General features: G+C 41.4%; 2 protein-coding genes across 2 annotated transcripts; both read right to left on the reverse strand.

Annotated features, from left to right (window-relative positions):
• Positions 1–5,813: 5,813 nt before the first annotated feature.
• lrrc7 (leucine rich repeat containing 7) lies at positions 5,814–94,685 on the reverse strand (the record flags this gene model as incomplete). The annotated part of the gene is given in 34 exon segments (XM_080430763.1): positions 5,814–5,926; positions 9,501–9,575; positions 13,991–14,083; positions 14,825–15,075; positions 16,026–16,227; positions 19,108–19,123; positions 19,125–19,225; positions 21,914–22,081; positions 23,573–23,782; positions 24,583–24,831; positions 25,217–25,567; positions 26,382–26,619; positions 26,731–26,958; positions 27,198–27,710; positions 29,227–29,476; positions 33,414–33,525; positions 35,199–35,318; positions 37,221–37,439; positions 40,830–40,954; positions 41,943–42,042; positions 43,928–43,997; positions 45,843–45,958; positions 46,399–46,528; positions 50,679–50,696; positions 50,990–51,062; positions 51,571–51,715; positions 51,905–51,979; positions 52,981–53,044; positions 53,479–53,535; positions 55,667–55,756; positions 56,992–57,070; positions 58,891–59,008; positions 63,633–63,835; positions 94,661–94,685. Coding segments are annotated over 34 exon segments (4,887 nt in total). The 3' UTR covers positions 5,814–5,923.
• A 4,833-nt stretch (positions 94,686–99,518) lies between these two features.
• LOC308086625 (aspartyl aminopeptidase-like) lies at positions 99,519–100,943 on the reverse strand (the record flags this gene model as incomplete). The annotated part of the gene is made up of 1 exon (XM_080430244.1): positions 99,519–100,943. One exon carries the CDS (start codon positions 100,941–100,943, stop codon positions 99,519–99,521), a length of 1,425 nt encoding a protein of 474 aa, XP_080286370.1.
• Between the last annotated feature and the right edge of the window lie 43,236 nt (positions 100,944–144,179).

Below are 144,179 nucleotides of genomic sequence, written 5' to 3' on the forward strand. Positions count from 1 at the left end.
CAAGCTTGCAGCACGGCACGAAGTGACACTATGCGAGCTTGTAGATCTGCTATTTTTGAGAACCACTGTTCTAAATCCTAAGAGTTTTTTTGAAAAACTCATGTTGATATATATCTAGCTAAACTCTAAAATGACACAGATGCTTGTGGATCTGCTACTTTTGAAGCTTTTGTGTGACACTGTAGTAAGGTGATCAAGTAGGGCATTCATTTACAAAACACAAAAGTATGGAGATAGGCGGTTTCTGCCCGACAGTAACGATATCTATCTACAAAGCAAATTGTGCTGGAGGCCAGCAGAGCCAGGAGCATGGGGCAGCTAGGGGCTTGGTGGAGCTGGAGGGCAGAACATTTCATCAGGAAATGACCATTGGCTCAGCGTTTAAAGCACACATGAATGAGCTTCAGTTCAATGCACTAGAAATGTCCCAAACATACCATCGTCAATCAATGAATTTCCTTGTTAGCGTTGCAGCTAAATTATGTGAACAATCCTAAAAAGGTTTTAACCCATTAAGACCCGAGGCTGATTCTACAATATGCCTTCTAAATCAGTAGTTCCGTGCCAAGGACCCCCAAAATGATATATATATATATGGCCGCGGACCCCCATCTGAAAATGTTTTGTGCCAGGGTCCTAAGAGTTTTCTGAAAAACTTGTGTTACATGACACAGATGCTTTCCCGGTTCTAATGGGTTAAATCGCAATGCAAAGCACCATAATACTATCACATTATTATAAAGGCTATATGGCAAGTACAACATCATGGTATTTTATATGCCTCAAAAGTGTGTGCTATATAACCTTTTCATTTTCAAGTCCAAGACTTGACATGAATCTGATATGAATTTCTCCCTAGACATTATCTCTTGGAATAAAAACCTTTATACAGCAGCAGTAAGCCCCAGGACAAAGATCTATCTTTGTCTTGTCAGCTATGTGTCCACTTCTTCTGTTATCTCCTCTATGGAGGGCTGAGGATCACACATATAAAATATGACAGACGTCAGATATCTTTTACTGGAGAGGGAGTGGCAGAGGGAAAGAGAGAGAACTGAAAGAAGAGATACACACAGCCTAGTGTACAGATGGAGCCCAAGTTACCAATAGTGACATTTTTATTATTTGTACAATAGAGACTTTAGTACATTATTCAAAACACCTCTTATATACTGAAAAAAATGGTAACGTCCCAAAGCACAAAATGGCTCCAGTATAATCGCTGCACAGCATTTTTTCCAATTTTATACATATATTATTTTTGTAAAAACTGTATCTTAAATAGTATGTACAGATAGCGTCTGCAAAATGCAATCTAAACACATGATATATTATATATACTTCGGCAATTACATTTCTCTGCATTAATACTCAACTTAAAACTGGAAGGATGTTTTTCTTTTTAATAAATAAAGAAATAAATAGCTTCATTAAATCATCACTAAAATCTGTCCAACTTTATAACTCAAAAGCAGTTCTCTCTTCGGAGGTCAAAGTACTTTTGTCACACAACAGAAGAAGCAGCATTCAAGTTGGGTAAGGTGTACTGTAGGTACTGCAGAAAGCATGAGTACATTCACAATCAATATGAATCATTTCCGGTTGGATTTCATTCACAGCTATGTACAATGACATTGTCCTCAGTATCACTTCAGCTCCTTACAGTATGTAGTTTAAACACATAGAAAATGACAGTTTTTATAGTCATATACATATATATATGTATATAATATATATATTTGTATAACACAAATTCACAATTACAGTAGAAATCCATTTTATACAGTTAGATAGTACATGTGTAGGTCTCCAAGTCGTACTGTGCGTACTTTGATCCATAACTTTTTTTTATTTTTTAAATAGTGTCCTTATAAAATATCACAATTTTTTGAGCAAAGCTAAGGTATATCAATATATTTATAAAGAATTACCTGAAACATTTAGTAAAAAATAATTATATTATCAAACCTTTTTCTCTGTTCTCGCCACAATATCTTTGATATTTCAAACTAAGTCGTTTTGGGATAGCAGGGTGGGGTAGACGGTAAAATCACCAGTGTTCATTTATCCATTTGTAATTCCGAGAGCGTACAAATGTATCCATTTGTACACTCTCTGAGTTAAATTTACACTGAGGATTTTTACTGTGTATCTCTATGATTAAGCCAGTCTAGGCTCTCTCATCCAAAGGACTGTGGGGCTCTTCCATTTGCACCATTATGCACCCCCATTTAAATTAATTGAACCTAATGCTTAGTAGGAGGAGCGGGGTTCCAAAAATAGCAACAGGACGAAAGTGTGACGTCAATACAAAAAAAAGAGGAAAAAAAGGACAGCGGAGGATGTTGTCCTGCTCTTAATGAAACATCAGATGTTACACAGAACAGAACAAAAATCACCGCCATGAAACACATTTCAGACAGAGGCTGCATTTACACAGAAACAGGACAACAAGACTGTTATCTCTTTGGCTCCGGCTACACTTGTCATTTCAATGCAGTATTTGAGGTACTGATCTTAGCGATTCACTTCAACAATGAATCAAGCCTGATTTATACTACAGCGTACGACGGTGTCACACATCGAACATAGTCGATCTACAGCTTAACAATGCGTCGCGCTGTGAGCTCGTAGATCAGCTATTTTCGTTGTGCGACTCCATCATACAATACAACTGAATATAAATTAAGCATCAAACTGCCATATCCACACTTACCCTGAAAATGTATATATTCTATGGCTTTATTAATGTATTACTCTCTATTTACTCTCCATCTTCATCACTTTACTTTGCACATATGCATCAGACTGGCATTCACCATGAGTGCCTAACTACAATGAATCTTTTTTGAAGATCTTGCACTTATAGTTTACCCTGTTGTTTGAATAGACCTCATGTCACTTACTCCCATCTTGCACTTTGTGTCACGCTGGATAAGAATGTCAGCTAAATGTAAAAATCTTAATGATAGAAATGCCAACAAAACATCTATATATCTATACTGTATGTAAGTTAAGGGGGGAAGGCGGATTTGTATTCAACATATAAACCACACTTAAAAGTATCTGAGTGTGACAATGTGTTATCTTACAGAAACTGCCTTGTGGGTGGACGGTGGACCGTGGCTGGGCATCACAAACGTAACATGCCCATATATGGAGACCACTTTAACTAGAGTTTCAGGCCTGAAAATCTAGTGATACAAAATCACATTGAAACAACAAGTTTGGCCGCAGTCTTTGTGCCCCTTCTCCTGGTTGTAAAAAGGGTAATCTGTGATTGCATTTTATGTTTCCCTAAAGAGCTATGCCAAGTAAGGAGAAGGAGACAACCGCACAGTGTCTTCGCTTGCTCAATAAAGAAAACACTTTTATTTAATATAGCAACGTTTCGGTCAAAGACCTTCCTCAGGCATGAATTGAATTGGAAGGTCTTTGACCGAAATGTTATACTATACTAAATGCTCTATTAAATCAAAGTCTTTTTCTTTGTTGAGCAAGCGAAGAAGTGTGCGGGTGTCTTCTTCTCCTTGCTTAGTGTCTGTTCCACCAACGCACCTGTCGCTTAACATTGATCAGGTGAGCAAAATACTTTGTTTACCTAAAGAGCTATGCCAAAATCAGATCTGGACCACAAACACTGATCACAAGCTCTGATCTTTTGATTATGTGTAAATTCAGCCAAAGAGGATTAAGGCTAATTTACACTTTGTTGCACAGTTGTTAGTATAAATTAAGCCTTACTAATTCAAAATGGCACCAACTATATAATTATTATATAGTTATATTTGTCACTGCAGTTCAGTGGTAGTACCTTTATGTCTTCTAGAGAGAAAAAGAGAAACCGTATAGGTGGTTTACAGCCAAGATGATTGGCTGATAGACACCAACCAATGACATGAAAGCATGCTGTGACTTCATCACACAATTGAAACAGCTAAGGATGTGATACGTGGACTGTCTTTTGCACTAGAGAAGTTCCCAAACCACGCCCCACATGGTGCAAAAGACATACACGCAAATGAGACATCAGTGATAATGCAAGAATATACAACTTTGAAAAGATGGCACAAATAATGTGAATAATATGACAGAGTGATTTGGTCTACATTAATGTCAAACTCATGAACCAATATAGAAAATAGCTAGGCCTTTTGTAATGGTGTTTCAAAGGGTTAGCTATTACTACAGAAACCATGTTTTTGTGAGTGTGCATATGTGTGTGCGCGTCTCTCTATGTGTGTGCGCGTGTGTGTGTGTGTGTGTGTGTGTGTGTGTGTGTGTGTGTGTGTGTGTGTGTGTGTGTGTGTGTGTGTGTGACATGTAAACAATGTCATAATTTGCTCTCTAGATGGCACTGCAGCAGCTTTGGCCCTGATGAAATACTCAATAGGCAAAACTTCCAAATATTGCTTTAGCTCTTTCAAGTCAGCACAGCTGTGCAAGCAAACACAGTTAATTCAAACACAGAAAAGCTAGCAGTGATGGACTACAAAAACTGTACTTTTTCTTTCTTTTTTTTTTACAGAAAAGCAGAGATGGTGATCTAATCTGTGTTTTAAAAAAACTTTTCCATTTGGAAAAATAATTATCCCTGTATGCTCATAGGAGAGAATTAAGAACATCTTTTATCAACAATAATAATCATAATCATAAACCATTAGAAATGTTTGCCTGCTGTGTGCCTAGGATCTAAGGGGAGTGCGTCTCTAGAATGTTGTGATTCTATATGTACACAAGGCAGGATGTCTAAGAATTCTATACATGAGAGGCAATGATGCCCTGTCGAACAGAAATGAATAGATCAGAATTGAGCAGAATACAACAACGGAACCGAACAGATCAGATTAGATCGTATCAGATCATATCAGATCATATCAGATCATATCAGATCAGGACAGATCAAATCAGGACAGATCAAATCAGGACAGAACAGAACAGAACAGAACAGAACAGAACAGAACAGAACAGAACAGAACAGAACAGAACAGAACAGAACAGAACAGAACAGAACAGAACAGAACAGAACAGAACAGAACAGAACAGAACAGAACAGAACAGAACACATCAGACCATTACAGAACAGAACGGAACAGAAAAAAGGAAGTGTAAAGAAGCAAAATATACCTCAAACCTAACCAACAAAAATAACTGACCAACAAACCAATAGATTAGATTGCTAAGTAACTAACCAACCAACCAAGGAATCCAAGTGCTAACAGCACAGCAACTACAGCAGCCCTGTAGGAGCCTGCCAAGTGTTCTAGAGTCTTTCTGTCCATCCATCCATCTATCAAGTCACCCACTGCTGACAGACAGACAGACAGACAGACAGACGGACGAGCCGATATGTTTCCTATGGTACATTTGGCACTAGTATTTGCCCTTGGTCCAGCAATAGGCAAATGAACGTCTGTGTTTTCCTCTAAAAGGTAAAAGGCGGCTCATGTTCAGTTCCGCAAGCCTCCAGCAAAGGGGGGTGGGGTGGCGATGAGAAGAGAAGCGTTGGATGTGTTTTGTTAGAAAACTATTTTTAGCGTGAACTGCTGTCTCTCAGAACCACCAAATCCACCGTCCGCTGGAAACTCTTCAGCAGAGAGACGGCTGTCTCATGCTCCATGTGTAAAAAACTATGTCCATTAGCCTGCAAGGCAAACACGCAGCACAGTCAACAGTATGTGTGTGCGTGTGACGTGTGTGCATGTGTATGTGTGTGTGCGTGTGTGATGTGTATGCATGTGTAATGTGTGTGTGTGCGTGTGTGCACATGTACAGGAGTGGATCTTTCCATGTTTCCGTGCATGTGTTTGCGTGTAAGTTCCCATGCAGTGTACGTGTGTGTGTATGTGTGTGCGCATGGAGGGGGGGACGGTTTGAGGAGGAATGGCGGAGACACTGGGAGCAGCCCTAGCTCAGAAACACATCACTGTTGGGGGAAAAGAGAGAGAAAGAGAGAGAGAATGAGTGACAGAAGAGATACACACAGGAGAAGGTCATGCTGTAGGAAGAAAAAAAAAGAAGAGCGGGAAACTAGAGAGGGAAGTTGGCCTTTAGACGAGAGGCATTCAGCTAAAATTGTAGATCTGTGGAGAGACAAAGAGAGGAGGAGGAGAGAGGAGTGTAGTGGCTGGGGACTACGCCTGTCAAACAATGATGCACAATATGTTCTAATGATAACGTCTTAACTAGCAGCACATTTAAAAGTCTAAGAGGTGTCTCAGTCCAACTGTGAAAGGACGACGTCACCGATTTTCAACCTATCTTCATATAATTAGTCCTCACTAATACTCATGATAAAATGGTACAATTCTTTTCTACTTGGTCTGTGTCTCATAGGAGGTCTGTGGACAGTCCAGAAACCCGTCTACCAGTGACATCATCGTTAGGCAAGATTTTTTTTCCCAACAAGATTTCACATTTTTTATTTAGATTTTTATTAACACGAGAACAATGGCTTCTTTTATTGCATTGCAACTTTCCAGGAATAGAAAGCCTGCAGTATCTATTAGCTTGGATTCCCCATTGATGATGTGACTGGTAGACGGGACTCTGAACTGTCCACAGCCCTCCTCTGAGACACAGACCGAGTAGAAAAAAATTGTACCATTTTATCATGAGTATTAGTGAGGACCAATTATATGAAGATAGGTTGAACATCGGTGAAGTCGTCCTTTAATTAACTTTCTATGCTAAGTTTGAGTTGTCCCAAAAGGGTGTAAAATCACAGAATTAACAGAATGCCACCCTCGGATTGTTTTATTTAAATGTATATGATAAATTAACATTAACGAGCATATATCAACAAGTAAATGTTATTTGAACCTATGCTAAATAATTTGAAATAAACTTCCGATAAAATGTTTCTCAAGTTTCTCTCTGGCAAGTAGGTCAAATTGAATGAGTGAGTGAGTGAGCAGTGGTGGAAAAAGTACTCAAATGTTTTACTTAAGTACTCTGTTACAAGTAAAAGTCCGGAATTAAAAATGTACTTGAGTAAAAGAACAAAAGTATTGGTATCAAAATGTACTTAAAATACCAAAAGTAAAAGTACTAAAATGTTTGAAAATAGCAGATCTACAAGCTCACAACGCGTCGCATCTACAAGCTCACAACGCGTCGCATCGCGACGCGTTGTGAGCTTGTAGATCGTCTATTTTCAAATAGCCTAGGTATAAAATAGGGCTGAAGTGATTAATGTATGTTTCATAATGTAATAATTTATTATAAGTAACTAAAGTTTTCAAATAATTGTAGTGGAGTAAAAGTACAATATTTGCCTTTGAGTTGTAGTGGAGTAGAAGTAAAAGTATAGACAATTGGAAATACTCCAGTAAAGTAAAAGTACCTCAAAATTGTACTTAGGTAAAGTACTTGAGTAAATGTACTTTACACCACTGTGAGTGAGTGAGTGAGTGAGTGAGTGAGTGAGTGAGAGAGAGAGAGAGAGAGAGAGAGAGAGAGAGAGTGAGTGAGTGAGTGTGTGTGTGCGTACAGCTGGGAAGGGGGATTGTTTGATTGTGCTTAGTTGGCACTGGCGGGCAGTTGCATAAATATAATTGCAAACTACTTTATTATAGTTTGGTAGTTGGGAAATTGGACTATTTTTCCTACTTTCCCAGAGTCAACTCATGAATGCTTTTTTTCATGTCTCTGCCTGTAGTTTGAAGATATATTGAACAGTGAGCTTACAGTAGCTTAGTTTAAGTTCAATTCCTGGGTGTCTATGGAGAAACTCCTTTCAAAAGCAGGGAGGTCAGACCTCCAAAGCAGAGGGTTTCCTTGGTTCTTTTAGCCAAGTGTTAATGAGATTAAGGGATATGTGTGTAATACCTCAGGTCATTTTTTATATTTTAACATTTCTGGTACATTTACAGTCTGCTAATTATAGTATTTATTTTATTATTGTTACTTAGAGTTTAGCCTATTTTATGTCTGTGGTGTGTTTAATGGAGCCATTGCAACGTAATTTCATTCAGCTGTGGATTCCTGATGTAAAGTGTGAATGACAATAAAAGGAACTTGAACTTGTTGTTGTCTTTTCGTTTTTTAACAACTACAAACAAAATCCTAACAATTACACTATAGTTTGGAACTACCTTTTTCAAAAGACAAATTCATCCACCATGGCTGATATAATCAAAGTTTTTTGCTAATAGTGAAGGTTCAAGGTTTCTTTATGGTTACATCTTGTGTATGGATACATGAGAGTAAATTAATTTTGTTCTGGTTCCTCAGATATTATAGCAGCAATAATAATACTAATAATACTAATAATACTAATAATACTAATAACAATAAACAAACAACAACAAACAAGAATTAACATGAACAAATAATCAAAGATAAGCAGCAATATATTAAGACAGACAAGGTGCTTGAAGGTGCTGTGTGGAAGGTTCTTACTCCTCCTAAGTTATAAACATCTATCTGTGCCAGTATCCTTGGCACAGCGTTTTCCAAGCTTCTTCTTCTTTTTCCCCCAGTTGTTTGTTCATAAGCCTGAATCTTGTCCGGGGACAATAGCTAATTAGTGACTTTATGAATACACAAATTGGGAGTTTGTTGCTGCTACTTGATCCCATAGACATCCAGGAATTGAGCTAAACTTGCCAAAACTCACCATTCAACATACCTTCAAACTGCAGGCAGAAACATAATAAAAGGCATACATGAGTTGACTCTGGTTGGGATGTAGAAAAATTTGTAAAATTCTCCAAAACAAAAAGTATACCTTTCAGTTCGTCTGTCTGTCGTTCAGGTGCAGGGTGACATAATGTGTCAGTGGTTGGCACTGTTGCCTTACAGCAAGAAGTTACAGGGTTCGAACCTGAGTGAGTGAAGCCTTTATGTGTGGAGTTTGCATGTTCTCCCTATGTTCATATGGTTTTCTTTCCACATCAAGAGATATGCAAGTTAGAGACCAGCCCTTGAGGTGCTATAGCCTTCGAACTGGAGTTGTTTCCTGGGCACTGCTCAGTGGGCTACCCACTGCTCCTAATAGTCAGGACAGGCCAAATGCATTGGACGTATTTCCCCGTATTTCCCCTTTACTCAATAAAGTATAACTTAATAACCTAATTTATTTTTTTCATTGGTAAAGACCAGTATGCAATGAAAGAGCTGAAAAGAAGGACGAAACAGACTGGGAATAGCACACATGCTATAAGGTTGAAAACACGAGGTCCTGGCTGTGACTAACTGATGAGATCATGGAGGGAGAAGGACATAGGACTTCCTAACCAACAGAGATGAAAAGATGGTGCAGGATGTAAGGGTGGTCATTGGACCATCTAAATATGACGCGATTTTGTGTTTCTATCGGCAAGTTAATATGCTTCAAATGCTCATGTATTAGAGCAGAGTGTATGTCAATTTGTGCTTTTTGCATCCTGCGTATATGTGCTGCCTCTTGATGTTCGTGTAAAGAATGAGAGAACAGAGAGGGAGTGGAATGACTGTTGCTACCCCATAGTCATTGGGGGTGAGTCAGTCTGTGTTACCTGCAGTATTTTGTCTCCAGGCTGCAGGGTGGAGGATGCTGGTCCGTCATGCTGTACCCTAGTAACAAAGATACCCTATAAGTCAAAATGATACATCGTTAGGACAACACAGGGACACGATGGTTTAGAATCTTTGCCTTTCTCATTCTCATTCTCAGTAGGCTACCCCCACCCCAAAAGAAATAACACACTGTCAAGTTATTTAATGCATTCTCCCTGTTCTGAATTTGGAGAGACATGCAAGTCTACAGATGAATATATACATTTAAAAAAAATGTATGACTTAGATCTACTATATCACAAAGTGCTTGGCCTTTAGATCAATTATCTCTTCAATTATCTCTCTCAATGTATGTTTATTTTATAGTAAATTCTTAAAGCAATCAGTGTAAATAATTGATCAAATTCCTCCCAAAGAAAAAACAAAACAGGTCAATTATTTCCTCAGTAGCATGGTTGAGGGTAGGGATTGGAAAGATAGAAAATCTATGATGTCAGTAACTGATTTGGGGAAATAAGTGGGTAGTGGGGAAGACAGGACAAGTGTCCTGCCATATGTTTTTCCCTTAATAACCCAAGGCAGAGATTGTAAAAACACCAACATCTTTTCGTGAAAAGCAGAAAGATGTTTTCTTTTGAACACAGAAAGTATGGAACAATGCGGTTGTATCAACTCAGCATGGTTCAACAAGAAGATGCACCTGTTGAACGCTGAATAGTGATACCAGCTTGACAGGTAAATATGTGCCATATAGAGGTGATATCAGTTTACCAAGCACAGTAAAGTGTAGACATGCCAAAGCTGTAGCAATTACACAATGTGGGTGATAGCAGTGAAACACGCATACACTGCATGTTATATTAGTGTGTATGATATTCATATTAGTTCAATAGTTATTATTACGTACAGTGCAACAACAATGGCAAATTACTTAAAGTTCTGGCTCCATACTTTTGTTATTTGCGATGTGTTGGAACAATATCAACCACTTGAGTGGTTGATATTGATCAGTGGTTGTGACTGATCAGTGGTTGATCAGTCACAATAAGCGAACATTTGGTGCAAATTCAGTGAAGAGATTTGGTGTGGCGGAAAAAAAGGAGTGGGCCAAGGATAGACCTGTGGGGGACCCCGGTCAACTAAATATATTAAGAGTTTAATTTTGGACATACTAAAAACAACAATTTAATTGAACATTTCCTCATTCTTGTCAAATGTTTGACACCCTGAAATAGGAGGACCATGAACAACAAGGGTTTTTACTTCCAGTTTCAATAAAATAACTAAAAACCCAAAGCTACAGTGTAACTAATGCTTTTCCAAACATCCAAAGTACTAAAAGTATGCAACCAAAATATCAACAAAAATTTGCTTGCCCCAACACCTATGGAGTTCACTGTATGTTGACTGCATGTGTGATATTAGTTCGATCACATACATCAATAACTGTTTGACACAAATCATTGGTGCCCTGCAAAATCTCTGTATCTAAATGTATGTGTTGTAGAAATAATATCATAGGAAAATGTGGTTTGTAACCAAGAGCAATTCAACTAGTCAAAGCAGTGTTTTAGAAAGAGCCTCTGTGGCCACTCACAGAGACAGCGAAGCCACTACAGCTCAAACGTCAAGAACAGGATGGATGATCTAGCATCATATGGAACAGATAATCCGATTTTTAATGCCATAATACCCAGATTAGTTTAAAAATCAATTTCTGTTCCTTAAGATGCTGTTTTCTGTTCTTAAATAAAGCCTGAGAAGCCAATATGTACAATCATCTAACCTGTGGGGCGTTAATGCAGGAGCTGAGTCCTCATCTCAGCAACTCATTGTGCCAGCTGTCAGGCTGTGTTTTACAGACAAATAGCACTGCCACTTTTACAATTTGCTGTAAATATTTTATACGTAATTTAGTATATCTTCCCCATTCACCACTGCGAGTTAAAGTGACTTCATAGGTGTATAAGCAATGTTGAACAGAATCTGGTTATGATATAAGTCCAAATATCTTCTTTATCTGTTTCTTCTATGATCTGTGAGTGAGCAACCAGAAGTAGCAATTCACTCTCATCATTACATGGTGATTGGTGAGCCATGTCTCAAAGTCACACTTTTAGCACATGAACTAACCGATTATGCCGATATAATAAACCAAGTCATGGTATGTATATTGGTGACCTATGTGTGGTCAAAGTGTGATTATGGGACCTGTTTCACAATGCACAAGAGTAAATAGAATGACTATTTCTGGTTTCTTGATCAAAGAGCACGGGATCAACAGACAAAGATCTTGCCCAGTTATCTTTACAACCCAAGGTTCTACCAAGATGTTGTTGTTTAAGGCATCTTTGTAAATAGCCAATGAACTGACTTCAGTCCAAGTCTGATATGATATGAACATTCTTGAATCCTTGAGATGGGCATAATTAACTAGAGGCTAACATTCCTGACAATTTTTTTTAAAGCTGACTCTCTGGCTGTAAACAAGAACATGACCACTAGGAGGAGCCAGAGACCAGTGGAATAACCTTGATGCTTAGGCCCAGGGCCCTAAAAGCATAGATGTATTATTTACATTCAAGCTGTTTTCATATTCATTCTGTTTAACAGTCTAGGCTGAGACTGAGGCACAACTTCACAAGATGGAAACGAGGCCGGTTAAAACTGCTGACGAATCACTCCGAGTTCACTTAAAATACACTGTGTGTAGAAATATGGAGAAAATCAACACACACACACACACACACACACACACACACACACACACACACACACACACACACACACACACACACACACACACACACACACACACACACACACACACACACACACACACACACACACACACACACACACACACACACACACACAGGGAAACAGAACAAGGACAGGGAAGGGGCCAAGGGTACAAGGAACTGAACAAGAAGATAAATAAGGTAAAAGGGAGCCAATAAATGGGAACAAGGCAAGAAGGAACGAATAATTATAGTTAATGTGAATAAACTATGACAGAGAACAGGCCAGATACTTTCCTTTTTTAATCTGTTTTGGTTTGAACTGAATCGATATATCTTGACTAGGTTTCACTTGTAAGATAATCTGAACCATGATAAATGGTTCAGATTAATAATGTAATGGATTTATTTCGACATACTGTTCAACTTTTCAAATGTGTGGTGGTGGCCCCTATGGGCAGAAGTGAAGCAATTTTGGGGGTGCGTTCTATAGAGGTCCCTCAACATGCTTCCATTTTGAGGTTGAGACTCAACTAAATTTGGAACCCAAACAGTATGGAATATCAAAAACCTAACTTCACATGACTCCTGTGTCATGTCATGTGAATCATGTGAATCATGTGTACCTAATTTGGCCTGTTAATGAGGCATTTCTCTGCCTATTCTCGGTGTGCACAAAAGGTTTGTTGCTGATCGGTTCAGCGGTTTGCGAGATTAGCTGCACACACACGGACAAGACATGTGTAAACACACACGCAGACGGGTCGGAAAAAATAATCTCTGTGGAGATATTAAATAAATACAGTTTATGGTAAGAGACTAAAATGGCAGAAAATTTGCCTTTTATAGTGACTGGCTGCATGTTTTTGGCATATGGAATAAAATAATCAACAAGTGTATCTCTAGGTTAGTTAGTCAGTTATAATACATTCAATACACTCAGTTAGGTGCTGTAGGTGCTTCAGAGTCCAGAGACACAAACAGTATTTCTAAAATGGCTGTCAGAGATTCAGTAGAAGTAGGTGCACAAGAGAAAGCTGTTTCTAGGACACAGTCATATGCCTGGGGATGACTGAAACTCCAATGGATACACACACACAGAACAGGCACACTTATGGTGGCTATACCCAGAGTTGGAAAATATAAGTGAGTTCAAATTCATCAATACACAAGTCACTATTGTCAAAATATAAGTCAGTTCAAATTCATGAATACACAAGTCACTATAGTCAACATATTCACCTCTGGCATGAATGTATTTGAAAATGACATTTCAAGAGTTTAAAATGACCAAAAAGCCCTGGATTGTTAAAAAAAAAAAAAAAACATAGGTAATGTATGACTCTGGCCTATTCTCTCTCAGTGCAGTAGTACAAGACCCAAACAGACCAGAGAAGCGGTGCATCAAGTATTTGAGGTACTTGAGTAGCATTTGATGGAATTGTCTAAATTACCATGCACTTGGAACAGTGCTCTGGGTAAGCTATATAGGTTTTATATGCCAGGGAATCTAAATTTAGCTTACCCCCCCCCAATACTTGAAACCTCAGCCCATTTATACATTTCCAAAGGTCTGCAGCACAACATCCCATACACACTAGATACTTAAAGTTAACCAAGTGAACTGTCGCCCCGCAGACAGACAGACAGATGGACGGACAGAACACTGCGGCAACTAGCAGCAGTTTCCATGGCAACTCTGAGAAAAAGCCGGGGTAGCCACGATTGGCTGCCGAGTTGGGTCATACCATGTCGGAGGGTTTGAAGGGGTTCCCCTGGCCACTGATGCCCCCAGAGATACTGAAACCAAGACCCGGGTTCTTCTCTATCCTCACACACAGCTGGCGAGAGACAGAGAAAGTAAGGAAAGGAAAGGCAGGAAGGAACGGAAGGACGGAAGGAAGGAAGGACGGTAGGAAGGAAGGAAGGAAGGAAGGAAGGAAGGAAGGAAGGAAGGAAGGAAGGAAGGAAGGAAGGAAGGAAGGAAGGAAGGAAGGAAGGAAGGAATAATTTGTCATTATTTAACTGTATGTATACATAACATAGGAATACAATACAAATTGAAAGAATGTCTGCACACTGCATACAACTGGGTCCAGGGAGAGACAAAGAGAGAGAGAACTGAGACAGAAGAAAGAAAGACAGAAGGAAGTCAGGTAGATGTAAACAGAGAGAAATCGTGTCTATAGTTTTATCAACATCTTCTAGGATGCCACCCATGTCTGCCAGTGACAGACAGACAAAGCCAACAGAAAGGTAGATACAACTATTACTCACATCATCAAAAGGTGATTATGATCTAAAATAGCATAACCTCTGGCTGCAAAAAAAACATTCTCACAATGTGTTGCGACACGATGTGAGCTTGTAGATCTGCTACTTTGAAAAACATTTTTAAATGTTTGAAAGTTTTTCAAAGATTCTGACAATAATGACAAGAATATATTTTATATATACACACACACACACACACACACACACACACACACACACACACACACACACACACACACACACACACACACACACACACACACACACACACACACACACACACACACACACACACACACAGTAGATACCTGATCCTGGAACCCGTCCATACTCTTCTGTCCTTTCGTCTGCAGGAGGCAACGAGCGCTCTGAGGCCGTGGGTTGGTGTGTGTCGTCATGCCAACCTGGTTGCTATGGCCCATACCCTGGTTGCTGTGGTACTGGGGATTGGTAGCTGGGAGGGTGGGCTGGTGGGAGCCATACTGCGGCTGGCTTCCAGATGGGGAGAGGGCCAGAGCCAGGCCTGAGCTGGAGTACGGCTGGCCAGGAGCAGGCAGTGCTAGGAGGATAATGATACGATAAGCTTGCTAACATTTAACCACTTGGGTGGTGGAAAAAGTACTCAAATGTTTTACTTAAGTAAAATAATCAATACTGCAATGTAGAAATACTCTGTAACAACTAAAGGTCCGGAATTCAAAATGTACTTGAGTAAAAGTACAAAAGTATTGGTATCAAAATATACTTAAAGTACAAAAAGTACTCATAATGCAGAATGTCCCATTTCACAAGTTTTCAAATGTATACAAATCTTTTGAAAATAGCAGATCTACAAGCTCACAATTGTGAGCTTGTAGATCGTCTATTTTCAAAAAGCCAAAGTTTAAATAGGGCTGAAGTGGTTAATGTAGGTTTTGTAATAATAATCAAAATCTAATCTAAACAATTGTGTCTCTGAGATGTAATGGAGTAGAAGTAAAAGTAAAGAAAATTGGAAATACTCCAGTAAAGTAAAGTACTTGAGTAAATGTACTTAGTTACTTTCTACCACTGCATTTAACCATTTGAACCCAATGCAATGTCCTCCCGGCCCACAGGTTGAGAATTGCTGCACTAGAACTGGCGAAGCCTCAAAGAAGAAAATAAAGAAAAAAATCACACCCAGTGTGAAGTGGGCGGTGTGGTCACAGTGGTCATCACAGTGATGGAAGTTCACTTAAAGAAAAGTAATATTGTGGACCAACCATTGTACACCCCTAACTTAAAAAACCCCATAAATGTGTTTTTTTTAAGTGCATAGTCCTATTTATTTATATTTATATATATGCACATTTGTCATGTTTCACTAGCCAATCACAGTCCTGAATAGACTGTGATTGGCCAATCACGGTGCAGGGTTAGGGGGGTACACTGGTGGCCAATCACAGCGCAGGGTTGGGAGGGTGCAAATCCCAAACCTCACATATAGGGGCGGTTTCACCGCCCAAAAAACAAATCGCATCGATTTACCTTGAGGCAGGGAGCCTTGATATTGCCCCGCCCCACCAGATGAAGAGATGGACATCGGCTGGTATTGGCCCCCCTTGTTGATCGCTCCACTCTCATAGCCCTGCTGGCCCCCCCGGTGGGAGGGGTTGCCCGAAGAGGAGGAGGAGGCGGTGACAACCATGGTGTTGTGTGATTGATGGGAGGGGTTGTGGGAGTGGAGAGCCTGTGCAGAGAGAGAGAGATGAGAGTAAAGAGTGAGAGGAAGTAAAGAGAGAAGAGTTAGAGAATTGTCAAGTGTGCTCATGTGCACATAAGCATAAACACGGATATATACACGCTTACACTATGTGTACAGTGCACAAGAGTATAATTATTTGGTTTTGGTTCCTCAACATTGTAGCCGCAATAATAACAACAACAGAGAAATCATAGAGAAGAGCGGCAATAGTAAAGCAAAACATTAAAGTATTGTGTGCCATTGTGTGTGGTATGTGTTAAAATATTGAGGTATCAGTCCGGCATTGGCCAGGCGTGGATTCAGGCTGTTACAGTCTGTAAATGTGGCATGTAGTAGCATGCCACTTGGACAGAGGCTGGGGCCTGATCAGCCTCGGTCAGGGTCGCCTGGAGGAGGGTGTCTGTTGCAAGACCCGCAACAACCAGTGACTGCAGGTAACAACAACACTGATGTCCAAGTGCATCAGTCGATGTTTTGTCGACTGACAGGTAGGTGAGTGAGGGAGCCTTTAGGTGCACCTGCCTTCATACAAAGGCTGTACACACAGGCAGCCAGGGGGAATGAGTGTTTCTGAAGTTTGTTTTAGTTTTTCCTAGTCTGGTCGTTCATAAACCTGATTGTCCAGTGGACGTAGCTATTTCACAGTGGCTTTGTGGCTATGAAGCCATTTGCCAAATAGTCTTGCATCCATAAGATCAGAGATCTCCACCTATTGATATGTCTGGCGTCGTCCACATTCAATGAATGGGCTAAAACTGGGTGGATACAATTGGAAATTGTTGCAAAGACTTTAGGTGGCGTTCCTTCATATGGGACGGTAGCAGGATTGGTTTTCAAAGCAGTGGGAGCGTAGGGTTGTTACTGCTGATTGTCTCCAGGGTCCAAGCACATTCAATGAATTTAGATTTCCTCTGACGTCCCGGTAGGCGGAGATCTCTGATCGTTTGGCTACGTGAGACTATTTGCCAAGTGGCAGCATCTGAAACGGTCCATGGCTGTGATTGCTAATGTAATAACATAAGAGCAACAATACTGGGTACCCGAAACCTCAACACACTGATTGATTGCGATGCATTGTCAGAACAATAACTCCGGCAATGCTGGGCAAGCAGATAACGTTGTTGAATAACTATACATATATTTATTGTTTCCTGTGAAGTACATTGAGAGGTATTCTGTACTGTACTCTTTTATTCTCTCTGTTTTGCCATGTTCTTGCCAGACAGCAGGAGACATGGTTACCACGGACACACAAAAAACAACCCAGACTGAGATATTCAACCACTATGTGCACATAGACATATAAACAACCATGCACACACTCACACTCACACCTTCCACACCCACTCACATCTTCCTTAAGTAGGCTCAAACCAATTAGCTGCCATTTCTTCCCACGGAAGTTCTCTGATCAGCCTCCAAGCCCTTGGCTTAAAGAAGCGTGACCATCCAGAAAATAATAGAGAGGAATGCCTAAGTGTTTTATTCAGATTTTAAGGCTGTTTTAAATCAATGCAGTCAGGAAAGATTTGTTTTATATAACTCTGCATGCCATCAAAGAAGGCTAATATTACACCAAGACAAATATTGGTCTGATTATCTGGTCTATGGACCAGATATTTCATTTGTCAAATAAAACTTTCTAACTGTAAAAAATAACATTTGAGCATTTTAATTGTATACTAGATTGTGGCTTTTGTTACCAGAACATGCTGCTTGCATTGAAGCTCTGAATGGTCTGGCGCTAAGTTACATTTCTGACATACTGTATGAACTGCTTATGATGAGCCATCTAAGTGGTCTCTTAGTTATAACAAGACTAAGAACTGCCTTTAGTCAGTATGCCCCCAGTCTCTGCAATACCCTGCCAGATGAGCTGAAGTTCCCAAGCTTTAGACTTTCATTGTATTTTATCGCTATCATTTTGTGCTTCATTTCAGATAGAGACAGTGAGACAGAGACGGAGAGAGAGGGAGATGACATGCCGTACGGAGCCTCAGGTCAGACTCGAACACGGTTCGGCTGCGGGAGGGATAGCCTCATTTATTTGAGTCACCAGGGTGCCCTGCTTTAGACAATTGTATCATTGATTTAAATTCCATTATTCGTTTTTGAGATGTGCTGTACATGACATGTCTCATTTCTTCAATTTGTTTTGCTGTGTTCTTGCCAGACAGCACGAGACATGTATACCACGCAGTGTTGAAAACTAAATAAAAACTAAGCTACGATGACTAAAACTAAGACTAAATATACTGACAATTTCGTCAACAAATAAAAACTAGACTAAAATGTTAGTGAGGGATCTAGTGGAGAAGAGATCCAGTAGAACTAAAAGACAAGTCATTGTATGTTTGGTTGCGCTCGGGTGTTGCTCTCTGAAAATAGCAGATCTACAAGCTCACAACGCGTCGCGCTGCGACGCGTGGTGAGCTTGTAGATCGGCTATTTTCAGCATGCAACCAAGTGTAAAATCAGCCATTATGACGCCATCAAGGCACCGCCAACATACATTTCAACGGTTCATTTAGTCGACTATAATCTAATAATATTTAGTCGACGAAACTAGACAAAAACTAAAAAAAAAGACAAAAATATGACTAAAACTAAATGGAATTTTACTCAAAAGACTATGACTAAAACTAAATCAAAATTTGCTGTCAAAATCAACACTGATACCACGGAGACATAAAAAACCCAACCTAGACTGAGAAATGTAACCATTACACCGTATGTGCAGTTTGTACACACAGACACATAAACGACCATGCATGCACACACACTCACATCCTCCCTCAAGTAGGCGTATTTAATCAACTGCTATTCACTATATCCAGGGTTAAGACATTGAGACAAGAGACCAACCTTCTTGAGGATGTCGGGGGGGGACGTCCCTCCGGCCCAGAGAGTAGGGAACCCACTGATTACCTGCTGGCCCCCCCTCCTGGTCATTATCCATCATAGCACCTTGCTGAGAGGGGGACTGTTGAGGGGTGGAGGGGGGAGAGAGAGAGAGAGAGAGAGAGAGAGAGAGAGAGAGAGAGAGAGAGAGAGAGAGAGAGAGAGAGAGAGAGAGAGGGAGAGGGAGAGGGAGAGGGAGAGGGAGAGAGAGAGAGAGAGAGAGAGAGGGGTAGAGGATGATAAAGGATGTAGAGAAGAGGGGAAGAGAGAATGGAGAAAGGAGAGGAGCAAGAAAAAGAGGAAAAGTAAAGGGAAAGAGACAGACACTGTTGTCAGGATGATCGTTTATCACTGATTGTAGAATAAAGACCACATGTTATGTACAGTATCAACCTTCGAACTGATTGGTGTGTGGGACAGAGGGGTGGGTCTAGGCCATATCTCATTTCAACACAATGTTGAAGCCAAATTATCTTGTTTTCCTTTGGAACTACTGACTACAAAGCCCACGACCTGCAAATGTATGCAATGCATTCTATTGGGGCGATTGTTTTAACCTACAAACACATGGGTAATGTGCCTAATTTAGCAGGCCTAATGATGGTAATAGGTTTAATGTGTTTGATTTATACATAACGTCTAAACACACACGATTCCATGCAGTGCCTGCCAGCATGTCAGTGGGCAAGGCTTGTATTTTAGGACAGAGATTATGTCAGTCTACCTGTTGAAATAGGACTTGTAAATGTCAAGGGAACCTTCACAGATTCTCTCTAACTAAATCCCACTGTTCTGATGTTAGGAGATCAGTTATATGTAGTAAGAAACAAAGAGTGTTGTGTATTTCTCTGCGAAGTGTTGACTTCACAAAGCAATGACATCAAACGCATTGCTTCACGTCATCAAGCATACGGAATGTAGGGACACTGGGTCAACTGAAGAAGGCCCTCATTTGGAATGTTAACCCAAAGAAACTAAGTGCCAGGTTGGAAAATCAGGTACACAATCTAGATCGTTCAGTAGCTTATCAATGCCGGAAACCTAACCATCAGTCTGAAGACGATTTAGCCTCTGGGGACAATGTTACTGGGCTGCCGTTGTACTGGATACTGGATACTGGATATCCAGGCCTAAACTTCCACTACGGTGCATTGGTCATTGTTTACAGTCTAATTACCAACTTGTTTTAGATACAGATGACATATGGGGTGTTCTCTATAAATAATTAGATATCTGCATATGAATGCAGATAAATAAATAACAAGAAGCAAAATCGTCAGAAGTTAGCGATGGCTTACAAGCAGTCAAGATTGAACTTGGACTGTTTACCTGTATGCTAACTTTGAGTCACCAGAGCCTGCTCAACTTTGATTGGTCAACTACTACTACTCTGACTACAAAAGGGCTACAACCAGGAACCAGAACAATCCCAAAAATATATCTTAAATATAAAAAATCAACTCTAACTGAGACTAAACCTGTGCCTGCCTCCGATGCAAGTGATAGGTTTATCTTCTCCTCCCCCTGCTCTCATCCGTCACAACCTAAACACACCACTACGGTTTGAATTTCATCTTGAGGAATTCAAAGCTAAGCACAATGACACACGGGACGATGTAGGTATAGCGACAACGAGAAGTGCTGTGCGATCAGTTTCACCATATGGACATGTAAACAAATGCAGGTTCAAACAGTGACAGAGAACACATATAGCTCACATGAATTTATATGCTGCAGCAATAGCACGTACAAGTAGACTACATCTGCAAAGGATTCTAATATACAAGATTTAGAATAAATTAAATGGTGTGTAAGTCCTACACATACACATATTTATGACTGATATAAAATAAAACAACCAACCTCCTTTATGGCAGTCGTAACGCAGCTCTCTTACAAGCTACTGTCAAGCAATACATCTCTACAGTATATCATTTGTTGTGTTGCTTTATAGTCTAAGGCTGCAACTCATGTACAATTTCCCTGACTTATTATTAACCCCCCACCCCTTCTTAATAGTTTATTAATATCAATAAATTGATATAACCACGACAGATCTGAAATTCCGGCTGTAGCCTCTATCGAGTTAGCTGTGTGTGTTACACAGTTATACTTAATGTCAGTTTAGAAAGAGGTTTACTGTATGTCTTTGAAATTGTAAAGGAAGTTCAAGTTGTGATTATTACCTATTTATAGTGGCAATGCTGATGCATGGTTTATTCTGATATTACACACCAAACTTGTGACAGGAAAGAATCAGTGGCAAGCAAGAGGTTCACACTGTACTTTGTTTAAAACCAGTGTCTAGTGGGAGTAAACTGTCTCTCTACAGTAATGACAACAGTACCAGGGATTCAACTAGGGCTGGGCAATTAACTGAAAATATATCGAAACAGATGTTTAGAACCAATAACCGACTTAATTTTGAATAATCTAGAAGCAGATTTTTTTATATTAATATTTTTAATTTCTTATATATCAATGAATCGACAAGAAGAAAATCTAATCGATTTTTTTTATCATCGACCAAATCGATAACCCCTTAAGCCCTGTATTATACTTCGGTGTAAAATGGTGGCGTACAAAAATCAACAAACTTTGTGAGCTTATAGATCTGATACATACATCATATGTATATATAATAATATTTTTTTATAATTCTTAATAATCATTCATTCATCATAATCGAGGCAAAAGTTAGAAATAATGGTGATATTGATTTGAAGTCATCACCCAGCCCTAGGTCCAGGGTTACTAGTATGATACTCACAGCATTAGCAGACGGAGGTGGAGGTAGTGGCAGCCAGTGGCCAGCAGGGGGCTCATGCTTAGTGTTATTGTAAAAGTTAAAGTTCAAAGTGCCGCTGCGCCCCTGGCCGTGCCCCCCGCCCTGACAGAGCATGCCCAGCGTGAGCGTGTTGTGCTTTAGGACACCACTCTGATTGGAGGAGACACATCACATGACATGGGTGAATGTGGGTGGAGCTTACACAGCAGGCAGCAGTGTGGCGACAACACACTGTGAGCTCCACAAACATTACGACAAAAACATCAATAAACAACATAAACAACAACAATTACAACAACAGTGTTGATTTACTGAAAGCACAAAAAATGTTAGCTGGTGATCACACACACACACACACACACACACAGGCACGCGCACGCGCACACACACACACACACACACACACACACACACACACACACACACACACACACACACACACACACACACACACACACACACACACACACACACACACACAGAACATTGGATCAAACTGGCAACAATTGGAGGTGTGTCATCCTTACATTAGCTCAGTTCATGTTCACATTATTAATCATCATATTAGAATACAAATGATATTAATAGATGATTGATAACACATGATTAATGAAGCAGATAACAGGCTTCAACAAACAAGAGCCAAAACTAAAAACGTTCACTGTAATATTAATGTAATTATTATCAACCAATATACAGACTGGACCAAGATGGATGCCAACTCATTTCAAATTTCTATCCATCCCACAGTGCAAAGTGTCTAAAGGTCAACACTCATGTCTGACATTTTAGAAATGTTGGATGCACGTGTGGGACAGAGTAGGAGGTCCAACGGATGTCAAACCGAGAGTGTCACAGAATTTGAATATAATTTGAAAGATCAAGAGCAATTTAATCAATATTGTCGAAAGCGCTTTGTTGTGAGTAATTAATTAAACCTTGTAATGTATTTATATCTTATGTAAATACATCATTCTAATGTAAAAGATTATATGACAAAAAGCCAATTCAACCTGTTTTAATTTTGTTCCAATGAGTTTGAGGACAAGTTATGGCAGATAACTTGTTTAATTTCCAATTATAATTTAACCCCAGCAAATGTCTGGCCTTACTTATTAAAAAATTACTGAGACTGAATACAGCACCAAAACATTTGTTACAATGGTGTTAAAAATGTTCTACCACTGTATTCGATGTGCTAACACGTGTGACTCACTGACACACATCCAGATTAGTGGGAGTGGATCAAGCTGACAGTGGGATAGTGTGGGGAGGACACGCATGCAGCCAGACACACACCTGGTGGACCTCACGACACAGACTCACACATAAATAGACAGGGAGTGCTTCAGAATGACTGTGTATGGGTGCGTGTATTGTATGAATAGAATTTTATACACAGCATCTGGTGTTACCTTTGAATGGTAGAGGCTGAGGCTAATTTGCATCACTATTTGGAGGTATTACTACTCAGCTCTGCCTGCCAGCGCTGGCATGTATTACATGATAGCCAATCCCAGTGCAGTGTCTGGTGTTATCTTTAATAGCAATTGTTTCTCAACCTCCAGTGTCAAAGACGTGGCCCCTTTCTGCCAATCCTGTTTTTTTCCTCTTTGGTGTGTCTGTTCTATTTCGACGTACCCTGTCCAGCCGTTTGGCTTCTATGTGCCTGAGCAGCTGCTGCCTCCAGTCGGCAGGCATCTTGGAGGTGATGTCGTCAGGTTTCTGCGCCATGATTTGCCTTATTTTGACTGCTTCTTCATTTTTCTCTGGGCAGGTTGCTAAGGTGTAGTCAGGGGGCATCTTTTCCAGCAGGGCAGCCATGGTGGGACGAGCCGAGACCGGACGGGCCTAATGACAAAGATTTTGTCGTTTATTCAAACAGAAATAAGACTTTGGGCCCTATTCTTGCCACTGCTTTACCCGCACCCGCTGCCCGCTACCCGTGAATTACTGCCTGCTACCCGTGAATTACGCATAAGGGAGCTGGCACTGTCCCTAAACGGTATCTTGCGGCCGCTATACCTGCTATTCATTAAGCCGACTCCGTTATTTGCGCCTGGAGGTAGATATGTCGGCTATTTGAAAATAGCCGATCTACAAGCTCACAACCGCAACCCACAACTACCATTATTTACAAGCAACTTTAAAGAAAAACAAGCCCAACGTGGCTTATAATAAGCAGACCTGGCAACACTGTCAGAGAGGGAGAGAGCTCACGAAGATTGCATTGGGGGACAATGGCTTGCGCAGTCTTCTCTTAAAGGCAATGGCATCTGGCACGGTGATTGGTTTTATTATTGTAACGCCCAAACCACACCTATGCATAACCACACCTATGCATAATGCAACGGGTAGTGCAGGTGTTTAAGGGATAAGGCTGGTGTACGAAAATAGCAACTTTTGCACGGGAACGCCCCTTGCGCCATCCTAAATCCCCAAATAGCGGATTTAGCCAGTCTGGACTAAAATAGAGGCAAAATCCTCATGTATTTCATTCAAGAGCTTTTAAGTCCAATATAAAATGTAGACCAACAGCTCTCCACTACAGATGCTCTGCAGCTTTCTGTGCTATAATTTCAGAACATTTAGAACAAGCAGACAAATAGACAGACAGACACACTGACATAGGCATACAGATAGATCTGTACCTGAGATGCTCCGTAGGTCTCCGTACTATAGCTCCTAGCAGAGAGGGGGCGCCGTTGAGTCAGACTCTTAGTAGGGTAACCAATCATTGGTCTCTTCTGCTCCTGGTAGGTGGGGTAATCGTCGTCATAACGACCATTCCTCTTGTTGTGCATCAGCTGGCTTTGGCTGTCAGCCATGTTGGAGAGGGCAGAGGAGTGATCCAGTAGGGTGGAGTATGCCAGGGAACGGCCATACAGTGGGGGGTCAGCCTGAGGGATATGGGCATACATTCTGGTTATCTTACTTACCTACAGTCCTGCAGGGAAATGAAGTTCAGTTGTATACAAAAGCTCAAACAATACAATGTATGAAGTTCACAAAGACAGCCTCCTATTTAACGTCAAGTAAGTTGACATGTTGACATTCTTTAAGGAACAATAATAGACAGCAGTAAGCCACTAGATGTCACATTTTTACAACACCTCTCTTGCATAAGGTTCACTATTTATCTGTTTTTTAAAAGTATTTTTTTATAAAACAATATTATGTATGTAAACTTTAAATGTGAGGTGTTCAAGAGCGTAAATTGGAAGATTGTTAGTTTTGGTGGCATGTGCCCACACAGACGCACACGCACACTGAACTGATCCTTACCTGCTTTCGGTACTGTGCTTCCTGCAGTGCCTCCTGCTGGGCTTCATGGACTCTGCGGAACAGCGCTAGCTCCGTCGAGCTCACCAACGAGTCTGCTCTCCTCAAAAACCCTGGTCTGGAACGCTGGGATGGGATTGGCTGCTGTGACTGGCTGGGCGGGCCATCCTGATGGTTTGGTGGCTGAGGGAAAGAAAACATCTCCAATGGCGGATAGCCACGGTATCGAGGGCTCACCAGGTCCTTGGGTAAAGTTTTGCCAGGCTGGTTGACATACTCTAAGGCCTTCCCTGATTGGTTGACATACTCCGGCGTGTTGGGGAAAGGAGGCGGTGCCCGACGATCCATGGTCACCTGATAAATTAGAATGTTTATCAGTTATTTCAAAGCTCTGAAAGCTTTCTCGTGTTACTGTTATAACATGCACACCTGGTGACAGTGGTTTCTGTTTTAAATATTTTTATAGTAAAATTCCATTAAAGGACTTCATCCATTTTCAAACTGTCTTCATATAATTGGTCCTCACTAATGCTGATGATAATACTGCACCATTTTTGTCTACTCAGTCTGTGTCTCAGAGGAGGGCTGTGGACAGCTCAGAACCCTGTCTACCAGTGACATCATCGATGGGGAATCCAAGCTAATAGAAACTACAGGCTTTCTATTCCTGGAAAGTTGCTATAATGGAAGCCATAGTTCTCGCGTTCATAAAAAAAAAGAGTGTCCACAGCCCTTCTATGAGACACAGACTAAGTAGATTTTTTTTATCAGGAGCATTAGTGAGGATCTATTATGAAGATGAAAATAAAGTTGAAAATGTGTGAAGTCGTCCTAGGTTGAATCCGTTCAAAACACATTCTGTATCTGTAAGTATTTGTTTGCATCAAACTAGGATATTAAACCCACATATTTCCAATTTACTTTAAAACATAGCATTTCTCATTTCTCTGTTCCTCTTTCCATTAATCCCTTCTTTTTGTGACATTCTCCTGGTCTCTTGCCCTCTCCCTGCTTCCCTCCTTCCTTCCATCCACCCCTCTCTGCCATTTCATGTCCTTCCTCCTCCATCTCCATCCATCCCAGTCTTTCTCTACCCCCCCCCCCACCACCCCATCCGTCTCTGGCTCCTTCTCTATCCTCACCTCAAAAACAGGACAGAACTATTAACCTGGGGATTGTAGTTATGGTCAAAGTGGTAGGCTTTATGTGGAATGGCAGGTTTTTGGCTCTGTACCAGCTGGTTCTGGTTGCTGGTTGGGTTCCCTGGGAAGCCCAGGTCATCATCTAACATGGGGGCAGACTGGGACCGGGCCATGCTGGTATGTTCTAGAGGACCGGGCATCTCTGAACGGTCCAAACTGGTCTGCTGCTCCATGGATGAATTGTAGCTGTCCATCATCGGGATGCTGGGAGAAAGGTAACAATAACCGCAGCAGTCCTTAATAAAATCAGCTAACAGTAGCTCGGAAGATGAGGATAACAGTGATCATGACAGGGTAATATAATAATAAACCAACCTGTAGACCTTGTAGGACCCCATGTCAATCTCATCGATGCTTTGAGACTTCTTAAACTTGGACCTCATCTCCTTCATCATGGGGGACAGGCGCTCCGAGCTCTTACTCATTACCACGGTTACCTTGTTGGGCCCACCAACACCCAGCTGCTCCTTCCTGTTCTGCTCCACCTGGTTGTTGTGGTAACCCCAGTTGCCAGGCAAAGGTCCTCCTGCCCCTTGTTCCCGCCTTGAAACAAGACGAAAAACAAGGAAGGTCAAGCAGTGTCGGTGTAATGACAGGGGCATAAAACCAGCAGGGTTCAAGCAACATAATAATACTAACATTACAAACAAGGAGGGGTCAAACACCATCACAAAAAGAAGGGTTGAAGAAGCATGTTAATTCTAGGAGACAGAATAATAGAGGTGGAGCAGCCTCATGATGCTAGGACGGCAATGTTCCAGGGTCGTCTTCCATTGGGTTACCTTGCCTCCTGCTCCTTGCGGTCTGGGTTGGGGCTAGATGAGGGCGTCAGGTCCAGCTTGGAGGGGAAGGCGGTTCTGTCCTCAAATGGACTGGGGGTTCGAGTCCAGTTCTGCCAGGGGTTCTGATTAGGGGGAGGGCCAGAGCCGGCGGTTTCATTTTCAGGGGTCGAGCGCTGATTGCCATGGAAGGGGAGTGTATTGGTGTCCAGCTCCAGAGGGACTCCTACGATTCGCTCCTGCCTAAGCAGTGGACGACGCCCATGTGATTGTGATTGGCTGCGGGGTATAGAGCCCAGCGGGGGGTTTCCCTTGCTAGAGCCAGTAACCGGGGTCTCCAGAGGAGATTCTTCGGCATCAAAGCCGGTGTTGTCATAATGAGGGACCTCGGACCAATCGAATGGCTCGCTGAGTGGCCGTCGGTCCCCACGCTGCTGTAGAGTTCCTGATGGCGGGGTTTCCCTCTGAGACAGCAGGGGCTTAGAGTCGATGGGCTTAGGGAACGACTGGGCCAATCTATAAATATACAAAATATATATAATATAAACAATAGACTTTAGTAAGTACAATAATTATGTTACAATAACTACCACAGTATTAACCGCATGAACCCTAGTGGCCCTATTCTATTCTGGGGGCGAACATTCAGTGAAAATAACCGATCTACAAGCTCAAAACGAGTTGCGTTGGGACGCGCTTGAAAAACAGCTATTTTCAGTGAAGAGATTTGTTGTAGAGGGAAAAAAGGAGGGAGCATAGTATAGACCCCTGGAGGACTCCAGTCAACAAAGTATAATAGGGTTTACAGTAAGTGGTTATGAACAGGGAATAAAAGGACTTCGTTTATCTCTCTCACTCTGCTAGACTGATCATCAGTTTAGTAGTCTAAGCAACCACTTTACAAACGTTATTGCCTTTAAGAGGACACTTGGGTAGGAAATGTAATATTCGACAACCTCCTCTCCTGGCTACACAGACCTTTCTGTGTGGAACTTAAGTGAAACCTTACTAGAGTACTACTGTTTAACTCAGCCTTCCATCCAAACCATAACTATATAGACAGGCACTGAACTTAATTTTTTTTTGCCATTACCCTCTGAAAATAATCAACACAATTGTGAAAATGAATGAATATGTAACGCTAGAGACAGCAAAGCCAACCAGCTATTCCAAATGACAGTGATAATATCCAGTGGTGTAAAGTATCTATGCACATTTACTCAAGTACTGTACTTAAGTACAATTTTTAGGTATTTTTACTTTTCTGGAGAATTTCCAATTTTCAGTACTTTTACTTCTACTCCACTACATCTCAGAGGCAAATATTATACTTTTAATCCACTACAATTATTTGAAAACTTTAGTTTAGAGAGAGAGAGAGAGAGAGAGAGAGAGAGAGAGAGAGAGAGAGAGAGAGAGAGAGAGAGAGAGAGAGAGAGAGAGAGAGAGAGACAGAGAGAGAGAGACAGAGACAGAGACAGAGACAGAGACAGAGACAGAGACAGAGAGAGAGACAAATACAGAGAGCCCAAGAAATGGGATGAAGAGTAACAGAGCTGAAGAGGGACAGAGGGAGTGATATATTATACGCAGTAGGAGAGAGAAAACGAAGGCCAGAGAGACCGAGAGAGAGAGAGAGAGAGAGAGAACTGCGGAGAACTCTGCAGCATTCTAATGAGTCTCACTGACCTTGACTCAGCTGACAGATAGATGAGAGAGACAGAGTGATGAAGGGAGGAAGAGGGAGAAGAGGGTAAATAGATGGTAGGATGATAAAGAGAGGAGATGGAGAGATGGAGGGAGGGATTGAAAGAGATAACAGAAGAGATGATGGACGGTTGGAGAGAATTGGGGGGGGGGGGCTAGAGTGAGGAATGTAGATAAAACTAGAATGTGTGTGTGTGTGTGTGTGTGTGTGTGTGTGTGTGTGTGTGTGTGTGTGTGTGTGTGTGTGTGTGTGTGTGTGTGTGTGTGTGTGTGTGTGTGTGTGTGTGTGTGTGTGTGTGTGTGTGCGTGTGGTGCGTGTGCGTACCTGTTGGTCCAGTGTGTTTGTGGGGCCTGGTCCTTGCTGGGGGCCGGCAGAACAGGCGTGTGTGAGTGCGAGTGCGGGTGCGGGTGCGCGTGCGGGTGCGTGTGCGTGTGTGAGAGTGTGTGTGGATGTGCGTTGGCAGACGGGTTGGAGGAGCCAGAGGAGCCTTGTGAAGGGGAGTAGTCTGAATAGGTAGCTGAAGAGCCACTGTGGTTTAAACAATGGAGCTTATCCACCTCTTCATCAGTAGACTCTGGAGGGAGAGAGAGAGAGAGAGAGAGAGAGAGAGAGAGAGAGAGAGAGAGAGAGAGAGAGAGAGAGAGAGAGAGGGAGAGAGAGAGAAGAACCTAATTTAGCTTTTGATGTAACCACAGTGATGCCCTTTTGAACTCACTCTCAAACAATTATCTCTACATGAAGCCTCCACAATTATCTCTCTAACGACTTGAAAGTCAAATGAGAAGAATATAGGAGTGTTGTTTTTGTGTTCTCTGTTTTTATGTTTGTTATCTACAGCAGTCTGTCATAGTCTGCTTGTCTAGCACACATTATCAGTTTAGCTGCAATCTATTGTTACACATTTTTAAAGCTGAGGAAGGCTTTGTGTCAAAACACGTGCATTGTTTTGTATGCTGCCGGTGCCAACTAAATAAAAGTGCCTGAAGGACATTTCCATGAGTGCTAGTACAGTCCCTCTGACTCTAAAATACATTTTCTAGACAGTGCACCTGGTTAGAAACTATTCAAATAAGCTGGAGACATGCTCAGATTCTCTTGTAATATATTTGTATCTGTCTGTCTGTTCATTGAGTTCTGAGTGTTTTTAAAAATCTAGTTATCACTTTAACTGTATGTATTATCTCCACCGGCCAAAAGAGAGAGAGTGTGTGTGTGTGTGTGTGTGTGTGTGTGTGTGTGTGTGTGTGTGTGTGTGTGTGTGTGTGTGTGTGTGTGTGTGTGTGTGTGTGTGTGTGTGTGTGTGTGTGTGTGTGTGTGTGTGTGTCTGTCTGTCTGTCTGTGTGTTAGGGGCTAACCCCGCAAACCGCTGCACCAATCAGCGCCGTTTTTAACAGACTACCAGTAGGCCAAGAAAGACACTCCTAACTATTCTAAATATGATGTTATTCTAACATAATATTTCCGCAACCGGTCAACGACAGTAATATTTTTGTGAATGCATTACCGCAGAGGCTACAATTGGACGGACAGGTCTGTGATGTCCTCTTTCAAATGGAAGTGCTTCTATCAGCTACACATACAGGTCCGGGTATGCGGGTGGTGATGTCATTGTGATGACAAATGGTGGGTGGGGGCGGGGGGTCTACTGTAGCTCGCTCCTTACTGGCCTCCCAGCATGTGCACTTAAGCTCCTCCAAATGATCCAGAATGCCGCAGCACGCTTGATCTTCAACCAGCCAAAAATTTCACATGTCTCCCCTCCCCCCTTCTCCGCTCCCTCCATTGGCTCCCAATTACTGCCCGCACTAAGTACAAAACACTGATGTTTGGCCTTCAAAGCAACCAAAGGTATGGCACCCCCGTATCTTCAAAGCCTGATCCAACCCTACAGTACAACCCCTCCCGCTCACTCAAATCAGCAAACACAGGGAAGCTGGCTGTCAGAACCGTCCCTAAAACATCCAGGACAACGCTCCATACATCCCAGACTCTTCTCCCTTCTGGCTCCCAAACGGTGGAACAAACTCCCCATTGCAGTTAGAACTGCAGACTCACTCCCAATTGTCTGCCGTCATCCACGGACTACTGCAACTCCCTCCTTGCTGGTGCTCCGGCATCTGCCATCAAACCCCTGGAGCTTGTTCAGAAAGCTGCGGCTCGTCTGGTGTTCAACCGCCCCAAGTTCTCCCACACAACCATCCTTCTCCGCTCTCTACACTGGCTCCCCGTAGCGGCTCGCATCCAGTTCAAAACCCTGGTGCTAGCCTATAGGGCAGTGAAAGGAACAGCTCCTTCCTACCTCCGGGCTATGGTCGATGCCTACACCCCTGCCCGACCACTTCGGTCTGCCACCTCGGGGCGACTGATTGCCTCGTCACTCAAGGGTCCTTCTGGCCGATCCACACGGTCACGACTCTTTTCTGTTCTGGCCCCACAGTGGTGGAATGAACTTCCCACTGATGTTAGGACAGCAGAGTCACTGCCCATATTTCGCCGCAGGCTGAAAACTCACCTCTTCAGGAAACACTACCCTTCCTCTCTGCCTGACCTACTTGTTGTTAACTAGTTGTACGAACGCTTGTTTTCTATTGCTGTATTGTTTATTGGATTATTGGATTGTTTATTGGATCTTGTTTAGTCGATTCACTTATTTGTTTTAGCTCATGCTCATTTGATTTAGCTATTTTGTCTCATCTGTTTAAAGAAATAGGTAGCTGATATATTGCACTTTTACCTTAGCGCTAGGTATACTCTTGGTTGCTTGTTTTTGCAGATAATGCACTAAAGACTTCTGGTGATTAGTAGTTTTCGTTCCCTACCTATGTTGAATGCACTTATTGTAAGTCGCTTTGGATAAAAGCGTCTGCTAAATGACTGTAATGTAATGTAATGTCATCCACCTTAGCCGGTAGCACTTGCTCTAGCCTTGACGACCTTGCAGTCTTATGCAAAGGTTAAAATTTAATTTAGATAGCATGTTATTTAGACGGATGACAGGTTCATTTGTTGACCTGCATCCTATAGTTTGTATAGTTTCATTGTACAGATTATTACATTTTGTTATTATACTGTTTAGACTGATGATAGGTCCCTGGTTTACCTATGATCCTAGATTACCATCTTTATGCATTTGATGTATTACCTTGTGTTAAAAGGATCCCTGGCTAATAAGCCAAATATGCCTTAATACATTATAATTGAACATTATAACATATTAACATTGTAATGAACTCCCCACTGATGTCAGGACAGCAGAGTCACTGCCCATCTTTCGCCGCAGGCTGAAAACCCACCTCTTCAGGAAACACTACCCTGACCCTTCCTCTTAGCCTTGCCTACTTGTTGTCAATTATTTGTACGAGCTCTTGTTTTATTGGATCTTGTTTACTTGATACACTTATTTGTTTTAGCTCTCGCTCATTTGATTTTCCTATTTTTCTCATCTGTTTAAGAAAGTAGGTAGCTGATATATCATATATTGCACTTTTACCTTAGCGCCAGGTATACTCTTAGTTGCTTGCTTTAGAAGAGAATGCACTTAAGACTTCTGGTGATTAGTAGTTTTGTTCCCTACCTATGTTGAATGCACTTATTGTAAGTCACTTTGGATAAAAGTGTCTGCTAAATGACTGTAATGTAATGTAATGTAATGTAATGTAATGTAATGTAATTGCCCTCTATAACTAAAATAACAAATTTAAAACACCTTAAATATTGTATTTATTTTATAAACAGTTAATCTTTTACTCAAGAGGGGCAATGCCTGTCTAAAGTTGATGATGTCATTTGTCCATGTGTGGTCTAGCGCTATGGAATTTATGGAATGTATGTGCAAAAAAAACACATTTAAAATATTGATGTGATGCTCATATTAACCTTAGGAAGTATTATATTGGTTTTTAATTTCACATGCATTCCATAAATTCCATAGGGCTAGACCATACATGGACAAATGACCATCAACTTGCGACAGGCATTGCCTCTATTGAGTGAAAGATGAACTATTTCTAAAATAAATAAAATATTTATGGTGTTTTTAATTTCACATCTTAGTTCGAGGACACTTATAATGTATTAATGGATATTTGGCTTATTAGCCAGGGATCCTTTTAACCTTGCTCGCTGTAAGTCGCTCTGCTAAATGCTAATTGAATTGTAGTAGAACATATCAGACTACTAGAGTCTAACAGCTAGAGAAGTTTAAGTTACTCCGGCTCTCTCTCTCTCTTTCTCCCCCACTCTCTCTCTGTGGTGTGCTGACATTAATAGTCTCTTCACCATGACTAATTAATGGACAATTTTACAACAAGCCTCAAGCACTTTACATCATACCACATTAGCTCGCGGCGCACACGCTTGTGTGTGCCCACATGTTTTCGTGGCTGGCCTTTGTAGGTGTATTTCTCTGCCTCTATAATGTAGCTCAACATTGTGCGAATGTATACCAGTGTAATATGTGAACATGTTTCTATACGCATGGAGAGCATGACAGAAGTGTGCGTTCTTTTTACCTTTCTTTTCTTTGCCCAGCAGCACCACTTTAGGTTTGTACATGGGAGGCTCCACCAGGGTGGGTCTCATGTCAGAGATACGGATGTCATTAGGAGATCCACCCATAGAGTCCTGAGGAGAGACAAAGGCACATTCTATTAAGCCTGACAATTAACCCATTAAGACCTGAGGCCGATTGTACAAAATGTCTTCTAAATCCTAAAAGTTTTCTGAAAAAATCATGTTGCTATATCAGCTGTAATATATATATTCAAAGATTTGGACACATTTTCAAGATGTTGAAAAAATTGCAGATCTACAAGCTCATAGCGTGGCACGAAGTGAAGCGCTATGAGCTTGTAAATCTGCTATTTTTGAATAGCCAAACCAATGTGCTATATTCATATAGCTAAAATCAAAAATGACACAGATGCTTTCCCAGTCTTATTGGGTTAAAGACCTCAAGTCAAACATACAGACAATAATCTATGAGCTCTTTTAGAAGTAGTATACTGTAGTTAGTACTGCATCTGCTGCAGAGGACGGGATAAGGATTTCTTATGGTACTATATGTCACAAAAAGGCCAGATTTACTAAACTCGACAGCATTGTGCAGACTGAGAGCTGGTACAACTGCCATAGAGAATGATAGGATTCACACTTCAGTTACCCAAAAATGTAATGGTGCGTTCGTAACTCCACTCTGACTCAGTGAGCTCTCACCAGAGCATGGCAGAGCGCAGAATTAATCTGTAATTTACAAATGAGAATTGGCTACCCAACCCAACATGACATTTCTACTAATTTAAATAATTTCCTAAACAGCAATGGGGCGAAATGATAATGTTTTGAAAGATAGGATGTAATGTCAAACATGATGGGTTTGTATCAAAGTAAGACCTAAATGCACTTGTTTGCCAGCTAACAAAACAACCAACAGCCATGGTTATTTTGCCGTAACTTCTTTGTCCTCAGTATGGACAAAACTTCTCTTCAGCTAGCATGTCTGTTGTGGGTGCCCCAAGCTTATTGCTATGAATTTCTGTATATGCACTGAAACAAACAAACTCATAGTGAGCTCAGTGAGCTGTTTGTAAAAGTGCATTTAGAAGTGTCTGCGGCTTGAACAAAATGTGCCACATCTGCACATCTGATACACAAAACAAATGGTTTAGTAGACTCATGGTATTATTGCTTATTTCATTTGACATGACATTTACACAACGATCAATCAGCCTGGCATGGACACTAGACAGGATTAGATTAAATGTAAGAATAAATGAAAAATGGTCAAAATAAATAAATAAAGGTTTAGCAACTCAAATTCAATTAAGCCCTTAATTCATCAGCAGCATTCAAATGACAATTGTATAATCTGATTTCATATGTTGGCAATTTTCTAGTATATCACACATTTCGCATTCTGCAGGACATCATTGATTATTGATCAACCACAAATAAGATTTAGATGGTATATTATTTAGACAAAATGATATGTTCATCGTTTACCTTGTGTCCTAGTTAATTTGAGGCACTAGACTGTTCCCCCTACTCTCTATTTAGGTGATTATTTACGGTTTATGGACTAGTGTTCATGATTACACTGGTTATTCAGATTTTGCACTTGTAAGTCGCTCTGGATAAGAGCATCTACTGAATGCCAAAATTGTAAAATTGTAAATTGATTAGTTTTTCTAAATTGAATTCTAGGGCTTAGTCATTTTCAGATTAGCTGTCAGACTCCTAAGGACATGAGGCTTGTGTGCGTGTGTGCGTGTGTGCGTGCGTGCGTGCACGTGTCTGACCTCAGAGCTCTCTGTCTCTTCCTTATCCTTCCGCTTGGGAATGTCAATGCCAGAGTTATGGATTGATCCCTGATCCATTAGCTGGTTCTGAGCGAAGTCCTGCATGTCTCTGTCGGTTACCTAGCACACATGCACGTATATACTACGTGTATACATTAATCATTTATTTATATTCACAAAACAACATGGCAAATATACGTCAGTCATTCAGAGATTGATTAAAGGTGTCATCTTTGCTGTTTCTAATTACCGGTAAATGTATTTTATTTGTTAAGTTTGTTTTTGCTTCAAAGAAACTCAGATAAAGCCTGATCATATTTTCTCTATTCCCATAATTCTGGCATCATTGCAAAGTAGGGCTACAGTATTGTGTTTAGCAATATTTTTTATCAACTTCACTCGAAACTCACTTAGTTATATAAGTCTTGGGAACAATAATCGCATTTCAGCTGTTATTTCTAATTAAGCAAATGTCTAAATGACACGACAGTCATTCATGAAAATATGTTTTGGAGGCCGAGGTGTTAGTTCATGAGCGAATTAAAACACCTGGCATTGCAGTTTGGTAGCCCAAGAACTAGACAAGTGGAAAAAAGTGAACCATCTGGGCTGGGAACAGCAAGGGCAGTCACAAGCGGGTTGGAAGAGCCAAAAAAGATGATTCTGGGGGAAAGCAGCTGTACGTGCGTAATAGTGCCAAAATGAACCAAGACACCAGTGGAAACACAATGTGCTTTCTTAAAAGAATGGACGCAACTTTCCCAAACTTTGAAGTTTGTTGCATCTGGCCATTGCAATTTCTCGAAGTAGAAAAATTGTTATGTGTGTATTGGCAATCCTCTCCATCGAAAAGGACATTATATCCCAATTGGACATAATTTTGCTAATTGATGTGGATTCATGTCAATAATATAGCGTTCTTGTTATTCAGTGTGGGATATGACAGTTACTTTTTGTCTCTGTATGTAAACAAGTTCAGTTTGTGCTTTGATTATCCTGCTGCGCACAGCTAACACTTAAGGCTGAGCTGACATTCTGGCAGGGCACTCACGCTACGGCCTATAATATATTATTCTAATACTTTAATTTGTTACCATGCTGATCAAAATGTTTATCTGACTCCTACAACTGATCTGTACAGTATTCTGATTGAGCTATCATTCCAGAGGAGAGATCATAAAGGAACAATTTGAGAAAAATTTGCGGTTATTACACTCTGAGAATTGTCTGTGTTCTCAGAGTCAAATGAAATGTAATTTCTCATAAAAAATCAATGCTGTGTGCATGGAACTGGATATGGGCTTGGTACAGCTTTGAAGTGTGCCTTTGAAGTGCACCACTCTTTTCTCTTTCCTCAAAGCACTGATCTGAACAATATGAGTAAATTTATATACTAACCTGGCATTATTAGTTCACCTGTCACTATGGAGAAAGCTATGGATATTAGCTTATGCCATCTGATCGATCACAGCTTAATGGAATTATTTGAAAATGCCAAATGACTCAACATGGATAATTTAGTTTGTTTATACAATGAAGATTATTATAATATCATTTCCATGCAGATGTTCTTTTCAGTAGTGAGATCAAAGGAATGAACTTGAATTTAGCATGTCAGATTCCGGCGTGTTATTGGGCATCGAATCAAAACAGCTTGTTGGATTACAGCCAGCTCACAAAAAAGTGAGTCTTAGTTTTGGTAGGAGGCACATACACCACAGAACCCCCAAAATGAGCAAAAGCTACTGTAGTGAAATGTCATTTTCTAGGCTAGGCCCTTTAAGACATAGCTGCATCATACATTACTTCTCCTGAATACAGATAATAACATGGCATTCTACTATTACAGTACTAACCAACACAGTTCTACATCTGCTGCTTGAGGCAACAGGTATAGATATTTGATAACAATTGTGATCCAAATATTTTATACTTACTTACTGGTTGTTAGAAAACATACGATCAACTTCGTAAACAAGGACATACATTGTAACTGTCTGTGATTGTGTGTGTGTATCCTACCTCTTTAGGCGGCAGTGGCCACGGTGGTTCGTAGGGCTCCTTGCTGAGGTGTGTGTGTTCCATGTTGGTCCCTGCCGAGGTGGCAGTGCCCGTGCTCAGCTGGTGCTGATGTGCATGTCCGCTGTGCACACCCTTACCCACGAGGCTCTGAACCGACTTCACCATGTTCTTCAGGTCCTCGGGGTAGGGTGTTGGGTAGCGCTTCAGGTTAATCTCCACCTACATAAACATATGTGTATATATATATGTGTGTGTACACACAATATATATATTAGTGCTGTCAAACTATATATAGTTTTAATTGTGATTAATCTTATGATTTTCCATAGTTAATCACGATTTAAGTCCAGTTCACACCAATGATTAGTGATACAACGAAACGTTGCCATACGTTGCAGAGAGAAATTGCAGCGGATTGTCTGGATTGACCCGTTGGAGGTCGGCGCAGTTTGGGGATTCTGTTGCATTGCGAATCGTTGGTGTGGACCGGGCTTTAGTCGCGTGTGGCCAGCCCTCCAATCTCGCTCCACTCTGAACGGAGGTCTGGAGAAACTCTCATTTGACACAGTGGATAGAATGAGCGAGCAGCTCACTCGCTGGGGTGTGGCTAAACTGTGATTGAGTGGTGACAGGACCAGAGTCCATCTGTGTTTTTCACACCGGGTGCAAACCAAAATTAAATCGAACACTTTCTATCCATCTGTCAGAAAAGTAACAGGACTGTGGCAGCCACGCTCATGACTCAATGTTAATTGAGTAACCGCTTATTATGCGCAACACAGTGACACAGTGAGTGATAAGCAGTTACTCAATTAGCATTGGGTCATGAGCGTGGCTGCCACAGTCCTGTTACTTTTCTGACACACCTTGTATAAACAAAACAACACACAACAGCTTTTGTTGGCATAATGTTAAATGCTGCAGTCGCCATGTTTGTTTCATTGAGTAGTAGTTTAATGTGGACACTACTGATGTGCACACCTGGTTGAGCCCCTCTCCCGCTGGAACGGCTCCTGCCCATACTGTCAGCAGCCCCGCCCCTTCTATCCACTTTTCATTTCAATGTTCCCCAGGCTTTCTTTCAGACAAAGCAAGCCTGGCATCCGAGGTTAATCAAGATTAATCGCAAATTAATCATCCATTCTTTATCTGTTCAAAATGTACCTTAAAGGGATATTTGTCAAGTGTTTAATAATCTTATCAACATGGGAGTGGACAAAAATGCTTGCTTTAAGCAAATGTATGTTTATTATTGGAAATCCATTAACAATCCAAAACAGTGACAAATATTGTCCAGAAACCCTCAAAAGGTACCGCATTAGCATACAAACAGGCTGCAGCAGATACTTTTAGCTTCAGTGACATCATGCCATAGTACGTGCGAGCAGGGGAAGGGAACCGACCACACGTGAGCGTGTTGGAGATGCAAACAAAGGTACTTATTGCATGGATCTTCTGGATCCCTGTCTTCATGTTTCATGTCCCTACACTATGACACTTAACCATAGTTTTGCACTATAGGACAGAAAATATCTCACTGTATACGATCTATCTCACAAACTCAATGTTGATAGATACCTGTGTTGTTTGCACCTCCAAGACAATGTCGGACTCAGCCACGCCCTCAATTACCCGTATGTGTGTCTCAAAGAATATGTATAGTGATCTGCAAAATTTAACCTTAGTAATATGAGTACTCACACAATGTAGTGTCCACCTTTATACTTATAAAGGTTCACTAAAACATCAATTTTTTTAATATTAAGTTAACACAAAATGATGGACCTCAAACAAGATGATACACAAAATGAAGAAATAAAGTGGACAAGAAACAATGGAAAGCGAGAACTAGGACTCTAGCTGTATCTAGGATATTGTAACCTTCTTGTCACATACCAATCTACTATTAGGAATTTAGCTTGTAAGTAGAAATGGATGTGGTATATTTAGGTCCTAATGAGTTGTGGGTTAACACCAGTAATGGTACTCTAATCTTATACAATGGAATTCCACAGCATATACCAGCAACACACAATCATCACACATTTGCTCTTGCTAGGACTAGCATTAGCAGCTATACTAGCACTAGCACACTGTGCTAAGAAGTTATGTAGCCTGTTGTGAGCCACAATATAAACATTATTAAATAAATAGGTATTTCTTATCCACCGTATGCATTATGTGACACAGTTACACACATACATTATTCTAAACTGAAAACAACAAGCTGAACTGCCCTGGCTAGTAGTTTTCTACCACAAACTAACAAATCTACAAGTTTTGAATCTGTGTTTACATGCCACTGCACATGCTCATGGGCATAGAGAGCTGTGTCCTAAACTACGGGTATAGGCCAAATGGAAATGTATTTATTTATTCATTTGTTTGTGTTAATGGCAATAAAATAATTAGTGGCGAAAAAATTGCGCTAATGCGTTATTAATGCATGCTGCAGTTGCCATGTTCGCCATGTTAAAGCGTTATTAACGCATTAACTTTGACAGCCCTTTTTTTGTTTATGTATAGGGTCCTGTTTTTCCTTTTTTCTTTTTTCCTCTCTGTATGGGTGAAGGATCACATGTATGCACACACACGCCCACACACACACACACGCACACACACGCGCACACACACACAAAAGTGTAAAAAATGATTAAATAACAGCAAATGTATTTTGTTTGAATATGTATCGACACAAGTATAAAAAATGTTGACAGCCTATTATATAAAGTATTTTGTCTCTGTCGGGTGGAAACTGCTCCAAAACTGCTACTTTGCAGGATTTAAAGTCAAAAGTAGCAAAAGTAGCAGATCGAGTAGGCCGTTAATTTACGAAAAAACACAAAGAGTAAAAATATGGACATAAGAGGTTTCTGCCCGACAGCAACGATATACACACTCAAGAGACATTCATATTATGCTGTTTATTTACAGGGATTATTCTGACCTCTGACGTCCTATGAAAAGGGGAAGGGGAAATGCATCGAGAAAGAGAGAGATAGAGAGAGAGAGAGAGGGAGAGAGAGGGAGAGAGCGAGAGAGAGAGAGAGAAACAGAGAGCAGTGGTGGAAAGTAACTAAGTAGTACATGTACTCAACTCAAGTACTGTACTTAAGTACACTTTTGAGGTATTTTTAATTTATTGGAGTATTTCCAATTTTCAATACTTTTACTTCTACTCCATTACATCTCAGAGGCAAATATTGTATTTTTACTCCATTACAATTACTGGACAACTTCAGTTACTAGTTACTTTGTATTTTAAATATTATTGCAAAACATGCATCAACCACTTCAGCCCTATATAGACTTCGGCTCTTTGAAAATAGCCGATCTACAAGCTCACAATGCGTCGCGATGAGAGCTTTCTGCATAATGAGTACTTTTACTTTTGGTGCTTTAAGTACATTTTGATGCCAATACCTTTGTACTTTCACTCAGGTAAATTCTGAATACCAGACTTGTTCTTGTAACAGAGTATTTCTGCATCGTAGTATTGATACTTTTACTTAAGTAAAAAGAATATATACCTTTTCCATCACTGACAGAGAGTGAGAGACACACAGAGAGAGAGAGAGAGAGAGAGAGAGAGAGAGAGAGAGGGCTGACCTTCACTTTCCCAGAGTTATCCTCCTCCTCCTTCTTGTCCTCAAAGTCGAAGGCCACAGTCATCCTCTGCTGTCGCTGCTCCTCCCAGAGCGTGGGATTAAAACTGTCACTGTCCGACTGGTAATCTATGGAAACAACACACACACATGCACAGATGCAAGCACACACACGTACAAAGAGAAATGTCACGTGTATGGTTTTGGGGACGTTACACACAGAGACAGTATGGTGTTAAAAGTATGACGTTGCTGTCACGCAGAAACCTTTTATTTCCATATTCTAACTTTTTTTCCGTAAATTAACGCCCTACTTGATCATACTACAGCGTCACACAAAAGCATCAAAAGTAGCAGATCTGCAAGCTCGACGCGTTTTGAGCTTGTAGATCTGCTACTTTTGCTGTTTTAGAATTCGAATTCTGAAAAGTAACAGTTTTGGACATAATGAGGTTTCCACCCGACAGAGACGATAATTTGGGGAAATTACACACAGATATGAGGATAAAAAAATGACACATGGTTATAAACCGTCTTATTGGTAATCTACACGCACCCACACACACACACAGGCCTGTCACAATTATTTTATATAATCGTCTATTGCAATTATTTCATATAATCGCAATTATTTTTGCATAATCGTCATAATCAATTCCATGTTAAAAAATGTCATATCTAAAAAAAAATGGCAAAAATAGTGGAAATAGCAGATCTATAAGCTGAAAATGCGTCGCGATGCGACGCATTTTGAGCTTATAGATCGGCTATTTCCACTATTAATGTTTATTTTTAAGTATAAAGTAATTAAATATGTGTTATTTGTCATATCTGCCCTGTGCAAATTTTGTTTACGAAAGCTAAAAGCCAAATAGAAAAGTAATTTTTATTCATAATGTTCCATTAATTTTCAACGACAGAAACACAATTAAATCGTTCATCGCAATTATTTGAGTGATAATTAATCGTCAACTTAAATTTGTAATCGTGACAGCCCTACACACACACACATGTACGCACGAACGCGCACACGCACACACACACACACACACACACACACACACACGCACGCACACACACGCACAGCACAGTACAAACACAAAATGGTTGTAGATACCCTCATCATGCCGAGGTTGCTGGGGAAACATGTAGTTGGTGAGGACCCTCTGTTTGGTTTCTGGGTGAGCTTCTGTTTGCAGCGGGATTAGAGCCTTGGACTGTATGAGCATGAGGCACGCACGCACGTTAGTAGTGACAGGCATGTGTGTACCCAATTACAAGGGTCTAGGGATGGGACGATAATTGTCATTTAGCATTTATCGTGATGGGAAAAAAAACACTCACAATAATCGCATTGCAGAGATTTTCGTTTATCGTCAAATTGTCCTGCTCTAGTTTGAATTTAGCTTTTGTTGAGCTGTATGCTATTTTTGGCGAACTTACCCCCCAGGGTAGGGATGCTGGGGGTTCAAGTGGTTAACAAAAGTGGCATATTAAGTTTTAAACATATTTTGATTATCGCGATGATTATCGTTAACCACAATAAACTTTGCCACAATAATCGTGACATGTAAGTTTCATATCGTCCCATCCCTACAAGGGTCATACATGTAAAGATTAAAAACAGTTGACTAGATATGACTAGATGTTATATTTATGAATGAAGCAGTGATTGTAATGTAAGTGCTCCCGTCTACACACTACATTCCTGAGTGATAACTTAAAGGGTAAGTGATTATGTTTTGGTTAAAACAAAAAGGGTTTTGTTAAAGCTCTATATTCTGATAGTAATCATTGCAGCAGAGTGTTTGTTCGGTAACAGGGGTCTCTTCAGCTCTTTAATAAACGCAAAATAAATGTTAAGGTGGGTTGCCAATTTTAGCCAATCTGAAGAGAGTACCAATTTATCACTTACAAATTTAAAGTGTTCCAGTTCCAATTTTGTCTGCTCATTTCTTGGTGTCATCACTTCCAATTTCACTTGTTTAAACTGTATCCTGTGTGAGTATTATGGCTACATTTGTACTCAGAGTTAAGATAATGCTCATGCTGCGTTCACACAGGCAGATACAAAGCTACAGTCTACCATTAATACCTGACGTTCGTAGCTCGAACTAGCTTCAAAGTCTACAACGCTACAATCCAAGTTGAGCTTGCTTCAACTGCAGCTACAAAATGAGCCATTTAGCTACAAAAAAAACATTTAGACCTGAGGTTGGTTTTAAAAATGCCTCTTAAAAATCATAACGTAAGTTTTCAGAAAAAGTCCTATTTTTTATTCAAAAAATTGTTGCTACATAGCAACATCTAAAATGACACAGATGCTTTCCCGGTTTTAAAGGCATAACCACGTATAGTTTTTCCCGGTCTTAATGGGTTAACCATTTCCACTCAACTTCTCTCCACACTCCACATTTCTGCTTGTAATGAAAGGGAAAATGACTTCCGTCAGCCAGTTTCATGTTCTTTTTAACCGCAGGCTTTATATTTTCCTTTATATTTGAGTCATTTTTTGGCTGATGCCAACGAGCATGTTGATCAACTCTTCAACAGCGATGCAGCGACAGATATGCTATGTTGCCTTGCAGTGTTAATTTTGTCGACTAAGACTGAAAGACTAAAAGACTAAGGTTTTGATATTTAGTCGACTAAGACTAGACTAAAGCTCCTTACACACCGGGGGCGATTTTTTCATGCGAATAATACGTTTTTTTTTAAATCCTTATAAAGTCAATGCAAGCTTCCACGGAGCGAAAAAGCGTCTTTTAATTATTCGGAACGAGTCCGAATTTTGCGTATATTCGGTGTGTAATGACCTTTAGACTAAACAATTTCAGACTAAATCAAAATTTGCTGTAAAATGAACACTGTTGCCTTGTAACTTTGTATCCTCTGTAGCTGCCAGTGTGAACGCAGCATTAGGCTCTTATAGTGTAGCACTACAAGACTGTGTTAGCCAAGGTTATGAGTCTGCATACTGTGCGCTGTCACAAACAAGATGCTGCTTTGTGTATTAAGAATGGAAGAGTGAGGGTTTGTGTGTTGCTTCAATACACTGGTCTCTGAGTGAGAGAGAGAGCGTGGGAGGGAACAACACTGTACCTGATTGTCAGAAAGCCACAGAGCTGCCAAGTCCTTCAACTTGGTAAAGGTAAATGGTAGATTCTTTAATCTGAGAGAGAGAGAGAGAGAGAGAGAGAGAGAGAGAGAGAGAGAGAGAGAGAGAGAGAGAGAGAGCAATAAAAGAAGAGAAAAGATAGAGCAGTCTCTACCACCCACCCATAGAACAGCCTGCTGAGCCTGTGTCACCATGGCAACACACTCACCCATTCCTATGGTAACAGGAGACCATGAGCATAACACAGAGCCAGACCACTGTCACAGGTGGTGTGTGTTGTGTGCGTGCACGTGTGTGTGTGTGCGTGTGCGTGTGCGTGTGCGTGTGCGTGTGTGTGTGTGTGTGTGTGTATGAGTGAGGGAGAGAGAGAGAAAGTAGTGAGAGATATGAAGGCTGAAGTGAGCTCAGTGACCCATTCACACCTTAAAGACACACAGTGCCATGATTTTGGAACCGCTTCTGTTTTTCATTTGTCTAAGGACTCAACATATTCCTCCAGACGACCAGAAGTGGATAAAGCGTGGGAGGGAGTCTCTCCTGTGTATCTTCACTCTCGCGTTGCTGCAAATGGGCAAATAGGAACAGACTGCACTCCTGGCGTATCTGGACCATGTACCTTAGAGGTAGTATTTTCGGAACCGGCAACCTGAAACCCTTCCCGTGGTCTCAGCCGAGCGGATACGGGTACAAAATATTACTCAGGTAAGTGAATCTGAAAAGGATGTACCCATATGGACCCGATCAACTGTATTTCCATATTAAACTCTTTAATCTTCGGTTTTAGAATTAGACATATGCGTTGTAATTACGTTCTAAAATCCATATGGTCTGTTCATGCATATTGAATGAGCAAGCCTTATATAACACTAGAAGCCGATTCAAGCACAGCCCGTGTCAAGTGCAGCACACTGCCTGCCTGAACAACACCATGGAGGTTTTCTTTAGCGAGGTAATACACAAACTACAAGAGAAAGTAGAGCCACCAGGAACGTCATCTGCATGGAGCACTTCTTCTGGATATTATCATTGGGGATAAGAAGTATGGGTGTGCCGATATATCGTCCCGCGATATATCGCGATACGTTTTCGTGACGATATGTATCGTTTTGGCGTAAAAATAAAAAAATAAAGTTTTTATTTATTTATTTTTATTGCAATAATAATAATGCAAAAACAGAAGTATTCGTTTGCATTAGCTTTTTTCCCCTCCAAATATTTTCATAAGCTTTTTTTCCCCACCATATATTTTCCTAATAAAAAAGTGCCATGTATCGTATCGATATCGTGAGCCCAATATCGTGTATCGTATCGTGAAATTAGTGTATCGGCACACCCCTAGTAAGAAGATCCACGAAACATGTACTCTCTGCAACACAGAAGGCACTCCTCAGATTTAATGCAGCCAATTTACCCTATGCTTCACCTCCCCTCACTTAATATCAAATCGCTCAAAAAAACTATGTGTGTCTGTCCGGCAAGAATATGGAACTTCTTGATAATCTACGGACTCTATGCATGTAAAAAGCTATTTGTTGCAGTTAATGTCTTAGTTAGGCTGGCACTGTTGCTGTGGTGTAGTTATTACTAATATGAGAAGTGTTTAAAAAGATTGCTCCAGTATTTCCATTAGCAGAAGAGACAGACATGTAGGGAGAGAAATGCTTTGGTGAAACAAGTCTCAAGGGGACTGCAAGTCAGGATTTCTAATGAACTGTTGGACATGTCCACAGAAATACAGCAATACAGCATACAGGTTTTGGAACTAATTGGGATATATGTGTATTACCCAATGAGCTTTAAATGTGCGAACTCATAGCTGTCATAGTGTGTTCATAGCGTGTGTGTGTGTGTGTGTGTGTGGCCGTGTGTGTGGCCGTGTGCACTCATGTGTATTTGTACCTGTTATCACTAAGGTTGAGGACCCGTAGCTTCGTCATCTGTCCGATCTCATCGGGCAGAAACTCCAGTTTGTTGGAACGTAGTGACATCACCGTCACATTCCTACAGTTACCAATCTGAAACACAAAAATACAATGAATTGCACTATATGGCACTGTGGTTTTCACTGTGGTTTCTCAGTTATTTTCCCCTTGACTTCTGGGATGTGTGCGCCTGTGTGTGTGTGTGTGTGTGTGTGTGTGTGTGTGTGTGTGTGTGTGTGTGTGTGTGTGTGTGTGTGTGTGTGTGTGTGTGTGTGTGTGTGTGTGTGTGTGTGTGTGTGCATGTGTGTGTTAAGGGAGACCGTTTTTATTAGTGCAGGGCAATTCAGTTTCAGATTTACTCAGCTGATGGCTGCTCAGATGGTTATGATGAGGCTGGGGGGGAGCAGTTAGGGATAAGTGTCTTGGGACACGTCAATACATAGCTGTGGCCGGGACACGAACCGTGACTAGAAGGCCCTCTACACGCGCGTGCGTGCGTGCGTGCGTGCGTGTGTGCGTGTGTGTTTCCCTACCTCCCGGGGTAGCTCAGTAAGGAAGTTCTCATCAGCAGCGAAGGTCCTCAGATTGTGCAGGTAACCGATGGTGGAAGGCAGCGACTCCAGTTCATTACAACTACAGTCCAACTCCTCTATTAGAGACAGACTGGTAGAGAGACACACACAGAGAGAGAGAGAGAGAGAGAGAGAGAGAGAGAGAGAGAGAGAGAGAGAGAGAGAGACACACACACAGGTGAGATAGAGAGAAAATGAGAGAAGATAATGTCACAGAAAACAGTCTGCCAAAATGGCAAATAAATATATAATGACAACATTTTAATGTCCTATAATGCCATAACTTTATGAAGTTGAGGGTGAGTGGCTAACTATATTAATGTCACAACACTGAGAAAATACATTGCCCACAGAGAGCCGTCCAAGTGGCCAAGACCCAAAGCACCAGAACAGAAAGCATTTCATCACACCTGTGAATCAAAATGTCAGACCAAAAGGAAAATACAATACTGTACTTTCCTGACACCATCGTATCATATTATTTTACCATCCAAAAGACAGACAATCCAAGTATAATCCGAGTCCTCGCCGATGCGTCACACATCTGCCACACCTGTCGGCGATTCAAAATCACACAGTATGAAATGTGTTGTGACCAGCGGGGAGAGCACAGGACAGGTGGACATGGGTGCTTGTTGAGTAAACAAGCTATTGTTTTTTCAAACAGACAGACAGATAGATAAAGACATTTATTGATCCCGGTGTGGAAACTCAGGAGTCAGGATGTTGCTAAAGAAATACAATTACAGTGAAAGTACAGTGTTCAATCTAGTTACGCCATAAACCAACTTTAAAGCAAAAAACTAAAAAAACAGACAAGATGCTATTGGAGAACTGATTTGGATAGGAACACACAATCTGATGCAGGACAATGTCAGTATGACAGAAAGAGACTAGATGGGTCTGTTCCTAACCAAATAGTAAATACAAAATTATTATCACAACTTATCGCACTATTGTACAGAACCCCACAGGCCAGAATAATGTACACTTTCTCTGACGTAAACAGCAGAGTGTGTGTGTGTGTGTGTGTGTGTGTGTGTGTGTGTGTGTGTGTGTGTGTGTGTGTGTGTGTGTGTGTGTGTGTGTGTGTCGTCGTCCACACTGATCAAAGCAGCCCAACACCACCAAGGCCTGTGTGCGCATTTGGTTACGGTGGAACATGTGGACATATCTGGACAAAATTGAGTTTTTGGAGACCAGACAGAGTTAAAGATCCTGGTTAAAGATCTTGTAGGGTGTGACCATAGAGTTATAATATATCTAAGAGGGCGGATTGTCCCGCCCCCAGCTATTCATTTCTATGAAAGTGCTCAGTGGCGTTTTGAAGCACCCGGAAGTCTGCCGGAAGTGCCCCCGGTCATGCAGTGTGGAAACCATAACAACTGATGACTTTGAAAGTCATGTAGAGTGCCTGCCATAACCCCTGTATTTGAAAGAATCCATACGGGTATTTTAGATGTAATTAATTCAGGAGCAGGTACTACACACCATATACTAATGGCTAATGTGTCACACAATATCCATTTTATGGAAATGTTGCTGCATGTGCATTAAGACCCTTAAAGACCAGAGGATACGGCAGATTGAGGATGGTGTCTATGTGATCTTTGATCTCAACCACTGCTCTCTAGCCTTTTGTTTGGCCAATCAGTAGAAAATTCATTGCCATATCCATGGAAGCAGAGTGCCCTGACCTGCTCATGCCATTAGCCTGGCAGTGCGCAAACAGCAGGCTAATGCTAATGAGACAACCGTTCTACATTAATGTACTGTCACAGCTAACATTACATTAGCCTGCTGTTATTGTTCCCAGACGATTGGGCCATCTGGGCCACCATACGGTCTGAGGAGAGGAGAGGAGAGGAGAGGAGAGGAGAGGAGAGGAGAGGAGAGGAGAGGAGAGGAGAGGAGAGGAGAGGAGAGGAGAGGAGAGGAGAGGAGAAGAGAGGAGAGGAGAGGAGAGGAGAGGAGAGGAGTGGAGCAATACTGATTTGAAATTAGAGCAGAATCACTAGCTTCCATCTACTATGTGCTTACCAGGGGCGAGAATCCGTGAATATAGAGAAGTGAATAACAACAGACTACCTAGGGCAAATATGTCATCGTGACACAAGAATTATGTCATTGTGACATTATTTTTAATGTACCCCCATGTGGCTGGGACCATCACATTCATTCTCTAACACTAACTTAAACAGATGTGCAGAATTTGTTCACAGCAAAAGAAAACAAAAAAAAACTATCAATGCACACACCATAATGTACAATGTACAGTACTTCTAACTCATGGAGGATGTCCGTTTTGTAATTAGCGACACCTGGAGGACAAAAATACATGACTGTAGCTACAATGAATGAATTAATGAGAACTATGGACTAGGGATGTAAGAAAAACAAAAAAATCACAATACGATATCACAATAACAAGTTCACGATACGATATTTATCACAATATATAATATATAAAAAAGGATGACTGAAATCTGTAGGACACAACTTTTCATTTTCGTGTGTCATAACATTATGACATCGTAATATAGCTCTGAGTAGCTTGCAAAGTCCACCCATCTGTGGTTAATGAGTTTTTTTTTAGGCTTTATATGACTTTAGCTTTCGTTTCTTGGTACAGAGATTGTTTGACTAAAGTATGGCCGTGATGGAATTTTATACTTAATCAGTGATCAGGGAGGGAGATGGTACAAAGGGGAGAGATAGAACGATTAGCAGTGCGTATAAGTTACAACAATGCAACGCGACAAAAGTCAGCGGAGTAGTGTCGGCAGCAGAGTGAACGTTGCCGGCAGCACACGGCTAACTGAAAACAGGAAATAACGCAAAGCGCTTACTGCACGTCAGCAAGTCTCAGTCTCTAGCCTGTGTTCACAGCGATCATCATCTGTGCAGAAGATTATTTGCTCAACTTTGCTGATCTTCAAAACATCTGCTAAGGTTTCTTACAGGAGGGATGCTGTAAAGATCAGCTTATCTGCACAAATATCTGCACATAATATGATCGCTCTGAACCTGATCATAGGTCCTTCCGCTGCTGCTCATACAAAAACAAGACCATTTTCGGCCTGGAATACCTATTGCAGATGCCGTCACAGGCCAACAATGATATCAATACATGTTTGCTATCGCAGAATTGATGATATTGTTAAATCCCTATTATGGAGGATTTCCTAATGTAATATTTAATATTTTGGGCAATTGTACTTCACAAGTTAGACTTGGTGTAAGTGGGACCATGCACTGAAGCAGGTCATTTATGAGGAAATAACTGCACTTGAGGATGGTAAACAGCCCCACACATATGTTCTCATAACTGACTTCCAAGTGCATTATCCCTACGTAGCCACACTGAAACTTCAAGATAGAAGAAAAAGAGGGGTATCTTTATGTATACATATACTTATTAAAGAATACAATTACAGTGTATAAAAAAGTATGGATTCTACTATGGATTGTAAATTACAAGGTACAATGGTTTATATAGCAAACTTAAATAGCACACTAAATAATATCTATGCAGGGAGCAGGGTAAGAATGGGATGCTACTATTGTAGTGCTTATTATTAAGGAGAGATGGGGGAGAGCTCTGGATCTACAGTACTATTGATTAAGGATAAAGCCAGGGACTTGTTCAGGAAGACAAAATGTTCCAGTGTGCTGTATAACATGAATAAGTATCCCTTAATAAAAGCCCTACGCTGGCAATAGAGTTGGGAAGGTTAGTTTCATTGTGATACTTAATCAACTTTTTTAAAGTATTGAATTGGATTACAGTTTTGCAATGGACTATTATGAATGTGACTCTAGTCTAACGGTAACCTCCATTACACGCACAGCATTAGAATCATCTACTCTGGTAATTACCACTTTCCCAACCCTAGTCTGTGGTTTTCAAACAGGACTGGGCTCGGCTACTTCCATTTCAATAACATTTCAGGAAGTGGATTTTCTTGAAAGAAATATATACAAAATTAATTGGCATAGGAATGTTGCCAGATTCAACCTACGCCACATATCTGATCAATGCTTTTCCAAAGGCTAAAGAATTTCAAATGGTAACAAACTGCACACAAATGTCAACTTAAAATGTAAATGAGTTTAACTGAAATTCGTTGGACACCAGCCCAGTCCTGTAATAGCAGCTTTGCCCTTATATATTGTGTAACAGTTCTGAGCATTTATGTCTCTGAACGCACCCCTGGATCCAGCAGGCTACTGTTACTCACCCCTGTTTGGACTTCGGACTAATGCCATGGAAACACAGAGAACACAACACACAGAACCCACCAATCACCAACCAGCAATAGAACACAGCAACTTATGACAGTTGAGAAGGAAAATAACCGCAAAACAAACCATCGTAAACTTGAATGATACAAAATAATTATACATAAGGAAAATAAAAACCTGGCAATGGTCCTCACTTTCAGTCATTTCCATTTATCCGTGTTTGATTGCATGCATGCATGTGTGCGTACAGCATGTGTGTGTTTATGTGTGCGCGCATGCGCGCGCATGCGTGCACGTGTGTTTTTACCTCCCAATGGTGCTAGGCAGTGAGTTCAGCTGGTTGTCATCTATCTTCAGCGTTGTTAACTTCCTCAACATTCCTAAACGTATACATCAGGTAGAAGGAGATAAAGGATGATATATATAGAGAGAGCTACTCCTCAGGTGCACTGCTCTCTGAACACACATTCTCTTTTACTCCTACTTTGGCTACATTCTGCTTGTTAACTTAATTTTTTTATTCAAGGCATGTTCCGTTGTGTTTCATTCTCGCAGATAGACTTCAGCCAAAGAGGCGGCATGTGAACATTTTTGAAAATGTAACTATGAACGCTTTTCCCATTCAATCCAGGACCGCATCTCTGTCATTTTAGATGTCTTTGGCTATTCAAAATTAGCAGATCTACAAGCTCATAGCTGCATTCACAGATGCGTTCCCGGATTGAATGGGTTAAAGCGAACATTTTTAACTCAAATCTTTGCTTCTGGGGAGTCCCTGACACAAAACATTTTCAGATGGGTATACACGGCATACAGGTCAGCGGCCAATATATATACTATATATAAATTTTGGGGTCCTTGACAGGAAAGAGTTTGAGAAGCACTGACCTATAGAGTCAGGGAGCTGCTGCAGCATGTTGGAGGATAGCAGCAGGTCTTCTAACGCCTCACAGCCCGAAATGTCTGTGTCCAACGACTCAATGCGGTTCTTAGCCAAGTCCAAGTACCGCAGCTGTCGAAGCTTCCCTATTGACTGGAGGGGGGGGGGCAGAGTACATTTACTCAAGTAGTAGTGCTGCTCAAAGGACAATTTCAATGTGCAGTACTTTTACTTTACTTGAGTATATGTACCACTTTTTTCACTTTATACAAAACTTAACTGAGTATATTCTCCGAAGCCATTGGTACACTGTAAGATGTCACAATGTGTGTGTGTTCTTACCCCTGGTATACACTGTATAGAGTTGTTATCCAGCCACAACTCTTTCAGGTTGGGAATCTGCTCCAAAACCTCTGGCTGACAGACAGACAGACAGACAGACAGACAGACAGAAGAGACAGAGCACAACATACCCACAATGCATTACACATCAACAAGGAACAATTCTATCGCTCCGATTAGGAACTATCGCTACGATGATGAACATCTAGCAATATAATAATTTGTATTATTGGTGGTGTCTACAAAGACAACAACAACAATACAAATTGATACCCTCGTGGATACAAAAGACAACTCTACAACTATTTCACTTAATAGCCCTTTTCAGATACATGAAATGTGCAGGCAATGTGTCGGCATATTTGATTTTGGTGTCATGTGTGAACATTTGTATCTCAAATCTTTGCTTCTGGGGATTCTACAAATGTCTTCTAAATCCTAACCGTTTTTTGAAAAAACGTATGTTGCTATATATCAGTGGTGCTCAAACTTTTTCATGTCAAGGACCTCCAAAAATTATATATATTTGGCCGCGGACCCCCATAAGAAAATATTTTGTTCCAGGGACCCCCCCCCCCCAAGAAGCAAAGATTTGAGTTCAAAGATTTGCTAAAGATTTTAAGATTTTAAGATTTTTAAAAAAAATAGCAGGTCTACAAACTCATAGCACGGCACTATGAGCTTGTATATCTGCTATTTTTGAATAGCCAAAGAAATCTGTAAAAATGACAGATGCTTTCCCGGTCCTAATGGGTTTATTAGTTTGCCGAAAATGGTCTGAACATAGCTTATGAAACACAAACAAATCTTCAGTAGCACGTACAGTTGCTATATAGTATATCTATGCTTAATGAGAGACAGAACAATCCAGTGAGAAAGAGCAAGAGAGAGAGACAGGAGTGGCAGATCTATGCCAATGGTTTTATGAAGTTCATAACAACAGCTGTGTGTGTGTGTGTGTGTGTGTGTGTGTGCGTGCGTGCGTGTGTGTGCGTGTGTGCGTGAGTGTGTGTGTGTGTGTGTGTGTGTGTGTGTGTGTGTGTGCGTGTGCGTGTGAGTGTGTGTGTATTTCTCACCATCTCAGTGAACTCATTACTACCCAGGTCTAAGCGCTCCAGCTGAGTCAGTCTGTGGATGGACCTGAGAGAGGAGAGAAGATTCATCTGAAAATGACTATTATAATCAATAAATATACAATACAAACACACTGACTCTCCATATAATCAACAAGCCCCATGCTCCATTATATTTCTTATTGGCACTAAAAAGCGAACATATGCTAAACACATGATGAATAATATTTGTATTTGGACAGCTGGGAATGCCAGCACACACCAATGTAATGGAGCGTGTGTGTGTGTGTGCGTTTTCAGAAGGTGCAGTCAGTGGAGCACAAACAATCAAACTTACATTTTACTTATACACATACAGTAAACATACATACACACACACACTTATCTCTACTCCCCCCAGCCATGCACGCACACGCGCACACACGCACACACACACACACACACACACACACACACACACACACACACACACACACACACACACACACAGGGTTGTCTCACTTTGGCATGGTCTTCAGGTGATTTTCTCTCAGCTCCAAGATCCGTAGTTTGGAGAGTCTGACAGAAAGTAAGACAGAAAAAAAGATGAACAAACTGAGTGAGAACACATCTATGTAAATTTTATATACTGTGTAAAAAATAAAAAAAAACAGACAGACAGACAGAGGACACAGCTCTGTCCACTTTACTAGGTCTTTATATATATATATATATATATATATATATATATATATATATATATAAAGACCTAGTAAAGTGGACAGAGCTGTCTCCTCTGTCTGTCTGAAATAAAAGCTGACATGACAGATGATCCTGGTCAGCTCTAGTCATTCTGCTAATGCTGCAGACACACAGATCCAGGAACCGTACATTTCCTGAAAAACCAAAAACCACCACAAGCACTTGACAGCACAGGTGATCTGGAGTACGACAACAAGAGGGATCTCCTCCATCACTGAGAGTGGAGCGCTCCACCAGCACGAGGCCTCCCAAACATGAGGAGTTTCCAGTCTTGTCATCCGCACTCTTGGTAAAATGACAGTATGCCTACTGCACAGTCAAATCTCAGTGTCAATTTAACTTAGAGAGAGTGTGCAAATGTAACCAAATGAAAGGGCAATACATGCTACTTTCGACGTCTGAACCATTTTTTTCGGAAAGGGAGGTGATATATCTACCAATTGACGTCATTTAAAACTTCTGATGGGCGGTCTCAGAACTACTCCTCAGAACTCATGCACCGGCCCCCCGGACGGCTGGCGTAGCGGTCCGGGCACCTAGGCTGCTACTGCAGCCTGACAGCGTGTCGTCGGGTTCGAATCCCGATCCCGACGACCTTTGCCACGTGTCACTCCCCATCTCTCTCTCCCCATTTCCTGTCAGTCTACTGTATACTATCAATAAAGGCAGAAAAAGCCAGAAAATATCACCAAAAAAAATGTGTGCACCTAAAGCTGTCCTGACTCTCTAAACTACTGTAGTTCAGAAAGCCTCCGAACAGAAGTTTTTTCTGACGTCGGATTGGCCTTTACAAATGAATAAATGAACACTGAGGATTTTACCGTGTACCTCACATTCCCTTGACTTGTGTGTTGCTTACACCTTGGGCCACAGGCGCACCGCATACAGACCATATGTTAAGGCCATATAAGAGAAAAGGGAAGGGGTTTGTTTACGTGCTGAGATCCCTAGAACAATTGTGCGTTACTGTGAGCCATTATTTGGGTTGGACAAGCCCTCCATGGCACTGCATTAGAATGCATGTTTGTGCTTTTCAAAAATAAGCTTGTTCCTCCCTCGGGGGCTGTTCCCGTGCTTTCACAAGGAAGATAAAAGCGAAACCTAATGGGAACCTGGATTAAAGCACAGTACGGAGAAAGCACACAGAAAGGACAAGCACGCTTCAATACACTTTGTGGAAAATGACTGACTGGACCAAGCGGCAGCCAGAACTCAGAGCAAATTACTCCTGACACCACAGTGAAATGGCAAGTGCCCAGTAGAGCAATCAAATCTACATTATGCTTTATTAGCACGCCGTCACGTTCTAGCATGCACGCCTACTGTACAGAGGACTTCAAGAGGAGTTAAAGGAGCCCGGAAGTAAGTACAGTAGGTAAATAAGTACTTCACCCATTTCCAACCATATCTTCATATAATTGGTCCTTACTAATGCTCATTATAAGACGGCATGATTTCTGTCTACCCACCCATTCTGTGTCTCATTGGTGAGCTATATGGACAGTTCAGAAACCTACCAATGACATCATCAATGGGGATTCCAAGCTAATAGAAACAACAGCCTTTCTTTTACTGGAAAGTTAGCATGTAGAAATAAAAGCGATTGTTCCATTGCATTCCATTGCCATTGCATTAATAATAATAATGTAATAAAAAAAGGTTGAAATCTTGGTTGAAATGATGCCTACCAATGATGTCATTGGTAGGCGGGTTTCAAAACTGTCCATAGCCCTCGGACATAGCCCGCGTACGCGCACACACACACTGTTTTAGCCCTAAGCTCCAACAACAACAACAACAACAACAACAAGCGCACGCGCGCACACACACACACACACACACACACACACACACACACACACACACACACACACACACACACACACACACACACACACACACACACACACACACACACACACACACACACACACACACACAGCTGTACCTGCCAAAGTTAGCAGGCAGATACTCCAAGAAGGCATCATTTAAGAAGAGCTGGGTCAGATTTAGGAGCTGGGTAAAACCGTCTGGGAGTCTGAAGTGAGAGAGAGAGAGAGACAGAGAGAGAGAGAGAGAGAGAGAGAGAGAGAGAGAGAGAAAGGGGGGGGACTTTACTTAGTTTTGTGTCCTTGAAGAACCTCTGAAACAAAGAACGACAAAGTCAGGTCAATGTTTCCATGACAACCACTGTAGGAGCAGCTACTTGCTGTTAGCCTAAGGATGACTCGCCAAAACAAACAGACACACACACACACACTTGCCTCTATAGTATATTGTCGCTGTCGGGCAAAAACCTTGTATCTCTATATTTCAACTTTTTATGTTTTGTTCCCATAAATTAATGCCCTAATTCGTACTACAGTGTCACACTAAAGTAGCAAAACATACAAGGTTTTCACCTGATAGTGATATGCTGGAATAAAGCTTGTTCTTAGACAGTATGGTCTTTGTACTGTACTGTAGTTATAGCTATAAACAGCTGCACTGTGTCTCTGACAGCATGCCAGGGATAAGAGGAACCTGATTACAATCCTCCTGACACTTCTATTACTTTTTAATGCTTCTAGGTGTGTCTGGTGGTGACAGCGGTTATAAAGCATCAGTGTTTGATGTACTGAAGTATTTATGACATCAGTTACAACAGGATTACTTCGTGGCAGAAAAAACAACAGACAACATGCAGTAGATTCTTTTAGCAAGATTTGCACTGTCATGCAAAAACGTTGCATGCAAAATGTTAGACAAGAGTGGTTCTCAAAGTGGGGACCGGGGACACCCACGGGGTCCTTGAGGGGGTTCCAGGGGGTCCCCAGCCAAATTAGTTGAAATAGCATCGAAATCGGTTTCACCACTTTAACCGTAATGTATACTTCAGCTATTAAAACATAGCCGATCTACAAGCTCACAACGATCTGATATTCTTTTTTTATTAGGAAAAAATATTAAAAAATATTCTTTTAAAGTTTTAACACAAATCTTCAGGGGTCCCTGGCACAAAATCTTTTAAAATGGGGGTCCGCTGGCAAATACATCCAGGGGTCCTTTACATGAAAATGTTACTGCTGTAGAGTCTGGTCTGGTGACTACACATTTGACTAAACTTCATTTTATGTTATATTATTATTATTATACATGCAGTTATTAACATGTCAATGAGCCTGCACAGATGGCTTCATAACGTGTATAGATGTATTTGAAATGCTCATAACTTTCCAGTGGGAATTTGACAGGAGTTTAATCTGCATGGTGTGAATGAGCAGTCTGTCTTACTTGGAGATTGGGTTGACGCTAGCCTCGACCACCGAAAGACCTTTACAGCACTTAATGTTATCTGGGAACTCCTGGATTCCTGTTAAACAGAAAATATGACAGAGAGAGAGAGACAGAGAGAGACAGAGAGAGAGAGAGAGAGAGAGAGAGAGAGAGAGAGAGAGAGAGAGAGAGAGACAGACAGAGAGACAGAGAGACAGAGAATGCATGTATTTTCAGTTATACTACTTACCTTAACGCATCTGTGTCATTTTTTATTTCTTTGGCTATTCACCGAGTGCCGCACGAGTGCCGTGCTGTGAGCTTGTAGATCTGCAATTTTTGAAAAATCTTTTTTTTCTCTGCTTGTCTGCTATTTTGTTTTTCTGCTATTTTTGAATAGCCCAAATAAATCTAAAATGACACAGATGCGTTCCCGGGCTTAATGGATTAATCGTCTACCATGTCAATTTGTAGATTATATTTGATTAGAAACATGGGAAGGAACTCAAGTTTACAGATGAAACTTGTTTTAATGTCAAGTCTTTTTAGCTAAAACTTGCAAAGATTGATAGTGACATACAGAACTACTCACTCAGGCACAGTTACAGTATAGTAAGAATAAACAATAGATAATTCATGGGTTGTACAACAGAAAGGAATAGAAAATAATACCATATTTTACTGACGACCTATTCTTTTTGGTTAAAGGGATTGTAGGCGACTCTGAGATAAACAATGAAAAAAACTCCTGCAGTTCGTTTCCCCGACCACCAGGGGGTGTCGCAGGGAGGACTTCCATAGAGTTAAGGAGGCTTCTAAACGGGCCATGCCGAATATGGGTTGCTTTATACGGATACAATTCAAGGAACTGCCCACCCCTGCCGGTTCTCCGAATTTTTATTTTTAAATAGGCTCTTTCATGACAAATTGACCACATATATGAAGTTAAACAACTAAATTCTATCCAAACGCTATCTGAAAAGTAAATTATGTGCCTCCAAAACGAAGTTTGAGAGCGTTTTCAAACCGAAAGTAAAAAGTTCACACGGGCACGGACGCGCACGGATGCGCACATGCGTGCGTGAATTTACGCACCGGATACCCGGATGTGTAACCTAAATAGTAGGGAAAATACGGATTTCAGAAAGAGGAGTGTTTTTCAATGCAGGAAAACACCCCAGCATCATTATATAGTGGCTGATAGAGGGGAAAAAATGCAAAATATATATATAGAGGTATTTTTCAAATATAGGCTTAATGTTGCCTACTATACCTTTAACAATGTTGGCTGTGTTGGTGGGAAAAAAATTATATATATATGCAACATGATATTACAGTACACAGTATGTACAGTACAGCAGTGGTTCTCAAACTTTTTCATGTCAGGGACCCCCAAATGAATACATATTTGGTCGTGGACCCCCATCTGAAAATATGTTATGCCAGGGTTGTTAAAATGTTTCAAAAACATTCCAAAATGTTCACAGTTTTTCTAAATACTTTTGAAAACAGCCGATGGACTGTATATACAGTATACTGTAGGGTTAACGTGGCTAAACAGATTTAGATTTTTTGATTTTGCTGGGGACCCCTTGAAACCCCCTCAAGGACCTCTGGTGGTCTCCAGGCCCCACTTTGAGAACCAATGCAGTACAGTATGTTATCAGTTACAGCAGATCCCATATAACAACGTCGCTGTCAGGCAGAATCTCCATATGTCAACTTTTTATGTTTTTCCGTAAATGAATCCCCTACTTATCGTACAAAAGTAGTGAAAATAGCCGATCTACAAGATCTTAACGCGTTGTGAGCTTGTAGATCGGCTATTTTCACTTTCGTATACTATTTCCTAAATAAAAAAAACGGTTTTGGACATAGAAGGTTTCCACCCGACATCGTCGATAAGCTCTCCCATACCATTTTTACTGATGTCCAGCTCTTTGAGGTTGACCAGGCTGGCAATGGTGGTGGGTAGGCAGGACAAGTCGTTATCTGGCATGCTCAGCTTTTTCAAGGCCTGACAGTTAAAAAGTTGCTATAGAAACAGAGGAGAAACACAGTATATTATGACATGCCAGGGAAGTGACACAGGCATCTAGTAAAAAGGTACAGAGGCAGAGAGAGTAGGGGGAGGCTGTGATTCATGCAGGAATGAAAAGAGCTCTTTACCCATTTACAACCTTATCTTCATATAATTTGGTCCTCATTAATGGAGACAGCGAGTTCCAAAAGCGGAAGCCGGCGCCGCTTTTGGAACTCGCCCCTGCTGGACTAAGGCTCGATACTATGATGGCACAATTTCCGTCAACTCAGTCTGCGTCTCATCGGTGGTAGGCTCTGGACAGTTTAGAAACCTGCCTACCAATGACATCATCGATGGTGATTCCAACTAAGCTAATAGAAACAACAGCCTTTCTGTTCCTGGAAAGTTAGCATGCTGAAATAGAAGCCATTGTTCATCTATTAATTAGAACAAATTGTTTGAAATGACCAAATTTCAAACAAGACTTGAAACCAAGAGTTGAAATCAGTTCAGAAACCTGTCAGTGGTAGTCACTAGTCAGGTTTCTGATCTGTCCACACAGTCCTCCTCTGAGACACAGGCTGAATAGTAGAAATGGTGCCATCTCATAATGAGCAGTAGTGAGAACCAATTATATGAAGAAAATGGGTGAAGTGGTCCTTTAATATTTTGGAAAATAATTGCAGGTTCTGTTTATTCTATGAATACTGTTGAATGAATCTCTTAATGTAAAAGCAAAAACAAACAAACAAAGAGGTTAATAACAGATTGTGCTCTCCATCGAGCAGGAAGATACTGTATGTTATGGCACACTTACAGAAATATAATAGTTGAATTAAGATAGAATTGGTAACTGTAACACATACAGTTGGTGTGTGGTAATAAAGGCAGTAATACATATATACACACATATATATATATATATATATATATATATATATATATATATATATATATATATATATATGCATATATAGTATGTGCATATTATACATTATGTACATAATTGTTGCTATCCACGGTGAATGATACAGCATCAACTTTCCAAATCTTCAAATTCCATTTTAAGACAATTGGTTTTGATTTGATTGATTTGCCATTCAGTCAATACAAGTACAAATAAGATTGTTAAAATACATAGTCAAAAGGAATGAGAGGAATGCCTACTGTAGATACAGTGACTCATTAAGCAGACTGCTGCTCAGGCCCGGGTCCACAGAAAGTACAAAAATAGTAATCGTAATAGTAATAGTAAAATAAAAAAGTCATCGCTTCCAAGAGCACAAGTGGAAAGAGGTATTTCTTAAGCTTGGGTTTAAAGCTTAAGAAAGCTTTTAGATTTTGATCCCTTACAACCTATCACCAGTCTCCGGCAGAGCATTCAGGTCCGTAATGGCACCGAAGTAGAACGTTGAATATCCAACGCCCTTCACCAATCCTTAACATTATTTAGTTTATGTTGAAAATAAAACAGAACACACACTGTCCTCTATACAGTATATGTAAAAATGATGCGTAGTGGACTAGCCAGTCACAAAGAACATCAATAAAGAACCTCCAGATGATGATAACAATTTCTTTTTAAATATGTATTTACACACTACAGAGCGTTTGTTCGGTCACAGGGGTCTCTCCAGCTCTTTAGTAAAGAGATTATAAATACATTTTCAGGTAGGTGACAACATTTAAGCCAATCAGGAGAGAGCACTGAAAGACATGGAGAGAGCTGGAGAGACATGGAGACTCCTTTTACTGAACAAACACTCTATAGCAATGAGTACTATCAGAATATAGAGCTATTTAACACTTATTTTAACCAAAGTAAATCACTTACCCTACCTTTAATTTAAACACCAGTATGTTCAGGACAAAAGGTTTCAGCATATGGCGCAGTACTACCAATACACACAGTTTGTACTAGTAAAGGTAAATACTATTACTTCACTTAATGCTTTAGAGAATGAAGATATATTTGTTATCTCAACATTTAAATGTTTCTCCCCAAAGAACTGGAATCGATAAGCAAGTTTGTGTGTGTGTGTGTGTGTGTGTGTGTGTGTGTGTGTGTGTGTGTGTGTGTGTGTGTGTGTGTGTGTGTGTGTGTGTGTGTGTGTGTGCATGTGTGTGTGTGCGTGCATGCGTGCGTGCGAATCAAAACATTGTCTCTCACTCCATCCAAAAGAACCCTTCTTAACACTATCCCTTCTTACACACACACACACACACACACACACGCCTCTTAAACCCAACTGTTTAACACACAATCACTTACAGACACTTAAGGAGCACTCCAAGTTCTCCTACACGCATTAAGGCCACTCACTCTGGTGCTTTCAATGGCTCTTACATAATCTTGGCAGGACACACACACACACACACACACACATGAGTACATGCACAGTTGCACACATGCATGCACGCTCACGCACAGACTCCACACAGCCCCAGGACATTCAGGATAGCTGACTTAATTTCTTTTCACCTCATGTCTTGGTCAGTCATTTGCAGTCACTGTCAGGCACATGTGCAGGCAAGATGTACTGCTGAAGATTGCCGATCATGATCATTACATACGGTATCATAAATAATTCATGTCGTTTCTATTGATAAATACTACTCAATATGGTCTCTTAAATTCAAGCAGGATATCAATAAAATTCCCTAAAAATTACTAATCCTTTCAGTTAACCTTTTCTCAAACACTTCCGTCCATGAAGTCTTTCATATCGGACACTCAACATACCACCTGTCTTTACCTGGATTGTTTAAAGGTAGGGTAAGTGATTTATTTTGTTTTGTTTTGTTTTTAAAGGTTAAAGTACTATATTCTGATAGTAATCATTGCTACAGAGCATTTGTTCGGTCACAGGGGTCTCTCCAGCTCTTTAGTAAACAGAATAAAGTACATTTTCAGGTACAGTAGGTGACAAAATGTAAGCCAATCAGGAGAGAGCACTTAAAATGCATTTTCTGTTTTAATAAAGAGCTGGAGAGACATGGAGACTCCTTTTACTGAACAATGAGTACTATCAGAATATAGAGCTATTTAACACTTATTTTAACTAAAGTAAATCACTTACCCTACCTTTAAGCTAAGAGTGAAGTCAAAAATCAATGATTTGATTGCAAGATTCAGCTGAAATAAACAATGTCACTGGCTCTACGTGATGTAGCTGTATCTTTGTTGTTGTTGTTGATATTTCTGAGGCATTTTAAAGCTTTCATTTAATAGCGACATTGGAGAGAGTAAATGGCAGGAGACAGATGGGGAAGGACAAGCAGCAAAGAGCCTCGGGTCGGATTCAAACGCGGGCCAGCTGTGGACTGAGCCGTAGTGGTAGGTGCTCTACCAGGTGAACCACTGCTGCCCAAATAGTGAGGTTACTCATGTATTTAGAGTTCAGGTTTTCATAATGAATGAACAAGGATTGTACACATGAGGGACCTGGGACCAACTACTGTAGTAGCCCCGAAAAACCAGTTTTTGTTCCACCATCGGCATCGATCATTTCCCACACCTCTACTACTGCATCTGTCTATCAAACAGATTTTTCGTTCTTTTCTTTCTTGCTCTCCCTGAATATCTGCTCTTGACTATCCAACCTCCTCAACCAGCAGCTATATTTGCCTCCGGCAGGCCGAAAGGCATGGTCGAGAATGTTTGCACCCTGTCTGTCCGTCCGTCCGTCCATGTATCCGTCTGTGAACAGCTAATCTCTGGGCCTCCAAAGTTTGCAGGAGTGCTCCGTTTTGAACAAAATGCTTCAAATCATGAACAAAGCGTGCGATTTAAAAATGTTGTATTTTGCATGCACATTCTCACTAGGCCGAGGATGAAATGCCACTTGAAAATGTTCAAATCAGCCTCATGGTGGCGCTATAACAGGCCGATTCATGTTTTTACCTATAACTGCACAGATCTGTGTAAAACACTCCCTAGACTTCACCAGGAGGCCGACTTATGAAAAAAAAAAATATATATTACTCCTTCAGATGTTATCCAAATTTCACGCAAATCGTTACACATCATCTCTATAGTCATGTGATCAAGACGGATCTGTTTGATTTTTCATATTCCATCATGATTGGCTAAGATTGACATCTAAAGATTGCAGGAGTGGCCTGTTTTGAACAAAATGCCGCAAATCATGAACGCAGTGTCCGATTGTGCTGAAACTTTGTACGCACATTCGCACTACGTTGAGGAACAAATGCCACCCTTTTAAAATTGCCCTATTATAGTGACCACCAGGAGGCTGATTTTTGCTAACATTTTCTTTAAATATTACTCGTACAAATGTTCAACATCGCGCTACATCGGTACACAGTATCTCTATAGTCAAGTGATCAAGACTGATCCGTCTGATTTTTCATATTCCATCCTGATGGAATGGCGAATTCCCAACATTGCTGGCCCACAATAACCTACCTGACCTGGCGGAGACCTGTGCTCCGAGGAGCACTTTTCCTAGTCAATTATCAGTCCACTATTAGAAAACTACTGTTATGGGTTATCAACAACAGCTATGAGTTACTATAAAAAGTAATATTCCTCAGAGATGTAACATTAGGGGGTTAGGGTAAAGGCTACCAAACATTAAACAGGGACAGGTGATGGGGAAGGGCTGGAAGATACCTTGGGTAGTTCCTCTATCTGGTTGGCGTCGAGGTAGAGCTCCTCCAGAGTTCTCTCAAAGCTGAAGATCTCCTTGGGGACTTGCTGTAGGCTGCAGTGGGAGTAGTCCAGCACCGAGATCACTTCCTCTTCACCGCGGAAACAACGGCACGGCACCAGCCGGCCAATCAGCTTCCGCTTAGTGGTCATTTCAAGACACTGCACTGTGGGGGGGGGGAGAGAGAGGGATTGTGTCAATAGATAGTCAAGTATCTCAACAGCAAAATACCGTTTAGCATTTTGGCTGCATGTAAAATAGCATAGTTACAAGGGTATGGGCAGGGTTTGACATCTCAAAACAAAACATCATCATGCTCCTACGTCTGAGCTTTATGGTTAGGCATTAACGACTGCACCAATTGAAGGTGTGAGTTATTATATTTTAAAATATATTTTTGGGGCTTTTCTGCCTTTATTGATAGTATACAGTAGAGAGAGAGACAGGAAACAGGGAGAGAGACGGAGAGTGACATGCAGCAAAGGTCGTCGGGCTTGGGACTTGAACGTCGGGCTTGGGACTTGAACCCGCAACTCGCTGTCAGCCTGACAGCGAGCATTAGAGCAGCCTTAACAGCCTTAGAGCCGTGGTATGCGCCTTAACCGTATAGGTGTGACTTTTATGCAAAATAAATAGTTGTTTTCTATAGCTCAAAAGCAGAGTTCATTAGGTTCCCTCCTTACTGCTTTATATATACAGTATGTCCAAGTGTCTCTCAATCAGTGGGGTGACTTCTTGGGGGGAGAACAGAAAAGAGGAGCAAAAATGGAAACAACGTAAGAAAATCAATAAAACTAAATCGAACTACGAACCTGATGCAATTAACTTAGTTATATATGACATGCCCATGAGATCCCTTTTCCATGGCCACAAGTGGCCATGTGATAGGGATCTGGTAGGCACTGGGCATGTTTCATATCTTGTAGCTACAAGATCAGGACAATCAACGTGGGCACATCATATCTTGTGGCCAAGAAATTATTAACTGAACCGCACCAGGTCACCTCTCCTCTTTGATACGTACAAAATTTCAAGTCAACAATCTGAACAATAAAGTAAAAAGCAGACACACCAAAGAGTTTTGACCTTTGACTTTACATTTGTCATTAATCACGTGATGTCAGTGACACATAAATACAAAATGACTATCATATAACTTAAACTAAATACTTAACTAAATATGCAGAACTAGAAAGACTGCACTCATTGCATACCTCTGACAACACTATGCAACTGTTAAAATATGCCATATCCACTTTTGATATAAGTGAGTAATTTTGCTCTTGCCCTTGATTGCCTTGTCCTTTGACCTTTTTGACCCAAAATAGGGTGAAAACATAACCTCTGTTGCCAGAGATAATATGACAGCACTCAGACCTCCAATGCTTACAAATCTCCCCAGTTTGTTCGCCAAATTATCTTTCTTTTTCCTAAAGTGGCATGAATATATTATACGCAGCAAATTTGGTGTCTGTACCAATGATGTCTTTAGACGCACGTCCCGCCGCTACGCCAGAGACATTTTATTCCAAAAAGACGCAGGGAGTCGGGACATCTTCATTAAACTGGTTACTTCGGAAAACACCCATGGTATCAACTTGACAATGCACAATGTGTGCAGACAGTATTAAAAATAACTAGTCTCAATGCAAGGTTGTTGTGTGTACAAGTCTGCGAGAGAGAGAGAGAGAGAGAGAGAGAGAGAGAGAGAGAGAGAGAGAGAGAGAGAGAGAGAGAGAGAGAGCCTCCAGACTGAAAACCTACTGGACAAAACCAAATTATAAGAAAATAAAAAGAAAGCTATCTGACACACTGAAAAGAATCAACACAAAACTAGAGCAAATTGGAATGCAATTTAACCCTAAACAGAGAACACACAGTGGCAGAATACCTGAGCACTGTGAACGATCCAAAACTACGGAAAGCCTTGACTATGCACAGACTCAGTGAACACAGTTTCGCGATCGAGATAGACATAGGCAGACCTGGCTCGCCAGACCTACCCAGGGCCCACAAAGTTTTGGAAGGCAGTCATAGCCAACTGGAATGGAACCTGTATAATCTGACTGATATGTCCTGATCACATGACTCCACAGATAATATACCAAATTGTGTGAGTTTTGGACGGAATCTGTAGGAGTAGTAGCCAAAAGTGTGTTTAGAAGAAAATGCACAAAATTACTGAAAATGTAGTCTGGCACAAATCTCTATGTGTGGAGTTGTGTCATAATCCAAGGAATCCATGGAGAAAAAAAATATTTAGATTGTACGACCTACGATTCAAGAGGTATAGGCCAAACCGTGAAGCGAGCTGTTATAGCGCCACCATGAAGCCGTGTGGTGGTTCTTCCTTGGCCTACTGGCAGTGTGTGTGCGAAGTATCATGACAATCGGATACTGTGTTCATGATTTTGTGCAAAACGGGCCGCTCCCGCAAAACTTTGAAAGCCAATCATAGCCAATCAGAATTACCGATATAATATATCTGTTTATCTGTTTATAATATTATTATAAACATACATATTAACATCATCATAGCCATACAATATCAAACACGAGTTAAACACTATGTCTGGTCACAGACATACAAACAACCTCAAGCTCACAACAACTCTGGTGACTGAATGAACACGTGTAAAATAAGTAGCGCATCCTAGAACGAGGACTTTCAGATCATCTGGAAATTTAAGACTGCTCCTTTGCAATCCAGCACCAAGCACTCAATGAGCAGCACGTGGCACATGAATTTCTATATTTTCAATTTACTGAAGTAGAACACAGGATGAGTTGTCGGTTATCTGAACGCCACTTCAATTTCCTTTTGGATCTGGCTGAAGTGACCCTGGAAGGGAATAAAGCGCAGGAGATTGAACGGAATTGATGAGAGAGATGAGGAGAAAGAGTAGAGGGAGTATAGGGCTGGCTGATAGGACTTCAAATCAATGTCACGATTATTTCATAACGTATTATTAAATAACAGATCTACAAGCTTGTAAATGGTAAATGGTGCATTTATATAGCACTTTTATCCAAAGCGCTTTACATAGATTGTGCATTACATTCACCCATTCACACACCGATGGCGGAGGAAACCATGCAAGGCACCAACCTGCTCATCGGGAGCAATTAGGGGTTCAGTGTCTTGCTCAAGGACACTTCGACACTCTGGGGGAGCCCGGGACCGAACTGGGAACCCTGCGGTTGCCATCCGGCCACTCTACCCCTGAGCCACTGTCGCCCCACTTATAGAACGGCCATTTTCATGTGTACCCCACCAACGGAAAACAAAGTATAATATAGAGTTAAGTGGTTAATCAGACTTTTTTTTTTTACTGCTTCTCGATTATTCGGAATATGTACAGTACATGAGCAATATTAAGTCGGTTACTTACTGGTTGTAAATATCGGTTTCGATATATTTTCGGTTAATTGCCCAGCCCTAATAGGGAGGTATAAGGCGTGAATTATATAAGGGAGGAAAAGGGGGTGGTGAGGAGGAGAAAAACAACTAGGTGACAGGAGGAGGAGAGAAAGAGAGGAGAAAGAAGGATAGCAGAGGCGAGAAAAAAGGACATGAAAAGTGAATGGGTGAGAAGTGCATAAGGAGAAAGCAGAGAGAGCAGAGGGACACCAGGAACCTTTGAGATAAGGGCCTGCTGCTTTATCAGATCCTGAGAATACACAGGCAAACACACACATGTGCACAATGTACGACCGGGACCACTTTAGATGGCTGGATAGGCTGCTGATAGTATTGTGAGAACACGCTGTCCTCTCTTGTGTGTTTAAAAGCTGCTGAGATCAGATACTGTAGGCAGACCGCTGATTCTCCAGAGAGCCACCACCTACTGCATCTATCTATACAAACTGTAACCAATAACCATTGAAACCAACTGTGCCCGTTCCCAGACCCTGAAGCAAAATACAGGTTCTGCCAGGTTCAAAATCAAATCTTTTTTCTTTCTTTTTTTATCCCAAATTGGTATAATAAGGCTACGTGTACAGTATTTGGCAAAATGTTTAAATCTATAATAATTAGGCTAATCATTATGGATCTGTGGGTAATACCAACAAATATGACATCATGATGGCTTCACAAATGATTACATCCTCATCAATCCAGAGTTTATTATAGATATAGATCAGATATAGATCAGATGTCACAGTCCAAACTGGTAAATAAAAACAACATCACTAATACAAATGCAGTCAGAAACACTGTTCTGCTGCTCATCTTTTTCTACTATGGCAATGATCTTGTTGCTGTTATTTGACAGAAATCAATGAAATATGCAGCAAAAGGACAGACTGGTTTTATTTAGTTGAATCACTATGATAAATACATGAATCCTCCACATTTTATTCTTATTACGGTTCTGGGCAGAAATAGGGGTCAGTTGTATATTCTATTATTTTTTCTTCTATGGCAATGGCAGCAGTGTTGTCACCACAGTTGAATTAATATAGAGTACACACTAAACCAAACATGGGCAACTGGCGGCCCGGGGGCCACATGCGGCCCCCACCTTCACTTAATGCGTCCCGCAGGTTAATATCGGAATACTGATATATTATTGATTTCAGCTGTTACACTTGCAAACATGACCCGCTTTAATTACTTCTATATTACAGTCTATATTAGTAGCTTAATGACTAGTATTAAAAGTATATTGTCTTTTTTATGTCCAATGTATTTGTATTTAAGTTCATAAAGTTAACATAAGTATAACTACATGCATTCAAAATTAAATAAAAATGTTACTTTTCAGGATTCCAATTCAAAAATATAGCAAAAGAAAAAATCAGGATTCCAATTAAAAAATTGCAGATCTACAAGCTTAAAACGCGTCGTAGTGCGGTGCGTTTTGAGCTTGTAGATCTGCTATTTTTGCTACTTTTGTGTTACATAGAATGGCCCGACAGTACATATGCAAAGTGGCCCTCTCCATCATCAAAGCTGCCCACCCCTGCACTAAACCATAGGCCTAGTGCAAATCACACAGAGCCAGAGCCAAAAGAATGGAACCAGTAGGAGAGCTACTGGGACATACAGGAAACCCAGTGGGAGAGCTATTGGGACTAGTCTCGCATAGCCAGATAGAGTCTATAGATTCTGGAAATACACCCCCTGAAAGCCGTGAAAATAAGGTGTTTATCATTTCTGTTCACGAAAATATCCTTTACTAAAATTGGTTACGTCAGTATGACTCAGACATAACCATAAATAAACTCGATATGCACATACAGTATATCGGCATGACCATGGCCACGTCAATGACTCAGACATAACCCACTGAGCATTTTTGGGGCTATTAGACATCTAAAATACGTCTAAGGGCTAGGCTAAAACCGGGTTATAATTGGTCTAAAAGTGATACTGTGTTTGATTAGCTGTTTTTTAAGCGTCTATATATAGACCGTCTATATCATAGCCGTTGAAATGACGTCTATAATATAAACGGTCTAAATATAGACGCTTAAAAAACAGCTAATCAACATCTAGGCTAAGAATAGACGTTGAAAAAACTTTCACTTTTAGACCAATTATAACCCAGTTTTAGACGGGAGGTCTAATAGACGACTATGGCTCACTGGGAACCATAAGCAAACCCAATACGCACATACAGTATACAGTATAGGCAAGACCATGGCCACGTCACTATGACTCAGACATAACCATAAACAAACTCGATATGCATATACAGTATATAGGTAAGACCATGGCCGTGTCACTATGACTCAGACGTAACCATAAACAAACCCGATACGCCTCGAACCTCTAATATTTTAAAATATCTTTGAAATATATTTTGAATTTCCATTTCTGCAAGCTATATATACTTCAACTAATTTGATGTACAGTAGGACAAATGTACGCGACTGGAAAGACAAACCAGAGTACAGAGTATGGTTTGCTCTGTTGGCTGAAGCTACTGCTATGGAAAAAACATGACAGACAAAGTAGACAACACTGTAGAATCCTGAGTTACTTCTTTTTTTTTTTAAATATCTGATACATTTTGTGGTCATTTAGATCAATTTGCTACTTTTTATTCTGCCTAACTTACTACGTACTGCCTAATTCATACCATGCAGCTGGACGGATATTTTTAACTGAAACATTTTTCAGATGAAAATGTGTTTGTCAAGCAATAGACACACACACACACACACACACACACACACACACACACACACACACACACACACACACACACACACACACACACACACACACACACACACACACACACACACACACACACACACACACACACACACACACACACACACACACACACACACACACACACACACGATTGCCTCTGTTCTCATAAAACTAGTAGAACCATACAAAAGATCAAGGTGCAAAGAGAAATCTGGCATCATATATACAGTACGCGCGCACGCACACGCCACACGTACACACACAAAGGACTTTAGCGTGCTCCATTATGTTTCCATATCCCAAGTTCATCCATCAGATGTATCCGACTCATCTTCATCTCCTCTGCACCCATGTCACCCCCCCACCCCCTCTCAGCATTACAAAACGGTATTGCACTTTACTTTAAAAGCTTCTGCGGTCATGTTTACATCTACTCTGACTTTTGTGTGCAACCCAGATAGTTTTTTAGTTGCTTGATTCAATATTTTGATAGTTGATATTCATTTAATCAAATATCTAAATATTGAATCAAGCAACTTAAAAGCTATCTGGGGTGCACACAAAAGCCAGAGTAGATGTAAAAATGACCCCAGAAGTGTTTAAAAGTGAAATATTCCTTTAATTAAAAGCTGTGTATCAATGTGCACACACCAAGGGCAAACCCCCTTCGCTGGAATTGAAGCTCACTTCCGGGTTCTCGTTCAGCCTCCTGTTCCTATTAATGGCCCAGCAGATGTCGCTATTTGTCGCGGTTGCAGCCAATAGCATTCATTTCCGTTAGCATTTCGGACCGGATATAGAAAGATGGCGGATTTGAAATCGCTGAAAAATAGGCTTAATTTACGGTCTGTAGAAACCAATGGCGTCACTTTGTCCATTCATTTTTACGGTCTATGGCACACACGCGCACGCGCCCGTGTATGTGTGTATGTGTGTGTGTGTGTATATGTGTGTGTGTGTGTGTGTGTGTGTGTGTGTGTGTGTGTGTGTGTGTGTGTGTGTGTGTGTGTGTGTGTGTGTGTGTGTGTGTGTGTGTGTGTGTGTGTGTGTGCATGTGTGTGTGCATGTGTGCGGGAACACATGCTCTTCAGCAGATCCAGAGGGTGAATTCCCCAGGTCCCCTCACATGCAGCCTCACTGTCACCATAGTAACCACTGCCATAGAGATAGTCTCACAGGATCTGGGTGTATTTTTACACCAAAATTCTGTCTGTCTGTCTCTTTCTAACAGTAACTCAGCACTGAGTGGGCAGCTGGTCTACATTTGGTGATGTTTTACAGTAATCGTTGCTGTCGAGTGGAAACCTTGTATGTTTAAAACCGTTGCTTTTTTATTATTATTTTAATAACATGTTTACTCGCGACGGGTTGTGAGCTTGTAGATCGGCTATTTTCACTACTTTTGTGTGACACTTGACTCTTGTATGATGAACTAGGGGAATTTACGGGGAGAAAGAAAAACCTTAAAACGTTTAAATATGGAGATAAGACGGTTTGGGCCCGACAGCAACGACATGGTCTCTGGTTTATAGCACACTCATAATGGCTGAGCAAGAGCTTCATGACAGCCACGGTTTTGTTTTGTTTTCTCTCTCTCTCTCTCTGTCTCTCCTCTTCACAGGTTTAAAAAGATATATTTTGTGAAGCTGTGAATGATTGGGTTTACTGATCTTGTCCCAGGCCTCCTGGCTCGCACATGCACACACACCGGAGATTTTTATATTAGCCAATATGGGAGAAGATGGAGGTTGCTCATATATTTTAGTACTCTACACGGTGTGTGTGTGTGTGGGGGGGACAAGAATAGCTTGCGTTTTTTGCACTGTCTATTTATACAGTACACAAAAACACACACAGGCACAAGCACGCATACACACGCTCTCTCTCATATACACTGATGCCCACACAGACGCACGCACGCACGCACGCACGCACACACACACACACACACACACACACACACACACACACACACACACACACACACACACACACACACACACACACACACACACACACACACACACACACACACACACACACACACACACACACACACACACCCACGTGGGGCGCTCTAACGAAACTTTGGGATCATCCAAGGAGTTTCTGAGAAGGAGAGGCCGGATGTGGATCCATGTCAAAAATCCTTCCAGTCGGCCTTTCCAATGTTATCTCCTTGACTAAAAGCTTAATATCTTTCTTTTTAACGTGGCGGAAGCGAGCCGTTTTCGATCGGCGATCACTGCAATGGAGGATCGCGTTAGAAATATTATTGTTCCAGGCGTTAGTCGGGACCCTCCGCCGTCTTGCACGCACGCTTTGTTTACATGCACTTCCGCGTCGGGGCTTCTACAGCACGAAACGTATCAACGTAAGTGGATGGAAGAATAGCCGGCACTAAGCGTATAATATTTGAATAAACCTCTGGCACCCAATGTGTTAAAATCAGTAGCACATGGTGAAGGAGAGGGGCAGGTTGATTCTAGGACAGCAATAAGAGATGCCCTAATCTGGATTTCTGGGAGCAGTACTGAATGCTGATCTCATGTAAGAAGAATCAAGCTATATTGATCTATTCAGCATATGTATGTTATTGTTCTAGCATGCATGAACTAACTGTGTGAGAATTTAATTGTTCTTTATGAAGACATACATTTCATTTCAATCAAGCTCATTAACTGATTTTGCTATTGAAAACTCACAGCACAATGTGTAAAGAAAGAAAAAACGGCACGTCTTCCATGTGCAATTAAAAAGGCTTTCAGAGAGTTAGCTAAATTAAATATCTCTAGTTGAGTGAAGTAATTAGAACCTGACTTGTAAGTCTATTAACTGGCTTGATCCCCTACATATACCCTGTACATATAATAGACTACATCTTAAAATGTAAATTGAAAACAATTCAGTCTTACTTTACTGGGAGAATTAGTTTCCTTCATCCTTTTACATTCAACAACAGTGACATGTATCTTGAACAATGCCTACACATCACCAATTACATTACATTACAGTCATTTAGCAGACGCTTTTATCCAAAGCGACTTACAATAAGGGCATTCAACATAGGTAGGGAACGAAACTACTAATCACCAGAAGTCTTCCGTGCATTCTCTTCTAAAACAAGCAACTAAGAGTATACTGTACCTAGCGCTAAGGTAAAAGTGCAATATATCAGCTACCTACTTTCTTAAACAGAAGAGACAAATAGGAAAATCAAATGAGCAAGAGCTAAAACCAATAAGTGTATAGAATAAACAAGATCCAGTAAAACAATAAAACAAGACCTTGTACAACTAGTTAACAACAAGTAGGCAAGGCGAAGAGGAAGGGTAGTTTTTCAGCCTGCGGCGAAAGATGGGCAAGATGGGCAACCAATGATGTGCTAACGTGCTAATGTAAGCTTTGTGTGCTGCTAACGTTGACTCTGTGTGCCGGTGAAAACCAGACACTTACAAATCACAGCCTTTGACTGCTGACACAAACATAACTGACACACAAACTTAACATTCAGACTTTACAGAGAAATGTGAATGACAGCAATCAGACAGAAAGATGGAATTTGTATGACAGAGAGAGAGAGAGAGAGAGCAGAAGACAGTACAACTGGTAATGACATGCCACGCTACTGTTACTGTACATGACTCTAGGATGTAATTTCACTGCAATGAACGTTGAAAAGAGAGCAGAACATTTGGGGTGACACTGATGTTCCTCACACAGTTGTATGAGTGTATTGCATAGGATTCCTTTTATAACTTGCCCTTATTCATTAAGCACAAAAGTGTACAGAAGCCTGTTTCCACCAGGGAATACAGGGCTGCAGATTGACTTTGACACTGGTTGCACAACTTGCAACGGTGCGCCTAACCTTTTCATTTAGTTGCACCATCACATAGGGGGGGTTTGAATCTACATGCATCCGACATGCCGAGTGTCTGTCTGAACGTGGCTGTGTTCAGGCCAGGGAAGCCAGGCAGTGACAATCTTTGTCACTGCACGTACTCCGGGGTGGCACCTGTCAGCAGGGAATTGAACGGGACGAGTAGGACGGAGGCACTACGTCCCCCTGGTGGGGGGACGTAGTGCCCCCACCAGGCAAGCATTGGGAGGAATGAATTGACAAATACAATTGGGAAATAAATTAGCACATCATTGTGGTGCGCCCAAGAATTTCCACTGTGTCTTTTGGTAAAAACTTTTTTAAAGCACCACCCAATCATATCCAAACTGGTATGACTGAGGGGCCTCTATAGAGCGCACCTCCAAAACCGCTTTAAATTCTGCCCATGGGGAAGATTCAAAAGTTCATACCGGTATGTGTATCAGGCACTTAACTCATATTTGTGCAGAAAGAACACTCAGAACAACAACAACAACAGAATATCAAGTCCCAATTGCATGAAAACAATGCAAAGATATAAAGAAAAGGGCATTTATTCAGTGGCAGAAATGGGCTTCCATAGAAGCATCTACCCCTCTCCATGTAGAGTATGTATATTCATATATTTTTCCATATATTATATGATTTAGGCCACCCTATACTAATGTAGAATAGAAGAACAATAAGTTATAACAGCAGCTGATCAGAAACCAGAAATATAATAACCTTGCATTAAGATTTCAAGACTTTTCCAGATCAGACCAGCAGAACTAACCAACCAACCAACCTACAATATAGGATGCCTGCTATTATTGTGGCCAGATTAGGTATTGGGTATTTCATCTGCCAACTTTTGAGAGACACTATACACGGCTAAATCCTCAATGTTAAACTAGGTTTTTCCACGCTCAGAGGTGAATTAGGAGGATTTTGCTGTGTAGGTACTGATTGTAACCTCATTGTAGGACATGCTGTAAAGTCTTCAAAACCAACTGCATAGAGTGTGGTTGCAACCAGTGATTCACTGTTTGGATGACCAGCTCTTTTGGTAGTGGTGGCGTCGTCATAACACAACTTAGTTTGCATACTCATACTATATAAAACTGAAGTTCTCTCATAATAGCATACTGTAAGCAGCTGAGGCGAAGAGGACTGTGCAACTTTCCTGAAATAACTCAAACTAACTGAATTACAGTACATCATGTGGTATGTAGTTTGTTTAGCATGCATGTAACTGGTCCAATCTGCTGTCCACAGTGGCTCCAGGTGGGCTGTGTAAAAGAACCACTGACCCTTATATTATTGACACTAAAAATAAGCACTGCCTTCAATAACAACATGCAGTGACCATAAAAATTATACAATACACACATAAAAGCATTGGAATCACAGCCATGCACATACACACATGTGTACACGACCACACCAATAGGCTACACGTTCACAATGACATAAGGCTTCAAAAGGGTTTCAAGCCTTTTTAAAGATCAGGACCATGTTTAAAGTCAAACATTCATTTTAGTAGTCTTTTGGCGACACATACAGTAACAGCGTCTGTTCATATTGTGATAGAACTGCGATTCCCATAATTCAGTTTGAAACAAAGCCACAGAAGTAGTACTGATCCAAAACGAATGCTGCAAAGTCCTAGTGCCAAGATATTTTGGAAAGCAACAACTACATTGTCAAAAAATAATAATTGTCATTAAAATGAATAAATAAATACATTTCCGGTGCCCGTGTCATTTTGGCGCGAGTGTCAGGGGCAGACACTCGCAACTAAAAATAGTGTTAAAAAGTTGTCAAAAAAAATGTATGCGGTTATTGCGAGTTATTGTGAAAAATATACCAGTGAAATATATCGAAAAAAACTTTTGTTTAATTGAAAAAGTGTTTAAATTAAACACCTTATTTCGGTTCCCACACAGGACAAAAGAACAAGTATGTTTTAAAGATGCATAAAAACAAGACTCAGCCTATAAATGGTTGAAATAGCTAATGGACTAATTAAAGGTGAGAAAGGTGGGAGCGCTTAAATGACCATCGCAGGTTGTAGTACTGTAAATACTCTCAGGCTTTTATTCCATGCAGGCCGGGTTTGACATCACATGAAGTCTTCTTCAGAGTTTTAATGAAGGTAAGAGTCGACACTGACTCACACAGAATCCTGAAAACTCATTCTGGTATTCAGTTTCAAATATCAAGGACTATTGCAGAGACAGATAACTTTGAAATGCTGAAATGATTGCATAATTTTGCTACTGTAGATCAGTTTGTTAACACGTTTTGGCCTAGCTTCTAATATAATATTAATGTAATATAAATATGTGAATCTGAGCTACAGTCTTGCATTTTGTTTCTGTGGGAGTGATGCTATTCCCACTCAATTGGTGTGTTTTTTTAAATACATATAATAACTTTTTGGGATTATGGAACATGATGTTTACATATCCCAGCTGCTAAACAGACTGAATCACTAAGGGAAATGCATATCTTATTTAGATGAAGGGCCATAACATCTCTTCTCAACAATTCTCAGTTTGATTGTCTAAACATTATAGATCATGGTATTGCCCATTCCTACAGTAGATAAACCCATGCAAAATCTAAAGTGAAAAGCAATGGAGGTAGTGTTCATTCACAAAAAGATACCATAAGGATTGTATTATCAGGGGAGGTGCAACATTCAGACTACCCATGAATAATATTGACCGATATACGAAGCAGATAGTGGCTCATATGATTATTCATCTGAAGGCTGCAATTGTGCAACTGTTCTTAAAAAGCTGTGAAGCAGCATAATCAGAAGGTTTCCGTTACAGTTGGGCTCAGCTCTCAGGGATATGGACTATATTTGAGTCTTTTTTCGCTCCCCCCCCCTGTCCTTTCTCCTCCAGTCTGTGTCTCTTTCTACCGCTCATGTTTCCAGGCCAATCTTTTATTTTTTTTCTGCTCTGTTCTTCCAGGAGCGTGCCCATTGGCCCAAATCTGCCTCAGACGCCCTGGCACGTCTCTCTCTCTCTCTCTCTCTCTCTCGTTCCTCTTTCTTTTTTACAGCGTGGCTCTGTTGCAGGAGAGCCGTCTAGAAGAGGGTCTTGTCTGTCTTTGTGTCTACCCGTCTGCTGGACCAATCTTTCAGCGCCACATTTCTTGTGCACACCACCAGTAGGCCAAGGAAATACCTGCTGCATGTATTTATAATTATTTTGTGTTATTATGTGTTATGTGTTTAACATATACTGTATATATTCAATATTTAACTTTAACATGGAAAACAATGGGGGTCAGATCCACACGTGGAGTAATATGCTGCAGATACATCATAGATGATTGGACCCCGTCTTGTTGTTTCTCTCTTTTTGACTGCTCTCTCTCACTCATTGTCTGTCTCTTTTCTCTCCCTGTAGCTTGCCCTCCTCCCAAGAGAAAGAGACACAGGCCATCTTGAATCTAACATGAGATTTGTGTTTCCTCTCTGCATGGTCACCTCACCTCACCTTCTTCATCAATTTCAGGCTCCAGAATGTCATATTGTACATCGTGCATCAGCTCTTTCTGGCTTTCTGGCTGGAGTAATTGGACGGCCTACAACCCTGAAAATAAATGTCCTGTGAAGGTCTTAAGCTTTCAGTAAAAGATAAAAGGTGGAAACAGGAATTCACCAGGTTGTTTGAAGGTTTGGAACTATCTGACGCTAGAGGTGAATGATGGTGAATTCATATTTTATCCATGCCACTGTGGCTGCTATTCACAGAATTTCGTAATGAGAGATAAATCAGTTTCACGAAAGTACACTGGGTGACTGGGGTGACTCTTTGCTGTCAGTCAGGTGAAAAGAAGTGGCTGGTGACAACATTCGTACCCAAAAAGAGGCACATGGTTGTCTACACTCTACCCAGGCAAACAGTGGGGGTTGGCCGGCCGTGACAGGGTTATAGAACAGAGTACACAGTCCAGGGTGAGCTATTCAAATATCAATATCTCGATGTTATAAAGTTATAGTAAAGATCCACCTCTGCTATACACAACATCAGTCGGTTTACATACATACACAACAACTCTGGTAAAATGTTATATTCCAGCTATTGCGGTTGTAATACAGTACATAACAGTCTGGTACACCATGAAACAGAGAGATGTGTGTGAGATTCCAGGTGACTACAGAAAGTGGACTGAAGCAGGAGGGGAAGGTAGAAAGACACTTTTAAATTTGGGAGGAGGTTGGCAATGACTAATCTGTACAATGCACAGTGTGTGTGTGTGTGTGTGTGTGTGTGTGTGTGTGTGTGTGTGTGTGTGTGTGTGTGTGTGTGTGTGTGTGTCTGTGTGTGCGTGCGTGCGTGCATGCGTGCGTGCGTGCGTGCGTGCGTGCGTGCGTGTGTGCGTGCGTGCGTGTGTGTGCGTGTGTGTGTGCAATATTTTAGGTCACCTTGCCATGCTGGTGTCCCAGCACCTACGGTAGTCTAACGCTCAGAGGCAGTGGAGGAGAGGAGAGATTGTATTAGGATAGAGGAAAGAAGAGGTAGAGGAGAGGATCACACCAGATGGGACCAGTAAATTAACTGAACTAAAGCCCAGTCCACACCAATGACCGGTGATGCAACAAAACCATTGCATTACATTGCAGAGAGAAATTGCAGGTCTGAATTGCACCGGCGCAGGTCGGGGCAGTTCGGGGTTTCTGTTGCAAGTGGTTGCTGCAACTTGCAACACATTGTTTAACTTTAGGTTGTGGCTGATGTAGATCATAAGGACAGTCAAATGGTACTGACTTCTATTCTGGAGAAGTGCATTTTATGCTCACGTTCATCCTAACGATCATCTAAGATCGTCGATAAGATGCAGTGTGTTAATTAGGGGCAGCCAAAACGTAGCACATGGAACCCCTAACCAGGCTCTAAACAAGTTTATTGTTTGTTAGTTTTTTGTCTTTTGTTTGTCTTGGACACAACTAGAAGACACAATTTTCTCACATCTGAGTCCAAGTAAGCCAATGCAAGGTCCTAGAACTTCAATAGATGAAAGGGGGGGAAAGAAGCTGCAGTCCTGTACTCGAAGTGTGCTAAGATATTGGTACTTTTTCATTTTTTCATCCATCTATGGAGTCACTATGTGTCTATACAATCACTATGTGTTTATACATTTTATTTATATCCTTTCTGTTTCTTTTTGTAAGCTTCAAGCTTCTCTGTCAAACTGGAAAGTAGAAACAGACTGGACTTGCACCTCCCATGACATTAATATTAATATTGAATTTCTGGAGACAATTGTCTGCAGACAATCTTTGGACAATTAACACATTGAAAAGTACATAAAAAGTACATAAATGACCTACAAATCAAATCGTGTGGATCAATGTGGAGCTTGGACTTCATGTGGGCAGCCTGTGACACCAGATGTCAGTCATCTATTCTATGACATATCTATGACGCTGCATGAGTGCAAATTTGGGCAAAGTTTCAGCCCGATCAAAGTCCCATTGACATCCATTACACAAATGAAAGTTAAGCATGAAACATTTGTAAAAACAAAACAAAAAACAAAAGTGTCTTTAGGTAGTTCTGTGGCCTATTGGCAGTGTGCACAAGAACTTTGGCACTGATTGGTCCAGTGGTTTGCGAGATTTGCTCCGGACACGCAGACAACACAGACACTCTTATACTGTATATGGCTAGAATCCTGCAGAGCCCCGCTGTATAGGCTATAGGCCTACATTACAGTATGTTTTTGCGTGTCAGTGCGACAGACTGCCGTGACCCTCCCTAATTCTGAACATACATGTACATTTCTGTAATTCAAATACACACAATCAGATTGTTAAATTGGTTTGTATTACCAGCTCAGTGGTCCAGGGACCCCCAGGGGTCTGTGAGGGGGTTCCCAGCAAAATGGGACAAAAACCTTTAACCCTGTTTTATTCTTCGGCTATTTAATTATTTTTTACCTTTACAAATAGGGGTCCACAGTCAAATACATATTGATTTGGGGGTCCTTGACAATTGACATTGGAAAGCAAGTATTTTGTACATCTACAAAGGCAATAGGTGCGTAGGAGAAGACAAAGCGGGTCCCAAACATAGTAACAGAAAAAACTCCCACACAGACACTGTCTTCAAATGCAAGAATTTCCCTTAATGGAAATATAACAACGCTTCGGTCTTAGACCTTCATCGGGTTATCTTAAGCATGCACGTGCACACATAGACATGAAAGGGGGCTTCAGCCCCTGCCCTTTTACCCGTCGGTAAAAAAGTGCCCTCTCCAGACTGATTTTTTTTTTTTTTTTTTTTCAAACCCAAAAAGAAATTTCAACTGCCCCTTGCGGCCTATCGGTAAAGCTGACGGAAATGGCAGTGGATGTGTTGGATGCAGCTCAAAGTGAACTTTCCTCAGGTATCTAGTTTGTCGCCGTACGACCTTCCTAGCCTGTGTTATTAAAGAAAAACGGGCGACAATGACCAAAACTCAATCGAAAATCGCGATCGAAAACCGGCAAAAGTGGCCGTTTTCAAGTTGTTTTGGCCATTATCTCTGGAACGGAAGGTCCAATCTGCTCAGTTCAAAGCTTGTTGAGTGCGTGACTTTGAGGACATTAAGCACGTTATGATACTGTCTCGGGTTTTTGGGCCTAAAGGTATGGTAATTGTTCGTAAAGTCCAATAGGTGCCCTTTTGAAATTCCAGCCCCTGCCTCTCCAAATCCTTCTGCACGTCCCTGAGCTTTTTCATGTCAAGGGGTCCTTTACATGAAAATGTTTGAGAACCACTGTTCTAGCAAATGGATTAGGGATGCAAATGATTAATTAATATATATTCAAAAATAGCAGAAATAGCAGATCTACAAGGTTGTAGTTCTGCTGTTATTGCATTTTTTTTGTAACACTGTTGTATGACGAAGTCGGGTATTCATTTACAGGGGAAAAAAAGGTTTCTGCCTGACAGCAATGATATTCACTGTTGATAGTCTGTACATATATCCATTCTTACATTAACTGGCAATAGATGATTGACTGTTAATGTACATAATGTTAATGTTCAGTCATTCAGACCCGGTGCAGATGTCTAGCATGAGGATCTAAGTCTAAGTAGTTCATTGAATCTTTATTCTTATATATCTTGGTTTGGTACTTGACTCTGCTCCTACTGTGCCTCACACACACACACACACACACACACACACACACACACACACACACACACACACACACACACACACACACACACACACACACACACACACACACACACACACACACACACACACACACACAGAACAGAACAGACATAGCACAGATTGCACAGAGCAGTTCACCTTCACCTGATAAAGCTCAGTCTCTACACACTGTGAGGCCTGCTGCTATCTGGAACAACCTCCCTGCCTCCCTCTTCCTCGTCTCTCTCTCTCATGTCTCTCTCCCTCATGTCTCTCTCTCCCCCGCATCCCTCTCTCTCAGCCCTCTGTCTCTCCCTCATCCTTATCTCTCTAATCACTATCTCATTCCTTTCTCCCTAATCCCTCTCTCTCATTCCTCCGTCTCTCTCATCCAGGTCTCTCCCTCGTCCCTCATGTCTGTCTCTCATAACCTGTCTCTCCCTCATCCACCTGTCTCTCTATGTCTCTCCTTCATTGGCCCACAGTCAGAGTCTATTTTCCTTTTTTTTTAATGCAACCCGACAGCCATACATGATGTTCTCTACCTCTGCTGCCCCCCACATCACCCCTTCCCGCTGATCTGTTCTCTAACACACCTCCCTCCCTCTCCCAAATGACTTATGATGAAATACACTGCAAAGGACCAATTTTACAGATTTGAATTTTTGACCTTTTGTCTGGCATACCCATTCGTGTGGGTAAGCCAGACTGCAACACTTCTGCTGTTTGCAGAATAGTTCTGTGAGTGGCTGCCATGGTAAACAGGGACTCAAACAAAACAGGGACAGTGTTATGTCTGAAATGACCATCATATCACCATTGAAAAAGGAGGACATTTGAGACATTATGAAATACCAGAGGAAAGGTAAATGGAAGCCTACCTATGTGGAAACCTGGAATTAAATGTTTTTCAAAAACCTATTGTATAGTTGTGCTGCAAGTATCCATACAATAAGTGTAGGTCTAATATGACTCTAAGACTATCGCTGTTGCGATGTCCACTACCCTGTGAAGTTAGCAATTAGTGCTGTTTGTTCCTCACAGGACTCTGTAGTTCTGGTACACAGGCAGCATTGGGCGCCATGTTTTTTTAATGATTTCCAGGGCTAGAAAGACAAGCCCTGTTTAATCGTGCTCTAAATTATCTGAATTAAAAACGCCCATCCAGATAATCTCTTATGCAATTATGTTAGTTAAGATGTTAATAACTTATAACTTGGTGTGGTTTTGAGATATGTGCACTTGTGTTTTTGTAATCAAAGATTTAAATTGGCCAGCTTGATGTGCATTCACTGAAATGGAGATGACTTTTTGTTTGTTGTTGTCCGTTTTGTTTTGCTATGCCCCTTTATTTATTATTCATCAAATAATAGTGTGTGTCTTTACTCTTTATTTTATTCTGGTCATTATGAGTCTTCATTTCCGTTATTATTTCCAGTGTTAGATTACTATTTTGCATTAGGACATATTTCTTAATCTGAATGTTTTTGTTCAACATTGGAAAGTCAGCCATTGCCATCAGCACAGACAACTACTCTGAGCCAATAAAGTTAACGGTCTCAACCACAAGTCAGAACCCTGTGTCCAGAGCTCCCCAGAAGGGCTAGGGTGGTGAAAATGAGACACATCTCGGAGTCCCAGGGTGTGCAGAGAGACAAGCAGCATGTGAGGGTTACACAACCATAGTCTAAGGTGAGATGTAGGTCCAGTCAGAGGTGAGAGCAAGTTCTGGGCTGCCAGTCTCTGGTCTCCAGGTGGCCTGAATCTAATTTATTGAAAATCTGTGATGAACTGGGAGGTATTCATTTTAATAACTCCAATGACAAGCCTGCTGTCCTGCCTTTACTCTTACAGTATACTGTATGTCCAAGTCCTGTATAAAGGCTCAGGGCACACAGAATAACAGACCATATTCACATGGCTAACATGGCCCATTGGCCCACCCCCAAGTAAAAGCAAAATGGCCACCGTATGAATTGTCAGTTATGTCCCAATTGAAGTCCTGGGTTTGATCCCAGGGGCAAACCCCCTTCGCTGGAATTGAAGCTCACTTCCGGGTTCTCGTTCAGCCTGCTGTTCCTATTAATGGCCCAGCATATGTCGCTATTTCACCTTCTACCGGTTGCAATACATTATAATCTCAATACAAAGTCAATGAGGTTTTGGGCGGACTTTATACTTGATTTTATTACCTTAGTAAGTTTTTCATAAACACTTTATGTTCTCAATCGCTAGTTTAAAGTAATTTTTTGAATCATCATGATATGCGTTTAGTAAATTATGGTCCCGTTCATTTTTTAATTAATGATAAAGTAGGGTATGTTTCTAGGGTTTCTACTGGTTCTACCGAGTGAAGACCCGCCCTCGCTGCGGTAGCAGCCAATAGCAGTCGTTTCTGGTAGCGTTTCGAACCGGATATAGAAAGATGGCAGATTTGAAATCTCTGAGAAACAGGCTTCAACGCGGGTCTGTAGAAACCAATGGCGTCACTTTGTCCATTCTTTTTTTAACAGTCTATGGTTCGATCACTGGTCCTTGCTGTGTGTCAGGTTCAGTCCTCTATTATTGCACAGGGTAGATTCAAATAATAAGTGTAATATCCATCTTTCATATGATCATGCAGTAACATTACAAGAACAATCCCTCACTTTTTCTGTCAGGTCAAGTCCAAATTAGACTGAACCACCACAGTGGAGAGACCTCCGCATAATGATATCTCGAGAAAAATAAATTCAGTGTATATGAACTGGAACAGCTAAGAAAATGGCCTCCCACAAAGCCTACACCGGCCGATTTGAAAACTAATATCACTGTAAGGACAGCCCTAAGGTCTCTGCATTGGTCCTGCAATGCAGTTATTTTTTAAATCTCCCCTACATTGAATTTAGATGTCACCAGACGTATCGGTAAGTGGAGATCTCTGCTTATCTGACTTATCTGACCCGAGACTACCTCCACAGTCAGTCAGTCACAGTCACAGTCCGGCTTGGCCAGGCGCTCCAATGAACTCAATTGCTCGTGTTCGCGGGTGGGAAGCTGACTGGAAAGGGCGATCTCTGTTGCTATACACTAGCGACTCCTACAGGTTGGTCGGAGCCCTTGTTCAGCAGGGTGCGCAGCTGAGGAGAATAGCGTATTGCTTCACATGCGTTGCGCCCTCCCGGTGAAACTGTCGGGTGAAAAGTAGTGTCCTCTAGCATATCCATGTGTAGTGGAGGAGGCACGTGTGGTTGTCTATACCCTCCCCAGTCCAACAGTAGGTGTTGGCAGTGACAGGTACTAATACTATACACGTGGGGGAATTGGCAAAATGACTATATTGGGATCATTTCTTTAATAAAAAAATAACTGCACACATTAACCTAACCTAAACATTAGCACAGTGAACACATTAAGCTAACCTAAACATTAGCACAGTGTGCATTTTCATGAATTTAAATTTCTGGGCACACTGGAATAGAACACTTCAGTGTGGGGTTGCCTGCCAAAAAAAAAAGTTAGACAAATAAGAACTTTTAATTGAAACATTGCTCCTTATTTATTTAACTTATTTTAACTGGTCAATGCAGAGAGCAGATCATGTTTTGTGTTGTCACAAAATACTGGAATCAAATACTATGAGTATGGATTATCAGACAATACCCAATAGCAGTCTGATATCGATGCCATCCCTAGAATAACTTGTCCACTACTTGAAAGTACCGTATATAGGCTATCATTATGGCTTCTACAGCTCTGTATTCACACAGAGGCTCAGCGATTGGGGCCCATGTCTGGGTATGAGCGACTCAAATGGCATTGTGTCTTTAAAATATTTTTATGTGAATGCACAATGCCTAGATATGGACAACAGAATTATGAGGCACTGTCACCAATGATTTGCTTAGTCATCTCATATTCAGCCTAGCTAGCACCATTAAATGCACTTGTTAATACATTCTGTAGATGTCATGTCACCCATCGGATGTACAGTATATCTAACCTACATTAGTATATCAATAGCAATTGCACAAGTCTGGCATTAATGATTGAGTTAAACAGTGGCAATAATGGCAGAAAATCCCAAACTGTACCAAACTTGCGTTAGCATTGCAGGCAGCCTTTTCCAAAGACATTCCTCACAGGGGTGATACAATAATGCAGAAGCAAACAAGCAGTGCAGTAGACATGTGAAAAAGTAGGACATACTGTATTTCATAAGAGCAGCCACAACACAGGACCAGACACAGTACAGTTCCCACGTTAGCTTTCCACAGCCCAGCGCCATAGTCAGAGTTAAATTACATGTGATTCTATACTGTATAACCTTAAAATGCTAATGTTGCTGAGGGCACTGATATTTGCATATTTTAGCCAATGATTATGAAAAAATGAGGAACGAGATTTGATCACAATGTTTTCTCATGTTGTTAAAATGTCAGTGAGTATTGCTATGGAGCTAGCACTCTGTCCTAGATCCACAATAGCTGCACTGTGGTAAGCAGAGCAAATATAAGAGATAGGCTACAGATAGATGTAAGATTATATTTGTCATTCTCACCATCATTATTGCAATCATCATGATTATCATCATCATTATCCTCACCACCGCCTTAAATGGATAAAATGCAGTGGTGGTAAATTATGCAGGCTAGTGAGACTTTCACAATGAATGAGTGAGGCTTGAGGTGGCAGATGCAGGCCTACAGTAACATCTACTTCATGAGATAGAAGACGGTCAGTGTGGGGGTTACTCAATAGCAAAACTATAGCTAGAATACTGTATATCGGTCTGGCCGATATATATTGTTATTATTTGAGTTTATTTTATTTGTCGGTATCAACAATTATGTAGCCGATGTGTCCCTATCTTTAACCACTTTCAAACTGGCATCATTATTTTGGGCATTTCAAAAATAAAAATAAAAACTTCTGAAATAAGCGATCTACAAGCTTGCGACATGTTGTGAGCTTGTAAATCGGGTATTTCTTTTTATAGGTCTTAAGCGGTTAAATAAAATCAAGTTCAGTTCACGTGATTATCAAAAGGGAGTGTTTATTTTTTTTATGCTTTTAAGTTAAAAGTTCTCAAATAGAAACTTCAAACAAATCTAAGAAGAGCTGCAACTATCGATTATTACCTTCTCCATTAATCAAATTGCAAAGTGTGTTTTTTGTTTTACATACTGTAGCTAAAATAGGCAAAGCTCAAAAGTTGGAAGCATGTAGATGGCTATTTTCGCGTAAAATAAATGATCCAATTATAAATTTTTATTGAAATTGATTTTATTTTTCATAATCGGTAGAAATTGAGTTTAATTAATTGCTGCACCCATAAATAAATAAAAAATCAAATTGGTTAGAAAATGTTGCCCTTTTGGACAAAATATCAGTCAAAACATCGCTAGCCGGTATTCTAGGACTCTCCAAAATCGGGATCAGCATCGGACCCAAAAATCGGCCATCAGTCTGCCTTTAACTCTCTCAGTGCCACGCCCCGAGATATCCCGAGTTTTTCCCGAGTACCCTCCGTGCCAGCACGAGAAATCCCGAGTTTTTACTTTTGACTGTGGTCGCGCTATACTGTTTATTTTTCATGATCACTTTCGCTTCCTGACTCCTTCAGACTCATTGGGTTCCGGTTTCATGACGCAGATTCCGTTTCCGGTTCAAATTTTTTTCCCGCGATCATTTTTGGCCAGAATAGGGAAAGTCACGTTTTTTCACACGGTATAAAAAACAAACGGAGAGGTCCACGTCTACTCTCTTTGGTCTGGGTGACGATCAGTCATCGTAGTCGTAGTCGTGTATCACATCGTAATTTAGCCCGATCAACGATTGTCAAAAATGTCAACATCCGGTTATGACCGGATGTGACGTGAGCCTGTTTGGGAGGGGGCGAGTGAGCCAGCGAGGTCATCAATGTGTCGATTTGTTGCTCTCTACTGGTAGAACTGTATTATGGGTTTAAAAACCCAATCAGATCATTTATTTGAATGAAAAATTACAAAATTACAAAATAAAAAAAAACGCAAATTGCTGGCACTGGGGGAGTACTTTATGAAAATACTCTTGGCACTGAAAGAGTTAAGGCAGAACTGTAGCAGAACTGTCACGATCCACTCGCTCATCCTCACTCTCCCTTTCATTCTCTCTTTCTGTACAAGTGGAGTGGAACCTTAGTGGAACTATAAAAACAGTACCAACCTGTTTTACAGAGTACTAGTTTACAAGAGGCAAAATGGGTGGTAATTTATGTACAAGAGCAGCAGTAGCATATAGTCTAGATGCTCCACTGCAGTGTAAGATTCCTCAACAGCACATTGCATGTTCACAGACATGATGAATACCTAATGAACCAAGCCTATCGCATGGTACAGCATCACAATACCATGTCATACCAGTAGCTCAGCACAATATTAGGCAGTTGGATACATATAGAATCCACTTGACCACGAGGAACTGGCCTATATATGTCACAGGGAAATTGGCATTCCAGGGAAATTGAAAGAGGAGCGCTCGCTTTTAGGCGCAGGGCTTCGGCGCGAGGCGGGGCTTTTCGAGACAGGGTTTTATACGCGAGGCTCGCGAGGAGGAGGAGGGGGAGGAGGCGCGAGGCGGGGCTTTGATACAGGGCGGCGCGAGGAGGAGGAGGAGGCGCGAAGCGGGGCTTTGATACAGGGCGGCGCGAGGAGGAGGAGGAGGCGCGAAGCGGGGCTTTGATACAGGGCGGCGCGAGGAGGCGCGAAGCGGGGCTTTGATACAGGGCGGCGCGAGGAGGAGGAGGAGGCGCGAAGCGGGGCTTTGATACGAGGCGGTGCGAGGAGGAGGAGGAGGCGGGGCTTTGATGCGAGGCCGACCTGGCTTTTGTTGTTCCCCGCCACATAGCAACCAGGAATCTACACTAGGGGAACGCTGAACACGCATTCACACGCACACGTGATAATAGTTATTGTCCATGACGGAGGCGTGCCGACTCAGCAGAGCTTGAGGCCGAGGAGGCGCGCGAGTGCCCGCGCCGACCGGCCGAAGGTCTGCTAGTCGAATCAGCGCCGTCCAAGTTGTGAACCGATAGGGGGAGAATATATCTTTTCATGGGTTACAGTCTATGGTTACTATCCAGTGTCCACGACGTGCGCACACATGCACATGCACACACGCATGTGCATGCGTGTGCCTTGCATTCATTGCCCTCTAGTGTTGGTTATACAGAATTGCCTGGTGGGTGGGTGGTAAAAACAAGCGCTCCTTTTTCAATTTCCCTGGAATGCCAATTTCCCTTTAACATATACACCACGTTACATGAAGATACACAAAGAGCACGAGACATGAGAGAAATGTGCACATTCATCAAGAGAACCGTACATTCTCACTCACAGCACAGGCACCCCATGTATGTACGCACTCGCACGTGCACGCGCACGCATGCACACACACACACGTGAGAAAGTAAAGCGGGTAAGGAACAGAAGGGAACGTGCTGTGTCAAGTGCTAGCCTAGAAGGTGAATTTTCACAGCTTAGGCTATATCTAAAAGTGTTATGACTGGAAAACGCACCGTCAGCATTCCACAATAAGACCATCTCTCTCTCTCACACACACACACACACACGCACACACACACGCAAAACCAAAGGCACACGCAAGCATACACATGCTCTGCATAGCTACATTACATGCAGCTCCACGTGCACAGTTACATGCATGAATATGCACAGACACTGTAAACAGCTCACACATATCTAAACCTTATCTGCAGTCACATTCAGTAGAGTGCTCTATTAACATTCTCACCCGCCAGTGCAGTGCATAAGGTGGGTGTGGATTAATTGTCAAATGTAAAGACAACCCAATGCCAAGCAGGAATACTGTTCCATAAATTCAAGGCGTAAAAAAAGATCCCAAAATCCTTCTACCTCGCCACAACTCAGAGCGCCCTGGCAGGGGGCATGACCATAAGGTATGGGCAGAGCTCCTATCAGGACCTACGACCACTCCGAAAGGTGGTGAGGTCTGAGGAACGTACTCTTCCGGCTCTGCAGGACATTTATGGGAGTAGGAACTTTGGAAGGGAAAAAAAGGATTATGAAGGACAAAAATCACCCAAGCAACAAACTGTTTGTAATGATCGAAACGGTAAACGCCTGAGATGCCTACCAGCCAAGGGCTCTAGGCTACATACAGGGTTTTTTCCTGAAGCTGTTAGAGCACTAAACATGGCCAGACAATAAGTGTTATGACACTGTCTCTATGCTTGATCACTTGTTCTGTTTGAGAAAATGCTGCTCATACTATGTATATACACGTGACGTGACACTTGCACATTGATTGATCCTGTTGCTTTGTACATCTTCACATGGTCACTTTAATTTGGGTGAACATTGCAGTTTTAATCAGACATTGACTGCACACAGAAAGTTACTGTGCCTGCCCAAGACAAGTCCCTAAGTATTAACGTATAGCCCTATCACTGTATATTTTTATATATTATTTTTCATTATTGTAATTCAATTCGATTTTTCCTTTTCTTGTTTTAATGTGTATGCATGTAGCACAATCTGTGGAAACGTCCCAAAAACATTTCGCTGCTTGTACCTGTATAAATCAGTGACAAATAAAACTTGAACCCTCAGCAGGAGAAGGCATTTCTAAGTGTATGGATGAAGAATGTCATTTAGCATAGTTAAATTCATCGTTAAAATAGAACACGTGCTCAATAGAGTGCAAATCTCTACCAGGAGGCATGCCCTTTTAATAATAGTGTATATGCACATCAATTTCTACCTACAGCTATGAAAGCGTGGCACGGCATATGAGTTCCAGTTTACATAATTTTTATCTCTACTACAGTATCTTCCTCCCTCTCTCTCTCATACAAGATCATCGTCTACCTCTCTCCTTTTTCTCACTGCTTTGCTGATTGTTGTCACACAAAAGGGGCAAATGAGTTGAGTGTGCAATGACATCATGTACGACTGGTAATTTGTGGGTTTGTATGTTGTCACATTCATAAATGTATTTCTGTGTTAATCTATCCAGTGACAGAACATGACTAATGACTGGGCCTGGAAAAATCTGGGTGGGCCTTTTTTTTTTTTTAAAGCTTAGATATTATAATGACCGGTGGATGATGTCAACATGATTTTTTTTCTCAATGTCTATTCGGCTGCTTTCAGCAAGCAGCACACAGAAAAAAATAAACCAGGAACGTATTTTGGGGGGTGCACGCTCGCTCACCGGTTCTGGGATGCTCCCACCCAGACCCACCCGTAGATCTGCCCCTAAATCTAACGACGGCTTTCAGTATGTTATGTTGTTATGGATGTTATGTCAAGTAATAATCCACATTACCCGCCAAAACTTCTATAAAAACAAGATGAGTTCAAGTTGGATCTGGACAGTGCCACTAATGTGAAATTCCCTACAAGTAAGGAGATACCTCGTTGCCAGATCCTACTAGCAAAATCCCTGTTTAAGTTACCTTGTTTCCAGACAATGTTCCTGCCATTTATGCAAAAGATATAAGATATAATTCGGACAGTAAGACAAGAGCTCGTACAACTAATTGACAACAAGTAGGCCAGGCAAAGAGGAAGGGTAGTGTTTCCTGAAGAGGTGGGTTTTCACCCATCTTTCGCCGCTGAAAACCCACCTCTTCTGCTTGTACTTTTAAATGTTGTTTGTTTTTTACAGAGAGAGAGCATGTGTGTGCTGCAGCCTGCAGGCTACACTCACTGCCCGAATCCTATTTGATTTTAGAATGCCTAATTCTGTGGTTATTTTGGTGAAAATAACAGGAAAGTAGTGTAATAAGTAATATAATACTCTACACAGTAATGTTGTAAATGACAGTAATATTGTAAAGTATGATCATTTATTAATTAAAATGATGGTAACTAGTAATATGCAATGTATTACATTTCGAAAGTAACTTGCCCAACACTTACTATAACTATACTTTGGCCAAGTTGATTGTAATCATCTAAAAAACAATGTCTTCAGACATTGTTGGAGATTTAGTTTAGTCTGAAATTAACTCAGAAATGTGTTATAAAGACTTAATTATTTACAGATATCGTATATCAGCCCCCACACCCCTCTCTCCTCATGTCTTCTTTATCTTTGCAGTCACAATAACAGATATACCCAGAGAGGTCTAATAAACAGCTCAGGGTAAAAGAGAGACCACTGTTTTGTCCTAGATTGACCCAACGAAAAAATCCTGTGCACTGAAGCCCCCTGCCCCAGCCCCTTCTTCCAGTCTCCTGGCAGAATACCACGCTGCATAACGCCCCTCCAAAATATTCCAAATAAAAATTGCAGTCAAACTCAAATGGGCCCCTTAATAGATAATTAAGATAAGATAATTTTACTGGCGAGTCTTTCTCCAGTCCTAAATCTACAGCCATGTTAGAAGAATTACTGAGAGAACGAATTCAGAAATGCTCTCCAATACTGATTTCTTCATTCATAAGACCACTAATTAAAGACACATTTTATGTGGCTTTCTTGGCAGGAGTTGCATTCACAAATGCTCTTGTATCATTCTAGGGTTTTGGTGCATGAAACTGTCCCCCTTCTCTTCTTTTAAGTCTATTATGCTATAATGAATCTCTCCAAAAACATTGGTGAGTGAGTGTTGCATTAAAGCTGTGGGCTGCCAAGCCAGTGTCCCACATGTTATCAGCAAGCATGGAAACATGGAAGGCAACATGGAGGAGCAAACTCATACTATGACACACTCACACTCTCAAAAAGGCTAGCACATTGAGAAGAAGCGCTGGGTGCATCAGTGTGTGTGAGACATTCAACTATCCACAAATGCACAGCTGAGTGTGTGTGTAGTGTGAAACACCTCCCCACAGTCAGGCCAGGTGGCTTAAAGGATCCCATTTGATTCCATGGTTCATACTGTGTGGGTAATGTGTATGTGCTTGAATGAAATATCAGCCTGCCTCCTCTCTGTCTCTGGGCCGCTGTCTTACTAGGTAACTTCTTTTGTTGTGTCTCTCTGCCCCATCCTCTCTGGGTCTCCTTCACCTGGCCCATCACCATGACGATGGGAGTTGGTTCCATGGACAGTGGATACAGTCACTAGGCAACCAGCAGCATCAGCAGCAGTGGCAGTGTTACTGAGCAGCAGTAGAACCAACCTAGCTAATGTACAAACCTTCTCCATACCTACAGTGCCAACTACAACACAAATCTTCCTTTTAATAGTTATTTGCTTCATATTTTTAAACGCTTAAAGTTGTTGCAGAATCCTCACTAATTCTCCTGTTGTACGTCTTCATACAACACCACACATGGATTTCTGCTAACTTTAGTTTGGACTGGTTTGTGTTTTTGCATAAAAGTGATATACTGTAAGGCTGATAACACGTGGAAGGATGAAAGCGGCAATCCATAACTTCTGCACTATCCAGAAGAGTAAAAATGTCATAGACGGACCAAATACAAACTTAATATTTACTGAAGTGATGAGAGTAGACACTATTATAACAGTATAGCGTATGATGATATAAACATTGCGATACATATGACAGTAGACTCACAGGAAGTGCCATGTGTACGCTGCAAGTGCAACCGGGAAATGCGAGCCAACCTCTGATTGGAGAGAGCACACGTCTCCATTCAGCACCAGTCAACCTTTCTCAGGAGCAGAGGAGAGCCTAATGTGCCAGTTTCATTCACCATTTAGTCACCACACATTCAGTACATTTAATCATCATGCAGATGACATTATGATTTCAAATAAGTCCCAGATTGGAGCTTTAACCCTATCAATAGATATAGATTTTTAGCTATAACCATTATTTTATACTTTGGCTATTTGAAAATAGCAGATCTACAAGCTCACCAAGTGCCTCTCTATGAGCTTGTAGATCTGCTATTTTTGAAAAATCATGAAAATGTGTGCAAATCTTTGAATACATATTTTTTTAAAGCGAACATTTGTAACTCAAATCTTTGGTTCAGGGGGGGGTTCCTGGAACTAAATATTTTGAGATGGGGGTCCGTGGCCAAATACATATCATTTTGGGAGTCCTTGACATTAAAAAGTTTGAGCACCACTGATATAGCAACATACGTTTTTCAGAAACCAGTTAGGATTTAAAAGACATCTGTAGATGCGTTCCCGGATTGAATGGGTTAAGGTAGTATGAAGGTTTACAATGAGAAAGTGATATATATTACGTCATTCTTGCCTTATCCTCACCCCAGTCTCTCTCCCTCCTTCTCTGTCATGCATGTACAGTAACACAAATGGAAATGGGAATTGCATTACCACAAGCTGTCAGGACAGCATCACTTATCCGTGGATGTGCATACAGTATATTCTACCGGTGTCTGGAACCATTGGACGCTTGCACCACTGCTTGTTAATGAAACTAATGTCATGATCAAATTTAAATGTTGTGGTTGTTGATGCTGGTGAAAACACAACTGTCTCAGGCAAGGTGCAAAATCTCCCATAAGGAACTGGGTTTAAGAAAAGAGGTAATTGTAGAATCTGTGCCCCATATACTCTATTGCTATAAAGATACGCTTAAAGAAACAATTGCAAAACAATGGCTAATCTCCATTATTCAGAGAAGGAACTGACTATTAGGCTACTCTATGTTCAGAGACATAATGCTGGTATACCGTATATGTTCAGAGACCAAACAATGTGGGTATGTTTTATATATTATGCCCAACGAATGAGGTTGTTATTTTGTCAATGGACAAATTAGAATCCAGAGAATGAAGACCATTAACTTCTACATACATAAATGCAGCAATGAACCATTCGGGTGTAAAACAACACTGCTGATAAATCTGTCACCACACAAGTGAAACAGAGGAAATAATGAGCATAATAGGCTAACAAAATAGAATCCCCCCCCAGGCGGATAGATTTAACAGGTGTGTCGGTGCGTGTGTGTCAATTATGGCATACATGAAGCTATCATAGCAGACAGTCTTGGAGCTACTGTACCAGGACACGCACGCACGCACGCACACACACACACACACACACACACACACACACACACACACACACACACACACACACACACACACACACACACACACACACACACACACACACACACACACACACACACACACACACACAAGATCTGATTTTATCTGTCAGGGACCACCCCACACAGTAAAATCCTCAGGGGTCTCTCTGTGTACAAATGGAACCAAATGGATGGAATGCAAGGGCTCATTATTAGGGCCCTTTACTTGAGAGCCAGTGTCATATTGTCTACCATGTGCGTGCGTGCGCGCGCGCACATGGTAGACCCGTGTGTGTGTGTGTGTGTGTGTGTGTGTGTGTATAACATGGTATAACATGGCATCACTTTCTTTCACTTCCTCTCACCCCGCAGTCATCATCATCATGGTGGCAGTTTCATTAAGACAGGATGCTACTCATTAGAGGCTGATAAGATAAGGCCGTCCTGTGAATCTAATCCTATCAAACGCTCGTATTAATGCTGCCTGCCTGGGAGTATATAATGGGGGACCACCACGGACCACCACCACCACCACCACCACGGTACAACAAGATAGCATGAATAATTCCATAATCACCGGTAAAATGACACGATCCTTGTCGCACAGATGAAAACACAAGGCTATACTGTAACCGTTATAGAGAGTAACGAGAGTTGTACATGTCTTTGTAGCTTAACGCGTCCGACCTGATGCGTTAAGCTACAAAGCCATGTACAACTCTCTATAATGATCGACTGATTGACAATCCGAATCAAAGTACGCTGTCATAATGACAGGCTTGTGTCCTGACTTACGTTGCAGAGTAGAGTAATTATCCATCTGGCAGGGTCGTTGTTAGACGATCAGATCTCCAGTAATAAGAATCCCTCTCTGGCTGGCCTGATATATATATATATATATACACCGATCAAGCGGTTATATTATATATATGGACCCAAAAAAAAACACCTGACATCCAACGATCAGCTCTCACGGCGGAGTCACCACCACAGAGCATCTTTATTCCTGCACTGCTCAGAAAATGGATGAAAGGGGCAGATGATCATCATCATGATCATAACGGGATAATATGATGTCAAAACAATAGCGACGATCGATGTCCAAACGGGCGTCGATAATAATCCACTCTCAACTACACACACTGGCGTCGGACAGGATCAGATAAATGAGGTTTATATTATATCCAAGTCGTTGTTAAACCCGGCCGAGTAACCGCTCAACGAGATCTTCAAAATCTCTCCCCAACCCAACAGTCTGATGTGATGCTGCTGCTGCTTTGGTAATGATGTCAGTTTGTTACCGAGCCCTCCTGCATGCTCCTGGTGTGATGGAATGAATGGAAAGAGACAACCGTACAAAAGAGTTGTGTTTTACAACAAACCAAAAAAAAAATCACGTTCGGTAAATGGATCCGTTTAACGGAGAGGATCGAGGACATTCCTCCGATGCCCTTCCTTCCCCGTTATTAGCCGTTAAACCGCCGCGCTGCAGGAAAAGAGCCGTTCCTCACGATCCGTGTCAAACGAGCGTCTCCTCCCCTTTACCTAGGCGAGGATGAGGAGAGAGAGAGAGAGAGAGAGAGAGAGAGAGAGAGAGAGCAGCAGAGGGAGAATGGATGGATGGAACGAGGACGCCAGAGATGTCTCTCTCTCTCTCTGTGTGTGTGTGTGTGTGTGTGTGTGTGTGTGTGTGTGTGTGTGTGTGTGTGTGTGTGTGTGTGTGTGTGTGTGTGTGTGTGTGTGTGTGTGTGTGTGTACAATGTATGTGTGAAAATGAAAACGTGTGTAGGCTACTGGGAAGTACACACACACACACACACACACACACACACACACACACACGCACGATGTGTGCAAAGCCAATGTAATGTTTACAGCACAGTGTGTTAGTGTTAGTGGATGACTTCTATGTGCCTGTTCTATTCCCACTGGTCTACAAGTAGCTGTTCTATATTAACCAATGGATGGACAGCTTGGCCCTACAATCTATTGACTAAAAAAACTACTTTTTGTCAATGAAGCACTGTGACAAAAAGTAAACTGGAGGCACTTTAATCACTTCAACCCTAACAGGCCTACTTGGTTGACCGGAGTCCTTCTCTATACTAGTAACTGTTCTGTTTTCGCTCTACATTATATATCTTTGCTGAAAATAGCCGATCTACAAGCTCACAATTTAGCTAATTTCTGTGAAAGGTTCAAGTGGTTAATTATTTGTTGAAGATTCTAGTGCTATGCACTAACAATGGTTTTGAGATGATATAAAACCTGTGTTGCCATCTAAACATGATCAGCATAGTAAAGTGTTATAAATACCTCAACTTTTACTTTGACAACAGTTAGCGATAGTTTAACCCCCTCCTTTTTCCTCTCTACACCAAATCTCTTTGCCAAAAATAGCAATCTACTGTACAACCCAAGGCTAATTTCAGTGAATGTTCGCCCCCAGAATAGTAAAACTAATTTATTGAATGTACCATTGACCACATGAAACCTGCCATCCTCATGAGGTCCATGGTAAATTATTTGTATTGACTGTCGCTTTATTCTTCTCTCAATGTAAAAGCTAATACCTAGGCTTACTGTGTATAGTATGTGTAATCAACTGTACTGCTTTCACAGGTGTATCTATGCAATATTTAAAGAAATCGCACACCTGTTCTCTGGGCTATTTGACTTTCTGGCAGTGTGTTTCTTATGCCATACTTTGCATTTGTTGTTTGAGTGAACTTGATATATGGTTTGTGTATATGTATTTTTCCACTCTTTGACAATTTCTGTATGAGAGCAGGACCTAGTTAGCCTGGTAAACCCTCCCTCCGGAAATCTCATTTCCATTTGATTCCAGGAGTGAGTCTGGCCTGATCGCCCATTCTGCAATATTGGCTGTGGGCTGGAGTTGGGCGGGAGTAATACCGTTGACTGACAACCCCTTCAGCCAATGATCGTTTTTCCCCTTCAGCCAATCAGCAGTTCACCAGACTAATGTGACGCAACGGGACTTTTGAGACGGCCATGCCCAAAATGGGTTGCCTTATTCGGATACATGCGCGTCACTGCCTGCCCCTACCGGTTCTCTAAATTTTTATTTTTAAATAAGCTCTGTCATGATTAATTGACCACATATATGAAGTTAAACAACTAAACTCTATCCAAACGATATCTTATAAGTAAATTCCGTGCCTCAAAATAGAAGTTTGAGAGCTTTTTGAAGTAAAAAAATAGCGGAGAAAACAATGGCTGCCGTTCGTGTTTTGTCGGCTGCATGCAGGCTGCACTCGGTGCCATTCGGGCTCACTCGAACTCGCCACCTGATTGGCCAACTGTCGCTGTCAATCACAGAACGATGTGCGACGACGCTGATAGGCTCGTTTTTTTGGTAATGCGCTAGAAACGCCCATACAAGCCATCAGGCCAGACTCACTCCTGGAATCAAATGAAAATGAGATTTCCAGAGGGAGGGTTTACCAGGCTAAGACCTAGTGACTTTTGTCTATTATTTTTATTTTTTATTTTATTCCTTGTGTATTGTATTTTTACAACCATGTGTGTCTTTGCATCATTGTAATCCTCCTATAATTCCAGACACCTCTGTCGGTGGTCGGTGGTGAGGTCAAAATCTCTTCTGCCCGGTTCTCCTCAGTGCCTGGAGCAATTGATCGGAACTAGCACACAGCCATTGACCATTACCATGTGCACGGAACAGCGAAGCCCGTTTTTCAATTTCCCCAACTGTCAGCTGTTTATTAGCGTTTTTCTGTAAAAGAATGTCGCCATGGTAACGGCTGCCCAGCTGTGGGATGGCCCCGCGAGCTATGGGATGAATGGCTCTCGGGTTGCCAGATCATGTGCTCATATCCCCCCATGGGTATGGACTCGTTTTGTATAATTTTTTGAATTCATTTCAATGATGTATTAGTTTTTTGAGGTGCTTGTGTCTTTAATAATGATGTCACCAACCATACTGATCATCATCACAAGCTGTCACCTCTTGGTAATCACACACTTTGCCTATAGTGATCGGTTGATCATGAGCCAAATGTTTGTAAGTAACTCTGTCAAACTACTGTATTATGGCTGGAGAAGGTCATCAGTGACCGAAACGTTGTCTCTCCTTCAATAAATGTGCTCCTGTACCGTGCAGTTTGGCAGTGTGCGGGCGTATTATTTTATCATCGATATCGTTATGCCATACCTGCATGCCAAAATGTAGAGGAAATGTGGTCATATTCTAAAAAAGGACAGTCATAGTGTTGAGGTTCTCTCTTGAATTGCCATTATGCAAATACTAATACTCCATGCATTATAGTGCAAGTGGAGGCCAATGGCAGTGACTGAATGTAGACCAGGCTTACAAGCCATGATAAACATGAACCCACAATGTGGCTACAAACAGGAACAATTCCATTTACCAGAGAAACTGCAATAAAGTGACTGTGCTGCATTATTAGATGTGGAAAAATAGCACCTTGGACGAGGTTGGACAATTGAAGAAAGAACATAATATACAAACGTCCATCACTGTAGTGACAGAAGAGATAGGAGAACGCAATGAGATATTATGCCAAAAGTGGCTGTCTATATACTGTCAAAATGTTGTCTGATTCAGTACTAGCAGGATACCCAGCACTCACCAGGTTATATTACACATGTGAAATAGGCATAAAGTTCTTGGAGGCTTGTTGAATCCCACAGGGGAAATTCAGTTTCGGCTTTACCCAGCTGATGGCTGTAGATGGTTATGATGAGTGCTCGGAGGAGCAGTTAGGGGTTAAGGGTCTTACTCAAGGACACTTTTTTTCTTAGTTTATTTTTTTTCAATGAGTTGTGAGCCTGTAGATCTGCCACCCCTCAGGGCACGACTCCGGCGTACAATGCAGCACAAATAAGGCTTTACAATGAAAAAGGTTTTATTTCACTTTTGCCTTTTTATGCCAATGTTTTTACTCTGTAGCACTTTGAGATTTGTTTCAAATGTAGTGCATTATAAATTAAATGTATTATTATTATTATAATTGTATTATTATTATTATGCAAGAATTCAGCACCACACTCAAGAACACCTTTGTTGTTGCAGGGATCCAACCTTTGACCCTTTGGAAACAGGATGGTCAGTTTATTCACTATGCCCACCTGGCACGGTGCCGTCCTAAACTCAGGAAGCTGCAGTTTCTAATGATTGGTTCTGAGAAAGAAATCTATAAGACCTGGGGACCCACTGTCTAGACTTGCTTAGATAATTCACTCATTTATGCTTTTTATTGAATTTTACTTTTTTTTCGTTATATTTGGACAAATGTGCCTCACAATTAGCTTATCCCAGACAACCTTGGAGATTAAGGGGTGGGGGGGGTAGGGTGGGAGAATCACACATCTAAGTTGCAGTTGTTTTTTACATTTATTTAACTTTAAAAAGATGGTATTTCAAATCACTGCTTTTTTCTATTTGTGTGTTGTTTAAATACTTTTAATATTTTTTTATTAAGTGGCTGTTTTTGACTGTTTTTGACAAATGATCCCCCCTGGGGATCATTTGTTAAAAATTCCAATAAAAACATATAGAAAAGAAAAGAAAAGATGCGTCTTTTAAAAGTGGACCGTTTCGCTCATTTGCTGAGGTCACCTGAGATTCAACGATGCATCCTGCACTTCTCTAATCCACAATGACCAGGCTTCTCACTGTAGGGTACAGCTCAAAGAACCCCTTGAAGAGCTCAGTGCTCTGCAGCACACCGGAGGTGCAGCACATCTCCCTGATGGAGTGCATGGCCAGCTGGGGGGCCCCGATGTCCACCACGGGGATGCCAAGGCGGGCGGCCAGGATGGGGCCGATGGTGGTCCCGCACGGACTGTCGTTGCGGACCATCATATCCTGGAGGGGCACGCAGACACGTGCGGCGATCTCTCTGACAATGGAGGCGGTGACGGCTGTGGTAGCGTAGCGCTGGTTGCTGTTGAACTTTATCACTGGGCCCTTGTGAAAGGCTGGTTTGTGATTGTCATCGTGTTTCTCCTGGTAGTTGGGGTGCAGGGCGTGGGCCATGTCGGCGCTGATCATGAAGGAAAGTGGCGCCGCCTGCTGGAAGGCCGTCAGGTTCCCGGGGCTGGAGGCCAGACGACTCAGAATCAACTCCGTCAGGTTGGACTGGGCCCCCTGGGCGCTCTCTGAACCCACCTCTTCGTTGTCGTACAGGGTGATCATACGGATGTTGGGATCGTTGGCCAAAGAATCTCCCACACAGGACTCCACCAGCCCCTGCAGAGCACAGTAGCAGCTGTGGAGGTTGTCCAGGCGAGGAGAATAGATGAACTCCTCATACAAACCTCCAAATGCCCCGGGCTGGGTGTCGGCCAGACATAGCTCAAAGTCCAGCAGGGCATCTGGCTGAACGCTCAGCTCTGAGCTTAACAGCTTCACCAACACAGATTGATGTTTCTCTGCCGTGGTGCTAGCGCCGCTTGCGTCCCCAGTGGAGGCACAGCCAGTCTCCAACTCTTCCTGGATGGCAGTGGCTAGAATGGGCACTAGGTGGTTCTCCTTGTTGGGGCCGAATGAGTCGTTGATGTCCCTCTGGAGGTGGATGGCCAGGTGGGGGACCCTCAGAATAGGCCTGGGGACGTGGACCAGGCGATGGACCAGCTTGTCTCCACTCCTGACCATGACACGGCCGGCGATGGTCAGGTCGCGGTCAAACCAGGTGTTCCAGATGCCTCCTCCGTAACACTCCACCCCAACCTGCAGGAAACCCTGCGTGGTCTTTTTAGACCGGGGTTTCACCCTGAGGCAGGGGCTATCTGTGTGCGCCCCGATCATAGAGAAGCCATTTCCTGGGAGGTAGCGCCCGCCTACTGCAAATGCGATGATGCTGGAGTAGTTTCTGGTTACAAAGTATTTGGAACAGGGTTTGATATCCCACTGCTCGGACTCTTTCAGCTCGATGAAGCCGGCTCCCAACAGAAGCCGCTTGCACTCTTCAACCACATGGTATGGTGACACCCCTTTGTTGGCAAACTGCAGGAACTCTTTGGCTGCAGTCTTTACAGCGTCTTTGGAGCTCTTCATGATCAGAGACGGCATTCATTGACTGGGCTTTCAACCTCTGCACTCGCGGTACTCAACGTTGAGGTGAAAGACAGACAATGCTGTTTATGATGCCAGTCGTTTATGACATCCGTCATTTCCATATTTGGGCTCCATAATTGCCATATATCCATATATTGACTTGCAGTTTAAAATAAAATTAAAGTCAAATATAATATAATAAAACATCCTCCTATATTATAATTGCCTTGTGGGTGGATGGTGGGCGTCACAAACGTAACATGCCCATATATGGAGAGGTGGGTGTCACAAACGTACCATGCAGGTACCGCATGCAGCCAGTTAAATAATACAACTGGCTGGTGTCACTTATGATGTCATGCTTTGACATCGCTCTGTGAGATCACAGGCTCGCGGACGTTACAGCTAGTCTTTCATCGTTTACTGTACGTATATCTGATACTTCTACATCTTCAACTCCAGCTCATGAGAAGTGGGGCTAAAGCTCCTGCGGGGAGAAAACAAGCTTTAAGGGCCAGAGAAGCCAGACAAGATCAGGCAGGTCAAGCTCAAATTGGCCAAAGTGTGAAAAGGAAATGCATGACTGCTGCTGACCCAAAGGTAGGCCTCCAGGGTTACAAATTGTGAGACTGAGGCAATAACCAAGCAGCAACTTGCCCAAAGGCATCATTCAGGTGTTTATTCATATTATTATGGAACATTTCAGCCCAACTTGGAATGTAGACATGCAAAAAAGACAAACAGACACACAGACATTATTATTACTTCTATTTGCCATCTACCCTTTTGAGTGTGCGATTTATTTTCTTCTAGAAAAGTAAGAAGGGAAAAAAACATACAAGTGTATGTTACTGTATAAAGATATTCTGCTATTTATGGTAGGATGTGCTCTACTGTTAAAAAAATATCACTGTTGAAAAAAGTAGCACTTGCCATCTGTGCCAGTTGTCAATGCCAGTCTGTGGACTTGCTTAAACCCAGAACAGCACTAGGATCCTTCAAGATTTACCAGATTAATCAAAGTCTGTCTCAGAAAACAGTTTCTCTCTCAGCCAGAGAGTGACTGAGTGAGTGAGTGAGTGAGTGAGTCAGTCAGTCAGTCAGTCAGTCAGTCAGTCAGTCAGTCAGTCAGTCAGTCAGTCAGTCAGTCAGTCAGTCAGTCAGTCAGTCAGTCAGTCAGTCAATATTATTTACGATTCTGTGCCTATCGGTACATAACTCGGACGGCGCTGAGTCGACTAGCAGACCATCGGCCGGTCGCCACGGGCACTCGCGCCTGGAGGCGCTCGGGCGCGACTCCTTGGCCTCAAGGTCTACTGAGTCGGCGCGCCTCTGCCATGGTCCAAAACTATACTTTATTTTAAATAGAATTCACAAAGCCTTAACAACATAAATAGTTTATGTAAGTTTAATTAATTGCAAAACATGACACCCCTTATTCAAAACAGATGGCGAATGCACCTTCTCTTTATAGGGCCTACACAGATAGTACCACAAACTACCTGTGAGGCCTCTTTGAATTGAATCTCATAGTCAGCAGTCAGTCAGTCAGTCAGTCAGTCAGTCAGTCAGACAGACAGACAGACTACCCAAAATCCACAAGGACCCGAGTACCTGGACTATTCCTTATGAAATTCCACCTGCTCGCCCAATTGTTTCGGATTGTAACTCAGAAACATATGCCACAGCAGAATTTATTGAATTCTACTTAAACCCACTATCTGTAAAACATCCAAGCTATATTAAGGATACATATGACTTTATTGATAAAATAAAAAACATCACAGTGCCTCAGGGTGCCGTTTTGTTTTCAATAGATGTTGACAGTTTGTACACCAATATAAACACAGTAGCGGGGCTGAAGGCAATCAGAGATATCTTTAAAAAGTACCCTGACAGACAAAGACCAGACGCAGAACTATTGAAATTGCTAGAATTAAATTTGACCAAAAACGATTTCACATTTGATGGGAAAACCTTCCTTCAGATCAGTGGAACAGCCATGGGAAAGAAATTTGCACCATCTTATGCAAACATTTATTTGGCTTTGTGGGAAGAAACAGCACTCAAAAAGTGCAGATTCAAACCCACACATTATTTTAGGTTTCTAGATGATGTTTTTGGAGTTTTTGAGCACTCCACAGAGGAATTTGAGCAGTTCATCCAAGTCTTAAACACACATCATGCCTCAATAACAGTGAAATATGTCACTAACAAAGAACAAATTGACTTCTTGGATGTTACAGTCTTCAAAGGGAAAGACTTCAATACCACCGGCAAACTGGATTTAAGGGTATTTTTTAAGGAGACGGATACACATGCATTGCTCCACAAAACTTCCTTCCATCCAACCCATTGTTTCGCAGGAATAGTCAAGTCACAGCTCCTACGTTTCAAGAGAATCTGCACACAAGCAGCAGATTTTGAAAAGGCCTACAAAACTCTGTTCACAGCATTAAGGAAACGTGGATATACAAGAACATTTCTCAGGAAAGCATACAACACATTCCAGGAAGTGAAAATAAGGAATGAGAAACCCACACTAGCATTAGTAACCACATTTTCTAGCCAAAGTTTATTGGCAAACAGAGCCATCAAAAGAAATTTTGAAAACAGGGGAGGGGACCTCTTACAGGACTTCAACATAATCTCGGCCTACAGGAAAAACAAAAACCTAAAAGACTACTTGGTCCATAGCAAATTGAAACCATGGAACCAGATAACAAGGACAAGGCCTAACTACTTTAGCCCAAAACAAACTGTTAAAAACAGGACAAACAAAAATATAATTAGCCACATTAGAACATCACATACAACACCAGAAATTGTGTTTATCTGATTACTTGCCAAGTGTGTGGATTACAGTATGTAGGAGAGACGAGCAACTCCATAGCAATTAGAATAATAAGCCAACAGAGATATACCATTAATAATGAAAAAGACACCCATTTGTTAATTGTTCAACACTTTATGACACATGGAATTGATGCTATAAAGGTATGCGGTTTGGAATACAATGACCTCTGGACAATTGGACAGAGAAGATTCCATGAAAAATAATGGATTGCAAGACTTAGCACAAAATATCCAGGGGGATTAAACTTTTAAACTGCCCAACAGAACTGAAACCCTTCACACATTCTCACTAAACTAAACAATGGAGTTGATCACCTACATCAAACCACAGAGTTGAGTGGGAGATCTCATTGTTGAGTTAGTGAGAATATTAATGAAGACACATCGACACCAAGAGCCATCAGCAATTGGGCCGTCAATAGGGAGCTAATTGTCTTCCAAAATGGAGGTGTGAACATCAGAACTGTTGATATGCTAACTGGGTTCCAGGCCTATAACTTTTTAGCATCTATCCCTTAGTTATAAAATATAGTGTAAACACATCTTTAAATGGAATTAAGAAATAGTGGAAATAGTTTTAAACCCGAGGGTATGCGGTTATCCTCAGATAAGGTTATAACTCAGAGATTAGACGCCTCTGCCCTGCACAGTCAAATAGAAGTCACAAACCCTTAAAACAGAAGTAGTCAATGTAAGTTTAATAGCAGACCATCGGCCGGTCGTCGCGGGCACTCGCGCCTGTAGGCGCTCGGGCGCGACTCCTTGGCCTCAAGGTCTACTGAGTCGGTGCGCCTCCGTCATGGTCCAAAACTATACTTTATTTTAAATAGAACTCACAAAGCCTTAATAACATAAATAGTTTATGTAAGTTTAATTAATTGCAAAACATGACACCTCTTATTCAAAACAGATGGCGAATGCATCTTCTCTTTATAGGGCCTACACAGGTGGTACCACAAACTACCTGCGAGACCTCTTTGAATTGAATCTCATAGTCAGCAGTCAGTCAGTCAGACAGACAGACAGACAGACAGACAGACAGACAGACAGACAGACAGACAGACAGACAGACAGTCGTTCGGTCGGTCATCTTTCTCTCTCACCTCTCATTCCATCACTCTGTCTCTGTACATATTGATAGTCTTTTCTTCAGGCCAAAAAGTCTTAAAGCCATAGTACTTTTACATTCACCCAGAGTCTAGGAATTAAAATTGTGTAGGTGAGCAATGCTAGCCAAAGATCCTGCTTACTGTAGTAGCTATTTGGTCTTTGGGAACAATAGCAGCCAATGTTACTGGAGAAATTATAAATATTTATACAAAATAAGACAAATGGCAGCTTGATAAAATGATGTGTTACAGACTGCATAGTTAAGTATATAGTTATCATTACAGTGTACTAGTATACATCCCTATTTGCATATATTTGCTGTTGTATATGTAAGAACTCTGAGCTGTGCAGATATCGAAAAATAATACACTCTGTGGAGGCAAATTACACCTCCGCACTGTCCGCAGAGTGCATTATTTTGTTATTACTGCATGGCTCGTAGTTAATTGTCCCAATTATACTATGGCCACATACCAACAATTAAAATATATATAAAGTGTTTATTCATATCTTCCTCAACCTTGGAATAAAAGTAATACTCCAGCAAGTGGGAGTAGTCACGGCAATGACCTAGTCACAATGACAATAGTTTTACGAACAAATACACAAATGTATTCAACACATATGTTATGACAGTGCCCCCACAAATCCACATTGTTTTTACGGATAGCTTGTAGATAATGTTAGCTTAAATAGCTGTTACCATAGAGGATATCAAAAACGTGTGCTCCTCAGAGCACAGGTCTCTGCAAGGCCTACCCAGGGCCCACAAACTTTGGAAGGCAGTCAGAGCCACTTGGAATGGGATCTGAGAAATCAGGTTTGGACAAAATCGGTAGCAATAGTAACAAAAAGTGTGTTTTGCAAAATAAGCGCAACATGGCGGAAAACTTGGAGGTGGAAATGGGGGTGGCTTATTCATGGAGTTGCGTAATGTTCCAAGGAATCCAAGGGGAAAATATTTTGATTGTATGACCTACGGTTCATGAGTTCAAGAGGCCAAAACGTGAATCTGCCTGTTATAGCGCATCCATGAGGCTGATTTGAAAAAAAGGGTGGCATTTCTTCCTTGGCCTAGTGGAATGTTCGTGCAAGTTTCACCGCATGATTTTAAGCATTTTGTTAAAAACAAAATCTGTATGAGTAATACAAAAAAATGGTAACAGGCCAATGTGAAACATTTGAGGCAGAGGTTCTGCTCTGGCCTCCTGGGAATGTGTGTGCACAGTTTCATGCCGATCGTTCCAACGGTGCCGGAGATTAGCTGCTCACAGACACACTGACGGATGGGCGTCGGCCTTCGGAGACAATTAAGAATACTCTAGGTCTGCAACATAAAAAAATATTTATTCAAGTTTTTCTTGAAGGCATTACTTTGCAGATTTCAGCCTCATTTAGAAAAGCAAACATGGATCATCATAATCATAATCATCATAATTACAGAGAAAGTTTGAATGGGTATAAGCTCCGTGAACTAGGCTGCAAATATATATCTATGTCCTCCATGGCTGTCACAAGGTCAGATGTGAAACATTGGATTGGATCAGCTGGCACAGTATTGCAGTGCCATGTTTATCTAGCAATCGCCATGGAGCAGAATTTTGCAACAGCAACGGAAAAACTGGAATTGCCTATATATTCGTTTGCTAATCTGTAATCTATAGTGTTATGGTTTACACCGATCAGTTTGGACAGAACTAGACCTGAGCTTAAAGGGATATTTCACTTTAAAAAAAACTTTGGGTAATTTTATCGTCTACTCAGGCTTTTGATAGCCCCCCAGACCGTTTTTAAGTTGCTTGATTAAGTATTTAGACATTTGATATTCATTTTATCAGACACGCCGGGGCGGCAGTGGCTCAGGGGTAGAGTGGCCGGGTAGAGTGGCCGGGTAGAGTGAACTGGAAAACCGCAAGGTTCCCAGTTCGATCCCGGGCTGGGGTGCTCCACCAGAGTTAGTGTCGAAGTGTCCTTGAGCAAGACGCTGAACCCCTAATTGCTCCCGATGAGCAGGTTGGTGCCTTGCATGGTTTCCTCCGCCATCGGTGTATGAATGTGTGTGTGAATGGGTTAATGGCACAATCAATGTAAAGCGCTTCGGATAGAAGCGCTATATAAATGCACCATTTACCATTTATCATTTACACGCCCCCTTCCTATACAAACCCATTATAACTTCAAACTCCATTTTTAACATGTTAAATTCATCAAAAACACCCGTCCTTGGTTCTGGTGACTCACCCTGCCCTCTTAATACGCGAGGGGCCGTGTTTTTTCGATAACTTTTTTCATTTATTTTTAATATTTGTTTTGGAAAATGAAAAAAAATCAATACAATAAAAAAAAATTATAAAATAAATGAAAAAAGTAATCGAAAAAACACGGCCCCCTCGCGTATTAGGAGGCCAGGGTGAGTCACCAGAAGCAAGGACGGGTGTTAAAAATTGAGTTTGAAGTTATAATGGGTTTGTATAGGAAGGGGGCGTGTCTGACAAAATGAATATCAAATATCTAAATACTGAATCAAGCAACTTAAAAACGGTCTGGGGGGCTCTCAAAAGCCTGAGTAGACAATAAAATGACCCAAAGTTTTTTTTAAAGTGAAATATCCCTTTAAGGCAGCTTCTCCACATCCAAGATTGTTTTGTGTATTTGTGTGTCTTTGTCCTTCTAACTTGCATTGCCTCTGAGACTTTGTCTGTTTGCATTACTTTAACCGTGTGTGTATCTGTGTGTTTGTAAACCCACTGACAGTGATGCTGGGCCCACATTGATAACTAGATCACACACTACAGTGGGCATTGACTGGGAGGGTACTGAGACTCATAGTTGTGTGTGCAAGCGCACACATGTCTTGGCGGTAGGCAGCGAGTACAAGCACGCACACACACACACGCACAAACACAAGCCACTGGTAAGCACGTCCTGGCAGGGCTAGATCGCCTGTGAAGTTTGAGAGAGATTGAGCGTTAAGAGAATGTCATGGTTAAAGCTCCCACAGCTGGAGATTGAAGCACACACGCACACACACGCACACACACACACACACACACACACACACACACACACACACACACACACACACACACACACACACACACACACACACACACACACACACACACACACACAGTAGATCTTGTCCTGGTGGTGACCACTCTGTCTAAGACACTATAAACAGTGGTGGAAAAAGTACTCAATTATTTTACTGAAGTAAAAGTATCAAAACTGCAATGTAGAAATACTCTCTTACACGTAAAAGTTCGGAATACAACATCTACTTGAGTAAAAGTACAAAAGTATTGGCATCAAAATGTACTTAAAATACCAAAAGTAGATAGTACTCTATATATACAGAATGTCCCATTTCAAGTTTTCAAATGTATACAAATCTTTTGAAAATAGCAGATCTACAAGCTCACAACGCTCGCATCGCCACCCGTTGTGAGCTTGTAGATCGGCTATTTTCAAATAGCCAAAGTTTAAATAGGGCAAGTAGTAATATAATCTAAATCTACAAAGTAACTTGTAACGTAAGTTTTAAAATAATTGTAGTGGAGTAAAAAGTACAATATTTGCCTTTGAGATGTAGTGGAGTAGAAAAAATATATATATACTTAGTTACTTTCCACCACTGACTATAGAGTCATTGAACATCTATTTGAAGCTCTGCCCCAGTAGTATAAATACTTACTGGTACACTCTTCAATGAGCTAATGTTGCCAGGCAACAAATACTGTCTAAACCCGGTTAATAACATGCAAAGCTTTGGCCAGTATTGCGTGGCATCAAAATGTATCTCCAAGAAGAAATAACTGAATATCTAAAGAATAAAAAATACAGTTCCCTCAATGTCACTATGTTTTAGATATGAGTTTACTGCCTAGGATCGTTCTGGTTGGTAACAGAATTGTACATCACCGATTAAAGGGAAGATCACTGATTGTTTTTCCTATGCCAATATTAACTCGATTTTAACTTACTCTTAGAACTCAAATGTTATAAAAAAGCAATAGAATCTGCACCCTACTGTGCATTTCTTTCTGGTGAAGCCGCACTTCCAGTTTCCACTCGCCCCAACACAAATGAAGATATTTACAAACCAGTTTTCTGTCTCTTTTCCATAGATCTGACAGCCCACATCTCCGTTATCCACATGCCTGCTCACCAACACTTTGCTCTGCACTCCATAGTAGTGGTAATCATATGGACCTGTTTTGGATTGTGATATTAAAGATAACACAATAACGTTAATACGTTAATACGTTAATAACAGAATACGATGCTGTGTTGCACCCAGCACTGACAGATTTTTAAAAGGGAGCTGTGTGAATAGAGGAGACATTGTTATTAAATCTATCATCGTAATGTTTCACCTTTGGCATCTAAAACCCATAATATTTCCAAATATAAGAGGTTTCATTTGGCCTACAAGCCACAGGTCCCAACATCTCAAACCAAAACACATGCAATGCCTTCCATTAGCGCAATGCCTCTAACACCCATGTATGGTAAATCTTTACCGTATATGACACCCACCACCCCTCCTATTAGTCCATGAGCCAGAGCCCCAAAATTGAGCAATTATTATCGAAAGAGTGGGCAAAACCAAACCTATATTAAATTGTTCAGAGGGTCAATACGAGTAAATAAATGTATGATAACCTCACCACAGGAGCAGCTTTTTCATGGTTATCACACATTTTGTAATTTTCCCCATACGTACATGACAGGTCAAAAAATGACAATTTTAAAAAGAGTTATCATAATGAAACTGCCTGAGTTGATTACTTACATGAAGACGATGATTTATCGTATTACAAGTTTTCTGAAATTGTATATTTAAATATGCAAATTAGGCATAGGAAAATATGCCCAAATTTGCATAACTTTCCAGAATCAACATTGGACAAAGCCAGAGTCAACATACTTATTTCATTTTGTTAAGATGTTGGATTCAAAGGTTTTTAACGAGGGAATATTCAATATCTGCTCAATTTTGGGGCTCTGGCTCATGGACTAAATGCCTAATTTGCATATTTAAATATACAATTTCAGAAAACTTGTAATACGATAAATCATTGTCTTCATGTAAGTAATCAACTCAGGAAGTTTCATTATGATAACTCTTTTTAAAATGTTGTCATTTTTTGACCTGTCATGTACGTATGGGGAAAATAACAAAATGTGTGATAACCATGAAAAAGCTGCTCCTGTGGTGAGGTTATCATACATTTATTTACTCGTATTGACCCTCTGAATAATTTAATATAGGTTTGGTTTTGCCCACTCTTTCGATGATAATTGCTCAATTTTGGGGCTCTGGCTCATGGACTATATACTCCTGGCGCTGGGATCGTGAGTCACTAATTTGTAATGACCACAATCACAAACTCGTGCCTACTGCCTAGTAGTGCATGCATGCATGGATGCATTAGGTTTACGCCAAAGGCATCACTTATTGCTGTTCCGTCCTGCTGAAACTGATGAATGCAGAATTGTGAAGTGGGGGTACAGGCTTTCTGTAGAACGCAGATGATGAGCATGGGGCACCAGTACAGCTTCATAAGAAGGTCTCATCATATATTCAGTCTCATCTCATATTTACACGGCAGATCAGAAGAGCAGAGAGCAGAAGACAAGATCAAAGAACTGAACAGAACAGAACATTTCTTAATGTGCGGTATATATATTTTTTTAAATGTATATTTTTATCTGAAACCTGAGTTCAAACACACACGCACACGCACACGCACACACTGTGGTTCTGCTGCAATAGGTGAATGATTCATTGCGGTTTATATTTATTAGTTTATGAGTAAGTGACACGTACATGAATTAATAATGTGATTCAAAGAGACATATTCACACATCACTCAGTAACCACAGGCCTTTCCCTGCCTATTGGACTGTGAGGCAGTCCATTACTGTAAGTGCTTTGTCTGCCTGTCTAAAGTGAAATAGGAAATGTTTCATTTCAAAATAAGAATAGAACACCTATAGCATTAGTGGTTTCTGAATTGTGGCGCACTCCTGTTGCTTAACGCAGGGGGTCCGGGACCCCTAGGGTCCACAGAGTTATTACAGGGGGGCCGCCAAATCTTCGTATAGGATTGTTTATTTTTTACATTAACCACTTGAACCCTAGCATCCCTATATTCTGTGTGGATCATTCGCCAAAAATAGCCGATATACAAGCTCACAACGTCTCGCTGGCAAAGAGGTTTGGTGTAGAGGGAAAAAAGAGCAGACCAAGTACAGAGTGAGTACTCAAAGTATTGAGGGTTTAGTAAAATACACATTAACATGAATCCAACATGAATCCTACACTGATGACAGTGCTGTCAAACAAGTCTATGAAGCTATCTATGAAATCTATGAACATTTTAACCTGCAACACAATTTTATGCAATATGTAGTGGGGGTCCCTGCTTCATCTCTCTCTCAGCTAGGGGGTCCTTGGGCTGAAAAACGCTGAAGACCCCCCTGGCTTAAAGCAACACTTCACCTTTTTTTTCAACCGTATGACCAAATACCAGGCATAGGCCAATAGGTCCTCACTGATTCTTGCTACAGTATATGATGGTACAATTTCTGTTTTCTGTCATTTCTTTCTACTCACATGTCTCAGAAGAATCGCTCACAAATGTACCTGCCGATGACATGTGATTGAAGTTAATGGGAACCTCAGCCTTTCTCTTCCTGTAACAGTGGAACACTCAAAATAGTAGATACAGTTGTTGAATCAATAAAAACAAATAACTATTGTAATTTAATTGAGATTTATTTACTTTGTGTTTCTTTTTTTTGCACTTTACATCATAGAAGAAGCGAGGGGTTATAGGAATAATCTTGTAATGCATGATTGTATAAAAGGCAGACTTCACATGATCAGGTGATGTGATTTTAGAACAGTGGTGAGTCTTTGATTGATTGATTGATTGATTGATTAATTGATTGCAAATGTTATTGAAAATAAATTCAGAAGGATAAAAACACAACACAGCCCAAAGGATTGTGTCCATTGTGGTCCTTTAAAGTGGTGAGTGGTGTGTCTCGGACGGTCTCCCCAATGAAATAACACAAGGACACAAACAACCCGACTTGATATTTATGCATTTATTTTCAAATGCTGATTTTAGTTCTGATGTTTAGGTGAATGACAGATAAGTATTAGAACTTTCTGAATCTGTGTTTAACTCATATTTTGACCGAAATCAAATTAGACGGCCTCTGTTTACTCTTCTGGAAATGTGCACAGCGCTGTGGATCTATTTGCTGTTCTAGGTGAGATATGTCATTGTTTCTCAACCTGTGTGCTGGGGCCCACTGGTGGGCCGTGAAGATATTGCAAGTTGGCCCACAAAATCATTTACAAAAAAAACACTTGAGAACCACTGAGATAATGTGAAGTAGAGGATCAGAGGTAACTTTATAGTATATCTAGTTAGTACTCAAAAGGCGGCTGTTCATAGCTACAGTGGAGTCAGTACTTAGTTTAGTTTATTAGTTTATTTTTTTCCCAGTCGTTCACAGATTTGTTTTCATCCAAAACATACTGAATTCAGCAAAACATTTTGTTCCTGGAGAAAAAAAAGGTATAGACTGAAGCCTAAGCTTATTATTTGTACTTGAGTAAATGTACTTAGTTACTTTACACCACTGGTGGAGGGCAGCGAATCAGGAGTCCCGACTTGGTGTTGGGTAGTCCGCACTCTCGCATCGCATCATCTTAACAAGATATAATACCCAACACATGAATAATAGTGGATTTGCTCCACTAATATTTAATTTGAATGATGTTTTGGTAAAACAAAACAAAAATATTTATAGTTGTTAAAAAGTTAAAGCTCTTCTTTGCTGTATTGTGTGCCTTTAATTTATACCATTCCAGTTTGTCCAACTTTATTTGAATACATTTACAATGTCCAGTAACAAGGGGTCTCCCCATCCCTCCAGTTCTTTCTGAATGTACAGGTGGGATGCCAATTCCATCCAATCAGGAGAGAGAACCCATATATCAGCTTAACCCTTTAAGGCCGGGAAGGGAACGCATCTGTGTCACTTTAGATTTCTTTGGCTATTCAAAAATAGCAGATCTACAAGCTCATAGTGCGGCACGAGTGCCGCGCTATGAGCTTGTAGATCTGCTATTTTTAGAAAATTTGTGCAAATCTTTTATATACATTTTTAACTCAAATCTTTGCTTCTGGGGGTCCCTGGAACACAATATTTTGAAATGGGAGGGGGTCCGCGGACAAATACATATTATTTTGGGGGTCCTTATTGATAATATAGCAACATAAACATAAAACATAAAAAAATAAAAAAAATAAAAATTTTAGGAAAAAGAAATTAGGATTTAGAAAACATTTGTAAAATCCCCAGAAGCAAAGATTTGAGTTAAAAACTTTCGCTTTAGAAAATTATATATATATATTCAAACTAAAGATTTGCACACATTTTCATGATTTGTCAAAAAAAATAGCAGATCTACAAGCTCATAGCGCGGCACTCGGTGCCGCGCTATGAGCTTGTAGATCTGCTATTTTTATATAGCCAAAGAAATCTTAAAATGACACACAGATGCGTTCCCGGTCTTAATGGGTTAAATGTTATGGAGTTTCAGTTCAAATGTTGTCTGCTCATTCTATATTCTATTATCATTTACCATTTCGGTAGCAAGGTAGCACTTGCTATGCATCCTATGTGTATAACGCATCATGAACATACTTATAAGGCATTGTAATGCTGATCATAACCCTGTATGATCAGATGTATAAGAGCTCATAAATACTCATGATGCTTTATAACCATAACCATAACACATTATAAGGCTTTTTATAATGACTTATAAGTATCAAGTGTTATAATACCTCATAATTGCTGCCAAGCTGCCAAATTAATTCTCATAGTTATAATCCATTATAATCAATTGATCATGCTTTATTATCACAGTTATAATGTGTCATAATTATTATAGTGCATAATTATAATGCATTATACTACGATTATAAGTTATTATAAGTGGTAATTTGTTACTTCATGATCACTTGATGAGGCTTTATTATCACGTTTATAATGCCTTATTATCACTTATAAGGTATTATACTGTGATTATAAGTTTTTATAAAGTGAACATTATGATAATTTTATAAGGTGTTATTATTACATTTTTATCACCTTTAAATCACTGCAATAATGCATTATAATTAATGTTATAATGCATTACACTATGATCATAAGTTATTATAAGTGGCTATTTGTTACTTTATGATCATTTAATAATGCTGTATTATAATGTCTAAAATGCCTTATACTCACTGTCATAACACATTTTAATCTCTGTCATAATGCCTTATTATCACTTATAATGTATTATAACTGTGATTATGATGCATTATTGCAGAGCATTATAAATTGATTATAATGGATTATAACGATGAGAATTAATTTTGGTTTGCATAGCAAGGGTTACAAAGTGGGGAGCAATTATGAAGTATTATAATACTTGACATTATAAGTCATTATAACATGCTGTATAATGTGTTATGATTGCATTATACGTTGTTATGAATATTTATAACTTTAATCATCACGTGTTATAAGCGTAATAAAATGCATTTATACTAGAACTTATAAGTCATTATAATAAGCTTTATAATGTGTTATGGTTATGGTTATAAAGTATTATGAATATTTATAAGCACTTACAAATATGATTATAAAGGATTATGATCAGCATTACAATGCCTTATAAGTATGTGTATAATGCGTTATACACATGGGATGCATAGCAAGTGCTACCACAATTTCAGTTGCTTATCTTGTAACCTGTATGAGTTGGAATCCAAACAAAGGATTCATATTATTGCTACAAAACGTGGGGACGAGGCTCAACTTTGAAAAGAAGACGGACATTTCAGAGTTATTTGCAGGTAATTCAGATGTGTAGAGTAGTGAGTAAAATGGCATAAAAGCTTCATTAACTAGAACGGGATCTGTTAAGCGGGAATCTTGTTAAAGTGATGTTGAACTTTGGTAGAACTTTGGGTTGTATAGTTATGTGGGAATTATTTTTTTTGCCACAATTCTATATCACTTTCATCTTATGGTCTGTATTGTAAAAACCGTGTAGCTGAGTTCTGTTTTCATCAGCAAGTATACTGAAGTTGTACAAACCATTGATTTAAACAGAAACAAGCAGAACATAACAGAGGGGAGCAGAGCAGTAAGCAAGCAGCCTCCTAGGGTCTCTTTCCTGCCAATATGAAATATCCACAGTTACCATGGAAACATGGTTTCATGAATAACTGTTTTCTCTTTTCTTTTTTCTTTTTTTTTACAAGGGCCAAAAGCTGCAGATTAAAGCCATCTTCTGTGACGTAGATGGTCTCTATTCTGTAGACAAATATCTTTATTGTGAAGCACAGGATAAAGTCATACAGTTTAATTCAAACACTTGGTGCTTCCCTATTTTCATCAAAAACAAACAGATACATATACACAACATAAACAGGTGCAATGACATGAATGCAAACAAAGACGAACTGTACATGTGGGGTGAATTCCTGTAACTGTTTCACAAGCAAGGCTGCCTCTATATTCCCAAATATGTACAAACAAAAACAAAAAGAGTCCCCCCCCCCCCCTTCCAGCTGCTCTCTATAGAGCGTCGCAGTTCCCGCCCACTTCCTGTTTTTTTTGGTGCCGGAAGAGAAAACTCAATGCATTTTTCCATTGACATTTCCAAAAATATTTATATCTATTAATTTAAGCCTCGAATCAAGCCATCATGAGAGGACATGAATTATGACCATAAAACGTTTTTTTCTGTGATTTTATTTTATTTTATATTTAATCATATGATATACTATATTTAATAAATACCCTTTGTTTTGCCGTTTTCAACAAAAAAAAAATCACAGAAAAAAACGTTTTATGGTCATGATTCATGTCCTCTCATGATGGCTTGATTCGAGGCTTAAATTAATAGATATAAATATTTTTGGAAATGTCAATGGAAAAATGCATTGAGTTTTTTCTTCCGGCACCAAAAAAAACAGGAAGTGGGCGGGAACTGCGACGCTCTATTCTAAGCCTGAAGATCTGTTAACCCATTAAGGCCTGAGGCCGATTCTACAAAATGTCTTCTAAATCTATGTTACTATGTCAGTGGTTCTCAAACTTTTTCATGTCAAGGATGTGGCCACGGACCCCATCTCAAAATATTTTGTTCCAGGGACAGACACCCAGAAGCAAAGATTCAAAGATGTGCACAACTTTTCACGATTTTTCGAAAATAGCAGATCTGCAAGCTCATAGCGCGGCACTCGGTATGAGCTTGTAGATCTGCTATTTTGTAATAACCAAAGTGTAAAATAATGCTTTTTAGCTCAAATCTAAAAATGACACAGATGCGGTCTTAATGGGTTAAGTATTATAGGGAAAGTCATGGACCAGCCAATCAGTCTCTCCCACTGGAGAGAGAGAGATTGGCTGGCTCTTTGGCTGAATGGCTGGAGACGGCTGCTTGGGCAATATTAGCACATCTCGTATGGCTGAAATGTGCTCTAGATGTGTTGGATGGCAAATATCTATCCATCCAGTTAAAGAGAGAGACAGGGAAATGATGTGAGCTAGAGGGAATTACATCAGACACAGGGTTACAAGGTGAGCACCTGCTGCTTGCTCACGCTGAACGAATGAGATTTTCTCAAGTGGACTCTGACTCGCACGTCATACCATGAAACTGAAATTGAGCAATTGGCTCCCAGCGTTAAGTTTCATGCTAACTTGCCCAGCTTGATGTGAGGTCTTCTACACACCCACACAGCAGCATCAATATTGCACTATACTGTGGCATTCTCGTGTTGCTCGCTTTCACCAGATCTGTCATGGATTCATAGTGAAATGGAAGAACTATGAGGCAGAATACCTTAACCCTACCTCACTGCAGTCAACATAAACCCCTGGTTTCAAAGATGACATATTTATAAAATAGAGAACAAAAGCGGCAAGAAAACAACAGTAAAAAAACTATTCTTCTCTCGTGCTCTTCCTGTCTTGTTTAGTTTCTCACACTCGTTAACTTTCTTCCTTGTTGCCTCTCATCTCTCTCTCTCTCCTCTCTCCATTCAGCAACCATACTGCAATCTGCCTTATATGGCATTTTGTGAATGGGTGTTGCTAGGTAACAGGGGCGCAATAAAGCGTAGCCACTGTCGGTTCTTGCATTAAAGATGATTAAGACAACAGTTTTTAAGCACCAGGGTTGCGTAGGGAGGGAATTAGTCTGCTGGCATGACTATGTACACTCTTCCAAAAATATTTTCAACGCATTCATATCTCTGGTTTGGAACAGCACTGCGTGCTTGGTAGATTTCAACGTAGGATTTCTTATAATTACACGCGCGCACACACACACACACACACACACACACACACACACACACACACACACACACACACACACACACACACACACACACACACACACACACACACACACACACACACACACACACACACACACACACACACACACACACACACACACACACGCTTTTATCCAAAGCGACTTACAATAAGTGCATTCAACATAGGTAGGGAACGAAACTACTAATCACCAGAAGTATTAAGTGCATTCTCTTCTAAAACAAGCAACTAAGAGTATACCTAGCGCTAAGGTAAAAGTGCAATATATCAGCTGCCTACTTTCTTAAACAGATGAGACAAATAGGCAAATCAAATGAGCAAGAGCTAAAACAAGTAAGTGTATCGAATAAACAACATCCAATAAAACAATAAAACAAGAGCTCGTACAACTAGTTAACAACAAGTAGGCAAGGCGAAGAGGAAGGGTAGTGTTTCCTGAAGAGGTGGGTTTTCAGCCTGCGGCGAAAGATGGGCAGTGACTCTGCTGTCCTGACATCAGTGGGGAGTTCATTCCACCACTGTGGGGCCAGAACAGAAAAAAGCCGTGACTGTGTAGATCGGCCAGAAGGACCACTGAGTGACAAGGCAACCAGTCGCCCCGAGGCGGCAGACCAAAGTGGTCGGGCAGGGGTGTAAGCCTCGACCATAGCCCGGAGGTAGGAAGGAGCTGTTCCTTTCACTGCCCTATAGGCTAGCACCAGGGTTTTAAACTGGATGCGAGCCGCTACGGGGAGCCAGCGTAGAGAACGGAATACATACATACATATATACATATTAAATTATTCATACTAGAGTGGAAACGCAGGTGTAAATGTATACTGAAAATGCAACATGTGCATATGCCACAGATGCATTGTATATAGGTTAGAAGTACATGAACGCGTTTCACTGTTTTAACCCAGCATCCCTAAGTAAATTACGCCACAGCTGAAAAGCATCCTAGCCCAAACATTAACGTAACTAATAATTGGGCCGCGCGACCCGGAAATGACCGTAATAATCCTAAAACGGGAGCAAAAATATTTTTCCAGCGGCCCACCGGGCAATATGCCCGGTATGCAAAATGGCCAGTCCACCCCTGGCTCAATGTAGCCTGACAGTGCGTCGCGGGTTCGAGTCCCGATCCCGGCGGCCTTTGCTGCGCGTCACTCCCCATTTCCTGTCAAACTACTGTCCTATCAATATAGCATAACATTTTCTTTTTTTAAGATAGCTACCAGCAGCTATCACATACGCTATCTGTGTATACCTGTATCAGAGGTCGCGTTAGTCTGGTAATTGCCGGTTTTGACAGTTTTTTTATGGCCAAGACCGAAAAATAAAACATCCTGACCGATTAAAAAACACACTGCAAATCAGACACATTTCAAATCTCTCTCTCTCTCTCTCTCTCTCTTTCTCTCTCTCTCTCTCTCATATATTGGAGTACTGTGGAGTTCTGTGTGGAACTGCCACGGAAAATTAAATGAATACACAAAGTTGTCTAATACCACAAATCAAGAACAATGCATGTGTACGCATTTCATTGAAGACTGTTCATTTCAGATCGGGAAGATGGAATGAATCCCGTAAACAAACATCACCAATTGAATTTAAATTCTTTATGAGGAGAGACAGGAGACTGTAGATTAAGATGACCACAAAAGCTTATTCAACTTTCCCAAAATTTCATCTAACTGTTAGATGAAACTTTGGGACCACAATTGAAGGTGGGGGCCACATGTGGCCACATGTGGCCCCCACCTTCAGTTAATGCGGCCCACAGGTTAATATTGGAATACTGATATATTATTGATTTCAGCTGTTACAATTCCAAACATGCAAACATGACCCGCTTTAATTACTTCAGTTTATATTAGTAGCTTAATGACTAGTATTAAAATTCAATTGTCTTTTTTATGTCCAATGTATTTGTATTTAAGTTAATAAAGTTAACATAAGTATAACAAAATGCATTTGAAATTAAATACAAATGTAACTTTTTAGCAAACAGTTTTTTAGCTAAAACAAAAACAGATTCCAATTCAAAAGTAGCAAAAATAGCAGATCTACAAGCTCCAAACGCGTCGCACTGCGACGCGTTTTGAGCTTGAGGATCAGCTATTTTTGCTACTTTTGTGTGACATAGAATGTTGAAGTACGGCATTAATTTACGAAAAAAAAGTTAGAATGCGGAGATAAGAGGTGTCTGCCCCGACAGTATATGCAATGTGGCCCTCTGGAGTAAGAGTGTAAATATAGTGGCCCTCTCCATCATCAAAGTTGCCCACCCTGATCTAACTGATGCATGGATGCACTCCCAGTCCCATGTCACCAAACGACCATATATGGTGAGTAGCCTATATGTTGATTAATTGCTGGCCAGATGAATCAATCAACCTTATGAAAGATTTGCGTCAACCCGACTTTTAGACTATTGCTCATTATTCGAAAGAACACGTTTTACCATGAAACTAATGATGCAACACCTTGTTGAGTAATCGTTACGCACGTGGCCACGGACACAACCTGAGCGATTGTAGCCTATAGATAATTAATCCCCTTATGCAAGATGAAGCTGTAATTATTTTCTTTATGCTACTCCTTTACATTCAAGTCGTTTTCGGTCCCAAATATAGTACTTTAACTGTTATTTTATTGGCTACGTTTATGCACCTGCTTGTCATTCATGCATTAAGAATTATTTTAATATAATATTTTTTACCTGTATGTATATATTTATTTGTTTATTTAACCTGTTTCTATCCCATGTTTCTTTCTCTTTTCTCTTATGCTCTCACTCTAAATCTATCCTCTCTCTTCTCGAGGAATGCTACAAAATGATGGCGCACGCACAACTAAAATAATTTCCCCCACTTCACCCCTGTAAACCTGTGATGTGACAATAAAGTGGATCTCAGAGACATCACTTTACTCTTTTAAAGCTGCCTTGAAAAGATACCTATTCTCTCAGGCTTATGGCATATAGTTGTTTGTTGTTTTGTTTGTTCATTTGTCTGTTAGTTGTTCATTGTTTCTGATGTAAAGGGTCCTTGGGTTTATGAAAGGCGCCATAGAAATTCAAGCCATTATTATTATTATTATTATTATTATCATATGTTGGCAGCCTGTGAAGTCAACCATTGAAGACTGATTGTCTGGCTTTATCCATCACCATCAGGGGCATGAGAATGAGAGTTGGCATGTACTTCCCTCATGGCCAGGCCTACGCTGCCTTCTCCAGGAGAAAGAACCAGCAGTGTGAACGTTTTTTATTGTGGGCGATGACGAGGGAATCATTAATCCATTAAGACCGGGAACGTGTCATTTTTAGATTTCTTTGGCTATTCAAAAATAGCAGATATACAAGCTCATAGCACGGCACCGAGTGCCGCGCTATGAGTTTGTTTATCTGCTATTTTTGAAAAATCATCTTTGCTTCTGGGGGATTCTACAAATGTCTTCTAAATCCTAACAGTTTCTTTGAAAAAACTTGTGTTACTATAACTTGTGTCTATTTTTTCTATCTCAGTAATGTGTAAATGTTCTCTTTTGCACATTACTGATAGAGAAAAATAAAATTCATATGAAATGAGCAATACAGTATAATCAGACATGAGCAGAAATAACACACCATTGGGAATCCACATTTGTCGTGCAGACATGCACGCACGCACGTACAGTACGCACGCACGCACGCACGCACGCACGCACGCACGCACGCACGCACGCACGCACGCACGCACGCACGCACGCACGCACGCACGCACGCACGCACGCACGCACGCACACAATACTCCCACCTTAGGACGCAGCCTAGGATCATGTCAGTCAATTAGCTGACTAACTAACCAGTATGTAATCACCATGCAATTAGATGTGTAATGGCCCCTTTACAGCCCTAGGAGACAGATATATGCCACTCCCTGTGAGCTCTACGATGTGATTGGCTCACAGCCGAACGCACTCCAAGAGCATTATGGGAAGGACGGACGTGATCACGGGTCAGTGAATTGTCATCGTTCTTTTGTCTTTTTTTCTAGTCGTTCTTCTCTTATATAAAGCTCATGTCTCTTAGCCACCTTCTTCACCCTGATTTCATTTCTCTCTTCCCCCTTTCCATCGTGGCTTTTTATCGACTCAACTATTTGTCTGGTTTTTAACCACTCATTTCAGTCCCTCTCCTTTCCAAGCAGATATACAGAATATATTCTAGTGTTTTGTTGACTGTGTCCAGTGAAGGGGCCCATTATTTTTGGAATGTATTTCGATGCCGTTTGATCTTGAACTAACTCTTATGGAAATCAAATCCAGTCTGAAGTGGTTTGTTGTTTCAAGCTGAGACCAAGATGACCCAATAGAACAGACAAGAAGAAAATGGAACCCAAAAAAAGCAAAGAGCAGACAACTGAGCCCAATAAATAAGACAGAATTAATGCTTCCTTTAAATACCAAGATCCTTGGATTCATCTCTCTCTCTCTCTCTCTCTCTCTCTCACCTCTGACTTTCCTTATACTGACTTTCTTACCCACACACACTCACTTTCACTGACTTCTCCTCTTTCCCTCTCTCACACCCTGTTCCCACTCTCTCTTTTCTCTCACACTTGCGTCAGCATTTTTGTCTCCTGATGAATATATGAATGAGATTAAGACGCACACACGCACACGCACACGCACACGCACACGCACAGTAACCAGTTCCAGATAAACGTGCCACAGCTGTAAGAATGTCCATTGACTTCCTGTCTTACCTCCACCCCATCCTGAGGACCTAAGGCTAGTGAAGTTATTCTTCAAACCACTTCTGAAAACCTACTTTTATATCAAGGCCTTTTATCCGTGGTTATTTCCTTATATATATATCTTTTCATATTCGTCTAATTTCTCAAGGTCCCAAAAACCTGCACTATGTAACTTTCCTCTTCTACTCCGGATTTGAACACGGTTTCCGTGTCAGATCCTGTGTCTAGGTGAAACATAACCAAATTATATATATATAATTATTATATATTCATTAATATTATATTATACTACTGTTGTTTTTCGGCAAAAGTAGCTCAAAGTAATGACATTAATTCCTGGTGGTGTTCCATGCATCTGTGTGTCATTTTTAGATTCCTTTGGCTATTAAAAAATAGTAGATATACAAGCTCATAGCGCGGCACCAAACTTGTAGATCTGCTATTTTTGAAAAATATTTGTGCAAATCTTTCAATATATATATTTTTAAAGCGAACATTTGTAACTCAAATCTTTGCTTCTGGGGCATTCTACAAATGCTTCTGGGGATTCTACAAATGTCTTCTAAATCCTAACAAAACCTCCCAAAATGACCACAACAGACATTTTGGCACGTGTCATAGATCGGCAAAAGTAGCTCAAAGTAATGACATTAATTCCAGGTGTATTTTCATTGTTTGTTTGTTTGTTTTTTTTACTCGTTGAGGTGTTTCTGAGTGCCAGCCTGAAGCCAAAGGTACATCAGCTGACGATGATGGAACACAGTAACACCTAAATGAAACCCAGAACATCGACGACACCTCTGTCTGAATGTCTGCTATGAAAATGGTTCAGCAAAACAAATTGCAGCAAATAAAAAGCATATTATTCACCTGCAGGAAATATGTCTCATATATGAGATGTTGGGACAAGGATACAAGCAAAATGTCTCAACATAAAAAAATAGACCACTATAGAAAAGCCCCATGTTAAATAGACTTCAACTACAATGAGTGTATGACCATTAAAGCGTGCTCCCCTTATCCAAGGTATGACAACGTCCTTATCTGTGGGAGAGAGAGAAAAAGAGAGGGATGGATGCAGGGATGGTGGGAGATGAATAGAGGAGTAGAAAAGACAAGTAAACTCCCTCAGGAGAGCTTTGCCTGAATATCCAATTGTACTGTAAGGAAGAAAGACAGATGCATGGGAGAAGCTTTTAACACTTAACTTTTCACTGTATCTCTCTCTCTCTCTTTCACTGTATTTCTCTCTCTCTCTTTCACTGTATTTCTCTTCTCTCTCTCTCTTTCACTGTATCTCTCTCTCTCTCTCGTAGGTTCTCTGTTGCTATGGTAACCAGCTCAGAGGAGAGCAGGAGAGACAACTGAAGGAAGAAGAAAGAGGAGGACAGATGGATGGAGAGGAAGTGAAGGACACATGCCCTCTTAAAGTGGATTCACTGACATGTCTAACAGGTGGAGTCAATGGCAGTTAAGGCTGACCCGCGCCGCGGTCAAGCTTCTAGTAGCGTCTAAGTGGATTGTAATGTGTCTACTTTACGTTCAGCAGTAGCATCACTGTAGAGATGAAAAAATGACTCAAACACAATTATTAACAACTCATTCAGTGCCAATTAAATACAAAAATTATTGCGTACTGTGCCAGCGTTTTTTTTAATTGTCTTACCTTTTTCAAGTAGTAAGAGAATATTTATGATCGATCCCCTGATGGTTGCTAATCACAGCATGTTCAATTCTCGGCCAAAAATACATAGTAGAAAAGAAGTACACAGGAGCCGAGATACAGCCTTTTTAAGTAATAAGTTAACCAACGAGTGAATGGAGCATCACATCTTCGAATCACGATATCTTGGGCTCTGAACGCTTTCCCAAAAACATGTCAAACACGTCATTGGCACGTTGGGCCTATGCGGAAAAACACGTCAAAGGCACTGAATGAGTTTAATCACTAAAATCAAGTCTGGTGAATGTTGCAGGTGTATTTGGATGGTATAAAAGTCAAGTTTCAATTATGTTTCTGCCAAGGAAACAAACTAGGTTAATCCATTAAGACCGGGAACACATCTGTGTGTGTCATTTTTAGATTCCTTTGGCTATTAAAAAATAGCAGATATACAAGCTCATAGCGCGGCACTGAGTGCCGCGCTATGAGCTTGTAGATCTGCAATTTTTTGAAAAGTTTTGATTTTTTTTGCAAATCTTTCAATATATATCTTTTTTTTAAGCGAACATTTGTAACTCAAATCTTTGTTTCGTTCTGGGGGATTCTACAAATGTCTTCTAACAAAACCTCCCAAAATGATATGTATTTGGTCGCGGACCCCCATCTAAAAACGTTTTGTTCCAGGGACGCCCAGAAGCAAAGATTTGAGATAAAAATGTATACATATATATTGAAAGATTTGCACACATTTTCAAGATTTCTTTCAACAAAAAAATATTGCAGATCTACAAGCTCATAGCGCGGCACCGAGTGCCGCGCTATGAGCTTGTAGATCTGCTACTTTTCAATAGCCCAAAGAAATCTTAAAAATGACACAGACGTGTTCCCCCGGTCTTAATGCATTAAAGAGCCTCCGGCTTAACAGAAAGTTATTGTACAACCTGTCAGAGGGACTGGATGTGGGTAATGATGGCATCAGAGGAGGATGTGAGGGAGCAGCACATGTACATAGACGTGCAAAGGAGGACGCGCAGAATGAGGAACAACGGTGTGGGGAAGAGGAGAAACAAGGCAGTGGGGGAGAGCAGAAGACACAGCAGGTACTGATGGGGGGTAGGCCAGCTGAAGTGGTTGAGAGGAAGGAGGAAGAGATGCAGATGCAGTGAGAGCTGGGTGGGGAATCACGTTTGAAGCAAGAGAAAGTAAAAGATTAGTTAAGTATTCTAGATCCACTGTGCAGTTGCAGCCGGAGACAATTCCAGGCAGTCGTTGTTTATTTAAATCATTCATTCATTCATTTATTTGTATTTGTTCATCTATTTATTCATATCTGCCTTCATTTCTACAGATATAGTCATACATTCACTTCTTTCTTCTTTCTTTTTCCTGATTTTATTCAGGGAAGCCCATTGAGAGCAAGCTCTCTTTTTCAAGGACGCCCTGATAACAACATATAAAATACATACATTCAATCTCTCATTTATACTTTCCTTTGTTTTTAAGTCATTCATCGATGCGTCCGTCCGTCCGCCCGTCTGTCGGCCACAAAGGGCACAGCAACGTATGGGTTCTCTTTTTCCTTTCCCTGGCTCCCATCTCAAAGAAATCTATCAGTTATTTCATCAGCTCCATTTGAAACACCGAGATGTTTTGAGGACTAGCCCTTATAACTGGCTCAATCATTTTCCACTCTGTTAACCCATTAAGACCGGTAACGCAGCACGTGTGTCATTTTTTTTCTATGGCTATTAAAAAAATAGCAGATATACAAGCTCATAGCGCGGCACCGAGTGCCGCGCTATGAGCTTGTAGATCTGCTATTTTTTTTAAAACCGTGAACATTTTAGCAATCTTTTTATTTAACTCAAATCTTTGCTTCTGGGGGATTCTACAAATGTCTTCTAAATCCTAACAGTTTTTTCAAACTTGTCCATGTCAAGGGACCTCCCAAAATGATATGTATTTGGATGCAGACCCCCATCTCAAAATAATTTGTTCCAGGGACCCCCAGCAGAAGCAAGATTTACAAATGTTTGCTTTAAAAATATATACATTCAAAGATTTGCACGAATTTCCCACGATCTTTGAACACATTTCAGATCTACAAGCTCATGGCAATCTGTGCCGCGCTATGAGCTTGTATATCTGCTATTTTTTGAATGGCCCAAAGTATAAAATAATGGCTTAAGTGGTTACACAGATGCGTTCCCGGTCTTAATGGGTTAAAAGGTTGTCAAATAAAATTACTTGAACCTGTCCCCGGAGAAGATCGATGGTGAGTTGCAGCTTGTTGTATTGCAGCTTGATTTATGTGACAGAGGGCATGTAGGAACAGTGCCTCTGCCAGAGGAGAAAAAAACCCAAAATTGCTTTTTCTTGCTGGGATTAAGATGAGATTTTGCATTTACTGGGTTTCTGTAATGTGGCCCCAGAAGCTGCTCATACAGGAGCAGTGGTGTAAAGTAACATTTACTCAAATACTGTACTTAAGTAAAATATTTGAGGTACTTTTACTTTACTGGAGTATTTCCAATTGTCTATACTTTTACTTCTACTCCACTACATCTCAGAGGAAAATATTGTACTTTTACTCCACAACAATTATTTGAAAACTTGAGTAACTAGTTACTTTGCAGATAAGAATTATTACATTATAAAACATACATTAACTCATTGGCCGCCATTATCGCATTAACGCGATCTAATAAATAGCGCGCTTGGCCGCCAGGATCGCATTAATGCGATCTAACGTCTTTATTGATCTTTATGCTCTGATCACGCTATTCTGTTATGAATCAGGCTAAGTTTCGGGTTCCACTTACTTCAACCACCACTGCATCCGGTTCCATGACTTGGGTTCCGTTTTCGGTTTTACATTTTTCCCCCCAGTCATTTTCGACCATAATAGGGAAACAAACGGTTTTTCACACGCTATGAAAAGCGATCGGAGACCTCCCCTCCTATAATCTATGGTCTGGGTGACGAACAGTCACCCCCGTTGTGTATCACAAAGTAATTTTCGTCGATAACAGAATCTGAGACATTTCACTTCCGGTTCATGTGTTTCACTGTGTGAGTGGGTCTGGGAGGGGGCGAGTGTGATCGAGAGGCGATCAAGCTTGGTATGTGCTGCACTCTAGTGGTGGAACGACCAAAACGATTCAAGTGTCAAGGTAGACTTTCTAGATGTGAATTAAATAACAAAATAACGAAACAAAAAAACACGAAAATCGCTGGCAAGGGCTGCTATGAACGAGGTTTTAACTCTGGCAGTCAATGAGTTAACCACTTTAGCTCTATTTTATACCTTGGCTATTTGAAAATAGCTGATCTACCAGCTCACAACGTGTCGCATCGCGACGCGTTGTGAGCTTGTAGATCTGCTATTTTCAAACATTTTTGTACTTTTACTTTTGGTACTTTAAGTACATTTTGATACCAATACTTTTGTACTTTTACTCAAGTAATTTTTTTATTCCGGACTTTGACTTGTAACAGAGTACTTCTACATTGCAGTATTGATACTTTTACTTAAGTAAAACATTTGAGTACTTTTTTCACCACTGTACAGGAGGAGTCATATTATCTTGATCGCTCAGGTAGGCCGGCTACTTGTACATGCAGGGACTATCTCGTGGGAATCATTTGCAGAGGAAACATTAATAATACATTTTATTTATAACGCACTTTACATTCTTACGAATCTCAGAGTGCTACAATTAAAAGCAAGGTATAAAAACAGCATAGGCAACAAAACAATTAATAGACCCAACTAGGCTAAACTAAGAGAAATTTATAAATTAAAACTTAATACGAAAAACAAACAAAGTCCATAAAAATTAGAAAAATGCTTTTTTTTAAAAGGTAGGTTTTTAGTCCATTTTTAAAAGCATCAGTGGACTGTGGTGCTCTCAGGTGGTCTGGGAGGGCATTCCACAGACATGGGGCTGTGTGACAGAAGGCCCGGTCGCCCATGGTGCGGAGGTTGGTGTCAGGGACAACAAGGAGGTTGGTGTTGTTGGAGCGGAGGCTTCGGGTGGCGGGTTTTGGTGTGAGGAGTTCTTTGAGGTAGGGGGGGCGTTGCCGTACATGCATTGATGGGTGAGAAGGGAGATCTTGTATTCGGTCCTGAAGGCGATGGGGAGCCAGTGAAGTGAGCGGAGGGTGGGTGTGATATGGTCATATTTTCGCACTCTCATCAGGACCCTAGCAGCGCTGTTTTGGATGTATTGGAGCCTTTGGAGGCTCTTGCTAGGGATCCCGATGAGTAGTGCATTGCAGTAATCCAGCCTGGAGGAGATAAAGGCGTGGACGAGTTTCTCAGCATCTGGCAGGGTGAGTGTGGAGCGGAGTGTGGAGATGTTCCTGAGGTGGAAAAAGGAGGTCTTAGAGAGGTGTTTTATGTGTGCCTCGAAGGTGAGGTGCGGGTCCATTTTCACACCCAGGTTGGTGACTGTGGATGAGAGGGGGAGATTTTGACCGGAGAATGAGATGCTGGTTATGGGGCATGATTTGATCTGGTGGGGGGTGCCAATTAAGATGGCTTCAGTCTTGGAGCTGTTTAACTAATTAAGCATGGACTTTCCCAGCTGGAGTCATTAATGGCATCCAATTCATAAGGTGACTCGTTTAAACGGGGGCACATCACAGGAAAACACAGTTGCAATTAAAGCTGGAACATTATTCTCATACATTCCAAGTCTTAAAAGCCAAGGCAACAAAGGTGTGCACGGCATTTAGCTTTCGTTTTGTTTTAGCCTAAGTTTGCTTTTGCAGTTTTGTATTTTCAGCACTGTACGGTGACCGTACAGACTTCACAGTGACTGTGCATACAGAAAAGGCATATTCCGATGCTACCGGGTTATCGAGATCGGGTCTGATCAAGTCGTATTTTCTCGATCAAAGTCAGACCTTTTGCATATTTTACCCCATTGATCTCCATCTACATCATCTGCCATATTCAAATATACAGTATCTTCTCCATTTTAGACAGTGTGTCTCTCGCTTCATGATGCTTTTTTTGACCAGACATTGATGGATGCGCCTGCCTAATGTTTGACGTGATATGCTGGAAAAATAAAAGCTATAGTTCCCATGTATTCCACACAATGACTGGACAGCAAAGTTAGCTTGTTAAAAGTACAGACACACAAATGATTTCCGTCAGGCAAAGGGGATAAGAAGTAAGCTTCTTGAAGGTCAGTCAGACACGTACTGCTCCCATTGGCGCAAGTGGGACAAACACACAATATGCTGTCTCTGCTGTCTCTGCTCTGCTAGTCCTACAAACAGTGTTCAAGTGTTGATGTGTTCAGCAGAAAGTTGACATTGGGGACAACCACTTAACAACTTATGTTGAAATTGTCTAGTTAATTATTGCCATCATCACAGAGAGTACATTTATGTTGTTTTTTCAGCTGTTTGTTTCCGACACGCTGCCTCGATGTTGGATCATGTGTGAACTGCTTGCAAACACCCACAAAACCTGAACAGGTTACGGACATCAACCATAGACTCTATAACGGCGTGACTCCCATGTGGATCTCGGACACCATGTTGCCAGTATGTGACGTCACTCATCTATGATGTATTTATGTCGCAGGACTTCAAATTTGCGGTTTGCGAGATTAGCCCTGGACACACACACACACACACACACACACACACACACACACACACACACACACACACACACACACACACACACACACACACACACACACACACACACACACACACACACACACACACACACACACACACACACACACACACACACACACACACACACACACACACACAAGATCGAGTCATATTCACTGATATATAATAAATGTACCGTTTTCAACAGTAAAGATCACCAGCATAACCAATCGTTTTTTTCCAATACGGAGCTACTGTATTGTACCGCGTAGAAGACCCTCTGCTGCATGGTGATTAATAAGGACAGGCACAGGGATTTGAAGTAATTTCTACACCCACAAAAATGACATTTTCTGGGATTAGTCGAATTAAATTTATGTTTTTTTAACTGGCTATAGTATTAAAGAGATCATGCACAGCAAGCCGATCATTATTGCAAAATAAGCCAAATTGCTAAATAAACCCTGACAGGTCGATGCAGGACCCTGACAAGAAGCAGAAGGGTCCTGCTTCACCAGCTTATTACATGGCCACTTAAAAACTAAATCAATCATTTTCGACCAGTTATTGACTTGAAAAATATTAGATTCTATAATTAGAACTGCATTCGTAATAACTGTAGCAGAAAAGTGGTTCGCAGAATGCCTTAATTGACCAATCAGAATAGAGTATTCAACATAGCCATGTACTGTAATAAAAGCATGATAAACTCAGGGTATGACTTAGAGCTTACATCCACATGAAATAATTTGTACATATCTACAGCATACATTACATTACATTAGAGTCTTTTAGCAGACGCTTCTATCCAAAGCGACTTACAATAAGTGCATTCAACATAGGTCGGGAACGAAACTACTTATCACCAGAAGTCTTAAGTGCATTCTCTTCTAAAACAAGCAACTAAGAGTATACCTAGCGCTAAGGTAAAAGTGCAATATATCAGCTACCTACGTTTTAAACAGATGAGATGAATAGGAAAATCAAATGAGCAAGAGCTAAAACAAATAAGTGTATTGAATAAACAAGATCCAATAAAACAATAATACAAGAGTTTGTACAACTAGTTAACAACAAGTAGGCAAGGCGAAGAGGAAGGGTAGTGTTTCCAGCATAGAATTCAGTCAACATCTTCACTGTGGTCTATCAATAAAGGCAGAAAAGTCCCCAAAAATATATTTTAAAAAACAGCAAAGTTCTTTAGTGTTGTGTTGAGATGATTCCTCAGTGACAGGGTAAACATTTCACATGCAACAAGACAAAGCTGGAGGAGGTCAAGCAAGAAAGAAAAAAAAGTCTCTTTAGACTCTTTACAGTTTATCATCCTGTACCAATCACACACATTGTTAAGTGGTTCTCGAAAGACACAGTGATTCTCATTGGACCACCCCATTCAAACCACACCCATTCTCCGTGGCTTGGCCTATGGGAATGAGTAGGGCAGGTTTCCACAGCAACAGCAGCAGATGGAAAGAGAGAGATGCAATGAGGGGTTGCTGCAGTCACATACAGTACAGTACAGTACAGTACAGTACACACACACACACACACACACACACACACACACACACACACACACACACACACACACACACACACAGTACCATCAAAGTGTCTCTATGGCAATGTAGGAAACGGAAAGCTTAGATATCATGATTTGGTCAGAAAAATGTCTTCTAAATCCTAACAGTTTTCTGAAAAACTTATGTTGCTACAGTATATCAGTGTTTCTTTTACATTTTTCAAGGACCCCCAAAATGATATGTACTGTATTTGGCCGCGGACCCCCATCTCAAAATATTCTGTTCCAGACCCCCAAAAGCAAAGTTTTGAGTAAAAAATGTTCGCTTAAAAAATATGTTTAATTTTGTTTTTCAAAAATAGCAGATCTACAAGCTCATAGCGTGGCACGAAGTGACGCGCTATGAGCTTGTATATCTTCTATTTTTGAAAAATCGTGACACACACTCATATATATATAGCTGAAATCTAAAATGACACAGATGCTTTCCCGGTTTTAAAGGGTTAACTGATTTATATTCATATAAGTTCTTGCATAACTATTTACAATTTCAAAATGCAGCCACTTACAGTATACGGGCTGTACAGTATATTTGAAAACCAAAATGAGACTACACATTTTGGTAAATTAGGCAGGCCATGACATTATTTTATACTTCTGGGGTCCCTGAAACTAAATATTTTGAGATGGGGGTCCGCGGCCAAATACATATAATTCCTTGACATGAAAAAGTTTGAGAACCACTGATATTATAGCAACATATGTTTTTCAGAAAACTGTTAGGATTTAGAAGACATTTGTAGAATCGGCCACAGGTCTTAATGGGTTCAATTGGAAGTCACTACAGCATCCTGCTACAGAACAGCAAACAAATTGTTTTGGTGCCGTCAGTCAACTGGGCATTTTTGATTAAAACAGATTAGAACAGATTGACAACAGCTGCCATACTGTAATCTCTCTGTTCACTGACACATTGATCTGACCATAATACACCAACTACACACATGCCCAGTAGGGCCACAGTATACTACACAGTAAAATACTCAGTGTTCATTTAACTTAACCACTTGAACCCCAGAATCTATATTCTGGGGGGGAAATAGCAGATCTACAAGCTCACAAGCTTGTAGATCTGCTATTTGTATTTCTGGCGGAGAGATTTGGGGTAGATGGGGGGAAAAGAACGGTCAAACTACAGTTGTTACTCAAGACCGGCTCTCCAAGACTAGAGGCAGTGCTTCTCAAACTGTTTTGTGTCAAGGACCCCCACCTGAAAATGTTTTGTGCCAGGGACCCCCAGAAGAGACGATTTGTGTTAAAAAAAATGTCAACATTATTCAAAAGTTTCCAAACATTTTCGATATATAAAAAAAATAAAAGAAATAGCAGATGTACAAGCTCCAACGTATAAATGGATAAAGTGGTTAAAATGATTGTGATGCTACATTAACTACTGACGGACCCGGGATGGAGTAAATTTTTCTACTGTACCATTCATCCTAGGATATCATAACATCATAGAAAAGGTAAGAAAACCGAGGGGCAAAATTCCCATTCAAGACTTGAGGCCGATTATACAAATGCCTTCTAAATCTGTAGTTCTCAAACTTTGTCATGCTAAGGACCCCCAAAATTATATGTATTTGGCCACCATCTGAAAATGTTTTGACCCGGTGTCAAAGGGAATGCAAGGTATAAATGCACACAGCATGCATTGTGAGCAGATCACTTCAGGTCAAGGTGGTCTGGCTCTGCAAGTATCGGAAAAGAAAGCAAACTTAAAATATATGGTTCCTAGCGCGCACACACACACACACACACACACACACGCACACACAGGTTTTCTCCTACCCTGATGCAGACTATCCGCCCACCAACAGTACATCTACAGACTCATGTTTAGCCAGTGAGGATGCCTGTGCTGTACTGTAGCCTATTGAACCCGTTTTAGAAGGGGAGGGGGGGGGGGCGATCAAAAGTATCAGATCCACAAGCTCGAAACGCGGTGCGAAGCCATGAGTTTCGAGCTTGTAGATCTGCTACTTTTGCCATTTTTTTATTTGAATCCTGAAAAGTAACAGTTTTGGACATGTGGGGTTTCCACCCGACAGAGACGATACAAAGTGATACCAATGAATAAGAACTTCAAGTATACTATGTCATGGTATTTTTTCTTTAAAACTTTGCAAAAGTGAGCTTTCATTGTGCTACTGCTAAATGGGAATTTAAAGTGTACTATGTTGGTTCCATTGATCGAAGCAGGAACACAATCAATTGATGATCATAATAACATGCTCTGCACGCAGCCTATCCATCTGACCACTTAACACATACTGTAAATGGTCAGATGGGTGGGCCACGAACGCTTTTGAGATTCTCAAGGCGGCCCTGATCCATGGATGATGGTGGATAGACGAGACCCTCCCTCTCCCCCCAGACAGATTTTGTTTACATCCGTGTGCACATCGTGGCTTCCCTGGGTCTCTGTGGATCTTCAAAATAAGGTAAAAAACACTGGCAAGGCGGATTGATTAATTAATCAATACCTGGCAGAGAATGTGTTAAAACGCCACTGGGCATGCTTCTACCGTTTGGAACCCTAGTGCGCCTGCTCGGTGCTCAAGACTTCCGCATTTGCTTCAAACGCTTGTGAGCAACTTTCATTGAAATGAATAGCTGGGGGTGGGGCAGTCAGTCCTCTAGTATACTGTATTATAACTCTATGGTTCTAGATAGCTGGTCCCTTCGGCACCACTCCGCAATAAGATATCTCAAAAACTGTCAGCATATGCCATGGAATCTCATTTGGTGTGCACCTTCATATTCCCCGGAAGATGAATCCTACAGATTTTGGTGACCCCATGGGCCACCAAACTTGCCACCCTACTTTGCAAACATTTTTAGCTCCAGTGAGAGAGGCTCTAAGAATGGTAATGGCAGTTGGTTCAAGCAGCACAATCTCTAGAGCTCAACCGTCTAGCCTTGTTTTTCCTAAATACAGTATTATGTGAATGATTTCAACTAGGGTACCAGCAGAAAATGTCCATTTGTTTTATATCCCTGACAACCCTTAACAACGCTGGGAATTGTGTCGTAACTTTCCCCTTCCACTTCCTTCACCTCGCTGTATTTGTTTTTTTATTGAAGGGATAGACCCTTGAGATGTAGCATCTCATTTTCGAGGGGGGTCCCATAAAAACATGAACAGACAAACTGTAGATACATACAATATACAGATACATTCATACACAGATAGCTTTCTCACCCTCTCCCACCCACCCAACCAACCACCACACCCATCAGCTGTTAAACAACAAGAGAAAGAAGGGTACAGTACAAATACATCAGTGTATATGTCACAGGTAGATTGGCATTCCAGGTAGATTGGAAGTGGAGCGCTTGTTTTTAGGCTCGGGACGGGGCTGCGATGCGAGGACAACGACAACGTGAATATACATACATACTGGCCTCAGTGGCGCACTTCGATAATCATTGGACTCCCCATCCACTATCACTGGGAGTCTGGGTTTGACTCCCGCTCGGGACATTACTTTTTCAAACAACCGCGGACTCTTTTTTTTTCGCCGATAAAGTATAGTTTTGGATCATGACGGAGGCGCTCCGACTAAGGAGACCTTGAGGCCAAGGAGTCGCGCCCGAGCGCCTCCAGGCGCGAGTGCCCGCGACGACCGGCCGATGGTCTCCTAGTCGACTAAGCGCCGTCCGAGTTATGTACCGATAGGCACAGAATAGTAAATTATGTTGTGGGGACTGCGTTTGCCCCGCTATGGTTTGCCCCAACTGCCACTCACTGCACTAACATAGCCCGCCAGCCCCGCCTCCTCAGTCTCGCCCCCTTGTTCGCGGGTGTGTGCGCGCGCGCGTGCATGTGCGCGTATGCGTGTGTGCGTGCTCGTTTGTGTGCGTGTGCATGCGTGCGTGTGTGGTGTGGGACTCATGTGTGGCTTGCATTGCCCTCTGGCGTTGGTTCTACAGAATTGCCTGGGGGGCGGACGGGCGGTGAAAACAAGCGCTTATTTTCCATTCTACCTGGAATGCCAATCTACCTGTAACATATATATCCCTACAAGTACAGTAAATTTAGAAGCATAAACAAGTTGTATCAAGTTATGCTACCAATAGTTCTCAAAGTGGGAACCAGGGGTTCCAGCTAAATTAGTTTATATAGCATCGAAATCAGCAAATTCGCTATTTGAAAATAGCTGATCCACAAGCTCACAATGTGATGCTGCGCGTTTCCAGCTTGTAGATCTTCCATTTTCAACAACTCTTTGGGATATCTCAACAGAAATCTTGATGTGGATCCTGGCACAAAATATTTTCAGATGTGGGTCTGCGGCCAAATACACATCGTCTCTGTCGGGTGGGAAACCTCATACTGTATGTCCAAAACGGTTACTTTTCAGGATTCAAATTAAAAAGTAGCAGATCTACAAGCTCAAAAAGCTGCACGAAAGCTTGTAGTATGATCAAGAAGGGCATTGATTTTAGAAAGTTTGGAAACCACTGCACTCTTCCCATTCCATCATTTGATACCCTCCTTTTTCTCATCCTCCCTTTACCCCTCTACTGTCCCCTTTCTTACTGCCTAACTACTGCAAAAAAGCATACTGCTACACTCTTTTCTCTCTTTCTCTCTCCTATCCTCTCCAACACCCCCCGTCTCTCGTTTCTCCTCCCCCATCATCACCCACCTCCAGAGGCAGGGTGATAATTAGAACACCTGCTGGAGTTGACAGACAAGAGGTATTGACATCCATATTCACTTTTAGAATTATTTTTGGGCTTTTATGCCTTTGTTAGCCCTGCCAAGCCAAAGTGCAGTAACTACGTTTTTGGACACACCCACTTATTCGTGTATCCCAAAGGTCAAATTAGCCTTCGTGATTTTGGGGGGTGAACAATTACCTCAAGAACAGATGTACATTTATTGTAATATCACTTATATGCCGCTATCTCATTTGGCTGACCAGTTGAATCACTTTTAAACCAATTTTTCAGCTATTTTTTCCCCGTAGTTACTGCACTTTGGCTTGGCAGGCACAAATGGATAGAGATGGGGAGTGACACGCAGCAAAGGCCGTCGGGATCGGGACTCGAACTCGCGACACGCTGTCAGGCTACATTAAGCCTAGGTGCCAGTACTCACATGTTTTACTTAAGTAATAATATTAATAATAATATAATATAATAATAATACTAGGTAACGTTTTCAACAAAACTAAAGTTAAATTGTATATCTTTTGTGAGTGGCAAAAGTTTCACAACACCCACTCCATGAATTTCACCCCCGGAAGCCTTTTATTTATATATTTTCTATTGAACGATGTCGGGGGGGACGTCATCTGGCCGGAAAACGGAGGCGGAAATGCACTGGTTTCCTGTTTGGCCAGGAACTACCGCAACGGTTTCCTGTTTGGCCAGGAACTACCGCGCTAATAACAAAAAGGAACCTCACGCTGATTTTAAGAGAATGTAGGATTGGAAGATCGAAAAAGAACAGAAAAAGAAAGCACAGCTCATGGTAACTAATGCTCCACTGGCTAAGAGAAACGATCCGCAGATAGTATAATACAATTAAAAGAACGCTTTTTGAAACGCTTCCGGCTTCCGGTGAAAACAAATGGAATTCTGGGTAATCGAGGACTACGGAAATTGTATGCAGTGACGGTAGTGACCAGCAGAGGTTGCTAAAAATCGTTATTTGTGAATCTGCATTGTACAACTTTAAAAAGTTAAAAGTAAAAAAAAAGGTAAAAGTAAAAGTACTCATGTTTTCAAAACAAGTTTTCGAAATGTATAAAAATCTTTTAAAGATAGCAGATCTACAAGCCCACAACACATGACATTGTGACGCGCTGTGTGCTTGTAGATCTGCTATTTTCAAACAGCCAAAGTTAATAGGGCTGAAGTGATTAATGCAAAGTAACTAGTAACTAAAGTTTTCAAATAATTGTAGTGAGTAAAAAGTACAATATTTGCCTCTGAAATGTAGTGGAGTAGAAGTAAAAGTATATTGGAAATACTCCAGTAAAGTAAAATATACCTCAAAATTGTACTTTAGTACAGTACGTGAGTACATGTACTTAGTTACTTTACACCTCTGCTGACATCCACCGCCAGACTCCTTCTCTCTCTCCTTCACCAATCATCTCTGTCCCTTTAATTTCCCCTGATCTCTCACACTCTCTCTCTCTCTTATTTGCTCCATCACTCAAATCTCCTGTAGTCTCCAGGGATGTTACAATTAACTATAATGAAAGACCAAATAACGAAAACTAGAATTGGAAAAAACATTTTACTTGACTGAAAAAAGAAAACAAAATCAAGGCTTTACATAAGAATGCTAACAAACTGTTACAAACTAAAATCATACAGAAAATCTACGTACATTTAGTCTTTGTCAAAAATCTTATAAAATAGCAGATCTACCTCGCAATGCGAAAGGTTGTGAGCTTGTAGATCTGCTATTTTCCTGACATTGTTTAATCTTGTCCCTGACCAATCCATATCACAATTAAACAAACTAAAAAATAACACTTAACCTAATAAAATAAACTATCAATATAGTTCATATTCCAGCACTAATGAGCTAGAACGCGCACGCGCACACACACACACACACGCACGCACAGTAGCAATGTATAGGGAAAAACCTGAATAAACTAGTGGAGAAACATAATGAATGCAGACGCTTCCATACAGGTTTACTGCATGATACAAAAAAATAAAAAAAAATAACAACATCCTATATGAGACACCATTGACCACCATTTTTTGGTGAAAATTTCTAATTGACTATTATGTCGTCATATGTCCAAAACTGTTCCCTTTTATTATGATAAAAAGAAATGTAGCAGTGAAAATAGCCGATCTACAAATAATAAATAAATGGTAAATGATGCATTTATATAGCGCCTTTATCCAAAGCGCTTTACAAAGTGCATTGCATTCACCCATTCCCACATTCATTCATACACCGACTGTGCAGGAAACCATGCAGGGCAACCTGCTCATTGGGAGCTTGTAGATCTTTGAAAATAGCCGATCTACATGCTCGGTGCGACGCATTTTGAGCTTGTAGATCTGCTATTTTCAAACATTCTAGTACTTTTACTTTTGGTACTTAAAGTATATTTTGATGCCAATACTTTTGTACTTTTACATACATATTGTGGTATTGCTACTTTTACGTACTGTACGTAAAATATCTGAGTACTTCTTCCACCACTGGAAGTAATTCATTAATTTATGGAGGAAAACATAAAAAGTTTGAAATATGGAGATAGGCCTACAAGGTTACTGCCCGACAGCAATGATATGTAAAAGTGTTGGTTATTGGGGCACAGATGGCAGCAGCTTCACATTTTGAGCATGCAGTGGTACAATAACCATGGGACACTGTTCTACAAGAGATGTGCTCTGATGATGAGTCATCATTCTCCACATTCTCCACAAGTGGGTGATAGCATGGGAGGTGTAACACCACCAGTGGTAACTAAGTACATTTACTTAAGTACTTTACTTGAGTACAATTTGGAGGTATTTGTACTTGAGTATTTTTCCAATTTTCAGTACTTTTACTTCTACTCCACCACTACATCTCAGAGGTAAATATTGTACTTTTACTCCACTACAATTATTTGAAAGCTTTAGTTATTAGCCGATCTATAAGCTCACAATGTGTCGCATAGCGACGCATTGTGAGCTTGTAGATCGTCTATTTTCAAAATATATGTAGGGCTGAAGTGGTTAACGTATGTTTTGTAATAATAATCAAAATCTTCAAAGTAACTAGTAACTTAAAGGACAACTTTGCTTTTTACAACCAAGATTTATGTTTTAGATTGTAATTAAAGTAAATAAAAGATGAGTGTTAAAATATTTAAATTTACTGCTTTCTATAGTTTTAGCAATTTTCGCGATCTTTTTTACAGTGGGTGGGGGCATTCTGTCCGGTGGCTAAATATGTCTTTTTTTACACAATAACCCGGCGATTTCTTTATTATTATTTAGCTCTTCTAGCCCCCAATAACTCACATCTGGCCATCAAAGACCACCGTACCTTTTTTATTGAGTAAAAAATACATATTTAGCCACCGGACAGAATGCGAAAATGTAAAACTATAGAAAGCAGTAAATGAAAAAAAAATAACGCTCATCTTTTATTTACTTTAATTACAAGCTAAAATATAAACCTTGGTTGTAAAAAAAAACTAAGTTGTCCTTTAAGTTTTCAAATAATTGTAGTGGAGTAAAAGTACAATATCTGGCCTCTAATATCTGGAGTAGAAGTAAAACTATTGCAAATTGGAAATACTCAAGTAAAGTACAATTACCTCAAAACTGTGCTTAAGTACAGTACTTGAGTAAATGCACTCAGTTACTTTACACCACTGACAATCAATCCAAAGATATTCTGAGTGTCACCTTTATACTAACGTGAAACATATCCTGATGGGAGTATAGTCTCCTCCAGGATGACAAATGCCCCCCCCATCCATGAGGTGAGTCACTGAAGCATTTGACGAGCATGAAAAGTATGTGAATCATAATGTAAATGTATGCTACAGCCTTCACGGTTACCAGATGTCAACACAGTTGAACACCTAGGGGAGAGTTCTGGACCGACTTGTTAGGCACAGTGCTCCCCACCACCAGTGATGGAAAAAGTACTCAAATCTTTTACTTAGGTAAAAGTATCAATACTGCAATGTAGAAGTACTCTGTTACAAGTGAAAGTCCGGAATTCAAAATTTTACTTGAGTAAAAGTACAAAAGTATAGGTATCAAAATGTACTTAAAGTACCAAAAGTAAAAGTACTAAAATGTTTGAAAATAGCCGATCTACAAGCTCATAACGCGTCGCATCGCGACACGTTGTGAGCTTGTAGATCGGCTATTTTCAAATAGCCTAGGTATAAAATAGGGCTAAAGTGGTTAATGTATGTTTTAAAATGTAATATATTTATATCTGCAAGGTAACTAGTAACTAGGGGTTACATAGGTAACCCCAGTTTTGTTAGTTCCGTAGTAAGATGCTTACTTATGGGATATCATCGCCCTCTAGCGATGTACAGAGCACAACACATGAACTCCCGGCTACAATATTCCATTGGTTAGGGTCATGAGACGCGACACCGGAAGCTGGCTCGGGTATAAATACCCTTGCGTCACAGGGAACTCCCTCTAACCCTTCACTCTGCACGCTAAAAGCGCACAGAAGGGGTATTAGGTAAGCATCTTACTACGGAACTAACAAAACTGGGGTTACCTACGTAACCCCTAGTTTTGAGTCGTTCCTTCATAAGATGCTTACTTATGGGACACATAAACGCCCCCTGGGGAGCCCCAGCTTACAACCCCATCCTAACCGTACGCCCATGGCCCCTGGCCTTGCCCCCGGCAAGACCCTGGCCACCAGACGCATGACCCTTAAAAGGTCAAAAGCGGAAAGGACTCAAGGCAAGGTCCTGACAGACCAAGTCTGACCCTTATGGCTAGAGAGGTCAAACCACGTCTACCCTCCAAGCCTAAGAGAAACAGGACCCCAGGCCACCAGACGCATGACCCCCCGGCAGGCCCCACTCTTCCCCTGACCATAATTAATCCACCCAACCAAAGCCGTGAAAGACACCCATAGTGTTGCCACAACCAGGTTGAGGGTCACAAAGGTCAAGAGCTTTTGACACTTTGATGACATGACAGCAGGAGGAGAAAACGCGCTCTCATGGCCGTTCCCCAGCCTCCTGGCTGCCACTGGCCGCCACGCCCAGGACCGTGTGCGCCATCTCGGATGCCGCCACGTCCAGGCTGTAGAAGGCCGCAAAGGTCAAAGGAGACGACCAGTTCGCCGCAGAGCATATGTCCTGCATCGGCACCCCTTTGTAGAGGGCCCAAGATGCAGCCACACCCCGAGTAGAGTGGGCCCTGAGAGCCTCCGGGACTACATTCCCACTACTCTCGTAGGCCAACCGAATCGCCTCCACGATCCATCTGGAGAGGGTAGGTTTAGCCACAGCCTTCCTCCAACCAACCCGGCCGTAGGAGACGAACAGCTGAGACGACTCCCTGCCGACTGCCGTCCTCTGACAGTAAAGTCTCAGAGCCCTTACCGGACAGAGACAGTGTAACCGTCTAGCCCCCAACTCCACTGGGGCCCTAGCTATCACGCCATTTTTAGGGACAAAGGTCAGGTCAGGTTTCAACAAAACCCTCCTACCGTCACTGAAAACCGCATGCAGTCTGGGCTCACCGAGAGCGTCTGCATGTCTCCAACACGCTTAGCTGTACACAGGGACACCAGAAGAACCGTTTTGAGACTAACAATCCTCAGATCTACAGTCTCAAGCGGCTCAAAAGGGGGAAGGCAGAGCGCGTCCAGCACCACTGCCAGATCCTATTTAGGGAACAAAGGCCTGTTGACCGGCTTGGCCCGTTTCACCCCGGCCATAAACCGTTGCACCAGCGGATGAAGGCCTACTGACTTGCCATCGAACCCCACGTGGCAAGCGGAGATGGCTGCCAAGTACACCTTGATGGTGGAGAAAGCCAGGTCCTGGTTCAACCTGTCCTGCAGGAAAATCAGGACACTGGCCACAGGCGCCTGGAAAGCCACTACTGGAGGCGAACGCTCCGTGCACCAGGACTCAAATATGTTCCATCTGATGTCATACTGAGACCTTGTGGAACTCGCCCTGGCCCCCTGGATGGTGGCCACTACATCAGGGGGCAGCCCCTGCGAGCTCAAGCTCGTTCGTTCACGCGCCAGACCCACCGGTCTAGCACCTGGGGGTGCCTGTAGGGCACCACGTCCCCGCCCTGTACCAGAAAGTCTCTGAACAGCGGGAGAGGCCACGGTTCGTCGTGGAGGAGAGGAGTGATCTCCGCTCTCCACATGCACTATGCTGGAGCCAGCAGCCTGTGTCTCCGTGAGCAAAATAGGTTCGCAACCCGGGGGTTGAGTGACCGTTTCCCGCACCGAAGTCCACCTCTGGGCAGCAAGCCCGACCTGCAGCTCAGGAGGTTCGGTGCCCGGGAGGCGCGTAGTAGAGCTAGGAGCGATACTCTCCACAGCGTCATTACGCACGCTAAGTTGTCTAACACAAGGGAACCCAAGTCTCCTCGTTTGTTGACACAGCACATCGTTGTGGTACTGTCCCTTCTGGCCGGGACAAACCACCCTGCGATGTGGTTCTCGAAGCACTTGAGCACAATGAGGACCATCACCAGATGGAGACCCTGCTGTTGCAGCGGCGCCATGTCCTCGTTCAAGCATTCCACCAAAACCCTGGGGCTCCGTGGCCTGCCGAACGGGAGCACCGTGTAGTTGCCCACCGTGGTTCCGAAGCCGGAGCGCAGGAACCTCCGGTGCGATAGTCAGATTGGGACGTGATAGTAGGCGTCCTTGAGACCCAACCTCGCCTCCCAATCCGTTCGTCATGACGAGTGTAACAACGTGCTCATTGTCAGCAATCGAAAGACGAGGACCTTCAGGAATCTGTTCAAACCTTTCAGGTACAGAGAAGGTCTCATGCCCCCCCCCCCCCCCCTCTTTCTCACCAGGAAATAATTAGAGTAGAAACCCATTGGGTCCTGCTTCGGGGATATTTCTCTGATTACGCCTCTGCTCAGTATCAACAAAACCTCTACTTTCAGCATTCGGGCGGTCATGCCCAGTGCTTGAAAGAACAAAACATCGACTGATGATGGAGGTTTGCTGGAAAATTGCGAACCGTAACCCTTCCGGTCCGCCCAGAGGTTCGGTTTGCAAGCGTTCCATTGCATTAGACAGTGAGCCAGAGGGTTCGTGGGGTTGGTGGGGGCCACTGACGTCACCTGCTCCAAGGAGCGTCTGCCCGTTTCCGTGGAAACCAGTGATGCCTCCATTTTGATCACTATGATCATCTGGGAGGCGTCCACAAGGGGCAGCAGCGGTAGCGTCAGTACGTGGGGCGGACGTGATGAGGTCACCGCGTTGGAGGACGTGCCCGTTCCCGTGAGAACCACGGGCACCGTCGCTTCGAGCGGCAAGACAGCGGAACCCTACCGCAGTGTCGTTGTTACCCGGAGCGATACTCCCGACCCACCTGGGGAGTGTCAATGGGGTGACACCGGGGTCCTCTGCTATGACAACATCCGCCTCCAATCGTCCGCTATCTTGGTGAGGTCGACTGGGCCGGCCCTCTTGTGCGGTGTCGTTGATGTTACCCGGAACGAAACTTTCAACCCACAAGGGGAGTCTTGCCGGTGTAACACCGGGGCCCACTGATAAGTAAACTTCCGCCCCTCCTCGTCCGCCATGTTGGGCAGGTTGAGGGAGGCCGCCATTTTGCCCTTCGACTGTCCTACAGATGCGCTTTGCAGCCATCTGCCGGACAGAAGAAGGAACTGCAATGGCGCAGTTGGAAATTTTCCTTTTACAGAGAACTTTTACAATTCTACACCTTGAATGCAATACTTTAGAGACATTTGATTCATAGCAAAAGGTTGTACTACCTGCACTTGATTCATCATGTTCATTGCATGCACAGGACCCGTCCCTACAGTGTTCGGAATGCTGCCCAAGACGCAAACCGAGCACTGAGGGCTCATTGGAGAGATTCGAGGGCAGGGCACCTCACCTCGTTCTTTCACACGTGAAAAGATGAGCATTTGTGATATTGGCAATATTTTTATTCCACACACAGGATGCACAAATTTCATACACATTAGACAAAAAGGACACTGTGGGGACTGAACCTTGTTCATTGTCTTTTAGCGTCTCTTTTAGTCTCTGTGTACCCCTGGAGCCGCCCGTGGCCCTGTCCGTAGGGGCAAGAAGAGCGCCAGAACTTTTCCCCAAGTGGGGAGCTGACCCCGCATGATGCCGGCCAAGTGGCCGTGACGGGATCAGCTGGGTACTGTTACTTGCCCTTCCCCTTACGCCTAGCCGCGTTGTCCTTACGTTGGGGCTTGGGCGAAGGGGGGGGTGGGGGGGCACGTTTCTCGTCCTTGCGACTTACGTCTCCCGTTCCAAGAGAACCACCAGGACGCTCCCAGGAGCTGGCTCTCGCAGAGGAAGATGTGGACGAACCTTGTTTCCATCCGGCAGGACGCGTCCCACCCGAAGCCCTTTGCTGGCACGGCCTAGCTGTAGCCGGTGGGGCGGGGTGAGGAGGCCTGCGGCAGTCTCCTGCCTCTGTTTCTCCTCCGCCTACGTTTTGGTGATCAAATCCGCGGCGGTGTCAAACAGATTATCGGCCTTGAGTGGAAGGGCGAGGAGACCTGTGGAC

This window comes from Gymnoscopelus braueri (assembly GCF_963280865.1).
Source record: "Gymnoscopelus braueri genome assembly, chromosome: 6".
Taxonomy (NCBI): Eukaryota; Metazoa; Chordata; class Actinopteri; order Myctophiformes; family Myctophidae; genus Gymnoscopelus; species Gymnoscopelus braueri.